Source organism: Asterias amurensis, chromosome 9 (genome assembly GCF_032118995.1).
Source record: "Asterias amurensis chromosome 9, ASM3211899v1".
Lineage (NCBI taxonomy): Eukaryota > Metazoa > Echinodermata > Asteroidea > Forcipulatida > Asteriidae > Asterias > Asterias amurensis.
Genome location: NC_092656.1, coordinates 12,876,131 through 12,994,123, shown reverse-complemented (window position 1 = coordinate 12,994,123; position 117,993 = coordinate 12,876,131). Strand labels below are relative to the sequence as shown.

The 117,993-nt window shown below is 38.0% G+C and overlaps 6 protein-coding genes across 9 annotated transcripts; 4 read left to right on the top strand and 2 right to left on the bottom strand.

Annotated features, from left to right (window-relative positions):
* The first annotated feature begins 3,889 nt into the window (after window positions 1-3,889).
* Window positions 3,890-23,430, top strand: LOC139941646 (acid-sensing ion channel 2-like). The gene is made up of 12 exons (XM_071938233.1): window positions 3,890-5,216; window positions 6,938-7,107; window positions 8,101-8,207; window positions 11,392-11,555; window positions 13,963-14,073; window positions 15,302-15,410; window positions 16,470-16,542; window positions 17,451-17,508; window positions 18,225-18,307; window positions 19,212-19,287; window positions 20,743-20,861; window positions 22,280-23,430. The coding sequence occupies exons 1-12, from the start codon at window positions 4,755-4,757 to the stop codon at window positions 22,407-22,409; spliced, it is 1,662 nt and encodes a 553-aa protein (XP_071794334.1). The 5' UTR covers window positions 3,890-4,754; the 3' UTR covers window positions 22,410-23,430.
* A 23,897-nt stretch (window positions 23,431-47,327) lies between these two features.
* LOC139941671 (S-adenosylmethionine-dependent methyltransferase Rv2258c-like) lies at window positions 47,328-54,263 on the top strand. Its single transcript, XM_071938268.1, has 4 exons — window positions 47,328-47,587; window positions 48,570-48,760; window positions 49,929-50,051; window positions 50,802-54,263. The coding sequence occupies exons 1-4, from the start codon at window positions 47,403-47,405 to the stop codon at window positions 51,380-51,382; spliced, it is 1,080 nt and encodes a 359-aa protein (XP_071794369.1). The 5' UTR covers window positions 47,328-47,402; the 3' UTR covers window positions 51,383-54,263.
* Window positions 54,264-55,238: 975 nt separating this feature from the next.
* On the top strand, window positions 55,239-58,819 carry LOC139941723 (alpha-N-acetylgalactosamine-specific lectin-like). The gene has a single exon (XM_071938337.1). The coding sequence runs from the start codon at window positions 55,306-55,308 to the stop codon at window positions 55,804-55,806; it is 501 nt and encodes a 166-aa protein (XP_071794438.1). The 5' UTR covers window positions 55,239-55,305; the 3' UTR covers window positions 55,807-58,819.
* Window positions 58,820-66,808: 7,989 nt separating this feature from the next.
* LOC139941714 (uncharacterized) lies at window positions 66,809-74,304 on the bottom strand. Of its 3 annotated transcripts, none has more exons than XR_011786617.1 (3): window positions 73,948-74,304; window positions 68,577-71,220; window positions 66,809-67,495 (listed from the first exon to the last, which is right to left on the bottom strand). XR_011786617.1 is itself a non-coding variant. In XM_071938327.1 (2 exons), exon 2 carries the CDS (start codon window positions 71,214-71,216, stop codon window positions 70,323-70,325), a length of 894 nt encoding a protein of 297 aa, XP_071794428.1. In that variant the 5' UTR covers window positions 71,217-71,220; window positions 73,948-74,304; the 3' UTR covers window positions 66,809-70,322. The 3 variants fall into 3 exon arrangements, 1 of the variants encoding a protein (XP_071794428.1); XR_011786616.1 differs by having other exon boundaries at window positions 69,388-71,220; XM_071938327.1 differs by having other exon boundaries at window positions 66,809-71,220.
* Window positions 74,305-76,440: 2,136 nt separating this feature from the next.
* LOC139941534 (uncharacterized) lies at window positions 76,441-109,948 on the bottom strand. Of its 2 annotated transcripts, none has more exons than XM_071938075.1 (11): window positions 109,823-109,948; window positions 104,560-105,712; window positions 102,808-102,905; window positions 100,880-101,098; window positions 100,279-100,366; window positions 92,895-93,016; window positions 91,153-91,258; window positions 85,099-85,280; window positions 81,744-83,936; window positions 81,002-81,101; window positions 76,441-80,468 (listed from the first exon to the last, which is right to left on the bottom strand). In XM_071938075.1, the coding sequence occupies exons 2-11, from the start codon at window positions 105,559-105,561 to the stop codon at window positions 80,319-80,321; spliced, it is 4,260 nt and encodes a 1,419-aa protein (XP_071794176.1). In that variant the 5' UTR covers window positions 105,562-105,712; window positions 109,823-109,948; the 3' UTR covers window positions 76,441-80,318. The 2 variants fall into 2 exon arrangements, with proteins under 2 accessions (XP_071794176.1, XP_071794177.1); XM_071938076.1 differs by having other exon boundaries at window positions 104,560-105,687.
* A 1,783-nt stretch (window positions 109,949-111,731) lies between these two features.
* On the top strand, window positions 111,732-113,759 carry LOC139941533 (bis(5'-nucleosyl)-tetraphosphatase [asymmetrical]-like). The gene is made up of 2 exons (XM_071938073.1): window positions 111,732-111,901; window positions 113,394-113,759. The coding sequence occupies exons 1-2, from the start codon at window positions 111,772-111,774 to the stop codon at window positions 113,741-113,743; spliced, it is 480 nt and encodes a 159-aa protein (XP_071794174.1). The 5' UTR covers window positions 111,732-111,771; the 3' UTR covers window positions 113,744-113,759.
* Window positions 113,760-117,993: the final 4,234 nt, after the last annotated feature.

The following is a 117,993-nucleotide window of genomic DNA, read 5'->3' as shown; positions in this document are numbered from 1 at the left end:
TCGTGTGACAAGGGTACTTTTTCTTTCATAGTTATTTCGCAACTTCGACGACCAATTGAGCTCAAATTATCACAGGTTTATTATTTTATGCAATATGTTGAGATGCACCAAGTGAGAAGACTGGTCTTTGAAAATTACCAATATAGTGTCCAGTGTCTTTAAAACATTCGAACCGTTCCAAAAACCAAAGATAATCAATTTAAGTTTTTCTCACCATAATAAGGGGAAATAAATTACTCTTTGGTCACCAAAAATGTTCTTGAAATGTTAAGACGAAGTCATTGATTCAATATCCTACAATTCAAATCTTTCTCACTTCAAGTTCTGACGAGTGTAAATGTATAATGTCAAATTTGTTGGTCACTCCAGCCTTGTCCAAGGCTCTTTACGCAAGCACCTGCCCGCCCTGAATTCACGAAATGCATAGATACTGTACCGCACGGCACAAAACAGTACTTAATACCGCTGGGTCGAAGCATGGCTTTTCGAGGTATCAACGAGGTTACAAAACGAGGCTGATACCTCGAAAAGTCATTTATTTCATTTTTATGGTGAGGTATAACAGCGGCAAGGTTTACCTTTTGATTTTTGAACTGTTCGAATGTTTTAATCCTGTATATATAATATACATTATAGTTGTATTACCATTCTATTTCAGAAGATGGTTGCGTTTTGAAGATCGCCGAAACTCTAGGAGTAAATATTTGTGTATATCCTCACATATAGGAAGACAAATCCTTTCATGAATAAACAATATGAGAAGCGTTACTGCGGAAACGCTTCTTATGTTACAAGTGTTTTGTGATAGTGATAACTTTTTAGCCCGGAAACAATCTCTGTTTCCAGTCTGCAATGACAAGCCCCGACGTGGAGTTACGATTTGTAAACATTATTTTTTAAAAATATGAACTTATTTGACATGTATATTCATTAAGCATCAAGCATCATTCATCAACTATATCGCGACCCCGCTCTTTTATCGAACGATATTGGGCGCTGTTGGAAAACTTCCAGATCACCCATGAACCACAGGGTGTACCACAATAAAAACGAACTCTTATTGGGTGCGTTCGATTATCTTCCCTGGGTCGACCCCAGTTTGCCCCCGGTACGTTCGAATAGCTTTGACTTCATTCCTGGGGCGCACCCGGGTCAGCCCCCTGCTTGTAGAACGGGTCACTTGAGGCTGTCCCGAGGTACATGACACTACCACGAGAGGGCGAGTGTGATCGTTCGATTCTTGCCAGGGGCACAATCGAACGGGCACGGCACCGCGTGGTCGACCCCGGGAAGCTATTTAAACGCACCCAGAGTAACCAATGCTAAATGCTGAATGTTAAAAAAATACTCAAGAAATACTGGAAGTCTCTCAGCCACTTGAAAAGCCAATCAAATGTGTTTTTAGACAACTAAACTTCAGGTTTCTTTTCAATTTTGGGTAGGTCACCTACCGTTGGAATGTATGCCACGTACTCCCATGCCGCGGATTGTGCACTGGCCGCGATAACCAGTTTTGTCTTCATCGCTGTCTTCCCTTTTTTGCACATTTGCACTTGTGATCGTCCATGTTAAAGGCAGTGGACACTATTGGTAATTACTCAAAATAATTATTGGCATAAAACCTTTCTTGGTAAAGAGTAATGGGGAGAGGTTGATAGTATAAAATATTGTGAGAAACGGCTCCCTCTGAAGTGACGTAGTTTTCGAGAAAGAAGTAATTTTCAACGAATTTGATTTCGAGACCTCAAGTTTAGAATTTGAGGTCTCGAAATCAACCATATAAAAGCACACAAATTCGTGCGACAAGGGCGTTTGTTTACTTCATTCATATCTCGCAACTTCGACGACCATTTGAGCTCAAATTTTCACAGGTTCGTTCTTTTATGCATAATGTTTAGAAACACCAAGTGAGAAGACTTGTCTTTGATAATAACCAATAGTGTCCACTGTCTTTAAAGGCGCAATATATTTAATTATTATAAAACAATATCATAAGTTCTAAAAATTGTAAGACAATTCGCCGTATGGGGGACAGAATTTCCGGGGAACAGAATCTCCTGGCACCTTTACTTTTGGTGATAGTATACAAATATTAACTGCTTCGAGTGCTATTGGTTAAAACTATGACTCCCGAGGTGATCCCGGAGCGTTCTATTTTCCCGAGGCGAAGCCGAGGGAAAATAGAACGCTCCGGGGATCACCGAGGGAGTCATAGTTTTTAACCATTGCACGAGCAAAAGCAGTCAATATTTGTTTTATAACACCCAAAACATTTCTAAATACTGTACTATTATAATAAAGTTACAAACCTGAATGCTACAATCCACGGACGCGAATACAGATTGCAAACACTTTTACTTACTGTGTTGCATGTAGTGTCGTGCAATCCGAAATGGTTACAGACTATTAATTTATCATCCTCGTACACGCAACGGACGTCTGGGTACTGCACGCCGTGTGCTAGTCTGTCGGACTAGCGCACGGAGCCGTGTGCTAGTCTTCGGACCAGCGCATGGCAAACCGACGCACTATCACACGGCCGTCGTCTAGCAAAACTAATACATGTCATGTGACGCGCTCTAAACCAATGAGCAGGCAGAATACTTGCAAGGGGTGTTATAATTACATCTATTCCTTCATTGTAGTCGAGAACTTGACCCTGTGTGTTTGCCTTGTAAAGTCTGTCAATTGAACACAGTTTTGAGAATTCCCTAACAACCATCGGCGTAGTCTTGGTGCAAGACGTTTCTCGTTTTCTTATATCACGCACACCGCGGCCAATTCACCGACAGCGCGCGCAACTACTCACCTGACTTATAGTCCACTCACCGCTCCGGCGGTGAGTGGACTTACGGCGGTGAGTGGACTATAAGTCAGGTGAGTCGTTGCGCGCGCTGTCGGTGAATTGGCCGCGGTGTGTGTGAAAAGGAAACGAGAAACGTCTTGCACCAAGACTACCGTCGGCGCAGCATATGTGTACGGGAGGGGGGGGGGGTGGTAAGTGCAGGTGAAATCGTATACACTAGCTCGTCTCTTTTTTATGTTTCTCATTGTTTGTCCAGCTCCCATTCATATTTTCCAATTTAGCCGCTAGTGGTTCTTTCCCAGTCCTAGTTGAGATGAATAGAATAAAATTTGACCATATTTTTTTTGCCATCGTAATTTTTGTCAATTGAAGACAGTTTTGAGAATTCCAAGCACCGGCCCTATCACTAAGAATCTACAGTGCCCAGTATGAATTTTTGTAAAAAAATAACAGCTATTTCTTATTTTCAGTTGAGTTGGATAGAACTTTAAAAAGAAACTGACCCTGTTTGTTGGCTTTGTAAATTTGTAAATTGAATACAGGCATTGGTGGTTATTGAGGCGACCCTAAATATTTGTGCATTGTTAAGTGTGACAGACACCCATATGGGTTACATCAACCATGTGTTTGAAGCAACTGGGGGTCGGGGCACACACAATACATGTTGATCAGTTACTCAAGACAACTACACAAACGGCGTCACAAACATAACAAAATTCCACCTGCAACGAATGGTTCCAATACAATCAATATAATATGCCCCATTAAAGAATTCGTTCTCCAGCAAGTCTAGTCTTGGTGCAGACGTTTCTCGTGCGACCAACTCACCAACAGCGCCCGCGTCGACCGCCCGAGTATACACAGCACCTGACTATAAGCCCTCAAACCGCCCGAAAGGAAAACGAGAAACGTCTTGCAATAAGACTATTTAGCAAGTAATGAATTTTCATTTTGATTATACTGATTACGTAAGACGACCAGTCACTAATAATAAGGATGGAGTTTGGATGACGATTGTAGAGGCGTTTATTTCGGCTGCTTGTAGGGCCTACTTATGTTAATCCGTCTTTTCATTTGCAAGAACGTCTTCATGGGAGTCGTTGAGTTTAGAAAATGGTTCCCCTATGACGCATTTTTGCTTTAAAATAATCAATGTGATGACGACTGCACCAAGAGTGAATGAGTTGTGCGCAAATGTGCATGTTACGGAGAAGGACAAACACGCGTGTGACGTTTTGTCGTGATAAAACTTCGCTTCCTGCAGTCATCAAGACAGACAAGGTTATATTATTTAAGTTGAATCACCGCTTCAACAGGTTATTTCAATGAGAACACAAAGCAATCCTAAATGCGGATATGTGGAGTGTACGGTGTGTACATGTTTAATATAGATTGTGAAAGAACTACGTATTCTTCTTCGAACTCCTGGATTACAACGAATGTGGTGTTATTATTGTAAATATTTACCGTGTCAAGATGTTTAGTGACGCTATGTCAAGTGGACATGTAATTGATTTGCTTCGTGGTGTTAATTAATCGCTCATTTCAATGAGATCACAGAGCAATTCCATCTGCGGACATGTACACACTTTAAAGTATGGAAAGGGGTGTATTGTGTGTTTGTCATAAAATGTGAAAGAACCTTCAGTTTTCTCCGATTTCCTGGATTACAACAACCGTGTAAAAGGTTAACATTTCTCAAGCAAGACGCTATAGTGGCGCTGTGTGTCACTATAAACATGGTTTGTATTTCTTGAGTTAATTTCCACAAGGAAACCCGGATCGATACGTCAAATTCTTAGGTGTTTATATGTTTACTTTTAAGCCGAGTGTCTGATGTATCGATCAGAAGCAGCTTCGCCTGACAAGTTGCGAACCAGTGGTTTTAAACAACTCAGCAACTATCTCTGCGAGGACCGACCAGCCACTCGACACTAGCCCGTCAAACATGCCGTCTCGACGGTCTATAAAGCGGGGCGAGTCCCTGATCGAAGAAGGTAATACTCAAAAGTACGAGCAGGGGAGGAAGCAAATGGCTACAAATAATTTAGAACAGAATGAGGACATAACCCAGCGTACTACTCTAGCTCATGGTCTCGTGGCTTCACTATTGGAAAACACTGGAGCACATGGGATCCCAAACATCAAGAGAGCACCGAATCTATTCCGTAGGTTGGTGTGGACTGGATTATTCGTTCTTGGGCTGGCCATGTTCTTGTGGCAGACTTCTTGGTTGTTGGAGAGGTATTATTCGTACGATGTGGATGTTAAACTTGATATATCGAACGATAGAATGATAGCATTTCCAGCTGTCACAATCTGCAACTTGAATGGTATCAGGAGTGAATATATCGAGGACCTTGTGAATGGTGGTGGGAGTATTCCACCAAGCTTAAACCGGCCGACACTGGTGATTATTAAATTGTTCTAATCTAAATTTATGTTAAATTTGCATCGGGGATAATGAGTATTCATTTGGGTTTTACCCATATACACCGTTGTGTGTTAGCACTGACCTCAGTACTTTCCCGAGTACTGTGAACAAAGAAATCACAGGCATATTACTCGGTGAGATTCGAACCCACGAACTTTGCAATTCTAGAGCAGTGTTATGCCAACTAGACCACCGAGATTGCCCGGTAGAGAGGAAGTTCGAATCCTATGTCGCCCATGCAAATGTAAAATTTTTTTTTAGAAATCGTTGCAGTGCCCACTAAAACGTAGGATTCGAACTGCCTCTCTAGCCACCGGGTAATCTCGGTGGTCTAGTTGTTATGACACTGCTCTTGAAGGTCGCCGGTTCGAATCCCACCCGAGTATCTGAGATTTTGTTTTCACAGAAGTTGGGAAAGTGCTGAGTGCTTACACACATCGGTGAATATAGGTAAAACCGAATGGAATCTTCAGTTGACGTTGACTCAAACATGGCACATCAAAACAGATTGGCTTAAAAAGAGTAATAATTACGTACATAACGGAATAAATCAACCTGGTAGTTTTGTAGTCAAATACATTGTTACAAAGAAACGGGTATAAAAACTCTCCAAGGTGTTACCATAACTTCTAAGGGTACTATGAATCTGGGTCAGAACAGTGCCCTGACCCGGGTCAGGCTAAAAAGTGCAAGAATCTGGTTTAAGAAATTGGATTCTCACTCGGACTCTGCACCGGTTTAGCCAATTTATGGGTCATTTTGTAGGCCTGCATTGAATTTCACGACGGCAATTAACCTCGTTCCCCTTCTTACTGGCCGTGACGCCCTCTTTAATGACGAAATTCCAGGCCTGATTTTGACTCAGATTCCGGTTCACACTCACCTTGAAGTGGGTAATACCCCCTGGGACACGGAACCGAGTCAATTCCGACCCGGGAGATTTGTGAATGAATCGTGACCCCTTTTTTTTATTAATATAGAGTAAATTATTTTCCATCCTTGAGATTTTCCAGGAGGATAAATGCTTGAATTTTATAACCTCACATTATTGAAACTATTACATTTTAGCTTACTAATGTTTACCCGAATATTAATGTAGGACTTGAAACTTTGCATGGTGGAATTACGATAAACACCAAGTAATGAAAATCTGTAATGAGTTGGGGTGGCATTGAAATCAACGGTTCTTGATTTTCAGAGCATCCCAACTCATTATGGGATCACAACTACATGGTGTTACCAACTATTTACTATCCCGAATATTAATGTTCTTAAAGGCAGTGGACACTATTGGTTGTTACTCAAACAAATGTTTAGCATAAACAATAATTACATGTACTTGGTAACGAGTAATGGAGAGCTGTTGATATTTTAAACAATGTGAGAAACGGCTCCCTCTGAAGTAACGTAGTTTTCGAGAAAGAAGCATTTGTTTTCACGAATTTGATTTCCAGACCTTATAATTAGATGAGGTCTCGAAATCAAGCATCCGAAAGCACACAACTTCGTGTGACAAGGTTTTTTTTTATTATTTATTATTATCTCGCAACTTCGACGACCAATTGAGCTCAATTTGTTTACAGGTTTGTAATTGTATGCATATGTTGAGATACACCAAGTAAGAAGACTGGTCTTTGACAATTACCAATTAGTGTCCAGTGTCTCTAACAAATTTCCTGAATCCTTATTTCTAACAGGGCCTCCCCAGTGTTGACCCAGATACCGAAGAAGATGAGCAGTTTAGTAAGATTGCAGACGCTGTCAAACTGGTTGGACTTCTCAATTACCATAACAGACGCCCGACAGGTCACTTGCTCTCTGACATGCTGCTTCGATGTGTGTTCCAGGGACGGGCTTGTCATGCTCGGTAATAAAACACCATTTTGTTTTTTTTCTTAAAGGCAGTGGGCACTATTGGTAATTGCAACATATGTATCTCAACATATGCATAAAATGTCTAATCTGTGAAAATTTGAGCTCAATCGATCATCAAACTTGCGAGATAATAGTGAAAGAAACAAACACCCCTGTCACACGAAGTTGTGTGTGTTTAGATGGTTGACTTCGGGACCTCAAGTTCTAAACCTGAGGTCTCGAAATCAAATTCTGGGAAAAAATACATTTTTTCTCGAAAACTATGGCAATTCAGAGAGAGCTGTTTCTCACAATGTTTTATACCATCAACCTCTCCCAATTACTCGTCATCAAGAAAGGTTTTATGCTACTCATTATTTTGAGTATTTACCAATAGTGTCCACAGCCTTTTAACCAGCTCAATTAATTTCAAATTATTGTTAAGCCCCATCCGATAAACGGTCTCGCGCTACGAGATTCGAAACTATTTTGAGCTTGTTAAGCCATCATTGCCCTATACACCAATTTTGAGAAAGTTCGAAGAGAGTAGGGTTTAACCCAATAGGTGATTTGACACAGAATGACCCGGTTCGTAATTTTTAATAGGTTTTTCTGGGCCGTTTTGATTAAACAAATAAACCTATTATTTGTAAACCAGCTATTTTCTATTTTCGTTTGAAATGCAAGCTACTCACTGGTCAATGTTAAAGGTAATTTAATCACAAAAAAGAGTCCAAATATTTACAGCTTTGTTATTTTATGCATCACTAACTGTGAAGAGCAGTCTTTGACAGTTACCAATAGTGTCCACTGTCTTTAAGATCCAATTCAGTCCAAATTTTCACAAGTTTGTTTTCGTTCGAGAGGACTGGTCGCTTACGGTATTACCGAACGTGCATTTTTTGACCCCGAAATCAGAGATACCTGTCGGGTTCACCCCCCCCCCCCCACCTCCACAACTCGGATTGTTCTTTCTTGATCGGAAATAATATCTTTATCCTCCCAGTGATTTCACTCACTTCTATCATTACCTGTACGGCAACTGCTATATCTTCAACGCTGAAACAAATTCAACCCAACGACGGTTTGTTAGTAAACCTGGACCCCTGCACGGTAAGTTTCCCAAATCTTATCGCAAAGGTTTTTTTTATTAGCTTGTATCTGGTAAAATATTTGTTCCAAGTTTGGTGGGAATTGAACAAACTGTGTGTTAAATTGTTCACTTGCTTACATTTAGGCTACATGTAAACGTAGAGATAAAACATGGTGCCCATCCCAAAAGACATCAAGTGACATCCAAATGGCAAATAATATGATCGTCGCTAGTGATTTATTAAGTTTGAATCATTATACCTTGAGAAGTACGTTCATAGACTATTTTATTTTATTATTATTATTTTTTAATAGTGTGTGTCAAAATATGCTGATTTAAAGGTCACATCCATGTAACACAGGTCCCCTGTAAACCATTTAGCTGAATATAGTGTCTGCTTGATGAGTCAAGAACGTTGAACTATCCATATTTAGCGAAGTGGCACAGGTACCTCATGGCCAACCGCATGATTCACAAAACGCTGTCAAAATATGAATCTCTCAGACTCGCCTTGAGCTGGGTTTGGGAAATTCAATTATGTTGACATATTTGTATTGACTTAAAGGCAGTGGACACTACTCGTAATTACTCAAAATAATGTATTAACATAAAATCTTTCTTGGTAACGAGTTTAATGGGAAGCTGTTGATAGTATAAAACGTTTTGAGAAACGGTTCCCTGTGAAGTAATTATAGTTTTCGAGAAAGAAGTAAATTTCCACGAATTTCATTTCAATACATCACTATTAAATTGTAGATAAGGTCTTGAAATCAAGCAAATGAAAGCACACAACTTCGTGTGACAGGGGTGTTTTTCATTTCATTATTATCTCGCAACTTTGACGACCGATTAAGCTCAAATTTTCACATGTTTGATATTTTATGCATATGTTGAGATACACCAAGTGAGAAGACAAATCTTTGACAATTACTATTAGTGTTCATGTCTTTAATAATATTCTGTTTTTATAGCGCATTATTCACCATGTCTCAAAGCGCTTCCAACATGATTATCCCTGATCACTGGGCCATATTCCTTGAACCATCTCAGCTCCATGGGGAGTATACAGCATGTGTGCCGCAAAATATGTAGCCCACTGTAAACCAACCGCAAGAACTATCTTCGCCCTCACATGTACCCGTTTCCCAGGGTGGAGAAGCAATTAAAGTAAAGTGTCTTGCTCATAATCATGGACCCACGTGTCACGACAGGGATTCGAACCGACACTCTGCTGAAGAGAACCACCAGAGCTTGAGTTCGATGCTCGTATTCGCTCGGCCACGAACATTAAGATGACATCTTTTGACCAACGTGGGAAATTAAGACGAAATGACTTTGCAGGATGCTTACTATTAATATAGGTTTTCTCGGTCAATTTCGGAAAAAGAGCAGCCAATTTAACCACCAAGCTATTCTATTTCGCGCAAAATCGAATGCTACTCAAATGGGTCATTCGATTTCGTTTTGGGATTAGTCAAATGTTATGTTGTGTCATTCGAATTAACAAAACAATCATTCAATTTAACAATTCATCAAAGAGGCATTCAAGTTCGTAGACGCTTCTTGGGGCGTGTGTGTCACGAAAAAGAATGACGCTACGCTAAATTGAACAGAGTGCTTAACAAGGAATTTGACTCGACCCAAAACGAAATTGAATGGCCGAATTCTGAATTTGAAACGCAGTGACAACTAAAAAAGCAAAACAGCTTTGATTCGAACGCATGAAATATTAAATTGACTACTCATTTGCCGAATTTGACCGAAAAAACCTATACCATCTAACTTCCGTTCAGGGCCGCGCCTACAATTAATGCAACAAACAAAACTCTAACTTACTTTTAAAGGGTTTGATACCCTTTTCATATCAAGGCTTTTGCAATGACTTGAATTCTTAGTTGTAAAATTTACCAGCAGGAGTTTCAACTAATTAGTCGTCAAGTTGTTTAGCCACTGCCGTCGATTTCACCAAACTCTTCCCAACTTAGGATTAAACTTAGGACTTACAGGCGGTGGACACTATTGGTAACTACTCAAAATAATGATTAGCATAAAACCTGACGAGTAATGGGGAGAGGTTGGTAGTATAAAACATTGTGCGAAACGGCCTCCTCTGAAGTGACACAGTTTTCGAGAAAGAAGTTATTTTCCACGAATTTGATTTCTAGACCTCACATTTAGAATTTGAGGTCTCGAAATCAATCATCTAAACGCACACAACCTTGTGTGACAAGCGCGTTTTTTCTTTCATTATTATCTCGCAGTTTTGACGGCTAATTGAGCTCAAATTTTCACAGGTTTGTTATTTTATGCATATGTTGAGATACACCAAGTGAGAAGACTGGTCTTTGACAACTGCCAGTAGTGTCCAGTGTCTTTAAGTTACATTTCTAATTCTACCTCAATTGGTTAGGGCGACTTGGACGAGTTAAGTTCATAGACGTATAGGATGCTTTGAACCCATCCTATAAGTTTTGATGAGTTGGCCTACTCGTCCTAGTTCAAAATAGGATTTCATTTCTTGAACAGCTGCCGTCGATTTCACCAACTCTTCTTAGGATTAATATTATTACTTCGGTTCAGTAACCAATAGACGTTAGGACACATTGAACCCATCCTAGGATAGGAGTCTCGGTATAGGATTAATCCTATAGCTATTCTTAAAGCCATTATACACTTTCGGTACAGAAAAGAAGAAAACAAGTTCACAGATTTACAAATAACTTACAGGGTTTGTTTGTTTATTTGTTTGTTTGTTTGAATGATTTTCCCATCAAGGGAACTCGGCAAACTCCCACAAGGAATATAAACACCAAGCTGGCAACTGCCAATCTCTCTCACAAACATTGGTTTATTGTCTATGAATATGAATTACACAAATCAAGAAATTGTTATCCTTTAGCTAGACGACATTATTTATTCTAGTCATTGTGAGATCAGCGGTTAGCTGGGGGATTCGAACCCACAACCTTGCAATTGCAAGTCCTGCAGTCTAACCACTTGACCACGGTGATACAGAAGGTAATGGTGAAAGACTTCTCTTGAAATATCATTCCATGAAATGCTTTACGTTTTGAGAAAACATTAAAACAATATCAATTCTCGATAGCGAGAAAGTGTATAATGGCATTAAAATCGGCTGATTGCAAAGTTGATTGTCACAATGCTTCAAATCTCAGCTCAGAATGTTTTCTTTGACCGGTATAGGCTTGACTGTGGAGATGTACATTGAGCAAGATCAATACATGGAGAATATTCAGCCCTCTGCAGGGGCTAGGGTCGCCGTCCATACACAGAATGAAATGCCATTCCCTGAGGACGAGGGAACAAGCGTTTCACCTGGCCATGAAACATTCATTGGTGTCAAAAGAGTAAGTGTGCCAAACTTTCCTTTCTGCGTTTTAATGATTAGTATATAATAATGGATGTTTTGTGAAACGCCATTTATCTGTTAGAAAGACACGTTTGGTGCGTTGAAAAAGAACTATGCCAAATGACGGGGACTTTTAAAGACTAGCCAATAAAGGATGCTCTCAATATGTCAAGTATTACCTTTTTATGGCCAAATATACGTCGCAGATACCGGTTAATAACCATTTTACTCTCAAAATTTGCATTAAGTAACGAATTACTCGAGACAAAAATGCACCCGGCCGCGCGGCTTTTTCAGCCGAGAGTTAAAAACGATTATCCCCTATTGGTTTTGAACACAGTTCTCCAGCTTTGACATTTCCACACCAAATAGCCGCCACTGACATCACGATTCCTTTGTCGCGCGGGCTTGTTTGACCCCACATTTTTCAGAAATTTGGCTTGGAGCGTTCTGGAGAGAAACCCATTTTTACCATGTTTAACGTGAGGTAAGAGACTCGTGATATTGTTTATGTTTCCTGGATGGACTGCAGCTGTTATAAAACTGTAATATCTATATATTGGAGATAATCCTTTATTGGCTGTTTAAGAAAGCTTTGTTTTAGACTCAACATGTGTGTTTTAAAGGTAGTTTTGACGTTGGAGAGACTACATGTCTGAGGTTCAGTGGTCTCCCCAAGCGTGCTTAGATTGAGGGATGTTAAAGACAGTGGACACTATGTTGGTAATATTTTTAGGGACCAGTATTCTCATTTGCTGTATTTCAACATATGCATAAAATTAATAATAAACCTGTGAAAATTTCAGCTCGATCGGCAATCGAAGTTGCGAGGATGCTTGATTGCGAGACCTCAAGTGCTAAATCCTAGGTCTCGAAATAAAATTCGAGACTTCAGAGGGAGCCGTTTCCCACAACGTATTTTACTATAAAACTCTCCCCATTACTCGTTATCAAGTAAGGTTTTATGCTAATAACTGTTTTGAGTAACTACCAATTGTGTCCACTGCCTTTAATAAGGAGCATGGCGTTTGTAGAGATAATTAGTCTTGTAAGCTCAAACTAAACAATCCGCTTACCAGATTAACAATTCCAACCAAACCACAAAAGTCACAAATACAAACCGTAACTGACACTCAGAGCTCATTTCTGCTTAACAGAACATTGTCAAGCAATATTTTCTGTTCAAACATCTGTATCAAATTGGGTATAGTCCAGCTTGGCTTTTAGCGCCGTTTTATCACCTTTTTCCCTTCGTTTTCCGTTTCAAGTTTTGTTGAGAAATATTTCTCTGTAAGTAGGGAATCCATAGTCAAGAGTAAATCTTTAGTGGCCGTGAGGAGAACACACTGTTGCTGTGTATTTCGCCAATATAAGAGCTGGATCATAAACAGTAGCTCAAACCACTTTACAGGCAGTGGACACTATCGGTAATTACTCAAAATAATTATTATCATAAAACCTTACTTAATTACAAGTAATGGGGAGAGGCTGATAGTATAAAACATTGTGAGAAACAGCTCCCTCTGAAGTGACGTAGTTTTCGAGAAAGAAGTAATTTTCCACGAGTTTGATTTCGAGACCTCAGATTTAGAGTTTGAGGTCTCGAAATCAAGCATCTGAAAGCACACAACTTCGTGTGACAAGGGTGTTTCTTCTTTCATTATTATCTCGCATTTTCGATGACCGATTGAGCTCAAATTTGGTTTATTTTGTGCGTATATTGAGATACACCAACTGAGCAAGCTAGTCTTTGACAATTACCAATAGTGTCTATACTGCCTTTAATGGACGTGTGGTGGGTTGGATGAAAGAAATACGTAGCAATTGACGAGTTGTTTGAGCGGATGACAGAATTAAGGTCGCTATTGATAGGTCAAATCAGCTGTTTCCGCATCAGCTAATCAACGTGTGTACACTAGTGACCCCTCACCCCCTCTTTTAAAGAAAAACAATACATCTGTAGGGCCATAACATTACTACTAAGAGTAAACAATTACGAGAGTCAATATCAGTCAATAATGACTAATGGCCTCTAAACACTATTCACCATCAGTCCATGTCCGATCTCTTTCCTCCTGTCATTAGATCATTTGCATAGAGACGGAGCACCTCAAAGGACAGGCAAGACGTACTGAAAAGTTATACAAAATACTAAAATTATTTCGTTCCTCAAAGTTGTGTTTTGTTCACACGAAATAATACATTATTTCGTTCCTTAGAAATGATTATCCGTTCCCCAAAAATGTGCACTTTTAAAGTTTTATGATGGATGCTAAATTTACATCGTGGACAAAAAGTGTCAGTTTATAAAAACAAATAATATTACAAGTTTTATTGTTGTTACTGGTATTATTTAGTATGACAAAATCAGTAATAACACTGTACTACCATTTCTCTTCTTGCAGACGAACTACACCCGTCTGGAGCACCCGTACAGCAACTGCACACTAGATAACGACAACAACAAAGAAACAATCTTCAATTTGGCTTTACCGTACATCCACTATAGTCAACGGGTAAGTCATTATTAAACCTTGCGGGTTCATTGGATTTTGTGGATTATTTCGAGCGTGTATGTCATAAAAACTACTAAAAAAAAAAAAAAAATAAATAAATAAAATTAAAAAAACTTCGTAAGCGAGCAATGGAGAGCTGTTGTAAAAAAGACGAAAAAGAAAAATTACCATAAAAAAATAATTGGTATAATGAGCAATGGAGAGCTGTTGATATAGTATCAACATTTTGTGAAACTGCTCCCTCTAGTAACGTATAGTTTTTGACAGAGGGGTAATTTCTCATTCAAAAAATAATAGACTTCACCCTTCGCCTTGTTCCTTTAAGGTGACTTGCTGTGCAATGTTTTGTTTTATCTAATTTGTTACTGGCACTAGCCAGTTTGCCCTTTTAATGTATAAAAACAGATTGTAATTCTTAATGGTTTTTTTTGTAATTTTTAAACATTTCGATTTTTTATGAATCTCTGTTTTTTAAACTCAATTCAGCTTGTAGCTGCAATGTTTGAATGTGTTTTAATAAACCAATAAAAAATATATATATATATATATATAAAATCTGAAGCCTCTTATTATGCATTTGAAAGCACTCAAAGTACTGCAACAATTGTGTTTTTCTTTTTTGCAACTTCGGTGACTAATTGAGTCAACATTTTCACAGATTTGTAGCTTACGTTGGGATACACTAAGTGATAATACTAGTCTTTGACAGTTAACGTGTCCCGTGCCTTTAAAGGATTTTGAGTACTTTTTGTAACACAAAACACAATGTCCACAGATTTACATTAAATTTACACCGTTTGAAGATAATGATAGAAAGCTACCTCAAAATATTAGTTGCTGAGGTGCTGCAGTTTTTGAGAAATTAATAAGACAATGTTATGAAAATACATTTTTACATGCTAAGACGAAAAATATTTTCATGACATTGTTTTACTCATTTCTACAAAAAATACAACACCTCAGCAAATAATATTTTCAGGGAAGTTTTCTACCATCATTATCTTCAAACTGTAATTTTAAATTAAATGTGTTGACATTGTGTTTTTTGTCCTACAAAAAAAGTACATAGACCCTTTAATAAGGAGAAATGAATTAACTTTGTTTTTATGAATGAAACATGCAGAGAACCATTGCAGCCTTCTCATGCAACTGATTTTACATCCCAATCGCACAAGCTTTTAATAAATTTTAAATTTGAAAATTACTTTGCAAACTTTGCTCTCTGTAGGCGTGCGAAAACGACTGTTTCTACCAGAATTTTACACAGGAATGCGGCTGTACGAATGCCAAATACAGGTATGATGACAGCATTCCGTTGTGTGTCAACGCAACCCAAGGTAAGACATCATACCGTTTAACAATATTCAATTTCTTTGAAAATAAAATATGGAAGTTTGCTTTGTTATACCTCAAAGCTGTAGCAAAGCGGCTTTACAAAATGGAGCTCCCAACTATGACGTTTTGAGTGTGGTTAGGTAACGGGGCTTTTCGCAAATCTCTCAGAAAAGCGCTGGATTATAGGGCGTTCGAAATGATTTGTTTTTTGTACACAATTAAAAACCATTTGTAACCATACGACTCCATTTTCTTATTCATTGAAAACATTTTAAGTGAAGTTCACGACTTGACATTTTCGTTTAAGCAGGTCTTTAATAGGCTAAGGGAATCAGAGTGTGGCGAAGAGGTTTTCAATAAGTGGTTTTATCCCAACGAGGCCTGGTTCTTGATAATTTTACCGAGACGAAGTCGAGGTAAATTATCAAGAACCATGCCTCGGCGGGTTTAAACCACTAGTGGAAAACCGATTCAACACACTTGATTCTCATTCATAAACACCTTTTTGGTTAAAAGGCGTAATAAAGTAAAAACTCTATAAAACTTATCCGTTTCCGAGTGCTTGAGCTCTGTATGTTTCCACCTTTTTCCTCAGTATGTAAAATTTCAAGGGATGCCTTCTACTGTTATTATATATAGTCTGTTTAAGTTTATTGTAAATCTGTGGACGTTGTATTTATTTGTAAGGAAAAGGTACATTAGACCCTCTAATATCATGAGCCATCAATGATGTTTTATATCATGTGATGAGAGCAATACCGAAATAAATGTTTATTAAATTGATTTTAAAACGCTGAGTCCTCAACCACTAATTGTGTTCAGAAAGAAGTTTTCACATGGTAATTTTACACCGCAAAACATCACCTGGTCATTATAACCGTGCAGTTTAAAATACCAAACATCACCTTTGATAAGTTATTGGAAAAATGTACGTGCATATGGTGTGTTTGAACCTGGTTAATTTACAAAATGGTATACTTTAAGAACAATAACTTTAAGTTTTAAATTGTACCTTTGACATTCATACAACTTATTAATGTAATTTACATGAATATTTTCAGATGCGTGCCTGGACAGAATTGAAGAATTGTACCTTGACGGGGATCTAGACTGCAGCTGCACCTCCCCCTGCAGGTAAATCGGCTATATCCTGCTCCCCCATGCCAGCCCCCCCCCCCCCCCCCATCACACAAGATCACGTGATTTTCCGTTTCTGTGTTTCAAATTGTTTATTTCCTGTGACTGCATTGGTCTCGCTAGTACATGAAAACATTTTCTATGGGAAGTACACAAACTGTCGGAATTCGGACATGACTAAACGACACATGAGTATGACTGTAGCGTTAAGTTTGACAATATTTACGAAAGAATTCGATCATACTTCTTTATGTAAAGTCTGACGTGACATTGCTAAAAGAACACTTGTAGGCCCATCGTCAGTTGTATTGATTGGCACTCCGATTAGGGCGCTCGACCAGTCTACTGCACAAGTAGACCAAAAACATGTATTATGACCACATAGGCAGTATGCCAATTTGCTATATTTTAAAAGGCAGTGGACGCTGCTGGTAATTGTCAAAGACTAGCCTGCACAGTTGGTGTATCGCAACGTACGCATAAAATAACAAACCTGTAAAAATTTGAGCATCGAAGTTGCGAGATAATAATGGAAGAAAGAAACACCCTTGTCACACGAAGTTGTGTGTGTTTTAGATGGTTGATTTCGGGACCTCAAGTTATAAATCTGAGGCCTCGGAATCACTTTCGTGGAAAATTACTTGTTTCTAGATAACTACGTCACTTCAGCGGTAGCCGTTTCTCACAATGTTTTATAACTATCAACCTCTCCCCATTACTCGTCACCAAGAAAGGTTTTATGGCACTAAGTATTGTGAGTATTGAGTAATTACCAATAGTGTCCACTGCTTTTAATTCCCTTTTGATCATTACGAATATAAAATTACAATTTATGAACATAGTTCCGAGCAGACTTATTGATCTGCTGTATACAATAGTAACATCAATTTCCATTGATTGTACAGGGAATTGGGATATGACGTCACAGTTGGACAGGCACGGTGGCCGAACGAGAAGTTCAAGGTGAGCGGATGTCTGCCTGGGGAAAAAATAAAGGAATTCCGCTGAGGATGTGAAATAATAATTGGCAAAGGTGTTTTTAAACTTTCTTGGACTAAGGGACTTACTCTTACTATTGGGCAGCTTATTGCTATAAAGAATGAACTCTGTGAATAAGTGAGCGTGATGTTAAAAAGAAATTTATTGAACCAGAGTGATATAAATTAAATAAATCAGAAACAAAATAAATAAGACCTACCTAATTTTCATCAGAGGATTTTGGCTATAAAAAAAACGATAGATTTTTTTTTCATTTGTTTTTTCCCCAGGGATCTCGGTAATATCTTTACACTGTATGTATACACAATGTAATCAATTATATGCTTACAGTTATAACATTTCAGTTTTTGGCGAAGACTTTATTCCAAAGTTTAATTATTCCTGTTTAAATTGCCTCACAAAGTATACTGTCCTTCGAATTAAAACAATTCTATAGGCAGATTATTCTTCATATGTGTGGACAAACCTTTCCAGATTTATGGCGATGTCTCGAAAACACTACCACCCTTTGAAATGAAACTTCCACAGTATAGTTTTATGGTATGTTTTAAAATACTACATCAATGAAATTAATGGGGGTTCAAACTATCAAACGTATTATTCCTTTAAGAAGCAGCATCCTTCCATTTTTACACTGTTTGAGCCAATCTTCTCACAGATTTTTTGTTAAACTCTTTCAGCCTTTTCTTTATTCTTCTGTCCGGAATTTCTCAGAAGATCTGGAGCGGGACATCGACGGGGAGTCGGATCCGGATTTTTTGGAGTGAGTAGTGAATGAAACACATAAGTTTGACCACTAGACTGCAGGACTTACAATTACAAGGTTGTGGGTTTGAATCTCACCAAGCTATCTGCTGAGTTCAGAATGACTAGATCAAGTATTGTCATCTAATTACTAAATCGCAATGTATTAATTTGTGCAATTCAAAATTATAGACGTTCAACCAAAGTTTGTATGAGAGAATTTGAACTTAGAGTCACAATTAGGTTGTGGGTTCGAATCCTTTACCAATATATCTGCTGATTTCAGAATGACAAGAATAAGTATTGACATATTATTTCAATTTCTTGATCTGTGCAATTCATAATCAAAAACGTTAAACCAAAGTTGATAATGAGAAGTAAAGCTGTTGCCAGCTTGTTGTTTATACTATCCCCTTATCAAAGTTTGCCAAGTTCCCATGAAGGGAATGTCATCTACAAAACAACAAAATACGTGTTTAAAAGTCGCCTCACTAATCCGCAAGTTTTGAAAACAATTTGTATTCTTTTCTAGCCTGAATGATGCATCTTTTTGTCCAAGTGATTCAATTTTTATTCACTTAATAACTATGAATGGACGATTGCTCGGGGCACCGACACGGTAATCCGAGGTCGTTTGTTCAAATTCAGCACTAGTACACTGTTCTATGTTAAAACCCAAACCATTCATATTATATATACCTAGTCAGCTTCCCTTGTCTTATAATACTTTAATTATAAAGTTTAAAAATGATTAAATTTTCCCTCAAGTTATTTTAATGACACATTTCACTGCTGCACGAGATAGCGACTTGGCCGACCTTCTCCTCATTTTGTTCATAAATTAAGAACAGCGTTTGGGAATAGAACACAAATGTTAATTTACATTTCACACAAGAACAAATTAATCTTCTTTTTTATTGCAGGAAGAACGTGCTTAAAATAAACGTCTACTATGACAAACTCGAGTACACCACAATTTATCAGGAGATAGCATACGACGTGAGTCAATTTAAATTTAATATGATCGGATACATATTTTTCCAGAAATTTGTAGAAGAAACAATATAGATTTTTACTGAAGGGATAGAGTTAAATCAGATAAATATAACAGTAAGATATGTATGGAGCCCTTGAAGTGCCATCGGACATGTTGAGATCTTGAGATAATCTATTGCAGAATATATCTATGAATTATCTCTATATAGATGGTATCCTTAAATAAGACGTCGTGTTCCCGACATAGTTATTTATAGATGTCGACATCATGAACATATTAATTAAAATGTTGACTTCCAAAAAAGTTTTTTTCGGGATTGATGAACGTCGGATGTCGACTTCACAAGCGTATTCATGGGACGATTAAATCTTAGGTTTGTGATGTCATCACCCTGCACTAAATTATCTCATGATAACAACAACTTGGAAGGTACTTCCTTAGCTCCGTAGATGAGAATTGGTATACCAGCGAGGGATACTGATCCTCATTCTACAAGTCAGGGACCAGACTATTTGCCCTTTCAGTCTCATCACACATTAATTAATAAACGGAGGCTTAATTGTAACTGTAAATTGGATTATCACACCTGCACCGCAAACAATTTAGGTGCATTAACATGGTATATTGCCCTGTATCAATAGGGAGGTCTAGCTGCACGTTACGCAAGCAATACGTGGACGTGAACGTCAGAAAATTGTGTTATTAAAATCTCACGTTTTTAGCACGTGAATATACCATTTTTAACATGCTCGCGTATAACGTCGGGTACGTACGTGCAGACGTCATACGTGATCATGCAAAACGCCCAAAGTGGTGACGTCACTTACAAACAACACAAGTTGTTGACGTCCACGTTCGCGTTTTTGCTCGCGTAACGTGAAGCTAAACCTCACAAGCGATCCCCCTTTTAATCCATTAAGAAGCAAACAAAATCCTCATTGAAAAAGCTCTACGACAGTGGCAATGTACACAAATTGTGTACTTACGGGGTACTTTTAACAATGCGTATCCCACAGAGGATTTCTTCAAAATGGGACACAAGAATAGCAATGGTGGTACCCCGTAACTGCCATGTCAGTGTGTGTGCAGCAGTATAACTGGCGATAGTTCATAATTCAATGTACAAAAACAGGTCTGCTTGATAATGACAACATTGCCTCTTTAATTAGGGAAAGGCCAACATCACGCCTCGGGATAAGGGGGACATAGTAGTCCAGTAGTGTGTCTATAATATTATTTATACACAGTGTTTGTTTGCTTACACTTATCTCTCATAACCGATTGCAAAGATTCCCCATGCAAATTATGTTTGGATTTCGGTTTAAATTAATCAAAACATTTTTTAAATTTTAACGACTCCCAGTAATTATTAAAATTGGGAGAAAATATAGCTGTATTATTATTCCTTGGCTGCTATTAATATTGTACATTTGTTGTTGTGTTTTGGATTTTATCAGGAGATTGCACTTCTTAGTGATATGGGCGGCAATGTAGGATTATGGATCGGTGTGTCTGTACTCACTGTGTTTGAGTTCATCGAACTTGCCTACGATTTGTGCAAACTTATCGCTTACAGGTAAGGTATTTATATTCATAATCACAAGCTGCCATTTCGGTTGTTGTTTCTGTGCGGATAAAAATCTAATCAACACGGACAATCGGCCTATAGTGTCACGGGCCTGTGTGTACACTGAAGTTTATTCGAACCAACATGTATTTTTTCAATGTACGACCTGGTCGGCATAATCCAAGCAGCCTCTTGATGTAGATGGAATTATGAACTTCACTTAGTTACTAGTGCACTCGCCCTCCCTCCTTCCGTAATAAACCTTTCTTTTGCAACGTCACAGCCCGAATTTTTGCCAACCCAGATTGGAAAACTATGGAAAGCCATAGGTGCAAATCAAGAAAAGATCGCTATTTCTGGTAACAATGTAACAAAATTTGTTGATTCTGTTTAAAACAAAACAACTAATTATGAGAGGTGTTTTATTTTATTGAAAATTTGCAGAAAATGTTGAATTTTGTTAAAACATTTGTTTTTACGGTTGAGTGTTTTACTAACATTCGGCCGACCATGCCAACCAAGGCGGTTCGTTTATCAACAAGAGAAAAGGCATAGCACCTTTTTGTCATCAAAGATGGCGGTCGATGACGTCATGTGAAACGCCTCTTTAAAACTGAGGAGGGAGGGCTGGCGCATGCGCAAATTAATGAGTCCATATGTATATATACCCGGGTACGAAACATCGGTTCAAGTAACAATACAAGTAAGTCGAAGGCTTTTTTTTTTTTTTGATCAACCATACATGAAATAAAAGACCTGCGAAAAGTAGGGCATAACTTGCTGTGTGAGTAAGGGGAACATCGTAAAATACCCTGCACACTTTTTCAGCAATGTCCCTCATTGTGGTTGAACTAAAAAAAGGATTTTTAAATATATTTGTCTCGAATTTCATTTCATTTCGAAGGGAAAAATTTCACAGAAAAATGGTTCTAGTTCAGTAATCTTTCAGACTAAAATATTCAGCAATTAATTTGTGCATCCTTACCCAACATGTATATCTTAAGGCGTGCTGGACATCTTTTGTAACTGTAAAACCCAGTATTCTCACTTGGTGTATCCCAACATATGCATATTAATTTCAAATCTTTGAAGATTTTGTATCAATTTGGTCATCGAAGTTGCAAGAGCATAATGAAAACAAAAATAACACAGATTGTGTGCTTTAAGATGCCTAAAAAGGGCTGCAGGTCTGAAGTATTTTATTATTTGAGTGAGAAGTTACTTCTTTCTCAAAGTCGTTGGTACTTCAGTGGGAGCAGTTTCTCACAATGTTTTATACTATCAACAGTTTTCCATTGCTCACTACCAAGTAAGTTTTTATGCTAACATTTATTTTGAGCAATTGACAATGATGTCCATGAGCCTTTAATTTATAAATAATTGTCTTGATTTTATAATTAATTGTGTTTCTGTCTTTTCTTGTTAAGGATCGCAAGTGGACAGATGGGACCTCGAGGAGCAATGAGCACAAGCAAAGTGACGGCGTCAGAAATAGGTTTAGAAGTAAGAAACAATGAAACCATCGACGAAGAACACTCGCACTACGAAAATTCGTAAAAGACATCTGGTGGCGTGATTTAACTCAAAGTTGTTACGTATTAAGTAATTAATTGATACAAGTTTTCATTTGACAGAGCTCTCTAACTAAACGGTAGTTTTTATTTAGGTTTTTCTGTCAAAGAAGCGTTGAAATGGATTTTTTTGTAAGTAATAATGTCACATCAGTATGGAGCTTTTAAAGGAACATTAAACAAATGTAAACAAAAATACTAATAATAATGTAACGACTCCGGAACAAAACAGTCTTCGTATGAACGAATATAATTAAACAAAAATCAATCATTACTCTCGAAAAAAAGGAGATAAATGTTAGTTTTTAGATTTTTCCCAAATTTTATTTCCCAATGTTCTTTTAAAAGCTCCCTACATATTGATTGCATGTTTCTAATAATGATTGACATGCTTTTACCTTGTACATTTGTTTTTTAAGTTATACTTATTCAAATGAATTAAAAGTAGTGAACACAGTTTTTGTGACGTTTATGAAGCATAATTATTGCAAACTGTTTTATTTAAAAGTCAGTTTATACTTTTGGTTATTATTTTCAAAGACCATTACCCACAGTTGGTTTGTCCCAACACATGCAACACACCTAAACTGTGAAATGGGTTCACTTGGTCGCCGACGTTGCTAAAAAAAATAACGAACGAAAAAATACATTAAATGTTGTATAGAATCGTGTGCTGTCATAAAGCCTTTCTCGGATTCACTTTTGTGTGTGAAAAAAAATCACCAATTTCTCTAAAATAACATACTTCAAAGTCATTTCTAACAACGTATTATAACATCAACAGCTCTCCAGTGCTTATTACCAAGTATTATAATCATCAATGGTTCATTGCCATTCACCAAAAGTATACACTCCCGATTAAAGGAAACGTTGCCTTGGATTGGACGAGTTGGTCGTTGAAAAACATTTGAAACCGTTTGTAAAAGAAATGCATATAGTTAGATAGATAATTCAAAAGTAGAACATAATGATCCACACAAATTTGCCTCAAAATTGCATGGTTTTCCTTTTACTTTGCGAAATAACACGGTTGGCCATTTATGGGAGTAAAACAAATGACTCCCATAAATAGCCGACCGTGTTAATCGACGAGGTAAAAGGAAAACCACGCAATTTTGAGGCATGTTTGTGTAGATCATTGTATTCTACTTTTACAACATCTGTCTTACCAAGTTACCATATACAATTTATATCAAACGGTTACAAGCGCTTTTATAGACAAACTCGTCCGATCCAAGGCAACGTGTTCCTTTAAGATTAACAATTTCTAATTAGCTTGTGTAAACAATATTATGATTACAAGTTTGTCTCTTTAGAAGAAATACACCAAAGAAGACCTATATTAATAAACAAGGTTAGTTCCAAATTAAAATGGTGGTCTGTTGAATAATAAGTCTCCTTGCCTCAGTCACCTGTCAAGCAATGAATAATCTTGCATAATTGTCACGATGACGTCATAAGCAAAAGTTGTGGGCAAGTATTGACTAAAATACACATGGCTCACCGATCGGTCATCAACTTATCAAGTAAGTGTCTGACGTCATTGGCAGCCATCTTGTTTCCTTTGAAAACCTCTGGATATATTTACTGGCGTTTGCCAATACTATTGCCGAGAGTATCTCTCTAAACAATATCCTATGACCTACGTGGTCTTCAAACTGTTTTGTCACTTTAGTATGTATATACTAGCTGCCGAGAACCTGCGTCAAATGTTAATATCCTTTGGATTTTTACAGGACTCGGTAAAGTACTGAGTAAACAGTGCTTATACACTTTGGTGTAAGGGCAAAAAGAACGAATTTTTGTTCCGTATAAAATTGTTATTACGATACATGTTGTATACCAGTATGTTCACCAGTATTCGTAAACAGTCAACAGGTATACAGTTCTTTGACACGGGTGCCATTTTGGTACTAGCATCATTTCATCGATTCAAAAACGTGGCAGTGTTCACGTGCTGAGAAAAAGACACATTCATTACATCTGCCAATTAGGATACCCATACACACCGAAACAATAATCTTTCTTAACACAATAGAGAACAAAAAACTGCAGCCAATTTTCTAGTGATAAGAACATACAAATATGTTGACGAAGTAGACCAACACCAGGTGTACATATAGGCCTATAACATAACGAAACAAAAAAACTATCACTATCCGAAATAAATAATAATATATATAAACCAAGTCTCTTTCACTACATTTCTCGAAACTTCTTTCCCACCTCCAATTTAAGGCACGGTCACTATTGGTAATTGTCAATGACCAGTCTTCTAACTTGCTGTATCTCAACAAATGTGAAAGTTTGAGCTCAATCGGTTATCGAAGTTGCGAGATAATAATGAAAGAAAAAACACACTTGTCACACAAAGTTGCGTGCTGCTTGATTTCGAGACCTCAAATTCTAAATCTGAGGTCTCGAAATAAAATTCGCAGAAAGTTACTTTTTTTCTCGAAAACAACGTCACTTCAGAGGGAGCCGATTCTCACAATGATGTATACCATCAACCTCTCCCCAATACTCGTTAACAAGTAAGGTTTTATGCTTATAATTATTTTGGTTATTACCACTAATGCCCATTGCCTTTAAACTTTTATTTAACGTTGTCAATTGACATTCTGCCACACAGTTATTCATCAGACATCTTACATTCGTTGAGCATGAGGCTATCTATCTAGACAACCAGAAAAGCTTTAATAGATCACTGACAAAGATGAAAAAATAACTTGTGTCTTTTTAAACTGCACATGAGCGGTTGCCAATGTGCAGTACGCCTCCATCGTGAGTTCGCGTTCACTTGGATTGTCCATGGCTGTCGGCACTTCCTCACGCAAACTCCGCCGTGTTGCGCCTGTTGTCTGGTGGCTGGATTTATTTCTACCAGTGAGTGTACAAAATCTTGAAGTTTTGTTATTCACACCCTAGTTAGTCTTACCATGCCGTAGAATGTAGTTCATGATAATGTTCGGTATAAGCGAGTGCCAAAGTCAGAAATGCATTCATGCCATTGCAGTACCCCTCCATCGTCAATTTGCGTTGACCTGGAGTTTCCATGGCGGTCGACACTACTCAACTCCTCACGCAACTGCGTCATATTGCGCCAACTGCCTACGTTTGGTGGAACTTGTTTCTGCTAGTGTACATTAGACCTTGAAGTTGTATTCGTGCCTTGCTGGTCTTACAATGCCGTAGAATGTAGTTCAGGAGAATGTTCTGTATTACTGAGCGAGTGCCAAAGTCATAAGAACATTAATGTCATTGCAGCACTCCTCCATCGTCAGTCTGCGTCGACTTGCAGTTACACTGTTTTCCATGGTCGTCTATGTTATAAAGAATTATTCCAGTATCACTCACAGCAACTTCAGATAACTCACTCTGCCTGCTGTAACCGTTACATCCTTCGCCGCAACTAAAGACCACCGAATCATGTTGCAAGTGGCTGGACCCATTCATGTTTATTTTGACCATTGAAGAATCCGCAACGTTCTTGACTCCATTGGATATCATCGTTTCATACGTTGGCACTTCCTCGCCATCATCGCTACCTCCAGTTGAATCAACGTCACCTCCATCTCCTCGCTTCTTTTTCTTTCGACAATAACAGCATACCACGCATAATCCTATTGCAATACCGACTCCCATTTGGAATGTAAAACCAGTTGAACTTGATCAACTCCTTCTTCCAAGATCAGTCCCGTCGATTTCCTGTCCACAACAGCAACATTCACATACCTGTTTATGAAGCAACAGTGCCGAGGAGCAACCTTAAGTAGCTCTTCTGCATTCGCCTTTAGGGCGTTGTCCGTTTGATGGTCACCGTGTTATCACAGTGCGTCAGTGGTCACATTATACCGGTCAATGTCCAACATGGTTTGTGGACAGTAAATATTTGCTCAATCTTTAATTAAACCACGGTGATTAAAAAAAAAAGAATGTTAATACTTAAAGGGACGACGTATATGAATCACCATGTTAATAAAAGAATATCTATTAAAGGAACACGTTGCCTTGGATCGGACGAGTTGGTCTATAAAAAGCGTTTGAAACCGTTTGTTATGAAATGTACATGGTTAGAAAGATGTTTTAAAAGTAGAATATAATGATCCACTCAAGTATCACTTACAATTGCACGGTTTTCTTTTTACGTCGCGAGCTATCACGGTCGGCCATTTATGCGAGTCAAAATGTTGACTCCCATAAATGGCCTACCGTGTTATTGGACGAGGTAAAAAGAAAACCACGCAATTTCGAGGCATATTTGTGTAGATCATTGTATTCTACTTTTACATCATCTTATTAACCACATGCGTTTTATAACAAACGGTCACAAAACGCCTTTCAAAGATCAACTCGGCCGATCCAAGGCAACGTGTTCCTTTAATCGACTCATTGTTGGCAAAGCGTGCTTGTGAAATCAAGTTTATAGGTTGTATTTGAACCTGTTTTGGTGAGCAATGATATAAAAACTAAAAAGCTCATTTCAATGTTCGTGAGACCTGTACATTTATACGTGCTGTGATATATCAAGAATTGATTCGATCTTAATATAACCACCGTGATTAATTAAGATCGAGGGGATAACATAAATAAAAGTGACGTAATGCAGTATGGACAAATTGCCCCTATTGTGTTACAGTGCTAATTAATTACAAGAAAATGTCGAAAACGATTCACAATTCTGTCGAGAAATGGTTTTTTAAAAGGAAATGACGATCAACCTTTTGGCGGACAACTGTACAATATTTGTAACCATTGGACATGGAGGGCATGCAGTGTTTGTACTAATAATGGCCTGAGCTAGCAAGTTTCATCTTTTCATTTTCCCAGAGCAAAACTGTCAAGCACATACATGTTAAAGGCAGTGGACACTATTGGTAATTGTCAAAGACTAGCCTTCATAGTTACTGTATCTGATCATGTGCATAAAATAACAAACCTGTGAAAATTTGAGCTCAATCGGTCATCGAAGTTGAGAGATAATAATGAAAAAATAGCCATTGTCACACGAAGTGTGCGTTTAGATAGTTGATTTCGAGACCTCAAGTTCTAAACCTGAGGTCTCGAAATCAAATTCGTGGAAAGTTACTTCTTTCTCGAAAACTACGTCACTTCAGAGGTAGCTGTTTCCCACGAAGTTTTATACCATTAAGCCAATAATTATTTTGAGTAGTTACCAATAGTGTCCACTGCCTTTAAAGCTATCGCACAACATCGCTAAACAGTTCTTTCCAAAGCCCACACTTCGTGTACCACAACTTATAAAATAACAAATCTGTGAAAATTTAGGCTCAATCGGTCATCGGAGTCGGGAGAAAATAATGGGAAAACCCACCCTTGTTTCTGCACGTTTCGCCGTGTCATGACATGATTCTGTTTAAAATAAATCCGTAGTTCTCGCTATCGAGAATTGATATTGTTTTACTTTTTTCTCAAAAAGTAAAGCATTTCATGAAATACAATTTCAAGCGAAGTCTTTCACCATTACCTTCTGTAAACCCTGTAAGTAAATTGTAAACCTGAGAACTTTTAAGTTTTGTTCTGTTCAGAAAGTGTCCAATGGCTTTAAATGATTTGTATTCTTTCTGATGTTCTCCTTGTTTTGAAAACCCGAACAACTGTTGCAGGGCAAAGGTTAGTCGTATCAATACAAACGGTCATACCGAACTAAAGGTTACATCAGTGGCGTTGATAATCTACGGCATTATCTTCAATCTACATCATTATCTTCTCGTACATGCAGTGCAAACATTAATGCTGCATTAGGGCTGGAACTCTAAATAAAAAATACAAAACATACACACGGCACTTGCACCATGTGTCAACATGTTGTAGGCTGAGTCAGGGTGGTGTGTTCTTGGCCCTAGTTCACAGTTCTCTCAGCAATGTTCTGAAAACACACTCAAAACAAGACTATAAACACCACCTTTCACCGGGAACTTCGAGAACAACACGCCACAAAATGGCAGCAGCATCCCAAAAGGAAAAGTAAACTAAATGCAAAATTACCCGACAATAGATTGTTATTTTACTTTGACTGGATTACCGCGTAGTCACATTTGACTAGTACACCAAATCACTTTTCGTGGCGCTATATCACAGCTTCGTTTGAGCGGATGAAACCAAAACAGCAATCCTATGTTCCCGGCAACAAGGCTTATAAAACCAAGAAACGAAACCAACACTGAGAAAGCCCTTGTAATGGGCTTTCCAATGGTATAAAACTTGTACAAATCGAGGACTATTGTTAGGGTGATTTGACCGCGGCTACTTTGTATTTTCTCCTTTTGACAGCTCAAACGTTCACAGAAATCCCGTTAAACATGCCTTTGATGAGCACTCTCAGTATTCCAACTTGCTGTTCTTTTCGGTCTAAATAAGACAGAAAGCATCCACGAAAAAAAGTCTAACTTTAGCATGCAGGAAAGTGTAAGTTTACATTAAGATCATCACAATTTTTGTCAAATTTCAAGGCTTACGCCTTGGGAGTTTTCGTCAAATAAAACGCTTTATTTTATGAAAACATTGCAAGGCTTGCTGGGATTTCATTTAATTTCAAATCATTTTCGAAATGTGCAATACTTAGGCCCCTCCCCAAGGGATTTGTTTTTGAGTCAACCGAATTTTGACAAAAACACAACACCTGGGATTTTCTCCCCAGTTTTCCGGATGATCAATTTATGAAACCTTGAAAAAGGAAAACCTTAAAAGAACATTAAGATTTCGGGGAGAGCGCTGTTCGCTCGTCTTTTATTCTGACGAATAAAGTCAGAACCACTCTGATGCATAACAACCCATTATCTCTCACTTGTGCTAAGAGAACCCGTAGCTTAAACTGTAAGAGGTGGGCTTTGGATATTACTGACCTGGGTTCGAATCCCACTACTACCAATCTTTTTTCTTTTACTAAGCCGTCATAACAACGCATTATTTAAGTAGTGTTTTAAATCACCTCCTAACACCAACGGGCACTGTGGCGACACAGTGCACTGGATCGTTCGCTTGCGTGCGTTCCAGAGCTGGGAGACCCGGTTCGAATCCCGCCCCGTACCAAAGGGACATGACTTTTACTGCTAGCACCAGTAAGTGATTGGGGTCCGTCATGTCTCTCCCCAAATTAGGGTAGGATGATTATCCCGGGTCGGAAAGTAAAGGAGGGGCCGGGACTAGCCATCCCTTAAGGGTTCTAATGGGTGATCACCACGCTGGTTTCGATCAGACTTTGAGTCCCCTGAATGCCTGGTCTTCACTCTAACTAACTTTCTGCACAAATTTTTTTTAATTTCAAACTATTTTTAAGATAATATTTCATTTCCGCCTATTTTTTAGGCAAAGCGAATATAAAAATTCACAGCTGAAAACTAATGGACAGATTTTTGTTTAAATGTCGGCGTATTGTTTCTTTACCAATAAACGTGGTATTTTAGGGGAGGCTTAATGGAGTGCGAGGAGTTGACATTATTTCTCTGATTAAATTGAGTTTCCAAACAAGCCCCACCAAAGCACCTGTAACTCAGCAACTGTCTTCTAAATATCAATGGTTTTTATGCCACAGCAAGTTAGGCAAATCGGAGAGAGAAAAAATGATGCTGAAACTTGCAGGACTTACCCGCGATTCCCCTTCATATATAAAATCTTAGCCATTTTATTAGTTTTCGTTACAAAAGGTTGCAAGGGCATTTTATCCGACTAATTAAATGCAGCCCAATTTCGACAAAGATGCAGGGTTAACAACCCCTTGGGATTTATCAAATTTTAACCCCATTTCGACAAAGATGCAAGGTTTACCCCTTGGGATTTTATCAAATTTTAGCCCAATTTCGACAAAGACGCAAGGCTTACCCCTTGGGATTTTATCAAATTTTCGATCTATTTCGAAAAAAATGCAAAGTTTAACCCTTTGGAATTTTATCAAATTTTAGCCAAATTTCCTAATAGATGCAAGGTTTTATACCCCATGGAAGTTAATCAAATTGGGCAATATTGTTAAAATCCCAAGGGGGTAAACTTTGCATCTTTGTCGAAATTGGGCCAACATAATTGATTATTTTGGTAAAATCCCCAGGGGTAAACTTTGCATTTTTGCCGAAATTGGGCTTAAATTTGATAAAATCTCAAGGGGTTAACCTTGCATCTTTATCGAAATTGGGCTAAATATTAATAAAATCCCAAGGGGTAAACCTTGCATCTTTGTCGAACTTGGGCTAATATTTGATAAAATCCCAAGGGGTAAACCTTGCATCTTTGTCGAACTTGGGCTAATATTTGATAAAATCCCAAGGGGTAAACTTTGCATCTTTGTCGAACTTGGGCTCATATTTGAGAAAATCCCAAGGGGTAAACCTTGCATCTTTGTCGAACTTGGGCTAATATTTGATGAAATCCCAAGGGGGTAAACCCTGCATCTTTGTCGAACTTTGGCTAAATATTAATAAAATCCCAAGGGGTAAACCTTGCATCTTTGTCGAAATTGGGCTAATATTTGATTATATCCCAAGGTTTAAACCTTGCATCTATGTCGAAATTGGGCTAATATTTGAAAAAATCCCCAGGAGTAAACCTTGCATCTTTGTCGAAATTGGACTAAAATTTGATAAAATCCCAAGGGGTAAACATTGCATCTTTGTCGAAATTAGGCTAAAATTGGATAAAATCCCCAGGGGTAAACCTTGCACCTTTGTCGAAACTGGGCTAAAATTTGATAACATCCCAAGGGGTAAACTTTGCATTTATTTTCGATTTTGGGCTAAAGTTTGATAAAATCCCCAGGGGTTAACCTTGCATCTTTATCGAAATTGGGCTAAAATTTGATAAAATCCCAAGGGGTAAACTTTGCATCTTTGTCGAAATTGGGGTCATATTTGATAAAATCCCAAGGGGTAAACCTTGCATCTTTGTCGAAATTTGGCTAAAAATTGATAAAATCCCAAGGGGGTAAACTTTGCATCTTTGTCGAAATTGGGCCAACATGATGGATTATTTTTGATAAAATCCCAAGGGGTAAACTTTGCATTTTTTGCAAAACTGGGCTAAAGTTTGATAAAATCCCCAGGGGTAAACCTTGCTCCTTTGTCGAAACTGGGCTAAAATTTGATAACATCCCAAGGGGTAAACTTTGCATTTTTGCCGAAATTTGGCTTAAATTTTATAAAATCAAAACATTGCATTTTTGTCGAAATTGGGCTAAATATTAATAAAATCCCAAGGGGTAAACCTTGCATCTTTGTCGAACTTGGGCTAATATTTGATAAAATCCCAAGGGGTAAACCTTGCATCTTTGTCGAAATTGGGCTAAATATGAAAAAAATCCCAAGGGGTAAACCTTACATCTTTTTCGAAATTGGGCTAAATATTAATAAAATCCCAAGGGGTAAACCTTGCATCTTTGTCGAAATTGGGCTAATATTTGATTATATCCCAAGGGGTAAACCTTGCATCTTTGTCGAAATTGGGCTAATATTTGATAAAATCCCAAGGGGGTAAACTTTGCATTTTTGTCGAAATTGGGCTAAAATTTGATAAAATCCCAAGGGGTTAACCTTGCATCTTTATCGAAATTGGGCTAAAGTTTGATAAAATCCCAAGGGGTTAACTTTGCATCTTTATCGAAATTGGGCTAAAGTTTGATAAAATCCCAAGGGGGTAAACCCTGCATCTTTGTCGAACTTTGGCTAAATATTAATATAATCCCAAGGGGTAAACCTTGCATCTTTGTCGAAATTGGGCTAAAATTTGATAACATCCCAAGGGGTATACTTTGCATTTTTGTCGAAAATGGGCTAAAATTTGATAAAATCCTAAGGGGTTAACCTTGCCTCTTTAACGAAATTGGGCTAAAATTTGATAAAATCCCAAGGGGTAAACTTTGCATTTTTGTCGAAATTGGGCTAAAATTTGATAAAATCCCAAGGGGTAAACCCTGCATCTTTGTCGAAATTGGGCTAAAAGTTGATAAAATCCCAAGGGGTTTACTTTGCATTTTTGTCGAAATTGGGCTAAAATTTGATCAAATCCCAAGGGGTTAACCTTGCATCTTTATCGAAATTGGGCTAAAATTTGATAAAATCCTCAGGGGTAAACTTTGCATTTTTGTCGAAATTGGGCTTAAATTTGATAAAAACCCAAGGGGTAAACCCTGCATCTTTGTCGAAATTGGGCTAAAATTTGATAAAATCCTGAGGGGTAAACTTTGCATTTTTGTCGAAATTGGGCTACAATTTGATAAAATCCCAACGGGTAAACCCTGAATCTTTGTCGAAATTGGGCTAAAATTTGATAAAATCCTAAGGGGTAAACTTTGCATTCTTGTCGAAATTGGGCTAAAATTTGATAAAATCCCAAGGGGTAAACTTTGCATCTTTGTCGAAATTGGGCTAATATTTGATAAAATCCCTAGGGGTAAACCCTGCATCTTTGTCGAAATTGGGCCAACATGATTGATTATTTTTGATAAAATCCCCAGGGGTAAACCTTGCACCTTTGTCGAAACTGGGCTAAAATTTGATAACATCCCAAGGGGTAAACTTTGGATTTATTTTCGAAATTGGGCTAAAGTTTGATAAAATCGCCAGGGGTTAACCTTGCATCTTTATCGAAATTGAGCTAAAATTTGATAAAATCCCAAGGGGTAAACTTTGCATCTTTGTCGAAATTGGGGTCATATTTGATAAAATCCCAAGGGGTAAACCTTGCATCTTTGTCGAAATTTGGCTAAAAATTGATAAAATCCCAAGGGGGTAAACTTTGCATCTTTGTCGAAATTGGGCCAACATGATTGATTATTTTTGATAAAATCCCAAGGGGTAAACTTTGCATTTTTTGCAAAACTGGGCTAAAGTTTGATAAAATCCCCAGGGGTAAACCTTGCTCCTTTGTCGAAACTGGGCTAAAATTTGATAACATCCCAAGGGGTAAACTTTGCATTTTTGCCGAAATTGGGCTTAAACTTTATAAAATCAAAACATTGCATTTTTGTCGAAATTGGGCTAAATATTAATAAAATCCCAAGGGGTAAACCTTGCATCTTTGTCGAACTTGGGCTAATATTTGATAAAATCCCAAGGGGTAAACCTTGCATCTTTGTCGAACTTGGGCTAATATTTGATAAAATCCCAAGGGGTAAACCTTGCATCTTTGTCGAAATTGGGCTAAATATTAATAAAATCACAAGGGGTAAACCTTGCATCTTTGTCGAAATTGGGCTAATGTTTGATAAAATCCCAAGGGGTAAACCTTGCATCTTTGTCGAAATTGGGCTAATGTTTGATAAAATCCAAAGGGTAAACCTTGCATCTTTGTCGAAATTGGGCTAATATTTGATAAAATCTCAAAGGGTAAAACTTGCATCTTTGTCGAAATTGGGCTAAAATGTGATAACATCCCAAGGGGTAAACCTTGCATCTTTGTCGAAATTTTGTTTAAAATTGATGAAATCCAAAGGGGGTAAACTTTAGGTTTTTGTCGAAATTTGGCTAAAATTTGATAAAATCCCAAGACGTAAACCTTGCATTTTTGTCGAAATTGGGCTAATATTTGATAAAATCCCCAGGGGTAAACCTTGCATCTTTGTCGAAATTGGGGTAAAATTTGATAACATCCCAAGGGGTAAACTTTGCATTTTTGCCGAAATTGGGCTTAAATTTGATAAAAGACCAATGGGTAAACCTTGCATCTTTGTCGAAATTGGGCTAAAATTTGACAAAATCCCAAGGGGTAAACTTTGCATCTTTGTCGAAATTGGGCTAATATTTGATTAAATCCGAAGGGGTAAACCTTGCATCTTTGTCGAACTTTGGCTAATAATTGATAAAATCCCAAGGGGTAACTTGCATCTTTGTCGAAATTGGGCTAAATATTAATAAAATCCCAAGGGGTACCCCTTGCATCTTTGTCGAAATTGGGCTAATATTTGATTATATCCCAAGGGGTAAACCTTGCATCTTTGTCGAAATTGGGCTAATATTTGATAAAATCCCAAGGGGGTAAACCCTGCATCTTTGTCGAAATTGGGCTAAAATTTGATAAAATCCCAAGGGGTTAACCTTGCATCTTTATCGAACTTGGGCTAAAGTTTGATAAAATCCCAAGGGGGTAAACCCTGCATCTTTGTCGAACTTTGGCTAAATATTAATAAAATCCCAAGGGGTAAACCTTGCATCTTTGTCGAAATTGGGCTAAAATTTGATAACATCCCAAGGGGTATACTTTGCATTTTTGTCGAAAATGGGCTAAAATTTGATAAAATCCTAAGGGGTTAACCTTGCCTCTTTATCGAAATTGGGCTAAAATTTGATAAAATCCCAAGGGGGTAAACCCTGCATCTTTGTCGAAATTGGGCTAAAATTTGATAAAATCCTAAGGGGTAAACTTTGCATTTTTGTCGAAATTGGGCTAAAATTTGATGAAATCCCAAGGGGTAAACCCTGCATCTTTGTCGAAATTGGGCTAAAATTTGATAAAATCCTAAGGGGTAAACTTTGCATTCTTGTCGAAATTGGGCTAAAATTTGATAAAATCCCAAGGGGTAAACTTTGCATCTTTGTCGAAATTGGGCTAATATTTGATAAAATCCCAAGGGGTAAACCCTGCATCTTTGTCGAAATTGGGCCAACATGATTGATTATTTTTGATAAAATCCCAAGGGGTAAACTTTGCATTTTTTGCAAAATTGGGCTAAAATTTGATAAAATCCCCAAGTGTAAACCTTGCACCTTTGTCGAAACTGGGCTAAAATTTGATAACATCCCAAGGGGTAAACTTTGCATTTATTTTCGAAATTGGGCTAAAGTTGGATAAAATCCCCAGGGGTTAACCTTGCATCTTTATCAAAATTGGGCTAAATATTAATAAAATCCCAAGGGGTAAACCTTGCATCTTTGTCGAACTTGGGCTAATATTTGATAAAATCCCAAGGGGTAAACCTTGCATCTTTGTCGAACTTGGGCTAATATTTGATAAAATCCCAAGGGGTAAACCTTGCATCTTTGTCGAAATTGGGCTAAATATTAATAAAATCCCAAGGGGTAAACCTTGCATCTTTGTCGAAATTGGGCTAATGTTTGATAAAATCCCAAGGGGTAAACCTTGCATCTTTGTCGAAATTGGGCTAATATTTGATAAAATCTCAAAGGGTAAAACTTGCATCTTTGTCGAGATTGGGCTAAAATGTGATAACATCCCTAAGGGTAAACCTTGCATCTTTGTCGAAATTTTGCTTAAAATTGATAAAATCCAAAGGGGGTAAACTTTAGATTTTTGTCGAAATTTGGTTAAAACTTGATAAAATCCCAAGACGTAAACCTTGCATCTTTGTCGAAATTGGGGTAAAATTTGATAACATCCCAAGGGGTAAACTTTGCATATTAGCCGAAATTGGGCTTAAATTTGATAAAAGACCAATGGGTAAACCTTGCATCTTTGTCGAACTTTGGCTAATAATTGATAAAATCCCAAGGGGTAAACCTTGCATCTTTGTCGAAATTGGGCTAAATATTAATAAAATCCCAAGGGGTAAACCTTGCATCTTTGTCGAAATTGGGCTAATATTTGATTATAATATCCCAAGGGGTAAACCTTGCATCTTTGTCGAAATTGGGCTAATATTTGATAAAATCCCAAGGGTGTAAACTTTGCATTTTTGTCGAAATTGGGCTAAAATTTGATAAAATCCCAAGGGGTTAACTTTGCATCTTTATCGAAATTGGGCTAAAGTTTGATAAAATCCCAAGGGGGTAAACCCTGCATCTTTGTCGAACTTTGGCTAAATATTAATAAAATCCCAAGGGGTAAACCTTGCATCTTTGTCGAAATTGGGCTAAAATTTGATAACATCCCAAGGGGTATACTTTGCATTTTTGTCGAAAATGGGCTAAAATTTGATAAAATCCTAAGGGGTTAACCTTGCCTCTTTATCGAAATTGGGCTAAAATTTGATAAAATCCCAAGGGGTAAACTTTGCATTTTTGTCGAAATTGGGCTAAAATTTGATAAAATCCCAAGGGGTAAACCCTGCATCTTTGTCGAAATTGGGCTAAAAGTTGATAAAATCCCAAGGGGTTTACTTTGCATTTTTGTCGAAATTGGGCTAAAATTTGATAAAATCCCAAGGGGTTAACCTTGCATCTTTATCGAAATTGGGCTAAAATTTGATAAAATCCTAAGGGGTAAACTTTGCATTTTTGTCGAAATTGGGCTTAAGTTTGATAAAAACCCAAGGGGTAAACCCTGCATCTTTGTCGAAATTGGGCTAAAATTTGATAAAATCCTGAGGGGTAAACTTTGCATTTTTGTCGAAATTGGGCTGAAATTTGATAAAATCCCAAGGGGTAAACCCTGAATCTTTGTCGAAATTGGGCTAAAATTTGATAAAATCCTAAGGGGTAAACTTTGCATTCTTGTCGAAATTGGGCTAAAATTTGATAAAATCCCAAGGGGTAAACTTTGCATCTTTGTCGAAATTGGGCTAATATTTGATAAAATCCCTAGGGGTAAACCCTGCATCTTCGTCGAAATTGGGCCAACATGATTGATTATTTTTGATAAAATCCCCAGGGGTAAACCTTGCACCTTTGTCGAAACTGGGCTAAAATTTGATAACATCCCAAGGGGTAAACTTTGCATTTATTTTCGAAATTGGGCTAAAGTTTGATAAAATCGCCAGGGGTTAACATTGCATCTTTATCGAAATTGAGCTAAAATTTGATAAAATCCCAAGGGGTAAACTTTGCATCTTTGTCGAAATTGGGGTCATATTTGATAAAATCCCAAGGGGTAAACCTTGCATCTTTGTCGAAATTTGGCTAAAAATTAATAAAATCCCAAGGGGGTAAACTTTGCATCTTTGTCGAAATTGGGCCAACATGATTGATTATTTTTTAATAAAATCCCAAGGGGTAAACTTTGCATCTTTATCGAAATTGGGCTAAAGTTTGATAAAATCCCAAGGGGGTAAACCCTGCATCTTTGTCGAACTTTGGCTAAATATTAATAAAATCCAAAGGGGTAAACCTTGCATCTTTGTCGAAATTGGGCTAAAATTTGATAACATCCCAAGGGGTATACATTGCATTTTTGTCGAAAATGGGCTAAAATTTGATAAAATCCTTAGGAGTTAACCTTGCCTCTTTATCGAAATTGGGCTAAAATTTGATAAAATCCCAAGGGGTAAACTTTATATTTTTGTCGAAATTGGGCTAAAATTTGATAAAATCCCAAGGGGTAAACCCTGCATCTTTGTCGAAATTGGGCTAAAAGTTGATAAAATCCCAAGGGGTTTACTTTGCATTTTTGTCGAAATTGGGCTAAAATTTGATAAAATCCCAAGGGGTTAACCTTGCATCTTTATCGAAATTGGGCTTAAACTTGATGAAATCCCACGACGTAAACCTTGCATTTTTGTCGAAATTGGGCTAATATTTGATAAAATCCCCAGGGGTAAACCTTGCATCTTTGTCGAAATTGGGGTAAAATTTGATAACATCCCAAGGGGTAAACTTTGCATTTTTGCCGAAATTGGGCTTATATTTGATAAAAGACCAATGGGTAAACCTTGCATCTTTGTCGAAATTGGGCTAAAATTTGACAAAATCTCAAGGGGTAAACTTTGCATCTTTGTTGAAATTGGGCTAATATTTGATAAAATCCGAAAGGGTAAACCTTGCATCTTTGTCGAACTTTGGCTAATAATTGATAAAATCCCAAGGGGTAAACCTTGCATCTTTGTCGAAATTGGGCTAAAATTTGATAAAATCCCAAGGGGTAAACTTTGCATCTTTGTCGAAATTGGGCTAATATTTGATAAAATCCCTAGGGGTAAACCCTGCATCTTTGTCGAAATTGGGCCAACATGATTGATTATTTTTGATAAAATCCCCAGGGGTAAACCTTGCACCTTTGTCGAAACTGGGCTAAAATTTGATAACATCCCAAGGGGTAAACTTTGCATTTATTTTCGAAATTGGGCTAAAGTTTGATAAAATCGCCAGGGGTTAACCTTGCATCTTTATCGAAATTGAGCTAAAATTTGATAAAATCCCAAGGGGTAAACCTTGCATCTTTGTCGAAATTTGGCTAAAAATTGATAAAATCCCAAGGGGGTAAACTTTGCATCTTTGTCGAAATTTGGCCAACATGATTGATTATTTTTGATAAAATCCCAAGGGGTAAACTTTGCATTTTTTGCAAAACTGGGCTAAAGTTTGATAAAATCCCCAGGGGTAAACCTTGCTCCTTTGTCGAAACTGGGCTAAAATTTGATAACATCCCAAGGGGTAAACTTTGCATTTTTGCCGAAATTGGGCTTAAATTTTTTAAAATCAAAACATTGCATTTTTGTCGAAATTGGGCTAAATATTAATAAAATCCCAAGGGGTAAACCTTGCATCTTTGTCGAACTTGGGCTAATATTTGATAAAATCCCAAGGGGTAAACCTTGCATCTTTTTCGAAATTGGGCTAAATATTAATAAAATCACAAGGGGTAAACCTTGCATCTTTGTCGAAATTGGGCTAATGTTTGATAAAATCCCAAGGGGTAAACCTTGCATCTTTGTCGAAATTGGGCTAAATATTAATAAAATCCTAAGGGGTAAACTTTGCATTTTTGTCGAAATTGGGCTTAAATTTGATAAAATCCTGAGGGGTAAACTTTGCATTTTTGTCGAAATTGGGCTGAAATTTGATAAAAACCCAAGGGGTAAACCCTGCATCTTTGTCGAAATTGGGCTAAAATTTGATAAAATCCTGAGGGGTAAACTTTGCATTTTTGTCGAAATTGGGCTGAAATTTGATAAAATCCCAAGGGGTAAACCCTTAATCTTTGTCGAAATTGGGCTAAAATTTGATAAAATCCTAAGGGGTAAACTTTGCATTCTTGTCGAAATTGGGCTAAAACTTGATAAAATCCCAAGGGGTAAACTTTGCATCTTTGTCGAAATTGGGCTAATATTTGATAAAATCCCTAGGGGTAAACCCTGCATCTTTGTCGAAATTGGGCCAACATGATTGATTATTTTTGATAAAATCCCCAGGGGTAAACCTTGCACCTTTGTCGAAACTGGGCTAAAATTTGATAACATCCCAAGGGGTAAACTTTGCATTTATTTTCGAAATTGGGCTAAAGTTTGATAAAATCGCCAGGGGTTAACCTTGCATCTTTATCGAAATTGAGCTAAAATTTGATAAAATCCCAAGGGGTAAACCTTGCATCTTTGTCGAAATTTGGCTAAAAATTGATAAAATCCCAAGGGGGTAAACTTTGCATCTTTGTCGAAATTGGGCCAACATGATTGATTATTTTTGATAAAATCCCAAGGGGTAAACTTTGCATTTTTTGCAAAACTGGGCTAAAGTTTGATAAAATCCCCAGGGGTAAACCTTGCTCCTTTGTCGAAACTGGGCTAAAATTTGATAACATCCCAAGGGGTAAACTTTGCATTTTTGCCGAAATTGGGCTTAAACTTTATCAAATCAAAACATTGCATTTTTGTCGAAATTGGGCTAAATATTAATAAAATCCCAAGGGGTAAACCTTGCATCTTTGTCGAACTTGGGCTAATATTTGATAAAATCCCAAGGGGTAAACCTTGCATCTTTGTCGAACTTGGGCTAATATTTGATAAAATCCCAAGGGGTAAACCTTGCATCTTTGTCGAAATTGGGCTAAATATTAATAAAATCACAAGGGGTAAACCTTGCATCTTTGTCGAAATTGGGCTAATGTTTGATAAAATCCCAAGGGGTAAACCTTGCATCTTTGTCGAAATTGGGCTAAAATTTGATAAAATCCAAAGGGTAAACCTTGCATCTTTGTCGAAATTGGGCTAATATTTGATAAAATCTCAAAGGGTAAAACTTGCATCTTTGTCGAAATTGGGCTAAAATGTGATAACATCCCAAGGGGTAAACCTTGCATCTTTGTCGAAATTTTGTTTAAAATTGATGAAATCCAAAGGGGGTAAACTTTAGGTTTTTGTCGAAATTTGGCTAAAATTTGATAAAATCCCAAGACGTAAACCTTGCATTTTTGTCGAAATTGGGCTAATATTTGATAAAATCCCCAGGGGTAAACCTTGCATCTTTGTCGAAATTGGGGTAAAATTTGATAACATCCCAATGGGTAAACTTTGCATTTTTGCCGAAATTGGGCTTAAATTTGATAAAAGACCAATGGGTAAACCTTGCATCTTTGTCGAAATTGGGCTAATATTTGATTAAATCCGAAGGGGTAAACCTTGCATCTTTGTCGAACTTTGGCTAATAATTGATAAAATCCCAAGGGGTAAACCTTGCATCTTTGTCGAAATTGGGCTAAATATTAATAAAATCCCAAGGGGTACCCCTTGCATCTTTGTCGAAATTGGGCTAATATTTGATTATATCCCAAGGGGTTAACCTTGCATCTTTGTCGAAATTGGGCTAATATTTGATAAACTCCCAAGGGGGTAAACTTTGCATTTTTGTCGATATTGGGCTAAAATTTGATAAAATCCCAAGGGGTTAACCTTGCATCTTTATCGAACTTGGGCTAAAGTTTGATAAAATCCCAAGGGGGTAAACCCTGCATCTTTGTCGAACTTTGGCTAAATATTAATAAAATCCCAAGGGGTAAACCTTGCATCTTTGTCGAAATTGGGCTAAAATTTGATAACATCCCAAGGGGTATACTTTGCATTTTTGTCGAAAATGGGCTAAAATTTGATAAAATCCTAAGGGGTTAACCTTGCCTCTTTATCGAAATTGGGCTAAAATTTGATAAAATCCCAAGGGGTAAACTTTGCATTTTTGTCGAAATTGGGCTAAAATTTGATAAAATCCCAAGGGGTAAACCCTGCATCTTTGTCGAAATTGGGCTAAAAGTTGATAAAATCCCAAGGGGTTTACTTTGCATTTTTGTCGAAATTGGGCTAAAATTTGATAAAATCCCAAGGGGTTAACCTTGCATCTTTATCGAAATTGGGCTAAAATTTGATAAAATCCTAAGGGGTAAACTTTGCATTTTTGTCGAAATTGGGCTTAAGTTTGATAAAAACCCAAGGGGTAAACCCTGCATCTTTGTCGAAATTGGGCTAAAATTTGATAAAATCCTGAGGGGTAAACTTTGCATTTTTGTCGAAATTGGGCTAAAAGTTGATAAAATCCCAAGGGGTTTACTTTGCATTTTTGTCGAAATTGGGCTAAAATTTGATAAAATCCCAAGGGGTTAACCTTGCATCTTTATCGAAATTGGGCTAAAATTTGATAAAATCCTAAGGGGTAAACTTTGCATTTTTGTCGAAATTGGGCTTAAGTTTGATAAAAACCCAAGGGGTAAACCCTGAATCTTTGTCGAAATTGGGCTAAAATTTGATAAAATCCTAAGGGGTAAACTTTGCATTCTTGTCGAAATTGGGCTAAAATTTGATAAAATCCCAAGGGGTAAACTTTGCATCTTTGTCGAAATTGGGCTAATATTTGATAAAATCCCTAGGGGTAAACCCTGCATCTTCGTCGAAATTGGGCCAACATGATTGATTATTTTTGATAAAATCCCCAGGGGTAAACCTTGCACCTTTGTCGAAACTGGGCTAAAATTTGATAACATCCCAAGGGGTAAACTTTGCATTTATTTTCGAAATTGGGCTAAAGTTTGATAAAATCGCCAGGGGTTAACATTGCATCTTTATCGAAATTGAGCTAAAATTTGATAAAATCCCAAGGGGTAAACTTTGCATCTTTGTCGAAATTTGGCTAAAAATTAATAAAATCCCAAGGGGGTAAACTTTGCATCTTTGTCGAAATTGGGCCAACATGATTGATTATTTTTTAATAAAATCCCAAGGGGTAAACTTTGCATCTTTATCGAAATTGGGCTAAAGTTTGATAAAATCCCAAGGGGGTAAACCTTGCATCTTTGTCGAAATTGGGCTAAAATTTGATAACATCCCAAGGGGTATACTTTGCATTTTTGTCGAAAATGGGCTAAAATTTGATAAAATCCTTAGGAGTTAACCTTGCCTCTTTATCGAAATTGGGCTAAAATTTGATAAAATCCCAAGGGGTAAACTTTATATTTTTGTCGAAATTGGGCTAAAATTTGATAAAATCCCAAGGGGTAAACCCTGCATCTTTGTCGAAATTGGGCTAAAAGTTGATAAAATCCCAAGGGGTTTACTTTGCATTTTTGTCGAAATTGGGCTAAAATTTGATAAAATCCCAAGGGGTTAACCTTGCATCTTTATCGAAATTGGGTTTAAACTTGATGAAATCCCACGACGTAAACCTTGCATTTTTGTCGAAATTGGGCTAATATTTGATAAAATCCCCAGGGGTAAACCTTGCATCTTTGTCGAAATTGGGGTAAAATTTGATAACATCCCAAGGGGTAAACTTTGCATTTTTGCCGAAATTGGGCTTATATTTGATAAAAGACCAATGGGTAAACCTTGCATCTTTGTCGAAATTGGGCTAAAATTTGACAAAATCTCAAGGGGTAAACTTTGCATCTTTGTCGAAATTGGGCTAATATTTGATAAAATCCGAAAGGGTAAACCTTGCATCTTTGTCGAACTTTGGCTAATAATTGATAAAATCCCAAGGGGTAAACCTTGCATCTTTGTCGAAATTGGGCTAAATATTAATAAAATCCCAAGGGGTAAACCTTGCATCTTTGTCGAAATTGGGCTAATATTTGATTATATCCCAAGGGGTAAACCTTGCATCTTTGTCGAAATTGGGCTAGTATTTGATAAAATCCCAAGGGGGTAAACTTTGCATTTTTGTCGAAATTGGGCTAAAATTTGATAAAATCCCAAGGGGGTTAACTTTGCATCTTTATCGAAATTGGGCTAAAGTTTGATAAAATCCCAAGGGGGTAAACCCTGCATCTTTGTCGAACTTTGGCTAAATATTAATAAAATCCCAAGGGGTAAACCTTGCATCTTTGTCGAAATTGGGCTAAAATTTGATAACATCCGAAGGGGTATACTTTGCATTTTTGTCGAAAATGGGCTAAAATTTGATAAAATCCTAAGGGGTTAACCTTGCCTCTTTATCGAAATTGGGCTAAAATTTGATAAAATCCCAAGGGGTAAACTTTGCATTTTTGTCGAAATTGGGCTAAAATTTGATAAAATCCCAAGGGGTAAACCCTGCATCTTTGTCGAAATTGGGCTAAAAGTTGATAAAATCCCAAGGGGTTTACTTTGCATTTTTGTCGAAATTGGGCTAAAATTTGATAAAATCCCAAGGGGTTAACCTTGCATCTTTATCGAAATTGGGCTAAAATTTGATAAAATCCTAAGGGGTAAACTTTGCATTTTTGTCGAAATTGGGCTTAAATTTGATAAAAACCCAAGGGGTAAACCCTGCATCTTTGTCGAAATTGGGCTAAAATTTGATAAAATCCTGAGGGGTAAACTTTGCATTTTTGTCGAAATTTGATAAAATCCTAAGGGGTAAACTTTGCATTTTTGTCGAAATTGGGCTTAATTTTGATAAAATCCTGAGGGGTAAACTTTGCATTTTTGTCGAAATTGGGTTAAAATTTGATAAAACCCCAAGGGGTAAACCTTGCATCTTTGTCGAAATTTTGCTAAAAATTGATAAATTCCCCAGTGGGTAAACTTTGCATTTTTTCGAAATTGGGCTTAAATTTGATAAAATCCAAAGGGGTAAACCTTGCATCTTTGTCGAAATTGGGCTAATATTTGATAACATCCCAAGGGGTAAACTTTGCACTGTTGCCGAAATTGGGCTTAAATTTGATAAAAGACCAATGGGTAAACCTTTCATCTTTGTCGAAATTTGGGTACAATTTGAGAATATCCCAAGGGGTAAACCTTGCATCTTTGTCGAAATTGGGCTAATATTTGAATACATCCCAAGGGGTAAACTTTGCATTTTTGCCGAAATTGGGATTAAATTTGATAAAATCCCGATTTTGTGGAAATTGGGCAAATATCTAATTAATCGGATAAAATCCCCTTGCAACTTTTTGTAACAAAAAAATAATAAACTTTGCATCTTTGTCGAAATTGGGCTAAAATTTGATAAAATAACAGTAGGTAAGCCTTGCATTTTTGTCGAAATTGGGCTAACATTGTTGATAAAATCCACAGGGGTAAATCTTGCATCTTAAATTTGAGAAAATCCCAAGGGGTAAACTTTGCATGTTTGTCGAAATTTGGCTTAAATTTGATAAAATCCCAATGGGGAAAACCTTGCATCTTTGTCGAAATTGGGCTAAAATTTGATAAAATACCCAGGGGGAAACTTTGCATGTTTGTCGAAATTGGGCTTAAATTTGATAAAATCACAAGGGGTAAACCCTGCATCTTTGTCGAAATTGGGCTAAAATTTAATTAATCGGATAAAATCCCCTTGCAACTTTTTGTAACAAAAAATTAATAAACCTTGAATCTTTGTCGAAATTAGGCTAAAATTTGATAAAATAACCTGTGGTAAGCCTTGCATTTTTGTCAAAACTTGGTTACAATTTGATAAAATAACGAAATTGGGCTAACATTATTGATAAAATCCCAAGGGGTAAACCTGGCATCTTTGTCGAAATTGGGCTAAAATTGGATAAAATCCCCAGGGGTAAACCTTGCCTAAAATAGGCGGAAATTAAATATTAACACAATAAATAGTCAATATTTTAAAAATAGTTTTAAATTAAAACAAATTTGTGCAGAAAGTTAGTTAGAGTGAAGACCAGGCATTCAGGGGACTCAAAGTCTGATCGAAACCAGCGTGGTGATCACCCATTAGAACCCTTAAGGGATGGCTAGTCCCGGCCCCTCCTTTACTTTCCGACACGGGATAATCACCCTACCCTAATTTGGGGAGAGACATGACGGACCCCAATCACTTACTGGTGCTAGCAGTAAAAGTCATGTCCCTATGGTACGGGGCGGGATTCGAACCCGGTCTCCCAGCTCTGGAACGCACGCAAGCGAACGATCCAGTGCACCGTGTCGCCACAGTGCCCGTTGGTGTTAGGAGGTGATTTTAAACACTACTTAAATAATGCATTGTTATGACTGCTTAGTAAAAGAAAAAGATCGGTAGTAGTGGGATTCGAACCCGGGTCACTAGCATCTTAAGCCCACCTCTTACAGCAAAGGCTACGGGTTCTCTTAGCACAAGTGAGAGATAATGGGTTGTTATGCATAAGAGTGGTTCTGACTTTATTCGTCAGATTTTAAGACGAGTGAACAGCGCTCTCCCCGAAACCGTAATGTTCTTTTAAGGTTTCTCTTTTTCATGGTTTACTCAAGTGATCATCCGGAAAACTGGGGAGAAAATCCCAGGTATTGTGTTTTTGTCAAAAGCGTTAGTCAATAACAAAAGAGCCTGTCTACTATATATGAGCTGAATGACCGTTTCGACCAGACTTTGAGTCCCCGGAATGCCTGGTCTTCACTCTAATTAACTTTCTGCACAAATTTGTTTTAACCTAAAACTATTTTTTAAGATATTGATTATTTATTGTGTTAATGTTTCATTTCCGCCTATTTTTAGGCAAAGCGGATATAAACATTTCACAGCTGAAAACAAATGGAAAGATTGTTTTTACAAATGTCGGCGAAGTACTTCTTCACCAAATCACCTGGGGTTTGAAGGGAGGCTTAATGGAGTGCGAGAAGCTAAACATTCTTTCTCTGAGTCATCTACCTTGTAAACCTATATCCGCATGCCTTAAAGATGAAGAACACAAATTGATTTTCCAACCAAGCCCCATGTCCCAAGCACCCGTTACTGAGCAACTGTCTTCTTATCAAGGGCTTTCATGTCACTGAATTGTAAGCAAACGGAGAGAGAGAGAAAAATTGATGCTGAAAACTTGCAAGACTTACCCCCTATTCCCCTTTGTTTACAAAATCTTAGCCCATTTTATTTATTTTTTTGTTACACAAATTGCAAGGGGATCTTATCCGATTCCAGCCCAATTTCAACATAAAATGCATGGCTTACCAGTGGCTTAGGAGTCTATCGCATTATTTTGTCAATTTTCTCAAATTTATCAAATTTTATCAAATTTTATCCCAATTAATACAAAAATGCAAGGCTTTTTTTACCCCTCAGGATTTTATCAGATTTTAGCTCAATTTGACAAACATTTAGTTTTTTCAAACTTAAGCTCTATTTTGAAAAAAAAAAAATGAAAATCTTACCCCTCGGGATTTAAAGCCCAAAATTTGACATTCTTTCTCTGGGATTTTATTACATTTTAGCCTAATTTTGACAAAAATGCGAGTTTTACCGCCTTGGATTGTATCAGATTTTAGCCAAATTTCGACAAAAATGCAAGAAAAATAAAGGAGGGCCGGGACTAGCCATCCCTTAAGGGTTGTAATGGGTGTTCACCACGCTGGTTTCGATCAGACTTTGAGTCTAACTTTCTGCACAATTAATTAGTTTCAACTTTTATATCACCTTTAAAAGATATTGACTATTTATTGTTTGAATTTTTCATTTCCGCTTATGCTTATAGGCAAAGCGTATAAGAACAAATTCACGACTGAATCAAAATGGAAAGAATAAAAATTAAAAATATGTTGTCAAACTGTTTTTTTCTTCACCAAATCACCTGGTGTTTGATGGGAGATGAGCTAAACATTTAGTCATCTACCTTGTAAACTTATACCCGTAATTCAATTTCCAACCAAGCCCCATGTACCAAGCACCTGCAACCCAGCAACCACTGTCTTCTGAACATGAAAGCCTTTATGACACTGAACTTTAGGCAAATCGGAGAAAATAAATGTCACGTAGCATGTGCTAACAACGTACCTAGACGTTGCAACCATGCAGGCTGCAGGGTTCATTGTTCATGAACTTGTGTTCATAATAATATTATAATGACGCTATGTAGTTGAACTATGCTGTTAAGGCTGCTGTGAGACCTTCACACTCTGTGCATATACACCGCCATTCGGACGCACACAAATAAAATATTGTCTATATAAATTTGCTCAAATCGGTGCAAGGGGTACGCAATAATGGCTACCACAGATGAGTCTGCCTCTGATTTTTCAACCCGCGTTACCCAGCAGCTTGTTGGTGGTGTAGCAGGTATCGGTGTAGCCATGGGTATGGAGACGGGACTGTTTGAGATGATGATCGCAATGGGAGAGAGCAGGAAAACCAGTCAGGAGATTGCGGACTTGGCTAACATGAAAGAAAGGTGAGCTTGAAGGTCAGGGGTCGTAGATTTGTGTCTTTTGTTGGCGTAATGCTGATTTATAGCCCAAATTGTCAATTCAGTGAGGGGTTGATTTCACAAAGAGTTTAGCACTATAGTCCTAACCGAGGACGACTGTAGTATCCAAGGAGATATTAAAAACTTGAGGCTAGTCAAACAGATTATCCTTCCATGTATCTGAAAACTAACATTTTCAGGTGGTCCCTTAAACAAAAATCCTGCGAACGAATTTTGACACATGATGTTGTTTCAAGCCGCACATTACACAAAAACTGAAAGACGGGTCAATGTCGTGTTTTGCAACTTAACCTACTACTTATCATTAACAGTTTCCCCTTGACTGAAAGTTTGTTGTTTTAAAATCTGTAAAAAAACCTAATTAGTTTAAAGTTAAATCTACATTTGCGTCTAAAATCGGTGTGAAGTATCAAAACAAGCAAAATACTTAATGGTTTTAGGTTTGTGTTTCATTTTGGTTTGAGATGCAAACCCGGGTTCCCGTGCACCTTTATTGTGATCAAGGCGTTTAAAATCCACATTGCTTTAAAGGCAGTGGGCATTCGGCAGAAAACCGGTTCCCTCTGAAGTAACGTAGTTTTCGAGAAAGAAGTAATTTTCCCCAAATTAATTGATTTCGAGACCTCAGAGTTAGATTTTGAAGTCTCGAAATCAAGCATCTAAAAGCACACAACTTCGTGTGACAAGGTGTTTTTTCTTTCATTATTATCTCACAACTTCGACGACCAATTGAGCTCAACTTTTCACAGGTTTGTTATTTTATGCACACCAAATATGTTGAAACACACCAAGTGAGAAGATTGGTCTTTGTTGACAACTACCAATAGTATCCGTTGCTTTTAATATATTACCAAAATATTCCACATCAAATACAGGTCAGATTTTTTTTTTTAAGTAGTAATGCCACGGATCATTATATGTTTTTTTCTTTTTTTTTCTTTCTCAGATATGTAAGGGAATGGTTAGGGTGTATGGCCGCTGCGAACATCGTCAACTTTGACCCCACAGAGGGGACGTTTTGGCTGCCGTCCCACCGGTCAAACATCATGGAGTTGAAAGCTCTTGCTATGACTGCACCCGTACTGCAAGGAGGATTCTTCCAAGTTGCTGACTGCTTCAGAAAGGATGGACCTAGAGGTGAAAACAATGCTTTTTGTTTAAAGCCATTGGACACTTTCGGTAAAACTATTGTCCAGAGGCCCACACTTATTATATCACAACTGATATATAAAATGAAAAACCTGTGAAAATGTAGGCTCAATCGGTCATCGGAGTCGGGAGAAAATAACGGGAAAACCCACCCTTGTTTCCGCACGTTTCGCCGTGTCATGACATGTGTTTAAAATAAATCCGTAATTCTCGACAACGAGTATTGATAATTGTTTTAATGTTTTCTCAAAAAGTAAAGCATTTTATGGAATAATATTTCAAGAGAAGTCTTTCACCATTACCTTCTGTAAACCCTGTGACTTTTTTGTAAATCTGTGAACTTTTTATTTTCTGTGCCGAAAGTGTATAATGGCTTTAAGGGTGCACCTCACTAGCTGAGGAGAAAACAAAGCGTCAAGTTCCATGCTTCTCCTCATTGAACCCAAGTCTCAACACTCATGGGGTGACAGGTCTTTTTCTTCAGCTGCGCCACACATTTGGAACTCTCTAATAATCTTAGATCTTGTCTTTGTACCACAAAATTCAAATCTCTTCTCAAAATTTATCTCGTTCAAAGGTTTTCAATTACTAACTTAGTTGTGTGTTGTTTTTCTTTACTGCGCCTTGAACACCCAGCAGGGTGGATAGTATTGCTATTGTTGTAAATTTATTGCAGGCCGTCAATTTATTCTATGTTGTTAGCCGTTTCTCACAATGTGTTATACAATCACCGGCTCCCCATTACTTCCCATTAGTCGTTACCAAGTAAGGTTTTATGCTAATAGTTATTTTGAGTAATTACCAGTTAGTGTCCACTGCCTAGTTTAAGAGTCAATAAATAATTGCCCTTTAATGTAAAAAGCTGTGAGACTTCTATCTCAGACACCCGTCATTTTGGCTATTGTTTGTGTGGTCCACCCAATTATAGTCCCAGTGTAATTTATTTTCCAATCATACATGTATTTTAACAGACTTGAATAAGTATTGGGTAAGAAAGTTTTAATCTGACTGTTACTTTTATTACTTTTCTTCTGTTTCTCTTGTCCGTCTTATTATTTTTGTATAACAAAACTAGGGGGGGGATTTATTTTGACTATCAAAGTAATAATATTTTTCCGTCGTTATTCTTGTGTGTCTGTCTACATTGTCCATACAGGAGTTGCTTATGGGAAATATCCCAAGTTTGATGAGCTGATGGCTATGACACAGGGAGTATTCTTCCAGGACCATCTTATTCAGGAGTTTATTCCATCCATGCCCCATCTGCACCAACAGCTAAGTGAGTATGGTGCTGATGACACACCAAGCATTATCAGTTCACCGGGTTAAAACAAATTAGCAAATTTTTCACAATGACAAAATGTATAGCTTCAAACAGTTTTTAAAACAAATAGGGGTAACTTGGGCTGAAAATATCCAGATGAACCTAATGAACAATCTGAGTGACGAATGGATTGACTCTGGGGACTAAGGCCATTTTCGAAACCACGGGCTATGCTTTTGATTCAGCTTAGGCTAGCTTTGCCCGCACAATTTGTGCGTGCTCTGTGTACTTACTCGGGGCTTCAGGCGAGAGAAGGGAGCCTGAAGCCGAAGCCTTTGGTTTTGAAAAGGGCAGCAGTCATGCATACGGTCGTGAGTAGGAGGGGGTGGGCAACTGGAATAATTTGACATAGACTCCAAGTGATGGATCTGTATTTATTTATTAGAAAGTTCTTGTCGAAGCCTCTTTAGCATATGGACAAGGGGTGATGACAATGAAGACATTTCAGTTTTAGATGTAGGAGGAATACCCATGAGATTTATTACAGGGAGAACCAGCGAAGTCAGGTAGGGACTGAAAAACACATTCCACATCTGTGCCTCTGGTGGGATTCGAACCGGGGGTCATAGAGGTGGAAGTCGAGGCAGGACATCACCACGCCAAATTGACTTCCTTAAAGTCGTGTCATGTCAGAGCCAGGAGTTTTTGAGAATGATACGGCGTGTATTGTCTTTATGAACCCATATTTCTTCTTTACAATCGCAGAGAATGGAATTGTGGTGTTGGACATCGGGTGCTGCGAAGGTGTGTCCACGACCACCATGGCCAAGGAGTTCCCCAAGAGTCACTTTCACGGCTTGGACCTATCCCAGCCGGCGCTCGCCACAGCTCGAGACACAGCATCCGTGATGGGTCTCTCCAATGTCGAGTTCGTCCATGCCGATATCTCGCTCATGCCGCCTGACTGGACGGACAAGTTCGACTATCTCTTCATGAACTTTGTTCTTCACGACCTGGCCTACCCTGCCAAGGCACTTCGGGATATGCACCGGGTACTCAAGCCAGGAGGCACCCTCTCTGTGGTAGAGACCACGGCACACGGCAAACTCCAAGATAATCTAGCGGTGCCAGATCGCGACAGCGTGGTCGTTGATTACATGTATAGTTTGATGAACTGTATGCCGACATCACTCTACCACGAAGGTGGGGCGGGCCTTGGGTCCATGTGGGGCAGGGAGAACGCTCGTGCGGCACTTGAGGAAGCCGAGTTTCAAGTCATATCCATGACTGATGTACCGTCCGAATCCGGTTTACACTTCATGTGCCAAAAAGCCACAAAGGCCTAAAATTGTAAAGATGGTTGACAAATGGCTTATAACTGCTTTGTAAATATTTTGTTTCTAAATGTTTAGTCAGCCTAAAAAATAAGCTTACAAAAGTAGGTGAAAGTTCAAAGCTAGTCTATACTTTGCTTGCCATACACAAACAAAATACAAAAATTAAAAATAAAATGAGTTAATTTGTCAACATCGATGACAAAGATTGCAACACAGGCGACGTTTGACAGCTCGGTCCTTCCACGGCAGAACAGCCCAACTCGAAAATTAACAATTTGAGAAAAGTAAGTACCTGTCAGAGATAAGCTGTTTCGCCATAAAAGGGGATGAAAGTATAAAAAGAGGCCAAGATAGGACATGTTATATTCGCATCCATACATATAGTATGCCTTTGAAACTTTGAAATAGAAAAGGAAAATCACCCTCAATTTTACTAAGATATGGTCGCAATGGCTTCAGTGCTTCCTGCGAATGCGAACGAGAAGCGAATCGATTAAGCATTTGCAGAAAGTATGAACCTAGCTTTAGGCTTTTTACCATGGATGGGCCGAGCTGCTTAATGCACAACAGTAGCTAACCACAGCAAAGTTTTGCTTAAAGGACGAATAGGGTTTTTGATCCCTTCGAATATTTTAATCATATTTTTATTAAAATGTATATACAATAAAAACTAACCCGTGAAAATTTGCTTTCAAAAGGTGGTCTCGTTTTTGAGATCCGAGCGAATAATGTCCATGCAGGAAGAGTACCCCCCCCCCCAAGAAAACAACCACACTCTTAGAAGCGTTACCGCGGTAGCCTTTCTTATTCAAATTTGTGGATAACAACAATGATATTCTAACAAATATTGACTGCTATGTGGGGCACAGTTAAAATTACAGGCCCTCTGTGATATCAAAACCATGGCTAAGTCAAAACTATGACTTTGCCCGAAGCGAAGCTGAGGGCATGGTCATGGTTTTGGCATCACCGAAGGCCTACAATGTTCGCTGTGCTCCAAATAGTAAGCAGTCAATTAAGTGTATAACTTAATAATTTATTCTAATTTGATTGTCTCAGTTTTACAAGTACACAAACAACCCTGACCACGTGGAAAGGTTGTCTGTGAAGAAAGGTCGCAGTTCGCCCCGTGAAACAGAACGCTAGCGTACACAATGGACGCGTTTCAGTGTGTTTTCTTATTTTTTTTTCTTAATATTTATAATAAAGCGTATAAATAAACAGTGATAATTGAATCAACAAGCTGATGTTTAAATTTTAATATTAATAATAATATTGATATGAGGGTTAAAAAATAAAAATCTCCAAAAATATTTAAAAATGATAAGCCTCTGTATTTTTTTCCAGAATGCCCAGGAAAATATTCAGTCACATGATTTGATCATCATGAAGTGTGAATTGAAATAGTGTTTGATGAAACTTTTTCGGTGGGCAAATATTTTTATATGGCCTCAACGTTATGACATATTTTTGTACCTTGTAGAAATGCCTAAAATACCAATCTTTTTGCATTTACAAGTGCACCAGTGGAGCCTCACGTGTTTTTAAGTTTTGTCAAGAGAGAGGAGACTCTTTGCTTGGCAAATAAAAGCACACAATTTTTATCTAGGGACTGTTTACATCGCGCACAGAGAGGTAAAAGATTTGCCACGATTTTAGGGACACCTCGAAAACGGGACCTCCTACGATATACATGAGGTATTTAAAGCCCTATATTTCCATATCCTCAGTACTTCGAAATGATACTTGTTTCTCAAAAATGCATTATTCCATCCAAAGATGCTAAAGTTCTTACCACGTAATAAACTCATTTCATCACTTGAAAATAAATATTGCGTATCACTGTTGACTATTATAAATGTCCACTTATTTTTAGCTTATTGATTCCACAATCGAGGTCATAAGAACGATCGTGTGTAAAATTAATGTTGTCCTTAAAGGCACTATTTAACCTTTGGTAATTGTCAAACACCAGCCTTCTCACTTGGTGTATCTCAACATATTATTATTTTCATATCCGCAGTACTTCGAAATGATACTTGTTTCTCAAAAATGCATTACTCCATCCAAAGCTTCTATAGTTCTTACCACGTAAATAGTTTGTGTTCAGGGTCATTGTCGAACGTTAACCAAGTCATTTGAATCCGTGACTCATTCTTCCAGAATTAAATTTCATTTTGTTGGTAAGCAGCAGTTCTAATGAAATTGGACCCATCCATCATTCCAACGGTGACTGTCCTTTACAGCACATCTTTAGGTTGCTTTCATTTCTAAAAATTACAAAGCTATTCAAGGCTCAAGAGTTACAAACAGGCGAATTGGTTTCAAGATGCTCCTTTCAGCGTTGATTTAATGTAACAATGTAGGCATCAAAACCTAATTGGTTACAAGCAATGGAGAGCTGTTGATAGTATAAAACATTGTGAGAAACGGCTCCCTCTTCAATTCAATTCAAATCAATTTATTTATTTCATCACAGATTACAAGTAAAAAGTGAACATTATTTTCCCTGTGTGCACTAAAAAGATTCAAGTTTGATATTTATAGAAAAACAAAAAACATTACAGTTTAAAAACACAGACTGAATTAATTACAAAGATTAGTTAAGCAATACATAGCCTAGATCAAATTTTAAAAAGAGAGAAACGTTATCAAAATCTCACCGTCACTGATTAAAATAGAAAGACAAACAACTAAGTTACCTTGTGAAAAGTGAGTTAAAAAGATGAATAGCACTGGGTAAAAAAGATAGTCTGAACCGGTTTGTGCGAGTAGAGAGAGAACGGTTGCAATCTAGTTCTCGAGAAAGAAGTAATTTTCCACTAAAATATGTGAATTTGATTTTGAGACCTCAGAATTAGATTTTGAGGTCCCGAAATCAAGCATCTGAAAGCACCAATTCGTGTGACAAGGTTGTTTATTTTTACATTATTAGCTTGCAACTTTGACGACAAATTAAGTTCACATTTTCAAAGTATATAAAAAGGCTCGTTTTTGACAACTACAAAATTTCAATCAAAAGAAATTAATAAAGCGCCAAAATCAACAGAGCACATATGAGAGTGCCGCCTCACAGCGCACTTTAACTGGATATTTATGTAAGATGTGAGAAGAATGGGCAGAAATAAAATGATTTCACCACTTGAAAATTAATATTGCGTGTCACCGTTGACTATTATAAATGTCTACTTATTTTTAGCTTATTGATTCCACAATCGAGGTCATAAGAACGATCGTGTGTAAAATTAGTGTTGTCCTTAAAGGCACTATAACCTTTGGTAATTGTCAAACACCAGCCTTCTCACTTTGTGTATCTCAAAATATTATGCACAAAATAACAAACCTGTGGAAATTTGAACTTATTTGGTCGTCGAAATCGCAAAACTATAATGGAAAAAAAAACTACACTTGTCGTCACACGAAGTTGTGTGCTTTCATATGCTTGATTTCGAGACCGGGCGCGTGGGGTCTCGAAATCAATTAAAATCGTTTAATGACAATTTACTTACTTCTCAAAAACTACGTTACTTCAGAGGGAGCCGTTTCTCACAATGTGTTATACTATCAACAGCTCTCCATCGCTCGTGACCGACTAAGAATATAGGCTAACAATTATTTTGAGTAATTACCAATAGTGTCAAGTGCCTTTAATGAAAGGCTGCCTTATAGTCATGATGGTATGCTTTTGTGCAGCCACTTCCATCGTTGTGGTATTGAAATGTATCAACCCAGCCAGACTTGTCTCGAGCGACGAGACTCGAGCGACGAGAGTACATTTTTGTTCGTGCTACAGGTTCAAATCTCAGCACTGAGTTCTGACTCTGTGTTGGAATAGTGGACACCCAATCTTCAAACACCGCGCCTATAATACGTGGTTCACACTCGCTATTTACAGCAAAGCTCTTGCTAAAGATTGCCTGATCCGCAGAACTATGTCACGGTTTCTTACTTATCTGTTCATCGTGACTTGTGTAATTCATTGCATCACCGCTTCTTGCCATCGTTACAGATGTTGCCCACCTTGGCTTCTTCAGAACAGCAGCTGTTATCTGTTCATCCCTAACATGAAGAAGAGCTTTCTGGAAGCGGAGACATTCTGTCAAAATTACTCCACCTCACAGAGGTCTGCACACTTGGTATCAGTGACGAGCGAAGAGGAGAATTTATTTCTGAAGAGCTACGTGGCTAAGGTTCTCGGGCCGAGATATTTGCCGTACTACCTGTGGATCGGCTATAATGATATCGAAGTTAGCGGTACCTTCGTTTGGACCGATGGGGCTACAGGGAGCTATCAAAATTTCGCTGAGGATGAGCAACCCAACGCTTACCCAAATGAAGACTGTGTAGCATTGAACAACTTGCAGAAATGGAGGGATCTACAGTGCCGATATCAGTACGAATTTGTTTGCAAGAAGCCGGCAGGGTTTTATTAAGGTTTACCATGAGTTTTGGGGCCTATGCGTTCTCTGTAGTCTTTGATGACTTTAGCCTACTTGATTTCCTCGTGAGGGCAAATTTGATGGTTAGCATCGATGTGTTCAATTATATATAGAAGGAAAGTAAAATTGATTCTGCTTATGATTATCATTTCACCTTTGTTATAAAACGGTTTTGATTCACTGGTTTAATTATTGTTATTTTTGTTACCTTTTACGATGTTTTTTTCTTAAATATTGCATTTGTATTATTGTATTCTATACCACATGTTCTAGATTTCTCTCAACTTAGGTTTACATTTTAATTTGTGTTGTTATTGTATATTAATTTAATGCTTTTGTTTGTATTTTAGCGCCATGAGCACTTCTGTGGATTTGTGCGCTTTATAAGTTTTCATTATTATTATTATTAACACAGGGGAATATAGCGAATGTGAGTTTCCTGTTTAGGAATGTTTCGGTGGTCAAATTTTCTGACTGACTTTGTCAATTTCAGTGTTCGTTAAAACGTTAGATTATCGGGTTGCACTTGACAAAATAGAGAGAAACCCATGAACGCAGTCTCATTAATAAAATGTAACTTAAAGGCAGTGGACACTATTGGTAACTACTCAAGATAATTGTTAGCATAAAAATTTACTTAGTAACAAGCAATGGAGAGCTGTTGATAGTATAAAACACTGTGAGAAAAGGCTCCCTCTGAAGAAAGAAGTAATTTTCCACTAACATATTATTTGAATTTGATTTCGATGTCTCAGAATTAGATTTTGAGGTCCCGAAATCAATCAAAGCACATAGCTTCGCGTGACAAGGTTTTTTCTTCTTCCATTATTATCTCGCAACTTCAACGACCAAAGACTGAATTGAGTTCGATTTTGTGCATATGTTGAGATACACAAAGTGAGAAGACTGGTGTTTGACAATTAGCAGGTGTCCAGTGCCGAACATTATGCATAAAATAACAAATCTGTGATCTTCTTTTAATAATTACTTGAGTTCGAGACCTCAGATTTAAAATTTGAGTTCTCGAAATCAAGCATCTGAAAGCACACAATTTCGTGTGACAAGGGTGTGTTTTCTTTCATAGTTATCTCGCAACTCCGACAACCAATGAGCTAAAATGTTCACATGTTTGTTATTTTATGCATATGTTGAGATACACCAGGTGAGAAGACTGGTCTTAGACAATTACCAACAGTGTCCAGTGTCTTTAAGGATATCTTTAAAAAAAAAACTACGTTACTTCAGATTGAGCCGTTTCTCACAATAATGTTTGCTTTCAACAGCTCCCCATTGCTCGTAATAAGTTTTTATGTTAACAATTATTTTGAGTATATACAAATAGTGTCCAGGCGTCGATTTCACCAAACTCTTCCTAACTTTAATAGGACAAATCTTAGGACGAGTTTCCATAGACGTTTAGGACGCATGAACCCATCCTAAGTTAGGACGAGTTAATCGTTCTAACTGGAGAAAGGATTAACCCTATAGCGTTTTGTGATATCGGCTACCGCCTTAAATGAATAAATAAACAGTTGCTACTTATACACTGTATTCAGCTTGAACGTTTCACACTTCACTTTTATTCCATCTGATTATGTGGAAGTATATTCAGCTGTTAAAGTTTCTCAAAACATCAGTTAAAAATGCACGCTTTCTGAAATGTTTCAGTGTTTTAAACTATTGTTCTTGATTTTTTCTCTCATTTTTCAAATCATGTAACAAAAAACAGCTAACATTATGAAAGCCAAAGATATTGTTTTATACACTGTAAAAAATATCCGTGAAATTTACGGCACTTAACCTTTACCCTTACACTTTAACAACCAAAATGCCATGTACATTTGAAGCACTTTTGACTGGGTCGGTATCATACACTATTTGCAGAAACTGTTCAAAGACAGTGGACACTATTGGTAATTGTCAAAGACTAGTCTTCACATTTGGTGTATCTCAACATACGCATAAAATAACAAACCTGTGAAAATTTGAGCTCAATCGGTCATCGAAGTTGCGAGATAATAATGAAAGAAAAATAACCCTTGTCACACGAAGTTGTGTGCGTTTAGATGGTTGATTTCGGGACCTCAAAATTCTAAATCTGAGGTCTCGAAATCAAATTCGTGGAAAATTACTTCTTTCTCGAAAACTATGGCACTTCAGAGGGAGCCGTTTCTCACAATGTTTTATACTATCAACCTCTCCCCATTACTTGTTACCAAGTGAGGTTTTATACCAATAATTATTTAGAGTAATTACCAATAGTGTCCACTGCCTTTAAAGACAATGGACACTATTGGTAAATGTCAAAGACCAGTCTTCTCATTTAGTGTTTTACAACATATCCATACAATAACAAACCTGTGAAAATTTCAGCTTGATTGGTCGTCGAAGTTGCGAGATAATAATGAAAGAAAAAAACACCCTTGTCACACGAAGTTGTGTGCTTTCCGAATCTGATGCTTGAATTCGAGACCTCAAATTCTAAACTTGAGGTCTCGAATTCAAATTCGTGGAAAATTACTCCTTTCTCGAAAACAACATCACTTCAGAGTGAGCCGTTTGTCACAATGGTTTATAATATCAACCTCTCCCCACTTCTCGTTACCAAGTGGGGTTTTTTGCTGATAATTATTTTGAGTAATTACCATTAGTGTCCACTGCCTTTAAGCAATAATTGCCTGCTGGAGCAGCTCAATGAAAGATGGCCCTTGGTGGGAAAATTTTATCGGGTTGCATGCCTGTCGCGCCACGCATTCGCGTTTGTGCATCTGCCTGGAGAGTTGCGTTTGTGCGCCGTATCGGTACCTTGCCCACTGACTGATGATGGTTGGTAATGGTAGTAAGACTTTTCTTACACTGGGTGGAGAGAAGCAATTATGATAAAGTGTCATGCTCAACTAGGACGCAAGTGTCACAGTTAACCAGGCCAGGGGTGGATTTCACAAAGGTAGTCCTAACTTAGGACTAGTCCTAGACAATGCTAATAGATAGGACCAGTCCTAAGTTAGGATGAGTTACTGGTCCTAACTTAGGACTGGTCCTATCTCTCAGCATTGCCTAGGACTAGTCCTAAGTTAGGACTACCTTTGTGAAATCCACCCCTGGTCACTTGGGAAACGTATGTAAAGCATGATTTTGCTACCTGCAAATTTGTTTAAACAGTTTCCGAAATTAATGTAAGCAGCAATAGTACTGTGACGTTGTAAAACAGTTTGACGGTGGGACGGTTTGTGTCCGGTAAGGACGTGCAATCACAAGGGTTGTGAGTTCGAATCACCCAGCTAACCTCTGATTTTCACAATGACTAGAATAAATATTGTCGTCTGTTATTTACTGAATCACAATATCTTGATTTGTGCAATTCATAATCATAGACGTTAAATCAATGTTTGTGTGAGAGAGATTGGCTGTTCTTGCCAGCTTGGTGTTTATATCCCCTTGTGGGAGTTTGCCGAGTTCCCTTGATGGGAAGATCATCTAAACAAACAAACAAACAAACAAACAAACAAACAAACAAACAAACAAACAAACAAACAAACAAACAAACAAACAAACAAACAAACAAACAAACAAACAAACAAACAAACAAACAAACAAACAAACAAACAAACAAACAAACAAACAAACAAACAAACAAACAAACAAACAAACAAACAAACAAACAAACAAACAAACAAACAAACAAACAAACAAACAAACTATAATAACTTGAACATTCCATATATGACGACCGGGAATACAATCGCAGCCATGGTAAAGGAAACCATTTGGATAAGCCACAATAGAAGAATTATGTAATACTCAGAAGAAGGCATATACGATTCCTGAAGTACCCAGCTGCAGAACACCCCGATGATCAGAAATATTAGGACAAATAGCAAATTAAGAAGTAGGGATGCCTTTTTAAGAAGTGTGGGTGCCTCATAGACAAGTATGGATGTCTCGCTGACAAGTTTGGATGCCTTCCAGATAAGTCCGGATGCCTGTTCAACGACTGAGTTCACCCTGTTACTGTCCACTCCTAAAAAATAGCTGGCAGCCATTGTTAATCTTGTGTTGTCCCTCCAAAGTGTTTTGGACGTTCGGGCTCAAATCTTGGTCGACTCTTCTCGATTGAATGTTTTCGACGACGGTTTTGTACGACCTCACAGGTATTCGGTGTCCAGGTATCTTAAATGTAAACTATTGTAGCATGTTTTGGTTGTGTGTAAAGAACCCACCATCAGCCTGTGGGGACTGCTGTCGTGATAAAAGACAAGACGAGAAGCACTTCACGAGTCGTCGTCACCGTAGTTCTCCAAATTTTACTGCGAATAATAACGATGAAAATCAATACTATTTTAATGGTTTAAACAACTAATTACCGAAACCTAACAGTCACAGCAATCAAGCAAAACGCATACTGGTTCCGAGCTTCTAGGTTTAAACTCAATCCAATATTTTATCAATTGGCACCTTACCTGTTTGTATTGAGTTCACACTCTGTGCTACAGTAGTTTACATAAAGGTTACTATACTGCAACTGTTTTTGGAGCATTTCGTAATTCAATTATCTCTGATTAAAAACAGAAAATGACAATTCCAATAACGACAACATGTTTCCATCGCGTTAATCTTTTTAACAAGAGGTGTTCGGATTCTGTACCTCCAGCCGTTACTATAAAACAATATTAACTGATAAACGATTTTGAAAATTTGATCGATCTCCGGAAATTGTATGTTCAGATGGGCGACGTGTGAAGCGCCTGCCCACTTTAAAGGCAGTGGACACTATTGGTAACTACTCAAAATAATTATTGGCATAAAAACCTTTCTTGGTGACGAGTAATGGGGAGAGGTTGAAGGTATAAAACATTGTGAGAAACGGCTCCCTCATAGTTTTCGAGGAAGAAGTAAATTCCACGAATTTGATTTCGAGACCTCAGATTTAGAACTTATGAGGTCTCGAAATCAACCATGTAAACGCACACAACTTCGTGTGACACAGGGTGTTCTTTCTTTCATTATTATCTCGCAATTTCAATGACCGATTGAGCTCAAATTTTCACAGGTTTGTTATTTTATGCATATGTTGAGATACTGTGAAGGCTAGTCTTTGACAATTACCAATAGTGTCCACTGCCTTTAACAGTCACATTTCCTCTTCAGACAAATTAATTTGACTTCGTGAAGCTTATATGCCTTTTTGTTAATTTTACTCTCTATGGAGTACAAAAGGCTCTATGACGGATGCATTTGATGTACCCAGAGCGTTATGCATAACCGTTGCCTGTGTTAGCAATCACCATACATTATAGTCAGTTCTCATAATAAATAATATATAAGATAACAGACTTGGGCAACTGTATGCAATCCCTTACGTTCACTTGGTGTGTCAGACAAGAATGAAGATAAAAAGATCTTCCGTGGCTTTTAGTTTTGATCAACTGCCAAACACTCCATCTATAAGTGGCATGGACATTTCTTAAGATATTTCTATTACTGTAGACGTTTTTTAAGGATAATGAATCTTTGAAAATATAGACACGGGACACGGGACACGGGACACTTTTTGGTTATTGTCAAAGACCAGTCTTTTTACGTAGTGTATCTCAACATATGCATACAAAAAAACTTGTGGAAGTTTGAAACTAACTGGTCGTCGATGTTGCGAGATCATAGTGGAAGAAAAAAAACAGTGTCACACGAAGTTGTGTGCTTTCAGATGCTTGATTTCGAGACCTCAAATTCTAAATCTGAGGTCTCGAAATCAAATTCGTGGATTCTAATTCTGGAAACTACGTTACTTCAGAGAAAGCCGTTTCTAACAATGTGTTATACTATCAGCAGCTCTCCATTGCTCGTTAACTAAGCAAGTTTTTATGCTAAAATTATGTTGAATAATTGCCAATAGTGGCCATGCCTACAAAAATAGCAAACGAATCAGGTGGCCAGTTAAGCACAGTCCATGTAAACAATGTGTATATACACACCTGCATAACTATTGATGGTATTTTCATAGAGTCACAGGTAGTCGTAAAAAGGAAGTCACATAAGGAGGCGAGCTACATTTTTAAGACAAACCTTGATTGTTTTACTCGAGTGTGCTACAAAGACCCGGAAGCAGTTGTGCAATAATACCTCACTAAATAATACCAACAGAGGGCGGATGTCAACATGTTGTTGATGAGAGTGCACGCTACATAAAACGGGTAATCCCCCAGTTGTGGGAGGGTCTGGGCCCAATTTCATAGAGCTGCTAAGCACAAAAATCTGCTTAACATGAATTTCTTCCTTGATGAAAACAGGATTACCAACCAAATTTCCATTTGTTACATATTGCTTGCTACTGGTATTCAGCTGTTGTTTGCTTATCCTGAAAATCACGTGGAAATTTGGTTGGTTACCCAGTTTTTATCAAGGGAGAAAGTTCATGCTAAGCAAATTTTTGTGCTTAGCAGCTCTATGAACTTGGGCCCAGATCACACAAACACAAGGCCGTATCCGAATCGGCGGCTGAGCTCAGGCTACACGGCTGTTAATAAGGGTGTTGCTAAGACGTTCGCCTTAGCGCATGATGACGCGGAAATCTAGCTGTAGCCCTAGCCCTGGCGGCCTTACACTTTCGCACTATATACTACATAGGTTATACGCGTGGCCGCATGACGGGCCTGCTTTTTTGTTGGCCCATCGTAATGCCAATGAGCAAGATAAACTGAAACACTTTTGGGTCAATAAAATGGTGATCAACATTTTGGCCCATCGTAAACGTTTCGTTTTTAGTCCTACATTCTGGCCAACATAGTGTTGTTATCTGGGTTGCCATTGTTGCCCACCATCTTTAGAACATCAGCTGCTATCTGTCCATCCCTAACATGAAGGAGGGCTTTCTGGGAACGGAGACATTCTGTCAAAATTACTCCACCTCACAGAGGTCTGCACACTTGATATCAGTGACGAGCGAAGAGGAGAATTTATTCCTGAAGAGCTCGGGGCTAAAGTCCTCGGGCCAATATCACCGGGTAAACATTTACTTTTACCGACGCAATGCATCGCGATTGGTCTAGTATCAAAACTTCGCGGCTCATAAGCAACACAACAATCACGTAAAAATAAGACTGTGTCGCGTTGAACAACTTAAAGCAGTGCCGTTATCCATTGAGTTCGTTTTCAAAAAGCCCACGTCATTTGGCTGTGAAACTGTTTTATTTAAATGTATTATTATTAGTATTGGTTTATTTAAAAACATCCAAACTTGGCAGCCAGATGCTGAATTGCGTTTAAAATTACAGAGCTTAAGAAAATACAATGTGTAATGTACTATTTTTTAAATTACAGAAAAACATTAGGATATAAAAATGTAAAGAATCTTCCTCATACGACCCCAAAAACTTCTTTCTTAGGGTAAGGTACAGGTAAGGTTTGGTAATTGTCAAAGACCAGTCTTCTCACTTGGTGTATCCCAACATAAGCATAAAATAACAGGCTTGTGAAAATTTGAGCTAAATTGGTCATGGAATTTGGGAGAAACTATGAGAGAAAAAACACCATTGTTGGACAAATGTGTGTGCTTTCAGATAGGAATAAAATACTTCTAGCTAAAAGTCTTTTATTATTTTAGAGAGAAATCGCCTCTTTCTCAAAAACTTCGTTACTTCAAAAGGGGGGGAGTTTCCCACAATGTTTAATATTATCAACAGCTCTCCAATGCTCGTTACCAAGTCAGTTTTTAAGTTAATATTTGTTTTGAGTAATAACCAAACGTGTACCTTCCCTTTAAAGCTTGTTATTTATAACTGGACTGAAGACAGATGATAATGGTGTTATAAGCGTGTCCGTGAAATTATTTCGTCTGAAATGCCCATTGATTAGAAATCCCCCAACATTATTTGAAACTCTGAAACATTTTGTGCAAGAATCGTTTGTTCTCAGATTCCGTTTGCGAATGCTGTGGCAAAAAAGAATATGGAATAAGTACCCGCTGTGACCTCGCTAAACGAATGGACTCGAGGTTCAACGTACCGTGATATGAACGGAACAAAAACAAAAATTAACAAAGGGACACCTGTAGGCCTACTCAGCTGAAACTTTTACTTCTGACTTTATTGTATATATCCAGAGAAGTATTTTTTATTTATTTATTTCTTATACCCTGGAAAATCCTCTCCGTCAAACACTGTTTTTTTTTTAGAGGTGCCCATCCAGCAACTACAAACACATTTTCAATTTTAATATCGCTGTCTATAAGCTAGAACCATTAACATTAACGAAACCCAAACGATGACCCTACCTTTTCTGCACTATCATTCATTAATAAATCAATTCTTAATACTTTGTTGTTACTAGATTGTTCACTGCATGAAATAGCCGTTGATTCAAAGGAACTAAAACGTTGAAACACTTAATTTAGTAATAATGAAATGGGACTCTAATCTACCTATTTTTTTCTCTCTAATAATAATAATAATAATAATAAATAGTTTATTTTTAATATAGCGTCTCACATGAAAAATTTCAAAACGCTGTACAGTATATATATTTGTTTTATACATTATTATAAATATTAAACTAAAAAGAGTAAGCAAAAACAGCAACATTACATTGTATAATAAGAATGTAAAATAGTAAAAACACCACTCTTTAATTACTATTCGAGTTGTCCCTCATACTGCGCTTTAAAATGAGGGGTGGTTATTTCACTCTTTTAGAGGGGTTTCACTCCAGGACAGGAGTGGAAGTGGAAGTGGAAGAGGAGTGGAGGATCACTCAAAAAGATGCACACTTCAATCTAAAATGTAAATCTAAACTCTTCAAAGAGTGCCTTTTCATTCTTTTGCATTTAGAGAGTGACGTCACGCAATTGAAGATGGTTTTGAACTGTTACAAAAGTGTAATGAGAGGGTGAGTGATTACTAACCTCTTGTGTGTAGATTCGTTAGTTTTAATATTACGCCCCTGTACGCGTTTATCAACTAACGATCATTTAGAAAATCTTTGTATAAAAACAGTCATTCATTAAAATAACATACAGTCGATTTTATTTGTGCATTCTCAAATGAAAGCACATGTGAAGCGATTGTATATCTTTTTAGCCTAGAAGAATTCAACAATTAAATAAAAATAGAAAGCCAATATTTTATAATAAATACAATAATATGTTAGATCAATACAATTAACATAATGTAAACAATGGATTTTGGGAAACAGTTGACGTCATCAGGGACAGAACAACTGTTTAAACAAGACCGATGACCTTGTATATTGTATCATTGCAGGCGACATGCAACACAAAGCCATAATGGAACATTTTATGAAATGTTATTTCACAAATTCCACTTAAAAGTTATCAACTTAAAAAAATTATTTTTGTTTAGCGTGTTCTTCCTTTCTCCGTAGCGAAACATAATTTAAAAAAAAGACAGTGTATTATGTATCTCCACATTATTAAAGCTAATGTTTTATTCCATTTGAGCAATGTGGCTGAATGAAGTCCAGAACTGGATTTCACAAAGCGAAAGGTCACCTTAGAATGGGCTGCCCATCTATTTGTACATAGTGACATCACACTTTGCTGAGCACATAAAGGCAGTGGACACTATTGGTAATTGTCAAAGACCAGTCTTCTCACCTGATGTATCTCAACATAATATGCATAAATAACAAACCTGTGAAAATTTGAGCTCGATTGGTCATTGAATTTGCGAGATAATAATGAAAGAAAAAACACCCTTGTCACATGAAGTTGTGTGTTGCCAGGCCAGATGCTTGATTTCAATACCTCAAAATTCTAAATCTGAGGTCTCGAAATACAATTCGTGGAAAATTACTTCTTTCTTGAAAACTACGTCACTTCAGAGAGAGCCGTTTCTCACAATTATTGTTTATACTACCAAGCTCTCCCCATTACTGGTTACCAAGTAAGGTTTTATGGTAATAATTATTTTGAGTAATTACCAATAGTGTCCACTGCCTTATGAGCTCGTAATCTGTGGCTCGTTTATGAATGCGTGACGTCACAAGACTCGAAGACTTTATTGAATCTTTGAAACCAAACTGAAAGTGAATGCGTAGTACCCTGCTAATGTGACACGTTTTTCATCACTGCCTCAGCCCGAAGCGTCCATGGTTCGAAGGCAATAATGTCTACATTTAAACATTGAAACCGGACGAGTTGCTAATACTAACTGGGGCAAAGTAGGCATCTAGGCAATTGTCTTTACTGTTTCAAAATAAGATACAAAGGTAACTGAAGTTATTGCTGTCTGAAGACCAAAGATGTTGACATCGTGGCCATTTCGAAAACGTTTAGCGTTACGGAGGCTCAAAAATGGCTTAATTCTATTTTATAATGCTCATGGGGGAGCCTTATACGCATGAGCTCTGTGTAGGCATGTACCAACAAAATATCGAAAACGGTCAAACATCAACCACAGGGATTCACGTTTGGTGTACATTTCATTGACTATAACAATTATACACGAGCCTGTGAATATGTTATCCATGTGAAATGGGGATGGCTGGTGCCCGCTGAATATACGAAGTACAATAGTGATGACCACCATGGAGAACTTTACAATAAGCAACAAGACAGGTTTGGATAGCCCCAAAGAAAATAATTTTTGTAGTAACCAGCAATACATCAACCACAGGGAGTCACGCTCTGTGTACAAAACATTAAAGGAACACGTTGCCTTGGATCGGTCGAGTTGGTCTTTGAAAAGCGTTTGTAACCGTTTTTTATAAAATGCATATGGGTAGAAAGATGTTGTAAAAGTAGAATACAATGATCCACACAAACATGCCTCGAAATTGCGTGGTTTTCCTTTTACCTCGTCGACTAACACGTCGGCCATTTATGGGGGTCAAAATTTTGACTCCCATAAATGGCCGACCATGTTAGTTCGCACAGTAGAAGAAAAACCACGCAATTTCGAGGCAAACTTGTGTGGATCATTGTATTCTACTTTTAAAACATCTTTCCAACCATATGCATTTTATAAAAAACGGTTACAAACGCTTTTGTTTTGACCAACTCGTCCGATCCAAGGCAACGTGTTCCTTTAAGTACAGATGCAAGAAGCATGAATGTGGCGACGTATACCAAATAATCGTAGGGGAGTTTGTGTCCGGTGGCTCTGCCAATGCCGGCCATAACCAGTAACGCTGCCGTGATATAAGAGACAATTTCGATGAGCCACAAGAAAGGTTTTACGAACCGAGAAGAATATTTCTGAAGTATCGATGACAAAGCCCCGAGGAGCAGGAACATTAAGACAATAAACACATCAATAACTACGGATAGCTTATCGATGACGTTGCCCATTCTATCGGTAACTGAGGATGACTTATCGATGGCGATGTTCAATTTATCGAGGGATGGTCGAACCATATTATTGAGAACCTCGTTGTTGCTGTCTCGTTGCTCCTTTATTGCGTTTAGGACGTTTGGGCTCAAATCTATCACGTGTCTGCTTGTCTGGAAGGTTTCGACGGCGGTTTCTACGAGTTCTGGGACCACGGTTGCATAGTGTTGGAGGGTTTCCCAAAGTCTGTCCAGTATACCAAGCGGTTCATTATTGGCGATTTCATTACCGCAGTCTACTTTGAATGTGGCCCCACAAACTGGTAAAGCCATAGTGATGAAACATAAGGTAAGCAGCAGTCCATACGTCACCATCGCCACACTACTCCCCATTTTTGTTTACTGCGAAAAACAACGACGAGTATCAATTATTATTGACCTTAACTACAATGACAATCATCGTGAGGAAAGGCCTAACAATTACTGGTTGTTATTAGCTTACATGTTTCATGTTCTACTATGTGTCTAGTTGCACCCATGTATCTAATAACAAACCTGTAAAAAAATGAGCTCAATCGGTCGTGGAACTAGTGAGATAATAGTGAAAGAAAAAAACACCCTTGTCAAACGAAGTAATGTGCGTTTAGATGGTTGATATCGAGACCTCGTTCTAAATCTGAGGTCTCGAAATCAAATTTGTGGAAAATTGTTTCTTTCTCGAAAACTATGCCACTTCAGAGGGAGCCGTTTTATACCATCAACCTCTCCCCATTACTCGTCACCGAGAAAGGTTTTATAATAATAATTCTTTTGAGTAATTACCAATAGTGTCCACTGCCTCTTAAGACACTTGACACTATTGGTAATATTGTCAAAGACCAGCCTTGTCACTCAGTGTACCTCAACGTATGCACATACTAACAAACCTGTGAATTTGAACTCTATTTGTCGTCGAAGTTGCGAGATAACTATGAAAGATAAAACAAAGGTAAGGTTTTACGCTAGTGTTCACTGCCTTTAAGATATACCTTTTTTTTCATTCTTCTAAATATTGTGTATGCCTATAAATAATGAGAATATACGACTCTTCCTGATATGGTGCCAATCGGCACCAATCATGGTCAATGTGGTTTTTATAATTTATATCCAGTTGTATTCACATTTTAATTACTTTCCGTAAATGTGGACTCTTCGTAAAGGGTACAAATTAGCACCAATCATGGTCGATTTAGTGATATACTTTTTAAGTGTTTTTTTTTTCTCTTCGGGATCACATAATTATTGAACTTTTATGAATGGATGTGTTTCGGTAAGCCTATCCGAAAGCATCCACCGTTATCATTTTTACCTCCTTGTCGTTATCAACGAACCTCATACAATAAGTTTCCCATTCCAAATAACATTTTGTGTAAAAGTTAAAACATAATTTGTGTTTATTAACACTTAAAAAGTACGAAAACAACATTAAATCAATAATACTTACGTATAGTCAGTCACGTTCTGGAAAATTCAAGCAAAGCTAGCCACCCGTGGAAGAGTTCCCGAAAAGATACACCAAAAAGGCTTAAAATTTCTCATGTGAACATAAACAGCGAAATACCAGTCACCCAAGAAAAAAAAGTAGTTTTACCAACGGAATAAGCCACGAGAGCGAAGCTGAGGACCGTCGGGACAGAACTAAGTTATTATTATTAATCTAACCTAGTCCTCATAAAATATCATAAAATGGCATGCGAATCGAAAAAAAAGTCCCACAATGTGAAATAATGTACGAACTCACAGCTGTTGCGTGTCGTGAATGTGCCACATAGTGCCGACGGCTGTTGCATGTTGTAATAATGTTTTAGGATAAGAAAAGTCGGCTGGATTTGTAACTTAGTTTGTGGACAGAACGTTGTGATGTGGATCCTCTTATAATTGAAACGGTAATTTGTCGCTCAAATAATAAAAAACTTCAGCTGAAGCTTTCGATGCAAACGTATAAAACATTGTGAGACACGGCTCTCTCTCTGAAGTAACGTAGCTTTTGGCGGAGAAGTAATTTCTCACTAACATATTTGAATTGAATTCGAGACCTCAGCTGAGGTCTCGAATTCAAGCATCTGAATTTGTGCGACAAGGTAGTTTTTTGTTTCTTTAACACTATTCTCTCGCAACTTCGACGAACCCAACTGAGTTCAAACTTTCACAGGTTTGTTATTTTTAAGCATATCTTACAATACACCGCAAGTGATAAGACTTGTCTTTGACAATTTATAAAACGTATCCAAACACAACAAAAAGACCAAACTAACCATCTTCAAATCAACTGTAGAATCAATTATATTGTATGGCTCGGATACATGGACAGTCACCCGGGAACTTGAAGAGAAACTGGATGGGTGCTACACAACACTTCTGCGGAAATGCTTTAACGTGCACTGGAGTCAACACATGACAAATACAGAACTGTATGGTAAAGAACGAAAACTATCCATCAAAATACAAAATCATCGTCTGAGACTAGCAGGGCATTCATACAGAAGCACCAAAGAACCTGTCTCTCAGCTAATCACCTGGTCACCGAAACATGGAAGGAGAAACAGGGGAAGACAAAGGCTCAGTTATACAGATGTAGTTGCCAGGGACATCGGGGTGTTTCCAGCTGATCTTCCCAACTTAATGAGAGATCGACAGGGATGGGCAAAACTTAGCATGATTCCGACCCCGGTCGACTAGAGAGAGAGAGCGAAAACGTATTTTATCCAGCCGATTGGCTTTAAACAGTTGTACCTGATAACTATTTTCCTTAACTACTACGTGCATACTTCTATAATAACATGAATAGACTCAACGTGCACTCAACTAAGCATTATTGAATTTTTAAATTCTATACACAATTAAAACACGTGCAACAGGCTTCGGGGTTAGTGGGAAAAAAACACGCAAAAGTAGTGCAGCAAACAATTAGTTGTTGTATTGCTGTATAATGTTGCTTTAATAGACCTTTATCATGGTGCAGCCATCTTGAATTTATCCTATTGATATCAATGTTACCAAACCGAGGCTGGTAGAACAAAGTTGTCTGGTTCTTATTTGCAAAATGATTTATAAGCATTCATTATTGTTATTCAATACGAGGAACATGACGAAGATGGAGGCGGCGTGCGGCATGATAAAGTTCTATACCCCATCCCCACTATCGGTCTCCCACCTCTCTTCTTGTTTTCTCTCATCTCATTTTCCTCTGTCATTCTCTCGGGTTATAGGATGACAGTTGAACCATTCGAGAAAGAACCCAAGCATGTAGACAAGCTGCAGGGTCGTGGACCTGAAGCTGCAATGCCAAAAGTAAAACAACCGAACAGCCAAGGAGTGATATGGTGATGATATTACCACTGGTCAGGGCGGATCCAACAAGCCACACAGACACCATCAGAAATAGCGACCGAATGATGTTAACCACACTAACCCATTCTTTGCAGAACATGTACAACACGGGGAGTAATGGTAGTGAAACATGCACAATAACGCGAACAAGCGAGATGAAAACGACAGTGTTTAACTTTTGATAGTTGGCGGGTTCGTGTCCGGTGACTATGCGAAATATAACAGGCACGGCCATTGCTACTGCGGTAGATAAGGATGCCATCTCAGAAAGCCAGAAGACTATTCTCAGGAATCTGTCCCCAATACAAATTTTCCTACAGAAAGCACCAATGACCAATAACACTAACACTATCAAAAGATCGACAAGCATGGATGCCTTAGAAGCAGTCTTGTCGATGGCGCTGTCGAGAATATCGAGAGAGGACTCAATCCTAAAGATGACATCTTGACTATTTTCATTGAACTTATACGCGGCGTTTTCAATAGTAGGGCCGAGCTCCTGTGTGACGTAGCGTCCCACATCACCCACTTGTTGGTCAATGTCATGAAGAGCAGTCTCCATATCACTGCGCATCATTTCGACAGATTCTCGAAGGACATGTCCAAGATGTTGCGCCTCACGCCTTGCTACTTCGGCTGTATGGGCGGCTTCGTCTGTCGCTCTGTTGATACCAGTGCGACAGCAATCAACCCGTAAGAATGCCATCATGATGAAACACAAGACGAGCGGAAGTCCAGTTGTAGTGATCGCCATTTTACTGCAAAAATTACAATGAAAGTCAGTTACCTGAAAGGTACGTTGCCTTGGATCGGACGAGTTGGTCTATACAAAGCGTTTGTAAAAGTTTTTTTTTAAAATGCATATGGTTGGAAATATGTCTTAAAAGTAGAATACAATGATCCACACAAATTTGCCTCAAAATTGCTTGGTTTTCCTTTTACTGTGCGAAGTAACACGGTCGGCCATTTATGGGAGTCAAAAATTTGACTCACATATATGGCCGACCGTGTTCGTCGACGAGGTAAAAGGAAAACCGTGCAATTTAAAGGCATGTTCGTGTGGATCATTGTATTCTACTTTTACAACATCTTTCTACCCATATGCATTTTATAACAAACGGTTACAAACGCTTTTGACAGACCAACTCGACCGACCCAAGGCAACGTGTTCCTTGAAGTTGATTCAAAAGAGGGCGCTATCAGAAGAAGTTTGTACACAGTTTTCTGTCTCCGTTATGGGATCGCGGGGTGGTGATGGAGAGGGTGGTGGGGCACAAAATCTCAAAAGGGACCACACCGGCTCTAAATATAATGAGCATTAAAGGATCATGCATGTATTACGTTTCGTTCCAAAAAGCTCTGTTCTCGATTTCACCATAAATGATACCCGTGCAAAAGATGATAAATACGACACCGTGCTCAGCATCAGCCAAGCACCCCCCCCCCCCCCCCACACACACCCCACCCAAATTAGCTACCACACGCTCCAGTCGCAATCGAAGATTAATCTAGGTGTTGATCTACAAGTGGGCGCTATTTCAACCAATATAATTGTTAATCAGTTGCAGGCAAAAAATAGGACTCATAGACTTGGAAGCCAGTCTAACAATAACTTGCGCAACCAATAGGTCAAGTCGGGTGAAGAAACATGTTATTATTTTTACAGTCATCGCGGCCAAGTTCAAATACATTCAGTTCAGTTTCCTCACACATGGAACTCCTGCAGTACAATTGAAAATTTCACATCTTAGCAGGGAAAAAACAGAAGGGAGAAACAATCCTGCCGTTGATCAATGCTATTTAGGAATTTGATTTATTGTGATAAAAAAAAAAAAAAATAAAAAAAAAATAAAACGGGAAAAAAACAATGAGTATTAGTTAAACGGTCTGTAAAGATTAGGTTTTTGTAATCCTTGGAATGGTTCAATTCTTTTATAATCATGTAGATATGCAACTATACCCCATGAAATTTCATCTGAAAAGGTGGTCGCGTTTTGAGAAAATAATGGCCGAAAAACTAGAGTGAATAATGTCCATTCAGAAATAATGATCCTAAATAGGAAAACACATAATAGATATATCCAACATGTAGTAGTTCGAAGTGAAATGTTTCTCAAAATGCACAATAAAAAGCTGATGTACTTTGGCTTAGCACGTACATAAATTGTTTTGACATTTATTTTCAGCGAGGTCATTCGTTTACAGACCCTTCAACAGGTATGAGTTTTGTGGTTGTCCGTGTCTGTGTTTTTGTTTTGGTCTTTTTTGAACATTTTGTGGGCAATAATTTTATGTTGATAAAACTAACCTAAGTAGGATTTGAAACTTTACATGGTGGAAAGACGATAAGGAAGGTTTGCGGTAACACCATTTAATTAATTACTATTATCTAAATGAGTTGATGGGGTGGTTCTAAAAAGAACCGTTGGTTTCAACTCGACGTTTCGATCAGTATGCTCTGATCCGTCTTCTGGTGAAAGCTGTACTCTGATGCTGCATGCTGCTTGTAAGCACTGATGAAAACTAACCTAATTAAATATTTCCTGTAACCAGTGTCGGTATTCTGAGCGAGTCGGCTGACGTGGCCTCCTCAACTCGGAGGTTTGCAGACAAACATGATGACAGAAACAATGATGATAATCACAATAAACTTTGAGTTTTTGGAGTGGTCGAGACAGGAGATACTACAAAAAAATGTGCTTTCTAATATCTAAATAATGTAATAATTGTCTGCATATCAGCATGACATGATAACATGCCTATATGTGCATTACTTTCCAAAAATAACATTATTTACCTTTGTGAACAGAACTGTCTAAATGTATACTATTTATTCATGTTATTATCTTTATATAAATTGGATCATCAATGTATGGTGAGTTGGTTTTGTTTGAAACAGAACATGTACTTTTTCCTAACAAAGTACACAATGTCCACATACACAATTTGAAGATTATGATAGTAGAAAGCTTCCCTTGAAATTTTACTTACTGAGGTGCTGTAGTTTTTGGGAAACGAGTAAAAGTAATAATTTTCGTCTCAGTTTTAGCATGTAAAAACGTATTAACCAGTTATGCTATGGTTTTGGTATAATATCATAACTGGTTAAGGGGATTTTACATGCTAGAATAATTTTGGTCTCATGAGACCAAAGTGATTTTGTGACTTGTTTTACTCATTTCTCAAAAAACTACACATTTAGTAATATTCGTAGGGAAGCTTTCGACTATCATTATATTCAAACCCTGTAAGTTTAATGTAAATCTGTGGACATTTTGAAAAAAAAGTACCAGAATCCTTTAACATTATAAAGAAATTTCTACTGTGACTGTTTGGGAGCCGTAACGTTCGTATAATTCACTGAAAAAACACATAGGCCTTCAATTCCAATTCCTATGAGATATTTTCCCCCACAATATCTTAGAAAGAGGTGGTAGGATACGATATTTCCGCGTAAAATAATCAAACGACAATAAATTACTTACTATATCAAACTCTATTTTGAAAAGCTGATCATTCACAAGTGGAAGTCACGTTCTGGAAAACCCAAGTCAATATGGCGACGACCGTAGCCCTACACGAAGCGCCACGTCAGATAGATGAGCTTCGAACAATGTATATTCACATTTTCCTCAGCAAAGAGGGGCCAAAAAGATCTGAAACGTTCAACTTAAGTGAACAAAACAGCATGTATAAGGGCCCTAACAAGTCATCCAATAAAAATAACGAATGTCTGTTTTGTCTTTCCTAGATTGACTCGGAATCCACACGAGGGAACTATATGCGAACTGCCGCAACATGTCAGGAAATAATTATAGTCCCACACGAATGAAAATGGCGCGTGTGTGTGCGAGTTAGGTGCGAGTTAATAATTTACACATCTGTGAAAGTAATGTAACGATCAGTGGAAACTCCTTTTTGCACCAGTCTTCTTGCATGCAAACAGTGCATCATGATGACCTATGACCTTTGAGGTTTAATAACGGTGCACCTGTAACAAAGTTCACCCAGGTGGTACTTATTTGAAGCACATAGAGAATTACAACAAAGAAAGGTTTGCGGTAACACATGTAATGATAATCTCGAACATGAGTGGGGGTACCCGGGTGGTTCTGAAAAGAACCGTTGGTTTCAACTCGACTGGAGAGGGGAGTTTGCTGGAAACCCTCATCTCGTTGCTAGAGGTGGGGTTCTTTGGGAGGAGGCTTGAGTCGGTGTCATACCCTCAGTGAGGCCTAACCCCCCACACAATCGCCCAAAGATCCTGACTGGATCCAGTGTTACCAGGCATCACCAATTAGCTCCATTTCCGCCTTCGTGCATCACCAAGCTAATCCGCATCCACAGTACTTAAGCAGCAAGCAGCATCAGGGTCAGCTTTCTCGAGAAGACACACTGATCGAAACGTCAAGTTGAAACGAAACCAACGAGTCTTCAGAACCACCCCAACTCATCATAGAGGTTATCATTACATGGTGTTACCGCAAACTTTTCAATCGTTAATAGCACGCAACATGTTTTCTTGCTGAAACAATTATGTATGGATTGATGCTGCACTCTGCGTGCCATATCTGTTGCATGGATGATGGATCGAGTATTTTTATTTCAATATTTTTCAACACAACCAGCTGATGTGTTGTACTGGATTTTGACTTTGAATTCGGATCAAGGAGGAAGTTCGTATTCATCGTAAAGAAGACGATTTATAATCTGACAAAGTGACACAGTCGGGCAATCGCACACCAGTCAAGTGGCACTATGTGGGGTTTGTAAAAACTCAAATCTTGGTCGTTGTGGAGCTCGATGTGGTGTACCATGAACATAAAGCGGGGTTTGTAAAAACTCAATCTTGGTCGTTGTGGAGCTCCACAACGACCAAGATTTGAGTTTTTACAAACCCCGCTTTATGTTCATGGTTAATAACTGGTAATGGGGTCCCGAAACACTGGCGCACCTTCAGCAATTTGTTCATTTAGTAGCCTCGCCTAAGCTTCTTGTTTCTGCTTAAGCACCCAGTTTAAGCACGGCCTTGTTTGTTGTCCTGTAATTAAACACAACATGGGGCAATGGAGTTGAAGACAGGTGTTTTTCGGGACAGCTCATATTAGGCGTTGTTTAAGTATTAGGCCTTTCTTATTAGTATAAATGTTAACCCTGAGTTAAGTTTGGTGATCAACGGCATCGCAATAAGCAGCGCTATGAAATTGGGTCATGGTCTATACAGATTTCAGGCTATACAGACCCCATAAAAAGATCCAATAACAACATATATATATTATTGTGCCCAAGGGTTTAATAATTGCAATTTAATGGTAACAATATTTTGGCATAACTATGTTTTACCCATCCCAAACTCTATAATCCAAGTGTGTGTTCATCCTTCCCTGCCCAAGATGACACCTCCCGAAGAGACAGGGTCAGCTTTCTCCAGAAGACACACTGATCGAACAGGGGTCCAGCATGGGGTCCGAAATATATACCGACAGTAAACAGAGAATACAAGCCACACAAGCAAACATGTGGCGTGCCTGATGGTGCATAGTTTGCCCAATAGAGTCCCCCGTTATAATTTCAATAAACACAACCCCCAATCAAAGTGTTGCTAGTTCTACTGTACCGGTATAAAATGACAACTATGAGGGCAACCCAGCTATTTAATCCTCTCAAACGAAACATGATTTCGAGGGAATGACATATCATAATTTGAGGGAACGAAATACATTTCCTTATTTATTGCATTTAGGCCCTACTGTTTGGTCTAACCTGGTTATAATTACCTGTAAGTGTCTCTTCGGGGACTCCGTTGGGCAGCAAGGGGTCCAGAAACCTAAAGCTATACCGACAGTAAACAGAGAATACAAGCAAACATGTGGCGTGCATGATGGTGCATAAAATAATAACATACAAAATAATGTCCCTATAATTTTGAACACAAATAAACTAACAGTACAAATCATTGGTTCAAGAAATACCTGATCATACATTTTATTTAAAATCACATAACCAAACTCTTGAATCTAGTTGGCAATAATTATTTGAAGCTCACCTACAAACCAAATTATGAAATGATAACTTAAAGGCAGTGGACCCTATTGGTATATCGTCAAAGATTAAGCCTTCACAGTTGGTGTATCTCAACATATGCATAAAATAACAAACCTGTGAAAATTTGAGCTCAATCGGTCATCGAACTTGCGAGATAATAATGAAAGAAAAAACACCCTTGTCACACGAAGTTGTGTACGTTAGGATGGTTGATTTCGAGACCTCAAGTTCTAAATCTGAGGTCTCGGAATCTAATTCGTGGACAATTACTTCTTTCTCGAAAACTATAGCATTTCAGAGGGAGCCGTTTCTCACAATGTTTTATACCATCAACCTCTCCCCATTACTGATCACCAAGAAAGGTTTTATGCTAAAAACTATTTTGAGTAATTACAAATAGTGTCCATTGCCTTTAAGTGTGTGATACAGGATTAGTTATTTATTTTTGAAACCAATGTTTGTAGAAGACCGACAGAACATACTGATCGAAACGTCAAGTTGTTATACCAGTGGTTTATTTCAAAACCATCCCATCTCATGGGAGATTCCATCACATGGCGTCACAGTAAACAAGGTGTTGTCCCCCTTTCATGCAACCGACTGGTGATGCTAAACAAAAAGTTATCAATTTGTTTGTCACGGAAGGGCCTACTTTTTGTATGAACCTCAAGTAATAAAGAAAAAAAAACCTGGATTATAAGTTGATATTTGAAATAAAAAGTCGCATTCCCTTAAGTTGATAATAATAATAACCGTATTTATAAAGCGCCAGGTATTATTACTGCAAGGAGTGGGGCGATTTTTTTTAGATATAAGACCTAATCCTTAAGCACCATGTAATGGTTTACAAGGTGCTGTGGCGCAATATGCTGCCAATCCAGCCAGGAACACCGGGGCGAACCCCTTCTCTTTTCGATAAGTGCACTGGGTTCTTTTTACATGCGTTTTACACAACACATGGGACCAACGACTTTACGTCCCATCCGAAGGACGAAGCAATGGTTATGTGTCTTGCTTAAGGACACAAGTGTCGCGGCTAGGGATTCGAACCCACACTCTGCTGTTCAGAACACCAGAGTTTGATTTCGGTGCTCTTAACCGTTCGGCCACGACACTCCTTAGCTGTCGCTTCTTGGGATTGAAACCTTGGGTGTCCCTCACTCAAACGGCACTGAAGTTACAGGTTGAATGGCTACCGACTAGCACCCGAACAACGATAGATATTGACAAACTAGGTAGACCCTCTACATAAAGCTCCATAGCTCAGTTGGTAGAGCGCCTTAGAGTACCTTAATGTGAAGGTTCAAGTGCAGCTCTATAAATTTGTTTTAGAAACCCAACTTGGTTTAAAGCCATTATACACTTTCGGTACAGACAACAAATAAAAGTTCACAGATTTACACATAATTTACAGGGTTTACAGAAGGTAATGGTGAAAGAAATATCCTGAAATATTATTCCATGAAATGCTTATTTTTTGAGAAAACATTAAAACAATATAAATTCTCGAAAGTGAGAATTACGGATTTATTTAAAACACGTCATGACACGGCGAACCGTGGGGAAACAAGGGTGGGTTTTCCCGTTATTTTCTCCCGACTCCGATGACCGATTGAGCCTAAATTTTCACAGGTTTGTTATTTTATATATAAGTTGCGGTACACGAATTACCGATTCATACCTTCTAAATCAAATTAAAGGTAATGTGCAACAAGGTACTGAACATTGCCTTTCTATGATCGAACAGCTAGATGAACTTTTTAGGCAGGCTGCTGGATGATGCATAAATGGTGCGTGTGGCCAAACGGTAAAGAGCAGTGGAATCCAGCTCTGTGTGGATTCGAGTCCCAGACCAGGCACTTGTTTCAATTACCACGATACTTTTACCATTGCTTTGTCTTTCGGAGGGGACATAAGGCCGTCCGTTTGATGTGATAGGGTTGTTAAAGCTCACATAAAAGGACCAAGACTTAGAACACTTGTCGTGGAAGAGTTAACCCTGATGGTTCCGGTCCACATAAAGCATGCACCCTCGTAAACAGGGCCCAATTTCATGGCTCTGCTTACCGCGATTCTCCACTTACGTGCAAGCGCCAAATTTCTGCGCTAGCCTTGTAAGCGTAGAATGTCTAGTGACGTGAAGTACGCACGCGCAAAAGCCCAAATTCGCCGCTAACCCGTGAAATACGCTTGCCGTAGGCACAGAATTCCCTGCTTCCGTAAGCGCCGATTCTGTGCTTACGGTAAGCAGAGCCATGAAATTGGGGCCTGGTTTCCTCAGGCTAGTGAGCTACATTGATTAAGTTCACTTATGAGGCATCCTTGGTTTTATCAAGAGGACTTATAATAAGATAACTTATTGACAATAAGAAATAATACCCTTGATTTAAGTTCCAATGATCTTTCCCATAGAGTGTTATCAACTTTACCCTTAGTACACGATGACTGACTGAGCCAAAACAAAAATGGGCTGACAAGTTTTTAAAAGCATTTGCAAATTACCGTTTTTCTCATATAGGCCTAGCACTAAAATGGCTTAAAGGTTACCCTAGTAAAATATGACTGACTGAGCCAAAACAAAAATGGGCTGACAAGTTTTGTAAAGGCATTGTTAAACTACCGCTTACTCATAGGACTAGCACTTAAGTTGCATTTTCTCCTAATGTTGGTTTCTTGGATGTGACTTTAAAAACAAAAGAATTGGATCAAAAAATATTCAGTGCTTGAATTCTTTTCAATAGTAGTTTCAAGTTCACACAAAGACATGAATAGAAATATATTGACTATTCAGGAGCATGACCAAATATTTCAAGGCACTGTGGTATAGCTAACAAAATTATATACAGATACTTTATCTTTAAGTTATTTAAACAATGTGCCTTTGAAAATATTAAGCTTTGGCAAATTTAAAAAATAAAAGAATAAAGTATTACAAATTGATTTGTAAATCTACTTCTATATCCAGAACCCATCTCATGAAGTAAGGTTACGTTTTCGAGAAAGACCTTCAACTAAAATATTTGAAACTGCTGTCGAGACGGTCCCCAAATCAAACATCTGAAAGCACACAACTTCGTGTGACAAGGGTATTTTTTCTTCCATTATTAACTCGCAACTTTTGACCACCAATTGAGTCCAAATTTTCACAGGTTCGTTATTTTGGGCATATGTTGCGATATACCAAGTGAGAAGACTGGTCTTTGACAATTACCAATAATGTCCAGTGTCTTTAAGGTCATAAAGTCTTAAGTCTATGGCATGGTTTCTCACAGAGAAAATTCTGTGAGACAGATTCGAAGGAGAGAAGGTTGAGCTGCTACTCTTTCTGTAAAACGCCGGTCGTGGCAAGAAATCAGGGGTGAAACCAGAGTCCAATTTTCATAGAGCTGATAAGTAAAAACTTTTGCTTAGCACCAGCATGTGAGTAACTATCCATAAAAAAAAGAGGAAAAGAGAAAACCGAGCAAGAAAAAAAGAGGAAAAGAAAATATTCCTATACTTTTGTACACAGAAAGTGAAGGAAAAAAGATGAAAGTCAAAACCCAAAAAGAGGAAATCAGCTGAAAAGAGGAAGTCTCACATGCCTTTCAGCAGGAAATTTCTTCCTTCATAAAAACAGGATTATCAACCAAATAACCACGTGATTTTCAGGATAAGTTAACAAGAGCTGAATACCAGTCTCATGCAATATGCAACAAATGGAAATTATTGGTTAGTAATCCTGTTTTCACCAAGGAAGAAATTTCATGCTTAAGCAAATTTTTGTGCTTAGCAGGTCTATGAAGTTGGGCCCTGATAGTCTTTCAAGTCTCTAACAAGCCTCCATGGGCGACCGAGATCTTGGCGACATCTCAGGGGTGGAGCACCTGTTGAAACTACTAAGCTGATCGTTAAACGTGTCTATACAGCGTAGCTTACTGTTCATCAAATCTTTGGCGTACTGGAGATATTCAGATAAACCCTGGAGGACAATAAAAGGAGAGGAAAACAACAAATTAAAAAATTATTCTTTAGAGACATGTCAAACATTTGTCTCTGCCCCAACTCAACAAAAAAAGGGATCATTTGTTAAGAATGCACTTAAATGTTATTATATGACTAAACATTTTCAAACAGGAGCTCGGTATTCAACTGACCACTAATCCTAGGCGACTGGTGTGACTAGTGTCGTAGGTGCGACTATTGATTGCTTAGTCGAGTCGTGACTACCGTTTTTCTGTTAATCGTGCCGTCACGACGACTACAAAAAAAAGTCGCAACTACCTGTTTGGTGAAGCAATTGTGTCGCTCTCAACTATTCCCGACAACATAGTTTACTTACAAAACAAAATCAGACATCATTGACACAATCCTTCAATCCTTTCAGCGTGAATTTTACCATTGCCCCTGTGGCAAACCATTATGTCACAATGCAATAACAAATTAGTGTCAAAGTCACGACTGATCGAGCTCGACTAGTTGAGTAATAAAGTACATAAGGCTAGGGTCACGTACCTTTTCTCCGCTGTGAAGCTGCTTGATCAGTCTCCATTCCCGCTCACACAGTCTCTCTAACTCTCCAATCTGCTCAGCATGGGCCGACACCAGCAGCTCCCTGAAAAACAAAGGAGAATTCACTTACTGACCCAATTCACCTGATGTCATCATCAATAATCTTGGATGCATTTAAGGCGATGCGGCGTTTACACGTAAACCTATCGACCACCAACATGGTGAGCGCGGCATCAGTCGCTGCGTGTGACGCGAGGCAAGGGGTCAATAATTAGCACAACCTCAGGCCTGGAATTTCATCTTTGAAAGGGCAAGGCCATTTTCACTTGCAATGGCCATTTCTATCAATAGTGGCTGCTTATAAAGCGCTCATATCCATCTCTCAATGGCCCAAGGCGATTCAAGTATTCAACCTTCAGTATTTTTTAGCAAGATGTGGGACTAAGGTGAATTATGAGACCTACTCCTTTTACATAGCACTATACTGGTTTACAATATGCGGCCAATCAATATTTGTCAAAGGCTATGAATCAACTTTTGAAGTGGCACAAACGCCAAGACAAGGTGATAGAATAGAGTCTTGAGATTGGTCAGTGAGTCATTATCGGGCCAGGGTAGAGTGGTGACGGGTCCTCCCTCAGTTTTTTGACTGGCCTCTGGCCAGCAGACCACTGTAAAGGGAGAACCCTATGGTACAATTCATTAGACAATTCTTTATTAAAGCTGAAGCTTAAACTGTACTCACTTTGCTCTTTCTATTGCCGAGTTCTGCCGTACATGACGCGGTGATAGCAAAGAACCATTTTTGCTTGTCACACCAGCAAGTTGTAATCTGGGTACGAGGTCCTCAGGAGAAGAGCTCACTTTCCTAGGACCCTCGCCGTCTCCTTCATTGCACTGGTTATGTTGGCCGTTAAGAGAGCCTTCCTCAGGCTGCTGATATACAATCTCTTTGGAAATTGGCGACTGCTGCGAAGCAACGAGCGATTCTTTCATGAAGGCCTTGTTTGGTGTGGAGGCAAGATTACTGGCAGGCGATGGTAAGTTGTATCTTGGAATGCCAGAAATAGGGGAAAACGCGGAGGATCTGTTCTCACCTCGTAGAACCTCCACAGTAATGGGAGACTGCAGTCCAGTAGAACCCTTCTGGGTTGATCCTTTGCTATTCTTAGCCGCCGGGTTTATGGCTGCACTGTTGTGAGTCTGTCCAATTGGAGAAGGCCTTATGTGATCAGATTTCGACAACAGTACCATCGGCTGCCCGGATTGGATGCTCTCATGAGGTTTTGCTGACGCTAAAAAATCGTGAAAACTAGTCGACACGATGACACCGCTTGGGTTTTCAGGAGGTTCTTTACTCTTAGAAAGATTGTTTGGACTTTGGGTTTTATTCTGCCCTCCGGAAGAAACAGAGACACCTCTTGTCGAGGGGTGGCTCTCTTTGCCTTTCACAGCCATTTTACTACTTTTCAATGCACTGCCACTACCTTGACTTTGTAAAGGTGCTGATCTGTACAAAGGACTTCTTATCTGGTCACTTTTAGAGGTGTTACCAAGTCTTGTATCTGGTATTTGACGGTTCCTCCTCAAATGTCTTTCAGCTTCCAGTTCTTGCAGTGAGTCAGTGCTCATTGAGTCTGGACTGTCATTTATACGGATTTCAGGGTGAAGCGACATGACATACTGGCTTTGGACCAACACCGAGCTACGTGGGGGAGAAGTTGATCCAGAAGTTACAGGCTGGCATTCAGGAAATAGTTTAGGTTGAGGAGCAGACTTGGTCCTGTTCCTCGGGGAGCGCTTTGGTGTCTCGTCAACACCAACTTGTGATGTCCTGAATGTTGGGTAATCCTTTTTAACAGGCTGGTTATCACTGATACCATTATCTGATATGGGTGAGACAAGGGAATTCCTGAGGGCGTAGTCAATCTCTGCCAGTAGTTCAATAGTACTCTCGGTGTCTGTGCTGCAACTGGTGTCACTGTACTGAGTCCGCATACCATGCTTCATAGAGCTTGAACTGTTCCTCTTAGCCCAGTTGTCTGTCAGCTCATCATCAGCGAGGAATCCGGACTCTTGATCTGGCAACGATTGCTCAACTTGCTGACCGTCACTCATCGGCTCCTCTTTCTCACCTTTCATACTCAAGTTTGGAGTCTTGTTTCTTGATGGCAGCTCAGGTGTATTAAGTTTTTTCTCCTTTGCATCTCTAGGAGGTGGAGAGCGAGCACTTGGAGTAGCTCTCTGCACCTTGGGGCTGTAGATATAACGTGGATTCTCAATGTCCCAAGTATCGCCTGGATTTTTGGAAGGCACTTTAGGTGGTTGATCAACTTCCTCAGGGGGATACCACACCGGCAGAGGATTACCCTGGAGAAAGGCCTCTTTAGTTTGAGCTTTAACCTCCTCGTCTCTCTTAGACGGTGTCTCGCTACTCGTCACACTTCTGTCGAAGGTGACATTGAGATTCTTCTTCACGTTTGAAAGGGGTCTCCGAGTGGATTCCTGATGCACCTTTGTATCACTTAACTCCGTTTTCGGTCTCCCTGTTGAATTCTCTCTATTCCTCTTGTTTTGGTAATTCTCGGTACTAATATTTGACTGCTTGCTTTCATCAGGCCTTCTTGAAGGTCTTGAGGAGCTTGACTGGTTCAGAGATTTACTGAATGCCTTCTCTGTGCTGACCTTCCTCACTAGAATGGCCTTCTTGGCAGTACTATTTCCAGGTGTCTGTGAGGATGCACTAGTCGGAGTGCTAACTCCTTTGGTAGGTCGAGGACCAGGTGTTGTTACCTGGGTCTTTAGTGAGGGCTGCATTTGTTTTGAGTTTGGGTTCTTCAAAGGTGTTGAAGTGGTTCCAGGACTAAAGGTGTTTGGGGTTGAGGGATAAGGCGACACTTGTTTGTGAGATGATGTCTCTTTTTTCAGCTCCTTCACTCTTCAGAAAAAGAAGCAACAAAATCAAACTCATGTTAACAACTTGAAAAAAACTTGTTTTTAACACAAATTAAAGGCAGTGGATTGGTAATTGTCAAAGACTAGCCTTTACAGTTGGTGTAACTCAACATGTACATAAAATAACAAACATGTGAACATTTGAGCTCAATCGGTCTTCGGAGTTGCGAGATAATAATGAAAGAAAAAAACACCCTTGTCACACGAAGTTGTGTGCATTTAGATGGTTGATTTCGAGACCTCAAGTTCTAAATCTGAGGTCTCAAAATCAAATTCGTGGAAAATTACTTCTTTCTTGAAAACTATGGCACTTCAGAGGGAGCCATGTTTTATACCATCAACCTCTGCCCATTACTCGTCACCAAGTAAGCTTTTATGCTAATAATTATTTTGAGTAATTACCAATAGTGTCCACTGCCTTTAAGAGCATGCTACATGTATGGCCTTTCCAGTATTTCACAAGACTGGAGAAATAATAACCCAAAGCAATACAGGCCAAAGGTGATTTGTGTTTTATCTTTTAATATAGACTAACCAAAGGTGGCACATGGGTTTTGTAATGAACTAATTTTCCACAAAAAAAAAGGCCGAGTCTTCATGAAAGTTGGGGGAAGCTCATAAATGTCTAACCTCATGCTAAAAGGGAGTTAAATGTAACTTTATTTGTTATTATTTTTGGAAAAAAATTGAAACAAGTCGTCATCGGGCAGCAAAAACATATAGATCTGAAAAGTCTAAAGACTAAAGAGGAATTTCTGTGCCAATCATGAGATCAAATCCAATACTTTGTTGGTTGAACATCATCAGAATTCAGGAAAGACCAGAAAATTCTCAGTACAAATGTACAGATCATTTATTTGAAATGTGATGTGGTCAATCAATTTGGGCAAAAATTGTACTTGAAGGGTATCAAACACAGTGGAGTTTAAAACCACTTTACTGTGAGGTTAGAGACTTGTTATTGTTTTCCCTTTTTCATCATTCATAAGGAATCAATCTGGAGAATGAGTGGAATACAAAACTGAATTTGATCATGGAGCCTCTCTTTAAAAATAAAAGTTCTGTGTCCAACTTTTACAAGATGAGTACACTTTCAGTACATCTACTGCCAAACACACTGAAAAAAAGAACAAAAGTTGCCTTACCTGTCTGCATATCTGAGTGTGTTGAGTGTGTGGTCCACGGCGCTGCCGTTGGGGGCAATATTAGCAATCATACAAGTCCGAGAATGTCCCAGGAAGGAATCTCTCAGCACTTGGGTGAGCTTACTCTGACGGAAGGGTGTGTGACGTTGCTCCTGATCCAAAGCCCTGATGCACTCTTTGAGCTGTAAAGAAACAAAGAAAGAAAGAAAGAGAAATTATACTTCACACCAGCTTTTACTGTTTTGCATCAGCACAGGAGTAAAGTAGTAATAAAATAATAATAATAATAACACTGTCGACTCTTAGTGTATATGGCCAAATTCAAAAGAATGATCGTTGCGTTTTGAACATTATTATCCCTGTCACTGGGCCAAGCATGTATATTTATTTCCTTAAACCATCTCAGCTCCCTGTGGACTAAACAGACTGTCCTGACAAGTATGAAGTGCACTAAGCATCACAAAAACCATCTTTGCCTTCACAGGTACCCATTTACCCCTAATATAATAATAATAATAATAATAATAATAATAATAATAATAATAATAATAATAATAATAATAATAATAATAATAATAATAATAATAATAATAATAATAATAATAATAATAATAATAATAATAATAATAATAATAATAATAATAATAATAATAATAATAATAATAATAATAATAATAATAATAATAATAATAATAATAATAATAATAATAATAATAATAATAATAATAATAATAATAATAATAATAATAATAATAATAATAATAATAATAATAATAATAATAATAATAATAATAATAATAATAATAATAATAATAATAATAATAATAATAATAATAATAATAATAATAATAATAATAATAATAATAATAATAATAATAATAATAATAATAATAATAATAATAATAATAATAATAATAATAATAATAATAATAATAATAATAATAATAATAATAATAATAATAATAATAATAATAATAAAGACTTGTAATGCACACATCACACATACCCACCCTCTGCTGGGTGTTTAAGGCGCAGTAAAAACAAAAACAAAACAAAAGAAAAACAGACACAACAAAATTAGTCCCCCTGGGTGGAGAGAAGCATTTTAGCTGTCTTGTTCAAGGACACAAATGTCATGACTGGGATTCGTGCCCACACTCAGCCATCACAGCTCTCTAGCTCTCTGATAAACCGCTCCGCCATGACAATAATAACAAAGACAGGTGGATCCTTTATTCTAAATGAGAGTCTCAGGAACAGAAACAGTAGGAATAATCTAATAGGAGACTTCTGAGATGTTGGCGGCAGTGCAGTAGACACGGCCCTCTTTTGCAGCTTTGGGCGTGCGCGGCCATCCTAAATATGCACACGTACAACTGTAGGTCTGACCATGCGCACTACTGGCCAGAACTGTTCCAAAAGTCTCCCATGGATTGGACACGTTGGATAAGTACAATTCCAAGGCATTGGCCAAAAGAAACATTCAAAACACCATTTATGTGCATCTCACTTAAAGTAGAATCGGTCTCATACTTAGGCACAATGATGCAGTCTGGCAGACCACAACAGTTATTAACTTCATTCTCAGCAAGTTGAGACTGCATTCAGCTGAAACTCTCACATTTTATTCTATTGTATCATTTTTCATAACATTACTCATACGTTAGCATTATGGACACAAGAAACATTCTATAATAACCCCTACCTTAATTCAAATAACAGCAACGTGAAAGTTAACGCAGAAAAAAAAAAGTAAACAAAAATTGGGCACTAGCGTCCCAAACGACCAGTTTCCTTTTTGGTTGAGTAATAGCTCCACATGAGATGATCCTTCTTTGCAGACTGATTGAACGGTTAATGCAGGGCAAAGTAATTTGTTGAGATAGAGGTGAACACCCTTAAATGCTCATTCATGTGTGTGGTATAGATGACTTCCCAAAGTGTTTCCTGTCACCAGTCGAACTATTAAAGGGGCTGCATTTCGTCATGATCATAACAGGCCTAGCCCCTTTTACTGTACTTGCAATTATAAACTCTCCCAAGTTAGGGGAGATTTGTAGCAATTTGTAGAATTTTACACAGGACCACAGGCGTGAGGACAGTAGTTTTAGGATTTTTCTTTCACTTTTGCAACTTTGATGACCAATTAGGTCAACATTTTTACAGATTTTGTTATTTTATGCATACGTGTTGAGATACACCAAGTGAAAATACTGGTGTTTGAGAATTACCAAAAGGTGTCCCGTGCCTTTTAGCATGGAGGTAAAATTCTACTTCCATTCTTTGCTGTTCTATGAAATAGGGCCCTGATGCTTACTAACACCCCTGTTGCACGAACCCTTTAAGCAGGATAACGAGTAGCAGCGGATATGATTCCATCACAAACCAACCCCAAAGTGTGGTTAAACAGTAATCAGTGTCTCCTGGTTACAATCCACTCATACAACAGTCAAACCAAAACTATCCATACATACAGTTGACAGTATGTGCTTATTTTTAGGAGTGGGTGATTTATAGTCAATCCATTCACACTGCCTCTAAATAAGGAGCCAGGTCTTTGGGTCGTTTCCTACCTATAGTTTGGGAGTGCTACAGAAGTTTGCATACTATCCATAATTTCACAATATCAAGATGATGTGTCAAATGTAATGATGAACAGTGTGGTGGATGGGCGAAGCGGGGCGGGTCTGCCCAGAACTAAATACTTTTGCTCAGCACTCTGAGCAAAATACACTGCACCGCCCAGCATTAGTTTCCCACATATTGCAAGACGGTATGGCCCGATGCCATATCTAAACACTATGGTATATTGTTGATCTGCTTGCGCCCTTGGTGGATTTAGAGCAAACTGCTAAAATTTGTCTAAATAAAAACGGCAATTAAATGCGACACAAAATTTGCAATTCAACAACACTTTTTGAAATGAATGACAATGTTACTTGCATGTAGTGCTGACCAGAAACTTAAAGTGTCAATGGGAAACTTGAGGCAATGGCTACATTAAAGTGGCAGCACTAAAGTTCGGAAATATGGGCATGCTCAGAGCTGGGAACAATTATTGAATGCAATCTTGAAATTGTTATCAAAATTTTGTCACTAGAGAACAAGTTATTGATAAAATCATCGGTCGCACCACGAACTGACCTAACTCGTTCACTGTTTTAAAAAACGTGTTCAGAGAAAATCACGATTGAAGTTGCACTACTTTTGAAACTGCTGTTTCGGAGTCTGCTTACCAACTTTATTGTATTATTTTATGACGAAAACAAAGCTGAATACTTCATACAGAACTATCAATGTGTTTTAATCCCTAAAACTATTTTAATAAGTAATTAATTCCTAAACAGATAGGTCACTTTGTGAAATTGAAAATTTCATTTTTGCCTGCAGCGCGCTGTGTACAAACCAATGCGTAATAGAGACCTATCGAGATAGGTCACTTTGTGAAATTACTACGCTCCCCAGTTAGGTCACTTCGTGGTGCGAAAATTTGCACGCGCGCCATAATCGCGCGCGCTGTAGCGCATAGTTTAACCATTGGTAAAGCGACGTATCTAGATAGGTCACTTTGTGAAAAGACAAAATGGCAAGTCCAGTGATGCGTCGTTTATACTAATTAGTGTAATTACCAAACTATTACATATTAGGCACTGAAACTTGCTGATAATGTTAACAGCATTGACTTTGTCAATAATTTGTTTTAAAACAAATTTGCGAAAATGTGTGATTTTGTGTCAGTTAGGTCAGTTCGTGGTGCGACCGACGAAATGGGGACACCTACAACATGACATACATTAGCTACGTATTTTATACTTGGTATGTATCTCAATAGATTGATCCGTAAGCTCCGCCCCATTGCGTATTGACCAATCACAACACAACAAAGGTCCAACAAATAAGGTCCGACATGCAGGCGCGTATCTTGGCGCGCAAGGCAAGAGCTGTGCAGAAAGGCATTGGAGAGCCCCACGTGTTCTTGCTCACACGTGTGTTGTGGGCAGAGCCTACTGGATCGTTGGTCTATTGGTAGAGCAGCAGTACATTATCTGGTGGTTATAGTTTCATCCTGTTGTAGTTTTTCTTTTGTTCAACCCCAAAAATATTTTTTAAAAGGTACCCAGTCAGTTTGCTCGAGGTTTATTACTTGAAATGTGAAATAAAAAGTTGCATCCCCTCTAGCCTTGCTGAGCACTGCTTCCCAGGTTTTAACCCTAAACTAGGATTGATCCCTGGCTACACAGCAGCTAACGGTTGTATGGCTTATGACTGGCAACCCCAAACAAAGATATTGACAAAATAAGGACTCCGCAAACATGTAAAGCTCTGAGATAGCTCAGTTAGTGGAGTGCCAGCAAGTTGATCAGAAGGTCGCACTTTCAAGTCCCACTCTAATCAGGCATGTAACTGCCTGTTAAAGAAAAAAGAGGAAATTTTTCGAAGGCACAACGCAGGTGTGGAGCGAGGCAGCTGAAACGCCACGGGACATACCCACAATGGTACCCTAGAAAATGTTGAGGTTTATTATGCTCTGAGGTGCATTGTTAATTTATAATAATCAATGTTTCTTTGTTCAACCCAAAAGTAAAGAATTGTTACTTACAGTTGGTTTCTTGGTAAATTTACCTGTAGATGTATACATAGCTAGCTGCAGTAAGCAGGTAAGTATTTTAATACCTCTCTAGTTCACTCAATGGTTTCAAAGAGTGAGTAAAACAAGTCTATATACATGACCGGTGATATCACTGAAAGCGTCGCTGTATTTCCCATACTAAACAGTGTTCTCAAAATAGACAATTCAGTGAGGTAGGCCCTATTTCCTGTGTGTACTGAATGCATCCAAGGTTGTGTCATTGTCAAAAACTAAATGGTTGATTGGATAAACAGCCAATCATATCCATTACACTATGCTTGAGGAAGCATGCAGTAAATACTTTACAGTTACATGTAAATTTGTAACTGTTCAAGGCTTTCCACATGTGTAGAGTACACATTATCTATAATAATATAATAATATAATTTCAAAGTCTGTCTTATAGGCCCTAGTAGCGCACGTATCTACCACACAAGGTACTCAAGGCGCTGAGTATATACAAACTTTCAGAAAGATTATTGCAGTGATGAATTTTGAGACCCAATTAGTTAGCACCTTATAAGGGTTTACAAGGTGCTACGGCGCATTATAAGCAGCCACAGCCAGGAACACCGGGGCGAACCCTTTCTCTTTTCGATAAGTGCACTGGGTTCTTTTACATGCGTTACACAACACATGGGACCAACGGCTTTATGTCCCATCCAAAGGAAGAATTAGCAATGGTCAAGTGTCTTGCTTAAGGACACAAGTGTCACGGCTGGGGATTCGAACTCACACTCTGCTGATCAGAAACACCAGAGTTTTGAATTCGGTGATCTTAACCGCTCGGCCAGGACACTTCCTTTTAGTATTACAACAGGGTTTCCCTAAACAGTAATCTAGCTGCTGGCCAAATGCCAATTAAAGCATCCAAGGACCAGTCAAAACTTCTCTACTGTACATGATGGTGGTCCTGCTATAGCTAGTTCAGTACTGAAACACATCTTGCCTATTGACCCCTTGCACGCGCGTCACACGCTCACCATGTTGGTGGTCAACAGGTTTACGTGTAAAACACCGCGTCGCTTAAAATGCGCACTTCTTTGAATAACACACGTTGATATTGACCACCAAAATGGTGCATCCAAGACTATTCTGATGACGACGTCAGGTGAAATGGGTCAATTGCAATAGTTTAATGTATGCCTTGCCAGCTAATCACATCACCCCACTTCAACGTGTACAAAACACTGCGGCATGCATGGTCATGAGAGTAAAGCGTTATGAACATATTACACCCGTTCTTCGTTCTCTGGCACCAAGACTAACCAGTTATAAACAGAGTTCCAGCTGGTCATTATCAGTCGTTTAAACACCCCCAATAGGAATAGCGAAACTGTCCAGACGAGGTATTTATGAATGATGGTTAAGAGCGCTATTATAAGAGGCCATTATTATCATTTTTATATAACACACAATCTTACCGCAAGCAGGCTCGTGTTGATTTCAGCACCCTCGTATCTCGTCACCTTGTCTGGGTCGACAGTGTCGCAAGCCCTCTCACTACCGGCGAGGTCAATGAAGGAGAACCTAAGGGTCAAAGGTCATAAAATGCATTTTTCAAAAGATAGCCTCTAATGGAGAAGATTATTGGGGCCTGTAACAATTATCAAGATTTTCACAAGCATTCAAACTGTACGCCAGGAAGAAAGGGGGTAAATGCCTGCCGGGTTGTGTGAAAAAAAAAAGAGGGGAGAGAGGGGGGTATTGAAAAAAAAGTATGGTTTGTGCGCTTGTGAATATGTCTATACAGTGATGTGAATGGCACCTAACAAAATGGTGAAGTTCAGACTCCTTAGAAATAAAACAGAGCAAGACAGAACAAAATGTCAGCTGTGCAGGGCAGCATAAATGGTCAAGGAACAAGACTCTTGGGCTTGCATAAATTACTCAGCTCCAATTACAGGCCAAATTAAAATTATTATGAACAAACTTAACAGCGCAATTTTCGCAATTTTCAATGGCCTTATCCATGTTTCTGTTTTAATTGATCTGTTTTCGCATTAAAAATCTTATTAAATTATACATGCATACAGGTTTAAATGTAAAAAAGAAACAGTGGCTGTCAATGATTAAAATAGAACTACCAACACTTTGGATCAGCTATGCTGTTTGATTCATAAAAATACACTTAAACCCAAAATGTTCAAGAAATTTACTTGCTTTTGGATACAACTTGAAGTCTTTTTTTCTTGACATGTTTGCAAAATGAAGATTGTGCCTAGCATGATTGCAAAACAGAATTTGTAATTTGTGTTTTTACTAATCTAAATCCAATGAGGAAATAATTTGCTCCAATAATAGATTTTTCTATAATTTAGTTTGCGCTCAGAAAAACACCACTGTGTACAAATGTACCTTACGTCAGGTGATATAAATGCATTGCAGATAAGAATAATGTGCGTCTATGAATATAAATGGCAATATCACAATGGTCATAATGGGATGAGAAACACCTGCTACTCCTACTAACAACAGGATGTAATCATTGATTGATTATGGAGATGGACCGCCAAATTGAAACCAAAACACTCAACCAATGATTAAAATGCATAATGTGTGTTACTTGCACATCAGCTTTAGTTTTGGTATACAATACAGGGATAATTTAAGAGGATAAAAACTTAATTGTTTTCATCAGTTTAGAGCTTACTGATTATGAAACTTCATACTCAAACTATTTTTGTCTGTGAATATTTCCCTCTGAAATGAAGTCATATTTGAGGCAAACTGTATCTGAAAACCTTAAAAAGTGCAATGTTGCAGCAGATTTGTTTTATAAAATGCATCTCAAAAGCTTAAAATGAATGATTGTATTTTAACGTTCAAACATAATTTCTTTTTTTTCTGTAAAAAAGTTCCCTCTGAGGTCTAAATCTGAGGTCTCAAAATCAAATTCTCGAAAACTACGTCACTTCAGAGGGAGCTGCTTCTCACAATGTTTTATACTATCAACCTCTCCCCATTACTCGTTACCAAGTAAGGTTTTATGCTAATAAGTAGTTTGAGTAATTACCAAGAGTGTCCACTGCCTTTAATCACTGATTAAAATAGACATGAATGGAGTGCTATTGGTTTTAAGTTTGATTTTTGGCTGAAAAATTAGATATAAATTTAGTTTCCTCTTTTCAAATAGGGGCGTTTCCTGCAATTGTATTGTACCTACCTTCCTAATTTGCGCCTTCCTCCATCCTGAAGCTGGAGTTGTAGAATGGCATGTGACCTGGACGAGTCTGCATTGACTCCTGATACACCTTTGCTTCTTAGTTTGTTACCCTGTTCCACAACCTACATTACAAGGAAAACGCACAAAAGTACAGTTTAACCCCTTTTTGTTTAGCTACAATGTATGCATACATACCATTCGGTTAAATTAAATATTGGATGAACATGTACAAAATGTAGCCTATAAAAAATGCAAATAAATAGTTAGAGTTAGATGGCCTGATATTTCAAGTCTAGAAGAGTCTTTCTCTCATGTTAGCTTTCAAGAAAAACTCTACGTACTAGGGTTGAAATGTCAGGCTATACAGAAACAGTTTGCATAAACCAAATATATTTTCTCAGCTCAATGCTCAATATAGACCTTCATGTGTTCAAAGAAAAAGTCGTAGTCTACTTTTCCAAACACATACATTGAAATTATCCCAAAAGGGATCATGGTGTCCCAGCAATTTTCTATTAATAATTACTTCCGTTTACCCATACCTTGCAGAGCTTCAATGTTACTTACTTGGATGAACTTACTTATGGGGACTGGATTCAAAACGGAGCACTGGCAATGCACACAATGGAGAGCATAAAGAATGCAAAATTCCCGAACCCCTGGATGAGGCCAGGTAGAAGAATGTAAAGCCCAAAGGAACCATGGCTCGGATATTTATACTGGTACTACATACTACAATGTACCTTGCATACTGTCCAACATAGTGCACATACCAGTACAATGATCAGAGGCCATCAGATGTTAACTGATCACCCTGAGGCACATCTGCTGAATATTCATCCCAGCAAAAGTCCCATCAAAACATTGTGTTGTCACAGTTGATGTCAAACTGTTGACTGCATGTGACCTTCCTAGTCCATAACTTGACAGTTCTATGTTAAACCATGGTTACACATGTGTACAGGTGTACTACAAATGTCATGAATGTACAACTGTACTCATTAAAGGTACTCGGGACACTATTGGTAATTACTTAAAATAATTGTCACTAATAACAACTTACTTGGTAACAAGCAATGGAGAGCTGTTGATGTTAAAAACATTGTGAGAAACGGCTCTCCTCTGAAATAGTGTATTTTTGGAAGAAAGGTACATTCTCACTCAAATAATCAAAGACTTCAGGACTGAAGCCTTTTTAGGCATCTGTAGAAAAGACGCAAATTTGTGCAACAAGGATGTAATTTTGCATTATTGATCTCTTGAAACTCTGATGCCCAATTGAGTCAACATAACTGATTTGTTAGTTTTATGCATGGGGATAAAGATACACCAAGTGAGAAAACTGGTCTTTGACAAAATTACCAAACATGTACAGTGGCCTCTAAGGGCACTGGATATGTTCAGTATTTTAAAGACACTGTCAGACACCTTCGGTAATTGTCAAAGACCGCACTTGGTGTATCTCAACATATGCACAAATTAACAAACCGGTGAAAATTTGAACTCAACTGGACAATGAAGTAGCGAGATGGAAGAACAAACACCCTTGTCACTCGAAGTTGTGTGCTTTTAGATGCTTGATTTCATCAGGACCTCAAAATCTACTGTAATTCTGAGGTATCAAAATCAAATTCGTGGAAAATTACTCCTTTCTCAAAAACTATAGTTCAGAGGGAGTCGTTTCTCACAATGTTTTATACTATACAGCTCTCCGTTGCTTGTTACCAAGTAAGTTTTTATGCCAACAATTATTTTGAGGAATTAATAATTGTGTCCACTGCCTTTAAACTGTTGGTCCGTTTCAATACCGTATTAGTGTAGTAAATACAACACAATTATAAAGTTGTGATAGGCCTACAGTGTATGTCATTTCAAAAGACAGAGTAAATTTTCAAGATTAATTTTTTAGGCCTAACTAATACTTTTAAAATTTGAAAAACAAACAGCAAACTATAGCAACGCATTTGAAAACTACACACAGCTAAAGACAATCAAGAACCACACAGTTTTTTCCCCCTAAAAGAAATGTTCTTTTGTGTACTCATTGTGCCTCTCAACTATTGACCTACAAACAATCATGACAATGAGGTCTTTTACACATGTTTTGTGCCTATAATAATAGACATCATTATTTAAACTTACAGGTCACACTGTTGTCTCCAAGGTGGCAGGCTTGAGATGAGCAGCAATTAAAATGTCTGAGCAAGTTTCCATTGAGTGATTTTCTAACCATAGTTCAATGCAAGTACAGTACAAGTAACCATAGAGAGCGTGTAAACATTTCAATCCCACATTTACCTCTATACCTCCAGGCAGTTGACAAAAATATTCATATCAACAAAAAGTTCCAAAAGGAGTTCCACCACGACCCTGGCAATCGGATGATAATCTCCATGCCTTGGAGGCATCAAATGTTCACTAAATGACACGCTCTGAAGCCATTCACACAACGCAGACCAAAGCACAGTAACTTTGAATGACAAGTGACTAGTAATGTCACCATTAAAATGCTTGAGCAGTCACCCTCTAGCTTGCAATAACGAGTCAATCGTTCTAGATGTGAGAAGTATCTCTTCACAAGGTCCTAGGTCCACCCCTTTATAGGGACCTCGAACTATGAAGATTAATGTTCAGACAATAATAAACTCTGACCCATCTAAGCCACCTGCTAGGGAAACAGTTTAAAGGGGCAGGATGCCTGCTGTGTAGCATTAATTTCATTAAATGCATTCATTCATAATGGGTTATTGTTAAAATAAATGCATTGCGGGCTGAAGCTATTGCACGTGATTTACAGTACACTTGCAGTAAAAAATACAACAGCTACAAGGTCAGTTAAAAAATCATTGAAAATGTGGACCATACAAAATACAGAATTGCAACAAACGAAAACAAAAATTGTCTGAAAAAGTCCAGATGGGGACATGATACGTTGTAAAATTGATAATATTATTATAATGAACGAATGAAGGGTAGGTTATAAATCTTGGTCCAAAGAGCAAAGTACTTGAAACGCAATACACAACCAAACTTGGCAATACCATGGCAATACAAAGTAAACAAAGACAACGAGAAAAACAGTTAACAAGAATGGGGACTAATGTTGTCATTTTGTTAGAGTTTTGTAACCCACCATACGAGTAAAGACTTGACAAATACCAGTTATTGGGATCTGGGTATCAACTCAGAGCTGATCAGTTAAAGCCATTGTACATTTTCGGCACAGAAAAACAAATAAAAGTTCACCGATTTACAAATAACTTACAGGGTATACAGAAGGTAATGGTGAAAGACTTCTCTTGAAATATTATTCCATGAAATGCTTTATTTTCAAGAAAATATTAAAACAACTATCAATTCTCGTTTATCAAGAATTACGGATTTATTTTAAACACATGTCCTGACACGGCGAAACGTGCGGAAACAAGGGTGGGTTTTCCCCGTTATTTTCTCCCGACCCCGATGACTGATTGAGCTTAAATTTTCACAGGTTTGTTATTTTTTATATCAGTTGTGATATACAAAGTGTGGGCCTTTGGACAATACTGTTTACAGAAAGTGTCCAATGGCTTTAAAAAAAACACAAGCCCACCGGACTTGTCAAGTTAAATGTTCACTGGCTGCGAAAGAATAATCCCCAATAGTAACACACATAGTCTGAGCGCAGTAACTCAGATTTAAACTATGGGATAAAAATGATTTATTTCTAGATTCTTATAAACCAAATTACTTTGAAGTGAAATGTTTCTCAAAATGCTTTATACAAGCAAAAACTGTTGTAGGCTTCCATAGTTTTATTGAATAATTTTAAGAGTGACTACCAAATGATACCTTCCCTTTAAATCCAACATTTTTGTCATGCTTCATTCAATATCAATTTCATTTTGATTGAGTGTGTTTATGACTTGAGGGTGTCATAGGTCCATGGTAGTGACACTATGCCCAGGTACCAGGCAAACAGTTATGGACCACTCAGTGATGAAGATTGGACATCGGTTTTTAATTGTTGTTAAGCGAGGGGGAGGAGTGTAAATATTTGTAAGGCTGTTGACCTGTACATTAGGGGGTCATCTCCTGGAGATTGTGACTGCTAACTAAGTAGCTTCACACAGTGTTTGGTTACTTCTTAAAGACACTGGACACTATTGGTAATTGTCAAAGACCAGTCTTCTCACTTGGTGTACAAATGTATCTCAGCATAAAATGCACAAAATAACAAACCTGTAAAAATTTGAGCTCAATTGGTCGATGAAAATGTGAGATAACTATAAAAGAATAAAAAACTCTTGTCACACGAAGTTGTGTGCTTTCAGATGCTTGATTTCGAGACCTCAAATTCTAAATCTGGGGTCTCGAAATCAAATTTGTGGAAAACTACTTCTTTCTCGAAAACTACGTTACTTCAGAGGGAGCCATTCAGCAATGTTTTATATTATATAACTGACATAGGGTACAGATCCTTGTCATTTGATTGGTGGAACTTACTTCACGTGACATTCACTATTACTCCCATCCGCACCAGCGACCAAAAAGACCTATTCGCCCATGGGGAATAGCATTTCCCATTCAACAGGAGCATCCTTGTTCCCAATGTTTTTGAGCAGTACAGCGCCACTGCTAAAACAAAGGAGCACCTGTGCAAAAGGTTGTGATTCGATTGCTACTAAATTTGTGCATTGTTGCCGCTACGCGGCGCTATATGATTTCTACAATTTGTTCCGAACCAGTAATTTGTGAGATTTTTCATAATGTTATACTGTCTTTTAAAATACATCAAATGACAAGGATCATTGTCAGTTATAACAAATATTGAGTGGCTTTAATTCGTGGAATGGAAGGAATATTATCGCTCGGTAAAATTTGGACTGTTCGATTTCACTCGGCTTTGTCTCGTGAAATGGAACAGTCCAAATTTTACCTTGCGATAATATTCCTCCCATTCCACTCTGAGCCACTCAATATTTGTATACTATCAACCTCTCCCCATTACTCGTTACCAAGTAAGGTTTTATGCTAAATAATTGTTTTGAGTAAATACCAATAGTGTCCACTGCCTTTAAATAATGAAAGGGGAAGTACATACACATAATAATAATAATATCGATTACAATGATACTAATCCTAGCCCGACTTGTAGTAATTACCTGCACAAAAGAAAATATGATCCTTCTTTTTCTTGCTGTGATAAAACTGGCATAATACTAATTTTATGAGTACAGACACAACAAGGGAAATTGACTGGTAAAAAATAATAATAATTATACTATTTTAGGGGTGAAAGATTGTTTACTTCTGCTGCCTCTTCATTATGGAAAGACTTGCCAGATCATGTTAAACTTTCTCCATCAATAGACCTGTTCAAAACTTCCCTCAAGGCTCACGATTTCAAAACTTATCCTGTTTATTGTGTCACTACGCCTTGAGCATCTTTAGATGGATACCGGCGCATTATAAATGCCCATCATTATTATTATAAGTAACAAACTAATCACAAAGCGAAAAGTAAATCATTAAATGACAAGAAAATAATCTGCTGCATAACAAACACGTCATGTGTGAATCATCATTTAAATCATGTAATAAAAATTAATACATTATTTATTTAATGAGCACAAACACTGGCCCAGGTTGCGCATCACAATGGGATAATTATCAGTTATCCCACAAACAATGAATACCTCGTATTCTATTTGGAGGCAGGGTCACAGATTGGTAAAGATACTGCACAAAGTAATGACCCAAAAAATTGTAATTGGTGAGAAGTACTAGCTGTTCTGACAGTATAAACTATTTTGAGAAAGAATTCCCTTCAAAATATTATGGTTTTGAAAAAATGATCATCCCAAAATTGATCACCCCAAATTAATTGAATCATTTCTTGTTTTTTATATTTCAGAGGGTTGGTGTTACGTTCAGGATTGTTGCAGCCAGAGTAATGTGGTTGGTACCTGCTGTCACCTTGCTAAACTCGATGAATTCGACATTTTGAATTAATGGGAAGGTACAGTACACGTTTGGTAATTGTCAAAGACCGGTCTTCTCACTTGGTGTATCCCAACATACATGTAGCACAAAAATAACAAACCTGTGAAAATTTTGAACTCAATTGGTCATCGAAGTTGCGAGAAAATGATGAGAGAAGTAACCCTTGTTGGACAAATTTGTGTGCTTTCAGATAGGAATAAAAGACATTCTAGCTAGAAGTCTTTTATTATGTTAGTGAGAAATAAACTCTTTCTGAAAATCTACGCTACTTCAGAGGGAGCCGTTTCTCACATTGTTTTATGTATACTATCAACAGCTCTCCAATGCACGTAACCGAGTCAGTTTCTAAGTCAATATTTGTTTTGAGTAATTACCAAACGTGTACATTCCCTTTAAACTACCGTACGACTATTTTCAGCTGAAACTTTTGCATGTGACTATTACGTATGGTAGTGTATCTTTTACTTTATAAGTTTGCCTATTTAAATCAGCATTACGATGACAAAAACCAATCTAAGACCCTGCCTTTACAAGTGTGCTCTTTAAAAAGAATTAACCCCCCAGTGAACTTGCAAAAAAAAAGGCACTAAACAAATTGTTCTAATTCAAAAGTTTCAAATAAACACAAATCTGTTCAAAGCCTTTTTTCAGGGCTCTGCTTTTATACTGTGAGCAAACAATTTGACGGGTTAGCACGGCAATTTTGATTGTGCGCGAGTGATTTACACGTACACGTTACTAAGCATTCTTCGCTTACATAGCTAGCACAGAAATTTGGCCCTTGCACAGTGAGCTGAGAATGGTGATCTTTAAAAAATAAAAAAAATATAAAAAAAATTATTCGGTTTAAAGCCATTATACACTTTTGGAACAGATTTACAAATAACTTTACAAATAACAGGGTTTACAGAAGGTACATGTAATGGTAAAAGACTTCTCTTGAAATATTATTCCATGAAATGCTTTACTTTTTGGAGAAAACATTAAAACAATTATCAATTCTCGTTGTCGAGAATTACGGATTTATTTTAAACACATGTCATGACACGGCAAAACGCGCGGAAACAAGGGTGGGTTTTCCCCGCTATTTTCTCCCGACTCCGATGACCGATTGAGCCTAAATTTTCACAGTTTTGTTATTTTATATATAAGTTGTGGTACACGAAGTGTGAGCCTTGGACAACGGAAGTGTCCAATGGCTTTAACAATTTGTAAACATTTATTCAAATTACCGATTTATACCTTCTAAATCAAATTAAAGGTAATGTGCACCAAGCTGTGCATCAGTTGTGATACATGAAGTCAGTGTGGGCCTTTCGACAATACTGTTTATCGAAAGTGTCCAATGGCTTTAAAGCGAATATTTCACAGGCCTGTGGATAATAATCACTGTACATACCTGCATTAGAGACTGAGTCCCACTGACTTGCACTTCCCTGATGCCTGCGATACACACTCTATGTTGAGAATCCTCTCTGGCATGTACCCTGGGTAACAAAAGGTCAAAACATAAAAATGATCAATTAATTGCCCAGAAGGAAAGGAATATAGTAATGTACATGTACCTTTAATTAAAAAGAAAAAGAGAGAGAGGAATTCTGACACTACACAAAAACTGCAACTCAGTCACGACTAAAGAAAATATTATAAATTGGCTATTTCATTACAAACAATGTACCATTAATTTCTGATAACTCTGAAAGTTGTTCATCTCCAATCACGCTAAGATTGAACCACTTGCTTCAGGATACAAATCCTGGGTTGTGACTTGGCAAAAGTCAAAAACCCAGAAACACTTCAGAATGTTGCAATGCAATAGTATGAAAGTGTACCAACATCTTTGACCCAAACCGTCCATCAGATGTTTTCTAGGCTACAACTACTAAAATACAGCATACATACTTGTATTCTGTCTAGTAGGCCTACATCTTGTTACATTTGGCAGTCGACTCAAATCCCATAAATTTATCAAAACCCACAGTTTTTTCATCAGAACTTACCTCTGTCGATCGTTCAACAGATCAAAAAGCTGTCCACAGTAAATCTCAAAGTAGCTTGCCCACACTGCCAGCTCATTTCCAGACTTCCTGGATGCGTTCAACGTTGCAAAGATGTCCTCTGCAGCAAGGAGGTACAGTCCTTTGATGACACTGTTGCCAAGCATCGTGTACGTTTTCCCGGCGCCCGTTTGTCCGTACGCAAAACAGGTGGCTTTTCCTCTACAACAGTTCCAGGGATAAACAAAAAAGTAGTCAAAGAGTGAATGTGATTGAGACAGGTGTTAGTTACTCTGGCAATGAATGAGATTATTATCCATTAACTAAGGAAACAAAGACGGCTAAAAAGGTTCCCATCACCAGTTCTATCATTACCGCCATCTTGGAAATAATGAAAACGCAAGTAACAAACACCAAAATTGCTATGAATCGAAAATCACCACAGCTGAATGATTTAAATAAATATTTTAAGAAATAATTTTATAACGAATGGTGATTAAATACAGCCTTCTTGTATTTTTATAGCAATGACTTAAAGGCAGTGGACACTATTGGTAATTACTCAAATAATTATTAGCATAAAACCCTTGTTGGTGACGAGTAGTGGGGAGAGGTTGATGGTATAAAACATTGTGAGAAACGGCTCCCTCTGAAGTGCCATAGTTTTCGAGAAAGAAGTAATTTTCCACGAATTTGATTTTGAGACCTCAGATTTAGAACTTGAGGTCTCGAAATCAACCATCTAAACGCACATAACTTCGTGTGGCAGGGGTGTTTTTTTGTCTTCATTATTATCTCGCAAGTTTGATGACCGATTGAGCTCAAATTTACACAGCTTTGTTGTTTTATGCATATATTGAGATACACCAAATGAGAAGACTTGTCTTTGACAACTACCAATAGTGTCCAGTGTCTTTAAAGTTTGCTGGGAGAAAAGCTTTTCTGATGGTATAGGGCCTATCATAACATCGTTAACAAGACATATAACAGGGAAGAGAGTCAATGTTGACAAAAAAGTCTGAAACTGGGATTCAAATCTTAGGGGATACATTGAAATGATGGCACTTCAACCTTTTGATCCCCCCCTTTGGAGTTCTAGATTACAAGGAGCTTTTGTGAAAAGTATCCTCAGTGCTAGAGAAGTCGATCAAAGAGCATGTCTTATTTTATGTGTAAAAAAGTACAGCATTTTTTATTACAAGGTAGACTTTTGAAAAGTCTGAAATCAGACAAGACTGACAAATCTCATCCCTGATATAAATTAGCTCATGACTTATGAAATGATAAACTGGTGACCCGGAAATACAAGAAGATGGTTAAAAATATCACTTGTTTCTCCCGCAATCAGCCAGAATTTGAATGACAGAGGGAAAATCCTGCCGCCTATGGTATATGTGGGTAGGTTGATTCAAGACTTGACATAAAAATATTGATGCAGTTGGACACAATAAATATATCATGACTGGCTTAGAGGCTTTTCCCAAATCTTTTCCCAACAACACGAATCTTTTTAGTGAAATAATCCTGTTAACCTGGGTCCTCATGCAACAAATAGATATAAAATAAGTTTGCGGTGGGTTCAAACTGAAGAATTGGTGGCCTGTTTGATTTGAAATACTAAGGGGACATCTTGGAGGAAAAAAAAAAAAAAAAAAGGCCCTCATCCTCCTCTTTTTGGATAAGAAATCTAGACGATCAACTGTTTTTTTTTTAATTGGCCTTACTAACAATCCATAAAAAAAACTTTGACAGAAAATTGCAGCCTTAATTACAAAACTGTGTAGTGGTTAGAAACAGAGAAAATTTTGCCAGCGGTGGTCAGAGAATCCTGAGTGCCGGGCGGGTTTTCCGGCATCAACCACAGTGGGCAGAACCCTCATTCACTGACTTTACAACTAGAGTCTAGGTCTACAGGCCCTAACACTCCTTACCGGTTGAACATGGTTGAAATGAGTGGCTTTGCAGTCCTAGCATACACCTCCTCGTTCTTGCAGGACTCACTGAACACTTCATCAAAGTGATACTTGTGCTGGAAAAAATTAAATAAAAACAGAATCATCTCAAGTAGTTCAATTACCGGTACTGCCATGAGAGGCATTTACTTTGTGCTTGTAACTAGTAAGAAAGGACATTGAAGTTCTGTCTTGGCAAAGGGCACCTCTGCTGAATGAGGGATGTATTGCGGTCCTGTATGCTTCGTTTTTGAAAGGGCAAGGGCACCAAGGCATTTTCTCTTTAGTAAAGGGCACCCTATAATGAGGAAATTGTAAATTTCTACTGAAGGATTTCAAGGGCACCAAGGCATTAACCGGGGGCCACGGAGGGCACCAAGGCATTAACCCGGGGCCACGGAGGCAATCGCCTTTGTTGCCTCCGTAAAGTTTCAGGCCTGGTATTGGAACTCTTAATGGGGTAGCAAGGCAATGACCAGGAATAGGTAGTTGCCTCTGTTGTTAAAGTAAAGTTTGTAAAGTATCAGTCCAGACAGGCAGCAAACCTTCTAAAATGTCTCTGAAATCTGCATTGAAATCATGACAAATATTCTTTTTGTCTATAATCCTCACAAATCTAAATCTTTCAAAAACAGTTTGCAGAAAAATCCACTATGGTACATGTATGCCCACAACCTCACAGAACACACAGTACAGTTTCCTATACTTATTTCTAATATGGTCCTTTCTCTATGGTTCGGTTCTAGCTTATGTGCATGCAAACTTCACATCTCTAAAGCCCAACCAACTGTTGTTTGGAGGGATGATGACGTATTAGTACAAAGAACTTCCAGTTCAGATCTAACATTCATAAAATAGAAGGTGTTTGACCATCAAGGAAAGAACTTCCTCCTGAAGGAAGAAACTTCCTTCTGTTCATTTTGACCAATGTGAGTAATTTGCCACAATCAACCCACAATAAAGTGCAATCACATATATTAAAGTTGTTAAAATTGTAATTACAAAAATACAAAAGATGCGAAACACAATCAGCACAAATGTAGCCACAACATAACAGTGTGTAGTTGGCTCTTGGCTGTGCTTCTTCCTCCATGGTCTACCTCTATGGCAAATTAATTGGGTATCATGACAGGATTGAGCTGTCAGTCAAGCCAGTTAGGCAAGTGGGTGAGTGGGTGATTACCTATCTGCCAAACAACCTGTTATTTGCATCGCAAGTTTCCACTACCAGAAAAGATGTCTTCACTGTGTACCAGCAAGGTACCAGGGTTCTGTTTCTATGGTCTAATCTCCTTGCTCTATGCTCTAACTGTTCATGGGATTAATGAACCCACAGTTTATCATGAGGATTACCAGCGGTGGATGGGCAACGAATTCAATGCATCAGTGAATACTTAAGGGGGTTTAAAGGCTGTGTTCACTTCAGTTTCAATGGGATTACTGGGTGTTAAGCTTATCAGCCTTGTACATTTGTTCAGTCCTTGAAGAGATGTGCAGAATTACATGTAAAACCAGCGACTTTGCCTTAACTGCAGGTAAATGTTTAAACATATTCACCTACCGAAGAACAGTAGTAACGCAGGCCTGATTTTTCAACTCTGAGAGAGTATGCAAATTAAGCTTTTTCATTTCGAAAACTACACTTCCTTAGAATATCTTAAAGCCATTTGGAAACTTTTGTATGAAAATAAAGTATCGTTAATTTTTAAATACAAAGCTATCAATATTTACCACTTGCATAAATTTGGTGAGGTCTACCGCCACTTTCGCTTCGTTCATGACAACCGTCCCTCGTCCTTCTGTCTGAACAACATCCACCTCGTTCTCTCGTTCTTCCTTCTTGTTCAAAGGTCTCTTTCTGACGCACACCTTGATTCTTTCCCCAGCATCACTGCTGGTACCCTGTATTCCCTGGTAATCCTGATGCCGTGTGCTGGATCTCTGCTCTTGGTCAGGGATGCCGTAGTTGTAGACCGAGCCATCTAAGTGGTCGATCACCCCAATGAAACTTCTCTTCAGGATTTGCGGTGCTCCAAAGTTCGTAGAGTTGATCGGCATACTACTGGCGTCTGTAAAATCTGAGTCGCCAACTTCTGAATCGGAAAGGGATTCTCGCAGGGGTAACTTCTTCTTGGCGCTGGGCTTCCGTCGGCTGAGCTTTGGTGAGGTAGAGGTAGTGGATTTCACAAAGAGAATTCCCCCTTGGGTTTCCAGCTTGCGTAGAGTACCTGGCGACAAGGTGCCTTTCTTCAGCTCTTTCCTGGCTACGGAAAGAAGACTGTCCTCACTTATTTTTTGGTTGGAGCTATTTTTCTGGGAGCTAAGGCCCTCTGGCTGGAACTTATTCATATTAGTCCTCGGAGATCTCTCTGAAATATTCCATGAATTGTTCAGCGAAGATGGTTGTGTGTTTCGCTGGCTTGAGGATGAAGTTCCCTGATGGCCTTTGACAGAAAAATCCTCCAGAGATCGATTTCCTTTTCTACGGCTAACGCTTCCCCCTTGTCCTTCAGGCTTGTCATTTTTACCTTTGTGAGATTGTACACTCTTAACGATGTGGATCAAGCGGAAGAGACGCTTCTTGTCAGCGAGGTCCGTGATCCCGAACTGCGAATACTCCTGAATTGTCAAGCTGCTGAGGACGTCCAGACTACTTACACCCTGTTGCAGAAAGTTCGTTGTGTACTGCGCAAGATTAGCCTCTTTAAGGCAGTCTAACAAGCCGTTCACCATGGTGCCTTATTGACCGAGTTTGAATTGAAGTCCCGTAAGTGCACAACACAGAGATTTCAATGCTGTCTCCAGTTGTTTGTCACAGCTACATGTATCATAAAAGACTCTTCATCGAACGTCACTGGCCTGACAGAAGACACAAGTCACCCGACTATAAAAGATAGAGACAGAGAACATTATTATTATTGAAGTTGCTATTGTTGTTGCTGATAGCATTGAGTCTACAAACCATGAATTGAATTATCATGCGACCCTCAAGGACCTTCCTTGTGTTGGGCATGTTTACTTGCCAGCATTTTTGTCACCACACCAGAATACATTACATATTGTTCAGAATGTTTAGGTTTCCATAGAAGTGGGCAACTGGAAATTTTGTGCACACATCCCAGACTCTTCTTCACTTGATGTTGAATTGTTTCATGGTTTGCACGTACACTCAATTGAACATTTTGTTAAAGAGAAGTAGGGTTATCCTGGTATGAAGTATATTTTTCTCTCTGCTTATTTTTTTTGGAAAACAAAAATTTCAAAAACCCAGAGTGTTTGTGTTACACCATTTTGATGTGTCAAGGTTGTTTTTAAAAGTTTTAAATGTTAACAAGGGTGAGAGTCATTGTTGACATACATTGTACATGTAGTCTGAAATTAGTGTCTAAAGTTAAAGAAGGTACTGTAGTCTGAAATCTGAGCTTTTGATTCTGGAGTTATAAGTTTCAAGGTGTTTGGGGAACACTTTTACTGATCAGGTGAAAAAAGCATGCCGAGGAAATCCATAGATCATGGAAATGGTCTGCTGGCATCCGAAGGTACTCTCAATATGCCCTGTGAAGATTCCTCAAATACCCCCTTTTATACTGATTCTTAAAAAAAAAAAATTTAAATCATGTTTTTTTTTTTTTTTTCAAAATAGAAAGAATAGACAGCGCAGCCATCAGTAAAACTGTATTGTCACTCATGTGTTGTCTGATTGCTTTAAACATGTTAAATGTTAAGTTTCAATGAATTTGATTAGTCATAAGACAGGAATGTTTTCAACTAAAAAAACAGCAGACAGTTTTGAGTCTAGTTTGTTTTGGGAACTACAGGACAATTGAATTTACATGAAGTTTCAATTTCTATCAGTTTTAAGGATAACAAAATAAACAATACCCTAGACACTGTAGGCCTACTGAAGTTCATGGAGCAAAGGATAGCCTTGACCATTTAGAGGGACCAACACAATACAGGGACAACAAAAAGTAGTGGCACTGACAATGGTATTATGTGTGCCATTGTTTTGAAAGGCTACCACAGTACAACAGCTGTACAATTATTGCATACATTTGAACGAAAGTATGTACTGTGTACATACAAGTATTTAAAGGGTGGCTGCAGTTTTGTTTTGTTTTTTCATTTTTAAAACGATTAAACATGACTTTTTAAACCTGAAATATTTTGATATATTTTTTATTAAATGCACAAGTATTTTAAAAATGGTTTTCAAGAGATTAGGGAAACCCACCCCGCCCCTAAAAGGGAGCCTTCATTTGCATAAACGTGACGTCATGTCGGTAACCCGAGCCGTCGGGCCCTCTGGCTGTGTGCATAGAGACGTGTGCACTGTGTGGCCTGGTACCTAGGGGCGTGTAGTTAGGGACCAGACTCTTTTTGCTGACGATAATGTTTGAATTCCCGATGCGACGTCAATGGTAGGGGGGGCGGTAACAATCCACACAAGGGGGGGGGCATGACTTATTCGCAAATTACGCAAGTCAGATATGTCGAGAATAAACAACACACATTTTATTGATGTTCAATACATATATCAGAAATAAATGACAGCAAAATTAACTGTTTTATTTGTATTCGCTGCAGCATCCCTTTAACTGCAATACACTGTGTTAAATGGTGTGGGAACCTTGCCAATTTAATTGATTTTGTGCCACAGCAGCCATTATATAAAATATGCACCTTTTAGCTAACCTTGCCAGTGGACAAATAATATAGAATTAAATGTTACTTTAATGGAAAAGCTGTGATGTGTATGGACAAAATTGGCTAAATGTAATTTTCCATTTCACTGAAGACATTTCTTGAAAATGAACATTTATTAGCCTATAATTTTCAAACCACCATTAATGTTGTCTTCCGAACCAAAGCAAAATATTGTCTGTACATATTACATTGATATTTTTGTTTAATAATCAATTTGTTTACAACTAAACATTGTGAACGTTGATGGTTCACTGTGTGGGTTGGTATTCAACTCAATGATTGAAATTATAAAGTTTTCAATAATGTATCCTTCACATTATCGTCTGTGGAAAGGTATTGATTTTAGCTATACCCCATTCACAATCAGCACAATTGTTTACACTGTACACAAAGCACTTGGGAAGTTCTGTTCAGTAACTGATCAATTGTAGTATTTGTAGTGCACTATGTACATCAGACATTCTCTTGGTACGGGCTCAATTTCAAGAACGGCCTATAGCTGAACAAATTGCTTTCCAGACACATTTTTGAGCAAAATACCAGTCATTTTGGCAGGTAACCGTATTCTGCTGAGCACAATTTGTGCGTGCTTTACAGCTTTAGGAGATATTTTGACTGTAAAATGAACAGAGCTTATAATTGTTTGAAACTTGTGAATACAACTTACGATGGGTGCCTACGGTGTTGTGAACATACAAGTGTAGCATGTTTTTGTACTAAATGGTGCAGTGGAAATGGCCAGTTTTTTAACTGATTGAGCATTACAGATTTGTCAACAATTTTTTTTAACAAACTAGACCAAGTTGTCATGGTTTATGACAAAGAACTTGGACTATAGCAGTTACCTGTAGGTGTTAGTCCTACTTCAACACTGGTTTAGATGGACAGACAACGTTAAATTGGGTCGTGTCTGTTTACCTTTCTGAAGATGTGTTATCAAAATTCATTATAACTCACTTAAAGGAACACGTTGCCTTGGATCGGTCGAGTTGGTCTTTGAAAAGCGTTTGTAACCGTTTTTTATAAAATGCATATGGGTAGAAAGATGTTGTAAAAGTAGAACACAATGATCCACACAAACATGCCTGGAAATTGCGTGGTTTTCCTTTTACCTCGTCGACTAACACGTCGGCCATTTATGGGGGTCAAAATTTTGACTCCCATAAATGGCCGACCATGTTAGTTCGCACAGTAGAAGGAAAACCACGCAATTTCGAGGCAAACTTGTGTGGATCATTGTATTCTACTTTTAAAACATGTTTCCAACCATATGCATTTTATAAAAAACAGTTACAAACACTTTTGTTTTGACCAACTCGTCCGATCCAAGGCAACGTGTTCCTTTATAGGCAATTAATTGATATTATACTCAAAAGAATTGTTAGCATTAAAACTTACTTGGTAACGAGCAATGAAGAGCTGTTGATATGTAGAAGAAACATAGTTTTTGAGAAAGAATTAATTTTCGAAGAATTCGATTTTGAGACCTCAAAATTAGATTGCATCGGAAAGCACACAACTTCGTGTGACAAGGTGTGTTTTCTTACATTATAATATCTCGCAACTTCGACGACCAATTGAGTTCACATTTTCACAGGTTAGTTATTTTGTGCATAAATTTAGGTACACCAACTGATAAATAAATGATGGCGCTGTCCAATTCAGTGACAATTTAAGACTGTTGACTTGATACCATAACTTTTGTTGGTTTGCGGCAGGAGGGTTACGTTATATCGCAACTACCTCCTCCCGACTTCCGGCTTCGCCATCGGAAGGAGGAATATGTTATCGCAACTATTTTGCTTTTAGAAAATTATGTCTTTTAAATTATACGAACCTTTACCACGGAGAAATAAAAATTAAAATGGAGTATGATTATGAACATTTCTTTCTGTACATACAATTACAACCCACCAAAACAATCTCCAGTCCAGGCCTGCCTGCTGGAGTGCCTGCGCAACAAACACTTACAATTTGAACTCGCTGGAACATATGCTACATGTACTATGTTGAATCATAAAGCTATGCTGGAATAGTGTTGTTTACGTAACACTCGAGTTTCATCGTGTTGTCAATCCTCAACACACTGTTGTGTATTTTTAGGCCGCCGTATACAATATTATGCACACGTTGTAATGTAGGCAAAACGCCACACATATTAAACATTGTACGCTGCAGCTGCACCAAACGAGCACACACTCCACAGCAGCAAATTTTAATGAACACATTTTGATTAATTATGTGCTTGGGAAACCAATGAAGAATACGTGTCTGAAATGGAACTTACCCAGACTCTAAGCATACACTGAAGTGGAAATTCACAGGCATCTAAAATTCGGGTTTTGTTTGTTTCGAATAGACCCGCCACACAGCTAACCGTACACACATTGCCGAAAAGCAATACACAACAAACAACTACATCAGCTTGCGCCGACGTTTGTTGATGACCGGCCGGCCCGGCGCCCCCCGCGACTCCGTGCCCGCCGTGTGTACGTTCAAGCTGGGCTGGCCATTCGTAAATGGGAAAAAAGTCACAAGCCGGTCAACTTGAGGCCCCGCCGGTCAACTTGAGGCCGCGCCGGTCAAACGGCATTGAATGGTGCCTGGGGAATAGAATGACCCTGCGGTGGATTTCACAAAGAGTTAGGACTAGTCTTATCTCGAGTTAGGACCAGTTGCTCGTCCTAACTTAGGACTATCCATGCAATTTGTATATCTCCTAGGAGACCAGTCCTAAGTTAGGTCTAGTCCTAACTCTTTGTGAAATCGACCACTGGTGAAAAACAATTTAGAAACAGACTTGCTCTATGCTGTTATCTATAGTTGTTTTATTACTCACTACTTTTTGCTCTGGTGATAGAGATTATGAGGCTGAATTGTGGAGGTCGTGTATGGCCAAGGTGAGCACCGAACTTTCTCAAGCTCTGTGTAATCATGGAGATAACCCGGTCTCTCTCTCATCGATGCAGAGTGTGGGCCGGGCTCGAGTCCCACTCAAGACACTGTGTTCCATTGTTTCGTCCTTCGGGTGGGACGTAAAGGTATTGGTCCCGTTTGTTGTTATGAAAACGGTTGTTATCGACGTGTAAACAAACACATTTAAATCGCAAAACTTGAAGGGGCTCGCCGCCGCTGTGCCGGGTTTCTCACTGGCAGGCAGAGCTTCTTCCTTCCAATGCAAGAGGGTACACGTTTGGTAATTGACATGACGAGCATTGAAGAGGTGTTGATAGTATAAAACATTGTGAGAAACGGCTCCCTCTGATATTTGAGAAAGAGGTCATTTCTCAAAAAATAATATTAAAATACTTCTAGCCAGAAGTCTGTATATTCATAAGCACTCACAAATTCGTCAAACAAGGATGTTTTTTCTCTCATCATTTTCTCGCAACTCGATGACCAATAATTAGCTCAAATGTAATGCTGATGTTGGGATACACCTAGTGACAGACTGGTCTTTGACAACCATTGCACAGGCTTCCCTTTATAATCACAGTGAAGGCTGCACTCTGGAAATTAAGGAAGAAGAACTTTGTTCACCATCTTTCTCCCTAACTTTCGTTTGGGGAAGGTTATTGGAAGTTACTCAAAACAAAACTAACGTGGTATAACGAGCATTGGATATTGTAAGCGGCTCCCTCAAGTAGCATAAATTTTGAGTTTGAGAAAGAGGTTGTTTTCACTAAAATAATTTTATTCCTATCTGAGAGCACACAAATTCGTCCAACAGTGAGGGTGTTTTTTTGTTGTCTCATAATTTAATTTCTCGCAACTTCAATGAAAATTTGAGCTAAATTGGTCATTGAAGTTGCGAGAAATTAAATGATGACACAAAAAAAAAAAAAACTAATTGTTAGACGAATTTGTGTGCTAGCTCTCTATCTCCAGATAGGAATACAAGACTTCTGGCTATAGTTATTTTAGTGAAATAACCTCTTTCTCGTGGGGGGCTGGAGAGTCGCCTACGGACAGATTTCCCTGAGCCACCGTCGCTTCTTTGGGGGAACAAAAAATTAAAAATTTATAATAATAATAATAATGATTGTTTTATTGTTGTTGCTGCATCTGCTGTTGTTTATGTTTTTGTTAAAGACGACGGACCTATTCGCGAATAGGTATTAGTCTTACTTGGGCTGTTGCGAAAGCGCTCGAGCGCGCAAGCCCGCCCCCTTTTGGGGATATCCACATAAAAACGCCATTGTCATCACACTTTTCATTTCATCGTTTGTTTTCATAATGCACAGGGCACGGGCTGTCGGTATTGTTAAAGCTGGCGGACTACTCGTTTTCCGCCGATGTCATCAAGAAATTGAGTATCTGATGCTGAAAAAGCCGAAACATAAGTTACACTGGTCGCCACCAAAAGGTTTGTTCGTAACTATCGTATGTTTACATAGCTTGCTGCTGCGCAGGAAAGTAGCAAGTTTGTCTTGCCCATTTTCCGGACAGTTTAACATTTCACAGTGTGTGCCGAGTCCCTAGTTTTGACCCACTATATTTCGTCCCAACCAAGGCTGCTCACCCGTGACCCTGAGCTAACAAATGGATAACTTTCCGTATGGCGCCACCACTTTTTCACTCATTTTTTCAAAAAGGGATATATCAATCAGGTAAATTAGATACTATATTATTTTATTTCGAATGAAAAAGTGGTGGCGCCATACGGAAACTTTTCCTTTTGTAATATTATAAAAAGAACCAACTCATTTTAAAAACTAAACTTAACTTTTAGGCCTATAATATGCCAATCCTGATTGATTCCTTGAATTTTCCTTCCTTCATGGACTACCTTAGTTTACTTAAAGACCCAGCTGGGGGCTGTACTCCTTTTTTCCCAAAAAAGTTTGTCATAATCGGTCGCACTTAACTACATTTGTTTTTAAAGAAAGGAGAGACAAGTAGCACAGTACCTAACTTTGCGTTTGGAGTTTATCGCTCAGTGAATGTTTTATTCAATGTTTATTTTGGCATCAATGCAATGCAACATATTTAATTGATTTTTCACTATTCTCTTTAGTTGCGATAACTTAACCCTCCTCCCGACGGCCGCCAGGCCGGAGGGTTACGAGTTTGTTTCGAGCGGAAACGGTTGATCTGGTCCAACACGTACAATTTCGACAGCTAGTCACCAGATTTGCCCCATTTTTACCACTTTCAAAAATCATGACACAAATTCTGAGGGTACGAACTTAATCCGCAATATCTAATGCAGCCTGCCATAATACTCAAAACACCATTTAGGAAATATTTCGAAGAAAAATTGACAAAAACTTACCAGTGGTCGATTTCACAAAGAGATAGGACTAGACCTAACTTAGGACTGGTCTTAGGAGATATACAAATTGCATGGATAGTCCTAAGTTAGGACGAGCAACTGGTCTTAACTCGAGATAAGACTAGTCCTAACTCTTTGTGAAATCCACCCTAGATCCCGCAGCGAATTCCCAGGTTCATATTTTGAACCTGTCGCATTGCTTTGCAAACGCATTATTTTGTTGTTAGGCTGAACCATTCTATAAAAGGGGTGTTACAATGTTGCAGTGCGTGTGCGCGCTGTCCGTTTGCTTTGCACGCCGTTCACTCATAATGGCGCGCACGCACTGTAGTGTAGCAAATCCAAGAATTATGAAAGTAAACGCTGGACAAGTTTTGAGATGTGCCCCCTTTCATCATATCAAAAGTTTGTACATGTAAGTGCAATCTCCATAAAATGTAAGATTTTATGTTTTTTCCATTAGGCTGTGTACAAATCGTGCCTGCAGGAAGTCCAGGCTCTGTGGCTCTTTTGTAAACTACACCGTCTATAGCAATTAGAATATCATTTAATTTCAGTTGTGAACCTTTCCTTTAACCCACAGGTCACGTAGATGCGGGGGAAACCAACTATGAAGCTGCCATTAGAGAAACATTTGAAGAAGCAGCCCTCCGAGAAGAACATCTCAGCATATACAAAGATACCTCCTGGACACTTAGATACCAGACAAAGGGAAACAGAACTAAAGAGGTTGTCTATTGGCTGGCTCAGCTGAGAGACTGGAATACACCCATTAAATTGTCCAATGAGCACGATGGTTACAAGTGGGTTGTAATCTCTGACGCCCTGGAAATGTCCGACAGGGCCAAGTGGCCAGAAATGAGGAGGATGCTACTTGGAGCTGAGGAACACCTGCGATCGAACATGGCTGATGGATCTACGACCTCTACATAATTCTCCAATGTTACCTCCATTGAGGTTGTTTCCATTCTTAATTTGTTTTTTTTTAGTGTGTGATTCTTAATGAAGTATTTTAACTCGGTCAGCTTTGTAAGTCAATAATAGTACTTCCTTCTGTGTTATGATTGTGCATGGTGTTTTATTTTTTGAAACGTTGCATACGAAGTGAAACAATTTGCCGGTTTTTTTAAATGTAAATTTATTGGTTTTATTTAAGAACTACTTTTTAACGATGCAGTGCAATTGTAAATTTGAGTTTAACTGTAATTATTTGATACTTTGTGTTTTAACCGAACTTCATGAATAACCAATTGATGGAATAATATTAAAATACAAATTTTGGAGACAAAAGGGTTTCTCAAATCGTATGCAAAAACTTATTGTAAAGCAATTTTTATAAACCTAATTCATACTTGTCATGTTCAACCATTTTAAACCATTCAACTTGCACACTATGTACAGGGCACACAACTACAGACTCAAATTAAAGTTCACCATGGGTGAAATTATAGTTCACCATGGGTGAAATTATAGTTCACCATGGGTGAAATTATAGTTCACCATGGGTGAAATTATAGTTCACCATGGGTGAAATTATAGTTCACCATGGGTGAAATTATAGTTCACTAAATCAACCAGGGTCTACCAACATGTAACAAAGTAGCACACAAACTCTATTGAAATCAGGGTATTGTCAAGATTGTGTGCTTAGCAGAGAATACTGCTCACCACATGCACTGTATGCATTTGCTTAGCAAACATGGCAAGGAGAGTTGCCACAAGCTTTCAAATGGGCATACATGTTTTCCCTCATGATGTACTGTACATGATGTATTTAGCATTTTTGTCTTAAAATGTGGTTATAACTTCACCTTTTAGGATTTTTAGTTTATTTTTTAGTGATAATTGTAATAAACACCTTCTTAAGTAAACATGTAAATTGTAATTAACACCCTCTTAAGTAAACATGTACCTAAGTAAATAAATGTTTGGTCGAAAATGGCAGGTTCATACATGTATATAGATTTTTAATCGGAATTATCACCGTTCTGAGATTTCGTTTCGCCTGGGTGGGTTCAAAATCAAAATAGAAAAAGTAAAAAGTTTCAAACAATATTCAAAAACACCAAAAAAACAAATGAAATGGCACAAAATTCTGAGATTTCGTTTCGCTGGGTGGGTTCAAAATCAAAATAGAAAAAGTAAAAAGTTTCAAACAATATTCAAAAACACCAAATAAACAAATGAAATGGCACAAAATAGCAATCTTATGTTCAGGTTTGCATTTTTAGTTCATGAGTACAAAACAACCAGAAACCTGCGATCTTCACATAAATCCCTGCTGAGGACTCCCCCAGTTATCAAAACCAAGTCGTACGGTTCCTGCTCTTTCCAATATGCATCAGTTCAGTTATGGAACAGTCTTCCAAGAGGTTGTCAAACAGACTGAGACATCAGAACAATTCAAAACCCAGTTAAAAACATATCTGTTTACTTTGTACAATAATTGTTGATTTCCTTTTACAGTGCACCTATAGGGACCTCATGGTGATATGCGCTACATGTATATATAAGAGTGGTTTTATTATTGTAGTATTATTATTAGTAGCCCCGGTATGGCATCAGTCACTGAAAAAGAGGCACACATACAGAAGTCTATTCCTACCTCCATGGTAATAGAGTGTAACATGGACTGACCCATATATTTATTACCACTTTTGAACCCCAAATTACCCTAAATAAGTATTGATTAAAGATTAATAAAATTGAGCTCTTGCCTAAGTGTTTTATGCAGAAAATCTCTCTCAGTGTCAGTGTTAAGGTTTATAGAGTACAACTTGCATGTATCTCCATGTGTATACTTCAATGAATGTAACCAATCAGTTATTATGCAAAATTACTACTTGTCTTGAAGATATCTATGTATTTTAAATAGCAAGTATAATGTTGTTGTTTGTCAGTGAATTTTTAGAGCTGAGATGTTACTTAACTCATGACGAAACATATTTTAGACTTTGAATATAGTGTACATAACGTATTGTCCAACTTCTTGTTACGGCAAGTCCTTTTTCATTGTTATGTTGTACAATAACAGGAAAACAAGGAAAAGGGGGAAACAAGAACTTAAAAGAACCTCCTTAACTTTTGAGGATATGTAGGCTTGGAATTTCATCTTTGAGAGGGCAAGGCCGTTTTCATTTTGCATTTCTTATAATGGTCTAAATATATGGGACATTTTTGAAGGGCCACCAAGGCCAAAAGACCAAGGCAACGGAGGTCAAATAGCTTTCATGTACATGTTTTGCCTGGATAAAAAAAAGTGTAAAATAATCTGCTGAAAAAACAGCTAACCTCGTGAATTCAGGACTTTTGGCCACTTTGGGAGAATGACTTGTACAACCTGTACAATGCACATGTATGTTAAAGCAATCGCACACCATCGGGAAACAGTATTGTCCAACATGTCCAAAGGCCCACACTTCCTGTATCAAAACTTATATATTTCGCTGTGTCATGACATTGTTTAAAATAAATCCGTCATTTTCCATATCGAGAATTGATAATTGTTTTTAATGTTTTCTCAAAAAATTATATGCATTTAATGGAATAATATTTCAAGGGAGGTCTTTCACCATTACGTAAACCCTGTAAGTTATTTGTAAATCTGTAAACTTTTAATTTTTGTTCTGTTCAGAAAGTGTCCAATGGCTTTAAAGGAACAAGTTATCTTGGATTGGATCGGTCGAGTTGTTCATTGAAAAGGGTTCTGTAACCGTGTTATAAAATCGGTATGGTTAGAAAGATGTAAAAGTAGAAAACAATGATCTACACAAATATGCCTCGAAATTGCGTGGTTTTTGTTTAACCTCATATAAATGGCCGACCGTGTTAGTTCGCGACGTAAAATGAAAACCGTGCAATTTTGTGTGATACTTGTGTGGATCATTATATTCTACTTTTAAAACAGCTTTCTAACCATGCATTTCATAACAAACGGTTTAAAACGCTTTTCATAGACCAACTCGTCCGATCCAAGGCAATGTGTTCCTTTATATACTGCACTTAGTTTACAACTGCTATACCATGTATAATGGCCTTTATACTGATACCCACCTAAGGCACACTGTACATTACATTTACAGGTTGTGTTTTGTGATTGTATTCTTCCAATATAAAAATGTAGATCAAATGTAGATCATCTGATGTTAATATTTCCTCACCTTTGTACAATATTTGTTAGTATAAAGTTAAATAAATACTGTGTCCATGACAAAATGTAGACAATTGTAAGTTGTGTCAATATTTAGGACTCTCCAAAAGCTACATATAATGTACTTCTATTTTTTATTTCATGTTAAACAAATCTCATTGTTACTTTTGGCTCATAATCTACTCATCTATACATGAAGGTACATGTAGGAGTAGGCATGTTACACAGGGTTCTCTCTATGACTGTACAGTCTGCAGTCTATGTAAAACCTCACTTGGTAACAAGTAATGGGGGGAGGTTGATAGTACATGTATAAAACATTGTGAGAAACGGCTCCTTCTGAAGTGACGTAGTTTTGGAGAAAGAAGTAATTTTCCATGAATTTGAATTCGAGACCTCAGATTTAGAACTTGAGGTCTCGAAATCAAGCATCTGAAAACACACAATTTGGTGTTACACAGGGTTTTTCTTCTTCCATTATTAACTCGCAACTTCGACGACCAATTGAGCTCAAATTTTCACAGGTTTGTTATTTAATGTATATGTTGAGAAACACCAAGTGAGACGACTGTTCTTTGACAATTACCAATAGTGTCCAGTGTCTTGAAGCAGAAAATACTGCAAATGAGTAGGATTTATTTTGGCAAGCAAAATTGTGTTTGTGCTCGGCTTCTTTTTGTGCTTTGAAAAAAAAACATTGCACCTATATGACATTGAGGGCCCGGTTGCAACATGGCCAGAGGAGACTAATAAGGACTGCTTTGTCTTCTATTCAGAATTATCAACAGATTTGAACTTTAATGTGTTTCTCATCAAATTTCATCACTATAATATATACAATTTGTGTTGAAATAGGGGTGGGTGATGGCTTGGTAAATAACAATTTTGACAACAACATTTATACTTACACTTTTTAGATTTGTTTTTATGTTAAAGAATACATAAGATTATTCAGTTTATACGTGTACATGTACATGTAGTTGGAATCATAAATTTATTCAAAGGAAAAATAAATATAAGGATTACCACAGAT

Coding starts and splice junctions, on each gene's coding strand:
- LOC139941646 (XM_071938233.1), top strand. CDS start 4,755: ATGCCGTCTCGACGGTCTATAAAGCGGGGCGAGTCCCTGATCGAAGAA. Junction 16,543..17,450: donor AGCTGCACCTCCCCCTGCAG/GTAAATCGGCTA, acceptor TTGATTGTACAG/GGAATTGGGATATGACGTCA. Junction 18,308..19,211: donor TCGGATCCGGATTTTTTGGA/GTGAGTAGTGAA, acceptor TTTTTATTGCAG/GAAGAACGTGCTTAAAATAA.
- LOC139941534 (XM_071938075.1), bottom strand. CDS start 105,561: ATGGTGAACGGCTTGTTAGACTGCCTTAAAGAGGCTAATCTTGCGCAG. Junction 102,906..104,559: donor TCACCAAATTTATGCAAGTG/GTAAATATTGAT, acceptor AATTTTTTCCAG/CACAAGTATCACTTTGATGA. Junction 85,281..91,152: donor TCAACACGAGCCTGCTTGCG/GTAAGATTGTGT, acceptor GTTTCTTTACAG/CTCAAAGAGTGCATCAGGGC.
- LOC139941723 (XM_071938337.1), top strand. CDS start 55,306: ATGTCACGGTTTCTTACTTATCTGTTCATCGTGACTTGTGTAATTCAT.
- LOC139941671 (XM_071938268.1), top strand. CDS start 47,403: ATGGCTACCACAGATGAGTCTGCCTCTGATTTTTCAACCCGCGTTACC. Junction 47,588..48,569: donor TTGGCTAACATGAAAGAAAG/GTGAGCTTGAAG, acceptor TTTCTTTCTCAG/ATATGTAAGGGAATGGTTAG. Junction 48,761..49,928: donor CAGAAAGGATGGACCTAGAG/GTGAAAACAATG, acceptor TTGTCCATACAG/GAGTTGCTTATGGGAAATAT.
- LOC139941533 (XM_071938073.1), top strand. CDS start 111,772: ATGCACAGGGCACGGGCTGTCGGTATTGTTAAAGCTGGCGGACTACTC. Junction 111,902..113,393: donor ACACTGGTCGCCACCAAAAG/GTTTGTTCGTAA, acceptor TTTAACCCACAG/GTCACGTAGATGCGGGGGAA.
- LOC139941714 (XM_071938327.1), bottom strand. CDS start 71,216: ATGGCGATCACTACAACTGGACTTCCGCTCGTCTTGTGTTTCATCATG.